This window comes from Trichomycterus rosablanca, chromosome 8 (genome assembly GCF_030014385.1).
Source record: "Trichomycterus rosablanca isolate fTriRos1 chromosome 8, fTriRos1.hap1, whole genome shotgun sequence".
Classification (NCBI taxonomy): Eukaryota; Metazoa; Chordata; class Actinopteri; order Siluriformes; family Trichomycteridae; genus Trichomycterus; species Trichomycterus rosablanca.
The window spans coordinates 4,742,949-4,887,127 of record NC_085995.1 but is presented as its reverse complement, the minus strand read 5'-3'; the positions used below and the strand labels follow the sequence as shown (position 1 = coordinate 4,887,127).

The window sequence follows — 144,179 nt, the reverse complement described above, 5'->3', positions numbered from 1 at the left end:
AATTGCTGGGTGTGAATGAGAACTCATCTAATGATCTCACCTCATTTTCACTGGGTGTAGCATGTTAGCATGTACGTATGATGTATGACATTTCCATGGTAAAGTGGAGCACGATTGATAAAATGCTCTCACTGAGTTGAAGGTCAATGCAAGTCTCTCCATCTCCCCAGAAATAACACTCAGTCCAACATGGTTTGAGATGGATGAATAGTTTCTCTCCCCGAGGACTTTGTGTTATTCTACATCCTTCATTTCTCCTAGATTTGGTTGCATGCCGGCAGGACTTGTTTGCTTTGCATCAGAGCTGAAATCAGAAGGTCTCGCAATTGAAAGTGCATTCTTAGAACTATTAATTCTTCTAAGATCTTAGATGAGAAAACATGAGAAATTATCATTAACGTAAACAGAACAAGCCGGATTCTAATAGAGGATTCGTTCACTAACATTGTTCTGGAAGCTGTGCTAGTTCCAGGAATCAGGGAGCGTTTTTAAAGAACTGATCCATTTTTCCACTGTTTTTATTGCTTTATCCAAATGTTTTTAGTGGTTAAAAGAGGTTCACAGAGTTTTTAGTTACAGATTTTTCCAGCATAAGCATAGCTTTGTAGTTAATGTATGCTATAGCTACCAATTATTATGTTATTTATTCCTCTGATAAATAATTCATACAGTCGATGTCAAAAAATTATACATTCTTGTATGGGACATTTTACTGCACCTCCCTGAATTTATACTATTTCTGCCACTGTTCTTTCTTTTGTGGCTCATTTTCCAAAATGTATTGAAAGCTTTCTAAAAATATAAAAATACATTTTAAATTGGCTTGCATTTTTTCCTGTTGTTCCTTTGATCAGCAAGTCATTTTAGTCTAGATTTAAGGTGCAGATTTTGAAACAGGAGCTTCTTGGTTTTTGGATTGCAAGTGACCATCTGGACATATTACCTCTGAGCAAAATAATGAGAGTTTGGGTTTTCTTTCTGACCTTGGCACTAGACCATTGTTCCATGTACTTTTTAATCCGTGTACTCAAACTGACCCTATTTATATGGACACAGAAGAGTAACCAGTAAATGCAGCATTTATGGAGAATTAGGAGGCCATGCTATAAATGATAAAATATCTACACTATCTTTTTTGTGTAAGTTGTTAAATTTTTTAGAAAAATCACATTAAACAATGTAAGAGTTCAGATCTGTATTTAATCTTATTGTTTGTATTCCCTGTAGTCGTGACCACTGTAGCTTCATGCTTCATGTTTTAAATTCATTATTGACTCGAGTTGAATTGAGTACCACCAATTCACACCAAGAAAAAAAATTCTGATCCACCTGATCTGAGCCTTATGTTCTCATCTATTCACAGAATCATGTTTGCTTTCAGAATACTAGCTAAGCACTTAAAATCCTCAGAGTTTTATGAAATGTTCAAGTTGTGGGTATTCAAGCAGAATTAATATTGTGTAAATGGATTTCTGCTTTTCTCTTCATGCAGCAGTTGGACTGTAAATGTCAAACTGTAGTGCTTCAGATATTCTGGTGCTATTTTAGATTATTGGGTGCACAGGAACGTAATGTTAAGATGCATTATTAAAGAGGAGATTTTAGGGAATCTAAAAGATTTCAGGTCTAGAGCAGTGAAGTAGTAGATGCGAGGAAAACAGGAGTGTTTTCTGTTTCGTGGTGTATGTGTGTTATACATGTGCATGTGTATATACAAGGGCATTTTAAGGAGGAATTTTATTGCTTTTGGTATGAAAATGAACCTTGGTAATATTTGGACTTTCAAGCAAGACAATGATTGCAAGCACGCCAAGTTAAGAAATCAGTCCTGGAATATTCTTCTAATTTAAATCCCATATAAAATCTTTGTTGGAATTAAAAAAAACAGTGGCAGCACGAAATTCATCAAACCTCAATGAACTGGAAGCCTTTGCACCACAAGAATGGGTGAAGATTCCACAAGGGAGGTGTCAGAAGCTTGTTAGCACCTACTGGAATTGCATATTAGCTGTTATTTAAAGACAAAGCATGTTCCATCATGTACAGAGGCTGGGGGTTGAATAATGGTGTAGTTGTGACATTTGTCAGGAGAACTAGATGTTTTTCATTTAAACTCAAAATGTCAACATATGTTCTCCAAATTGCTCGTATGTATCAATAAATCATTGTTCTCTATTTAGACTTTTTGTCGTCGAGCACTTTATTAGGTACGCCTATATGGTACATACATTATTTATTACAACCTACATCTACAACACAGATGAATTTGTGGATATACAATGAATGACTGTAAATCATCTGCTACTTTCTACACTGTACCCCCTGTACCCGATCAAAAGGGGCATATGGTATTACCATGATGGTAAGTGTTATACTATTATGTGTGTATCGGGTGTTTTGGGGGATTTTAAACACCTTACTGTCAATGCTGGGAGGTAAATAGAATAACACACATTGTGCATGAAAATAGCTCTAGTAATGATAGGTTTTCTTAATAAATAGACCAGTAGGTATTTAAATATTCCAGTAAGTATTTAAAAATCCCAATAACATTGCTGTACTTGCTACACTCATACCAGAACACCACATACTGCCATGTCGTTATCATTACCATGTTAATGTCACTGCACTTTTGAGATTGGTCCACCACAGAAACATCATCTGGTCAGTGGGGGTCCTGTGAGGATCACTTTTGATTGATAAATGGGGTACAGGGGTGGCAAAGTGTACAAATGTAACAGATAGGCTACAGTCAGTAATTGTTTACACAAGAAATGTGTATCTGTATGGCAGGTGTAGCTTATAAAATAATCAATGAATGAATGTACCAAATATGCTACTAAAGTGCTCAGAAATTCAATCTTTTTGCTATTCTGCTGATTATAAAAAAGCAAAAGAAAAAAAACGCTCTTTTTAATAGATGTAGGAAATTAAGGTCCGTTCCATTTAGCTTTATTTTGTCATAAATTTTACCTCAGGGAGTGATTCATTCACAAAGCGTCAGATTCATTTACTTAAATTTAATAGCAGATCCTCTGCCAGATTTTTCCAATCAAGCAACACGAGTTAGATGAATTCTGAGTTCGTAATATTCTGGTGTTTAAGGATTTTTCCATTTTCTGACACCATATTATGCCTTCAGAACAGATTTGGCTTCCATTTGTCAAATGATTTCAAACTACATTTAGTTTATTACTTGGTTCAGATGACTTGGATGAGGAAGAATGAAGAAAAATGAGGAAGGTTGAAGCAGGATGGATGATGGTCGAAACCCCCCGTGGGAATGAAAGGAAAATATTGAGGAATTAAATGCCCCACCAGCAGACTGTGTGTTTCTATATATACCATGTTGACTGGCTGAATTAGGTCAGTGTGGTGAATAAATCACCCTCTCGCAGTGAATCACTGCTGTTTATTATGCATCTCCAGAGCCGAGTAAACCCTTAACCATTAGAAATGTTTGGGTGAGTCCAGGTTCTACACCACCAAATAATTTTTAAAGCTCAGTTCTAGCTGTTCTTGAGCTGTCTTAGCACATATCTTGGTCAAACCAACCCTTTGTCATTCTGTTATAAGATTCTGACTGTTCTTGGTTCCACTCTTTAGGGCCCAGAACATTCACTTCAATACAGCTGCCAGTTGAAGTCGACTTTGTAGTTGTCAGGTTATGAGACATTATGTTTTTTGTTTTTTTACCCTTCAGGCTTTTAAAGTTATCCTTTAAGACTGTGATGTGCATCTTCAGAAGTCTGTCAGAAAGTGACCCAAAACTAACATGAGAAAGCCTGGATCTTTAATGAAGGTTTTTTTTTTTATTTCTAGTCAAGTCAAGTCAATTTTATTTGTATAGCGCTTTTTACAATGAACATTGTCTCGAAGCAACTTTACAGAATCCAGGACCTACAGACCAAAAACCCCTGTTGAGCAAGCCGAGGGTGACAGTGGCAAGGGAAAACTCTCTTAAAAATACAGGAAGAAACCTTGAGAGGAATCAGACAAGATCTTTTATTTCTAGATCTAGAGCCGTAGTGAAGGCCTTAGTACACTTTAGGCTAATGTAAACAATTGTTGTTTTTTAGTATTTTTGGTATTTACACAGATCTGGCATAGTGTTCCTGTAGAAAAGGTGCTGCTTGACTTTAATGGTAAGGTTCAAGAGTGAGATCAATGGCTTTGCTCATTTGTGCAAACTGGCTTTTGTACATATGTGTACTTAAAGTCATTCACTGTGGTGTATGTGGTTAGAAATAAAGCTGAGAAGAGAAGCGATTAATCTGAGTTAGGCTTTAATCTTTCACTTCTCACCATTGTTCCTCAGATTTACTGAGATGCTCAGTGTCTGAATCAGATGTAATTAGACAAGCTTGTTCTGAATGGTACTGAGCTCGTGTTGGAGTTTGACGTTTGATAAATGAACTGTGGAGGATTGTGGCTGCTGGTGAATAAAGACTTTATACAGTGACGCTGCAGAGACGGAAATAAACCTTTATCATTTTGTACAAGTGTGAATTTTAATTTGTTGTTTCAGTAGATGTCTGCTTTTCTACATCAAGGACTGCCAGTCTGCTGGAGTCAGTAAAACAGGAAGATTTTTACTGTATCAAGTAGTGCTTTTTAAAGATATGCAGCAGTACAGTAATACAGTATTAAAATAATACAGTAGTATAATAATACAGTAGTACAGTACAACAGCAATACAGTAATACAGTATAAAAATAACACAGTAGTATAATAATAAAGTAGTACAGTACAACAGCAATACAGTAATACAGTATTAAAATAATATAGTAGTACAGTAATACCGTAGTACAGTACAACAGCAATACAGTATTAAAATAATACAGTAGCATAAAAATAAAGTAGTACAGTACAACAGCAATACAGTAATACAGTATTAAAATAATACAGTAGTATAATAATACAGTAGTACAGTACAACAGTAATAGTAATACAGTATTAAAATAATACAGTAGTACAGTACAACAGTAATAGTAATACAGTATTAAAATAATACAGTAGTATGATAACACAGTAGTACAGTACAACAGCAATACAGTAATACAGTATTAAAATAATGCAGTAGTATAATAACAACAGTACAGTAAAACAGCAGTACAGTAACACAGTATTAAAAAATACAATAGTACAGTAGAGTAAAAATTAAGGTAATATGGTGCTAAAGTAATGCAGTAGTACATTAAGACACTAGTACAATAATACAGTTGTACAGTACAACAGTGATACAGTAGTACTGTAGATAGATAGATAGATAGATAGATAGATAGATAGATAGATAGATAGATAGATAGATAGATAGATAGATAGATAGATAGATAGATTCTTTATTGATCCCGAAGGAAATTAAAGTAATGTAGTACTAAAGTAATGCAGTAGTACAATAAGACACTAGTACAGTAATACAGTAGTGCAGTATTACTGTGATACACTAGTACAGTAATACAGTACAAAAGTAATACAGTACAACAATAAGAGAGTAGTACAATAATACAGTAGCACTGTAGTACAATAACATCATAGTACAGTACTAAGATTATAAGATTATACAATAGTACAGTAATACAGTATTTAAGTAATACAGTAGTTTTCAGTATTTCAGTAATAAAGTTGAATTGTTATAGGGTTGTTATAGGGTTCTATAGTAATATAGTAGTTCTGTACAGCAGTTTTTGAAGCCCCACCACCGACAAAAACTGCCCTTACCCTCAATTAATTGGAATGCATAGAGTCACAATTGTAAGCTGTTTTAGATAAAAGCATCAGTGGTAAATGTAGCTTACTTGTTTACAGTGATACAGTAGAAGAGGATTTCTGTTGTACATTAGTTTACTGTGTGTTTTATCTGTAATAATAACCTCTGCAGTAATAATAAAATCAGTCTCATAATGAGGTTAGTGTTGCTTATCTAAATCTAACGAGCTGTTAATGGGGGTGAAGATCAAAAGCAAACCAGACATAATTACAGCATGCAGACTGAACGTGTTTTAACCATGTGTTGCCATTAAGTTTTTGTGCGATGTAACATTTATTCATTAATGCTTTTATTTGACAAACGCAGCTGTTCTTGATATATTAATATATTTTTCTTCAGATCGTTTCTCTTGCTCTGAGTAAATCATTTTAGACTGCTGGTGATTTTTATGTCCATACAGTGAAATGTGTTAGATATTAACTGTACAGATCTCCTCCCTCCTGTGCTGTACTCCAACACCCCTCGCTGAACCCCCACAATTCCTGACAGTCCCCTAATTACAGCACATGCAGAAAATAAAACCCATGCCATGTCGCTCCTCTATATTTACTCTCTGCTTGATTGAACGGGTGAATGGTGACACTAATGAGAGAGACTGAGTTCTGCTTCCAGGGCTTCAGTAAGATGGTAAAACCCACCTAGCATAGCGTTGTTAGCATTACACCACATTATTAACCACGTAAACACAACTAAAAGGCCAAGAAAGTGCTAATAATGATGAGTGTTAAATATTTATGCTCTTCTTTGTTGTTCTTTCTTTCCCCTAGCCACTTCCAACGGATCTCTGGAAGGCCTGGAAAACCGAGAAGGAGGTGTCTGCAAAACCCGCTCCATGAAGGTCATCATGAAGGTCGGCCAGAGTAAGTAAACGCTAAAAAACATGAGAACATTTTACAATACTTTAATAATGCACGTTCTGGTCCAAGACCTCAGGAGTTTTAGAGATTTTTTGATAGCTGAACCCCTTCAACATAATTTGTTTGGCTGAAAAACTGTTAATCCACACATGGCTTCTTTGAATAGTTTAAAATGTTCTGTATTGTTACTGGTATTCTTACAAATGTACGTACATGTACATAGATAAATTTTTGCAATTCAATTTATTTCTGCACCTGTTCTTTTTATGTAATTACATATTTGTTTAATATTTTAAAGTTTTAAAGTTTTTATTTTTTTATTTTAGGGAATATTAAATAAATATAAAACTCTACTGGGTAAATAATGAACATATGAAAAGCCAAATATTTTGCTGTTTGTCTGATTGGTTTGTCTAATTCATACAAATGGATTTTTGACTACTTGTACTTGTTAGTTTTCCAGCACAGAATGTTTAGGGTAGTTGACACTGATTTCAGGACCATTTTAAAAGCTTAATTTCAGCCTGATTTAAAGTTCTGAAGTGGGTTTGGCTCACTGTGTTGCTGGAACTCCCAACGGTTTTCTTAGATAAAATCTTTGTGAAAAATTATGGAAAATTGTTTGAGACCTAAAACTGCTTAGAAACGTCTCAAAGGGACGTGCAAGACTTGTAAAAATCACTTGGAATTTACACAGAGCTTTCCAAACTTTTGCACATATGCACTCTTAAATGAGACGTTTTTACATGGACACAGCTCGGCCACCAGCTTTAAATAATCATGATCACTAATGTAGTATTTATAAAGTTATTGAAAGCCTGTTGACTACAATGAAACACAGTACCGTGCATGTCCCATCTCTGTGTGTAAACTTTTGTATTTATTTTCTTCAGTATTTTCTTCAACTTTATGCAATTTATGTCCAAGCTGCACTTAAACTGAAAAAGCTTCGTATGTGTCTATTCCTTAATGATTAAAGTAAGCTGACCTGCATTTACATCTACAGCAATATTAATAAAGATTAGTCATAAAGATTAGAAATGATTATGTAATTTTGATTAGCGTCATTTATTTTGATGACTCAAGAGGAGAAGCATGTATTTTGTCACTTCATATATAACTTTCATTTTTTGTTTCACTGTCACATTGAGATAAAATACACAGAATACCCACATGGCATCTGCGCTGGCATGGCCTTTCTCCCTTCCGAAATCTAACAGCTAACAGTTCTGAACAGTTCATTTATTTTCTCCTGCTGTTCAGGAGGCCTGGCACTGAACTGCCACAGCGGGCAAAGTGAGGAACATCTGCATACCAGCATTTCTTAATTGCATGTTTGGGGTCTGGTGTAGAAACCTACAAAACAGAAATATGCGGCCGAGACGGCACGGCTGAACGGGAGCCAGCTGCGCCTCTCGAAATGGATGAGCGATAATGAAAGTTATTCAGACGAGTAGCCGTGACCTCACCGACTTTAACAAGCGCCCGACCATAAACGGTGTCGCCCTGGGCTTAGGAATTTACACTCTGTTCCTACGGTCGAATTGTGACTTTGACTCCAACAAACCTGCCGAATATTTAAACGCCAGCAGGGAAACTTTAATTGCTGAATTATTTACAGTGTAGCTTTTTAATCATCCACGATATGACGTCTCCTTAAATGCAGGTTTGGTCATGAATTATTTGCACGCAGATTTGGATGCTGAATTTTTTCTTTCCCATTGTAATTTTAGTGGGGTGAAGGGATCAGTGAGACCACAGCTTCCTGTTAGCATGTTGGTCATGACCACAATCTTGGGTGAGGTAAATCTCCTGTCTCTGCCTGCACAGGCCTGTTAAATACATTACTGCTCCTCATCATCATTCCTGCTCTGAGCCGTGATACCTCACAGCTATAGTGCAGAATGAAGTGGTGAGGTGTGTCGCTAAATGAGCCATGATGGTCAGATCATGAGCTCAGCGAGGGCCGATCGTTTGGGAGACCCTGAGTTTTATTGTGCACTTTAAATAACCAAAAGCTCTTTTGGCACATTTTGTTACCAAGAGATGACTGGTCTGTTAATATGTATTTACATTTCAGCATTTAGTGGATGCTTTTTATCCATAGTGACTTACAGTTGTGACAGTATACAATCTAAGCAATTGAGGGTTAAGGGCCTTGCTCAAGGGCTCAACAGCAACCTGGCAGTTGTGGGACCAGCCACCTTCTGATTACTAGTCCAGTATCTTAACCACTAGGTTATTGCAGCCCCTGGTTAGGGCACAGATGCTTTTATATACAAAAGTTTGTGAACCCCTTGGTCAAATGTCATATTGCATGTGAATAAAACAAATAAAAAATAAGGTGTTTTTACATAGGAACAAACAAATAATTCTGATAATGTGAGTGAAATACAGTAAAAGCAGACACCTTTGCAATGGGAGTTCTTTATTACCCACACTACCCTGCTGTGCACTGAGATGACTCCACACACTTAAAGTTCAAGTTCTTCTTATGCAACCATCATTAGGAAGACACAAACCACAATGGAAAGAACAGAAACGCCTCTGTCACACCCACTGAACCTCCGGGGGCTCACAGATAAGAGGGTTCATCTGGCTGGAAGAACCATTATCAGTGTTTAAGTGCCCCCGGTGACCCCACGACTTTCACCGGAACACAGCAGGAAAAATCCACTTCTAATAAACTTCACATCATCCAGGAGCCGAAGTTCTGAAAGTAATCAAAGAGTTCTGAATTATTATATTAAATTTAATGGATTTATTTATATAAATACATTCTATTATGGTTTAAAATAACAAGTTCAGTTCACTTTAAACTAACAGTAAAAAATTAATAAATCACTACTTTTATTTTTAAATCTGACCTCTTTTTTGCACCCCTGTATGATCCTGCACAGCACACGGCTCCAGACCGACCAAACCACCTCAATAAATAAGAAACATTTCAGCATTTTGACAGCATAAATAAATAATAATGGAAACACAGAACCGAATGAGTTTGTACCGTTTCCTCGCCTTTATTTCACGCTGAGATGAATCAGTACCCACAGTAAGCTCAGCATGTTAGATCAGATTTAAATATGAAACATTCTTCCATAATTACGATGCATTTCACAAGCACAAACGTTCTGAATTGAGCCGGCCGTGCTTCCCACCGAGCCGCCGGCTTTATTTAACAAATATTTTCTGAAGAAGTGTGCTGCTAACGAGGATATTTACTCCCGTGAGCCGCTGTAATCGAAGTAATTTGTGTGCTTTATGTGTACCAGATTTAATAATGTTGACACTCTACAGTCGTACACACGATGTATGAGATTCATCTATTTCTAATTTGTGTTTGGTTTTAAAGACACGCCGTATTTAACAGTCACAGAGGGACGATGACTCCGAGAGGAAAATATTTAAAGCCAGCAGCTTATTGATTTTGCTCGCCGCTCTAATAACAGCACTAAATCAGATTTGGAGTTTAATATCTCTCCATGTTGAGAGTGAAATGAAAGAATGGAGGATAAATATTTTATCAGAATCTTTTCTGTTTTTATCCCGATTACAGAGCCAAATGTGGCATCAGACACGGAGCAGATCCAGTCATCCATGCCTGAACCTGATGCCAGCTCCAATCCCGCCAGCACCAACCAGGAAGGACCTCCGGAAGCTGGGAACACTGGTAGGAGCTCTTTTTATGGTTCACATGGTGTCATCACTATGGCTTTGTCATAAATATGTGATAAAAATGTCTTTATCATTCAGATTCACATTGTTTATTCTTGTAAAATTCCTTTTTATTTTAAAAGTTTATTTTTCTTATTTATCAGACAGGAAAAAAAAGAAGAAGAAAAAAACAACTTTTATGACATTTTCATTATTAAAAGTGTTTAATAATCCTTATCCTAATCTCATAAGATTTTGTAAAATATATTTAATAAATACCTACAATCAATAAAAGTTAAAACATTAAATTGTAAACTTTATTATTATAAAAAAAACATTTGCTTTTATAATTAATTTTACATTTATTATTATCTATTATATTATTATGATATATGAATAATTATTATTATATTCTTGTTATTTATTTTTTAACTACACCTGGAACCCTATAAAAAAAGGGTTTTTATTTTTAAAACAATGCTTGTTCTATACAGACAGGCTTCTTTATGTCCACTAATGTTACACAGCAATGTCAAGTCGCTGAAAGGAAAATTTCTGGCATCTGCATTTTGATGGAATAAAAAAAGAGAATTATTTTTGTCTCCTCAGATTTCAGTTGAAGCAGCATTTTTGGCTGTAAATCCGCATGGAAATCAGCCAGCAAGAGGATAAAACCAAATTACATGTGCAAACAGATCCTTCTGCCTTATTCACTCCAAATCAAGATTTTTTAGCATATTTTCGTGTTTTCAAGTTCATGCTTTCACAATGAACAGCATACTAATATTTTTATTTATTTATTTTATTTTTATTTTTTTATTTGTATGATGGATGCATTTATTTTAGTTTTTCTTACTGTGAGTCAAGTTGAAAAGTCATTTACATTCATTTTAGCTAAAAAATTATGTTTTAAATACATAATTTAATTAATATTATTATTTTTTTCATTTTATGATTTTATGATTTGTATTAAATAGCTTAGATCTGACTTGGTATAAAAAGAGTAAACAGTAATAAAATTTCATTTTAACTATATTCTCTGCTTGGGTGGCGCAGCAGTATATTACATTAGCCCACCATCGAGATCCAGGTTCAGCCGGTTGGTCATCAATACAGACACGTTTGTCTATGTCTTAGGGGGTGGGGTGGCCAAAGCCCTGCGATGAATTGGCGCGCTGTTGATGAAAATGAAATGAAAACTATCGTTTGCAGTAGAACAACATTTTTACTCTTTAATATAGTTTGCATATAAACATTTATTTTTAGAACTTGAAGCAGAATTGTTCACATTTTACCATCATGTGTTTTTAATTCTCCTCACTTTATCTTTTATGTGTTTATTTTTAGAAACAATAAACCAGGAGGACAGCACCGATAGCTCAGACAGTCTCCTGGGCTCAAAGATCACCGTCTTCTCAGCCATCGGTGCTGGCTGTGTGATCTTCCTCATCCTCATCGTCTTCCTCATCATCCTGCTCATCAAAGTTCGCAAACGATCTCGGAAACCGACTCAGCCCCACCTGCCCACCCTGTCGCTCAGCACCTTTGCCAGCCCCAAACTGATGGGCGGAGGGGGGTCAGAGCCCAGCGACATCATCATCCCGTTACGGACAGAGAACAACTACTGCCCGCATTACGAGAAAGTGAGTGGTGATTATGGGCATCCGGTTTATATCGTACAGGAGATGCCCCCTCAGAGCCCGGCTAATATTTACTACAAGGTGTAATGCTGAAACAAACGAGTTCTCCAACAGGAGCTGCTGTTTTTATTACCAGCATCTTGGACAAGGTGGAAAAAGATGAATTAACTGGATTAATTTTTATGTTGTTTTTTTTCTCAGTGCTCAAACAAGTGTTGGCATAGTGTGGTTTCAAGTGTTTTTGCAGCATAAGCCTTGCTCAGAACAGCAAAGTCTGGGTGTGAACTGCCTTTTTTAAACAGAAGAAAAGACCTTGAACTTATTTCTGGTCTTGTGGTTGAACTCGGATCCTTTTTAACGCTCAGGTACCAGGGCAGAAGGAGGAGACACGTCACAGAAATCATCAAATCTTTGCCTTACTATTTTGACAGAAATGTTTTTGCACCTTCCACATCGTGTTTATTTGCAGTTTTGTTGTAGGCGAGTTATTGTAATGTTTGTTCTGTTATGATAGAAATTCTGTATGAACCCTCCACTCCCACCAATCTGCACCATCTCAGTCATCAAATCCAACTGTTCCTACATGCTTTTATGTACAGGTGCTAATACTTTTTTCTCTTGTGTAAATGTTTTATGTGCATATTTTCAATTCGGTACTTGTGCTCAGCAGTAGAACCAATCCCTCAGCCCCAAATCGCTTCAGTCCCATATCGCCTCAGCCCCCAGGCCTTATATTTATGACTAAACCACTTGCATTTTTACTTTTTTGAGGGGATTCATGTTAAGGCAGGTTACAGGAAATTGTAGATTCGTGTTGGAACTGAGATTCCACAGTGTTCTAACATTTTAGAAAAAGAGGAGAAATGATGACAAGGCTCATGTTAAAATATAACTGGTAAAGTTTAGAGAATTGTGTATGTACTCAATGTTCCTGTTACACAAAACGTGATCAATAAGCTGAAATGTTTGTTTCTTTACCCTGCATTCACATCTTAGTGCAGAACTTCACAGGTACAGATTTTGTACTTTTAGATTGGACTGTATCATTCTTCTGGAGAAGTGACTGTAATAAAATGGTAAAATTAATGCCTTTCCAAATACAGGTCTGTATAGGGTCAAAAAAATAGTGGACACGTCTAACATATAAATAATTTAAACTTTCTAAATATATGCTTCAAACCTTGTGGCAACAATTTAGGGAAGGTCCTATTGCACCTATAAATGAAAAAGTAAAAATAAAACAATGTAGACGTAACAGAGAACATACAGAGCAGCACAGAAGATCACATCCAGTTATATTTCTACTCAGCACAAGAGCCAAACCTAAAACAGCTCGCTACTGTGAACACAGGGTTTAGTGTCTAAAGTTTCACAACATAATCATTTTACATTTTACAAGCAACCAGATTTATGATTTAATGGAATACATTTGTGTATTAATAAATGGTTTTAAAAATATGCCAGTATTGTCTGCAAAAAACCAAAACACAGCCTGGAGAAGCTCAAACATTACACAGTATTCAATATATTAAATAAAGCAGCGTTAAATTTGCTGTACGAACCTCGAACAGCTGTTCCACACAATTTGCGAAAGTGAAGTGGTCGTGGTTTCACAGATAGATTAACTTGTTTTATTGTTTTATTAATACAGTTAATTACGATGTGCAAAAAAATCAAGGTGAAGAAAATCTTTATCTTGCTTTTGTTCCTTGTAATTATTTAAAGTTAAGAGAAGAATCAGTGCAGTTTTAGAGTTTTATTTCATTAATACAAAAACATCTGAATGATTTTATTATGTACCATAAATGCAGTTACAGTTAATCAGTAATTATTACATATTTTGTGTCCATTGCCTCTAAAACCAGTGAGTGTGGACACCACAGTAAAGCTCATATAGTTTATATTTATTATATTTCAATAATCAGTCCTGTTTCATTAAGTGTGGAATATCTGGAAGAGTTGATCAGGAGAACAGTACGGTTCTTTCTTCACCCCTTCACTTACATAATACAGGTTATTGCTCATTATAATATTTTAGATTTTTAGCATTTCTTAACCCTGCTTAAAAAGTTACATTGAACGCAAGAATGATTTTCAGTTAATCAATTGAATTTTAATTAATTAATTGAAATAATTAATTAGTTAATTCAATATTTACCTGCAATAAAACCACTGATTCTTTTCTGCATGTGTTTATATAAACAGACGTATTTCATTTCATTATGGAGGAATTTACAAAAGGAGAATTTTATTTACAGAGTGTTCATTTTTTCTCATAGTGATTTATTTTAATTAATGTAGTAATATGTCATTTAATGTCATTTACAATCGGGCAAAAAGAATGAAATTTGTAAAGCTAAACAAACATTTCTTTTTTCTTTTCCTGAGGCCTGTTTTCTTGTAAATAGTCATGTTTTTAAACTGCATTTTGTATAAATTGTGGGCTTTTGTGTTTAATAGTCAGACTAAATAAAAATGTCAGTACAGTCTAAGAATTTGATGTTAAATAGACACCCGAAATACTTGAAAATGCTTCGTCATTAACAAATCAAATGAGTAATTAATAATAATGAATATTTGGTGCATTTTATCACATACACCACATAAACGTGTTACAGTTGTGGAATTTGATCCGAATTATCGTATTTTGGTTTATTTTTATTCATTTATTCACAGTAAAACGGCCTCAACTACTGCAGAAATATTTAGAAACAACACATAGTCATGGAATATAGATATAATTTATCTATATATTCATATAATGTTTACTTTTAAAGAATACAGCTACAGATGAGGACATTAGTTAAGGTACACCGACGAGGCATAACATTATGACCACTGACAGATGAAGTAAATAACACTGATTATCTCTTCATCACGGCACCTGTTAGTGGGGGGGATATGTTAGGCAGCGAGTGAACATTTTATCCTCAAAGTTGATGTTAGAAGCAGGAAAAATGGACCAGCGTGAGGATTTGATCTAGTTTGACAAGGGCCAAATTGTGATGGCTAGACAACTGGGTCAGAGCATCTCCAAAACTGCAGCTCTTGTGGGGTGTTCCCGGTCCTTGTGGGGTAAACCGGCAACAGGGTCATGGGCGGCCAAGGCTTATTGATGCACATGGAGAGCGAAGGCTGGCCCGTGTGGTCCGATCCAACAGAAGAGCTACTGTAGCTCAAATTGCTGAAGAAGTTAATGCTGGTTCTAATAGAAAGGTGTCAGAATACACAGAGCATCACAGTTTGTTGCGTATGGGGCAGCAAAAAGGGGACCAACACAATATTATCAATGTGGTCATAATGTTATGCCTCATTGGTTTACATCTGGAAGGGATGTGTATTTAATGGCGGTCATGGAATTTCAATTGTTTTGCAAGTGTTCTTTTCCTGTGAGTGAATGATTAGAAGACAATTTGAGTTCTTTCTTAATTTTGTTGTAGGTTTTCTGAAAATATAATTTAATCCACAGGTTTAAAACTGTACATAACGTAACCTAATAACTCTTGAGTCTCCATTCACACTGATAACCCTAAACAAGCTTCAGTTATGGTTTAATCTTTGATTACTCTGCTTGGCAGAATTGATGAACTTTGAACAGATTTGTTGATTTTCTGGCACAGACTTGATTTTTAAGTACAGTCCTTGTATTTTCCATCGAGTTGAGATCAGCACTTTGAGAAAGCCATTGCGAGAACTTGATTTAAGCTTGAATTATTCATTTCAAAACCAGCTCTGATGTGTGTTTTGGCTCGTTGTTCTGATTGAAAGCCCAGATGTGTCCAAGATTTTTGAATTTCAAGGTACTTCCTTCTGTATTATTTTGTTTTCTTACTCCAAAAAATTAGTAGGTACATTGTTGTTGGGGTTGAATGTCACAACCTCTCTTCCTGGAAACCAGGAAACTCATTGTTGCCACAAATGACATTTAATATAGACACAGAACTCAGATGTTTTTTTTTCTTTTTCTATGTGACCAGCAACAAAGTTAAGTTGAGCCTCAGGGTGCCGATTTTAGAGCAGGAGCTTGTTTTTGCACACCAGCCTTTAAACCCATTGTAATGTAAAATGTAATTGTAATGTAAAGCACACTTGACTGTGTTTTAGCAGCTTATAATTCACCATCATAAACCAACCAGAAAAATTCCTCCTAAAATTAGCTTAAGGTTCCATGTACTTTATTTGTACAGATGATTTGGGGACCTGAAGTTAGAAATGATTTTAGGTGACATGGCGAGTTTACCATGAAATGTAGGTCACTTACAAGTGTATGAAGAATTCTGGCTACATACATTGAATAACAAAATGGTTTAAATGCGCAAAAAATACTTCTTTTTTTTAACAAAATAATACAGCTGTAAGCCATAATGATCATCCATCTATAACCAGCACTTACATTCTACAATTAATTTTTTATTTCCTAACATACACCATTTTTGCTGTACTTGTTTATCACATGGATGATCTATAATGTTTCTAATAAATCAGAAGGCTATGAACTCCATTATCTCATTAACATCATCCTCATCAGTCTCACCGCTCTCTGTACCACACAGCTTTATAGATAAAAGCATTACACGTTAATGACGCCAATATTGCTGATACAACCTTCATTTCACTTTCGCCCACTCTGTACATGATAGATGTGCTCGTTCGAACAGGTCAGATGAATTGCTCGATGCCTGTCAGGCTTGATGCAAAGACCCAGTAATCACTCATTCACTGAGTCAGTCATTCACCGCTGATCATCCGCCAGCACGATTCTCAAGGTTTACCCACAAGACAGAGCAAGAGTTGAGAAATCTGATTCTGTCTGGTTTTACATCCGTTGTTAATGCTAATTTTTCAGTGTGCAGTTCAGCGAAGAACAGTGCGAGTCAGTTACTACTCAATGATTTGAGAACCATCAGTGTATCTGTTTCTAATCATGTATCAAAAACGTGACTGTAGGAGGTGACAGGTCTTCAATCATGAGGTGCTAGCTCAGCATCCTCGTCCAAGAATTATATATGAGGGTTTTCCACGTTACCCATGAGAGACAAAGCACATGTTGACCCGATTAAGCCTTTACTCAGACACAAGAGAGACGTATCAGAAAATAAAGGCTATACTAAACATTACTGAGGATTATTAGAATAAAAGATAAATACATTGTTATCTACATTATATGGACAGAAGTATTGGGACGCCCTTTATAATTATTGGATTATTGTGACTGAAAACAGTACATGAAACAGCTAGAATGACTTTCTCGCTAAATGTCTGCATCTTATGACACTAAAATATAGTTGTTGTTTTTTTATTATTAAATAGTTACACTATTTAAACAATTCAGTTTGATGGATTAAACAAATCTGTCAGTAAGTGGCATTAACATAAATCAGTTCTCAGAAATGAGTGTCAGTTACTGACTGGCATCATCTCCCAATACCATCAACATTTCATCACATTTGTGTTGGTGTTTTAACATTAAGTCTTGTTAATGCACATATTGGATTTTAAAGCACGACTACACAAAGGTAACAGCGATGATGAAGTTGTAACTTAGCAGACCAGATCAGTTATTAAACAAATCCACATTTTCATACAAACCTTACAAAATACATGTAAATAGGATTTAGGGTCAGTAATAGAGTTCAGGGCTATTTGGGATTCATTGGTTTTTTTATTTGCATACTAATTGGCAAATGGCAAAATAAAGCCAAAGTACAAAACATAACTGTGGTCTAAATAAGTAACAACAAATGCAAAACATTGTGTTATACAATAACTAGACTGTGATGTTGCTTTCTAAAGTCTCAGAATGGGATTACAGATAATAAAGAAACATACATAACAATGATTACTGATGTACTGAAGATTCTGTGCCTCAGTTCCTCCTATTATCAGGACTGTATTATTCACACTGTGACCACATGTAAGGTTCATGTAAAAATAATAACAATAATAACAGGCAATAGAACCTAAATTCTGGTGCAGCAGTGTGATTATACTGCTAATGATAAAAGGAACTGAGGCCACGTTTCTACAGTACTAAAAGACTGTACCATACAGCTGTGCTGTACCATCTAGATAACAGAACAAACAGATTTAACATGGATTCATGTACATTGTAAATGATGATGTGCGATGACAGATCTGTAACTGTACTATATTTTGGCACTTCCTTCTGAAAAAGAAGCATAAACCTGCACAACATTAATGAGCTCTTTTAGATTTTAATTTCTGGTTCGCCATTAAACATTACCAGTCCAGATAGAAAATAAGAGTTGCTCAGGTTTTATCCATTGTTTCCACTCTGATTCTTCTTGTTATTATCACATGTTGGTGAAGTGCATTGTTGCCATGGTGATGCCCAGTATAAGTCATGTTTAGTATGGTAGCTTGTGTTTAGCCTCACGCTCTCATGTTTATGATTAATCTGTGGGTTGTTGAAATTGTTTTACATTTGTGTTGTTGCACCGTGTTGATGATGTTTCACCCGGTGGATGATTTTATTGTGAATGTTACTTTTACATAAACAACTCGACTCTCACATCGTTGGACTCCTGGAGCCGATGTGTTACAGCGTTCTGTTGGTTTTATGTTGGTATTAGTTTGGGCGTACACGCTCACAGTGTTTATAATATTTTCATGTTGGATTTGTCATGCACCACTGATTCATTTACATCACAACAGTTTTACATGATGGACACGTGAAACATGATGTTGCTTATTTGACTTAATAAAATTTTCCTGTCAATTTTTTCCCAAATGATTGTATATCTGGTCATTTAATGTCTTCTTATGTTTATGTTTGTAATTTGTATCATTTTTGAATTACTAATAAACCTGATTCCTTTTTGCACAGGAACATTTAAAGTTACAAGTTTAAGTACATAGTTTGGGAGACTAGACAGACTCGTCTGCGATTCCTCATGGTGATAGATTAAGTATTATGTAATCCCCTATAGCCGATCAGTCGTGTAGTGTGAAATACACAATGACTTAAAAGACTCCCGATTGCAAGAGAACCAGTCGTGTTGTGTGAACTGTACAGCGATCCGAAAACAGAACAAGTCATCAGTTTTCAGTACCACGTCTAAATCAATCCAAAGTTTTTAGCAATTTAACGACATTCTGACTTTTCCTTGGAGTGGGTATTCTGCGTAGATTACACCCAGAGCACAGAATTCAGTAAAAGAGTTCCAGAAATCTCATGCTAGCATGCTAGCTTGCATAGAACATGCTAGCATCCACTTTTGCATTCACGGTAAGAATAAAACTGTAAACATCAAAACACTGATCTAAAAATACCGGGTGAGTCAAAATTATGTTAACACTAATGGATCTATTCCCCGCGAAATGTGTGTAAGAGCTTTAAATGGTACTGTTGCTTGCATGATGGCAAACAGGTTGAGACTGTCCTGTAAATCATCTTACACACATGAAGTATGTTTTGTGAATAAATGGTTTCCGCCATTCAAGTGTTAACATAATTTTGACTCACCCTGTATGTTATTTGTGATTAAAACACATAATGTTATACCAAACCTCTAGTCCAATATTTTGTGCATAGATGAGACAAAAATTAAAGTTTAACTGTTTAAAAAGCACAATGCTGTGTTTAAAAGAAACATAGACTTGAACTGTGGAGCATGGGGTTTGTCTACAATGGGATTTGGGGTTGCCCCAGGATGTGGATATCTCATTTTTATTGGTGGAAGTCACAATAAAATCTCAATTATATGAAATCATTTTACAGGAGACTGTCATGGTAGCACTTTACTATGTGAAAATTAATCGAGCCAAAACAAACAGTGAGTAAATTAGCACCGGGATGGTTTAAAAATAACATTTGTGTTTAAAGTGAAGTCAGGGTCACTATGGGTCAAACACCACATGGAAACATATTTCTATACAAAGTCCTGTCAAACTACATATCATTTAAACCATAATTACATGATTTGCTAATATTTAATAATACAAACCATAAAGAAATAGCACAGGTAGTTAATCCAGAGAATCTGATAAAGAAGAACTGAACGACTCTGCTTCTGCTTAACTGTATAGATTTTCCTCACTTGTGTGAATTCTTAAGAAGGTCCTCTTTATATGAGATCCTAATTATCTGAGGACTGGAGCTCAGCAGGCTTTGATAACTATAATTAGTTCAAGAGCTGTTGATAAGCTGTGGGATGTAGATGTTCCCCTTGTTTCTCATCCAATATCTGAGGCTGTTACACATGTTGTGTCTGTCATATTCAGCAACTTCATTGTTATAATTTCCCTACATTTATTATCTCTTTGTCCCACTGTGCAGATTCTTCTTGCTTGTTTAAGATGGCTTGCTGGATTTGAAGAGTTGATGATGAGCTGTTGGATGCAGATGTTCTTTTTGTTCCTTATCTTTATCCACTGGTGCAGAACATCACAGATGTTTTTTTCACAGCAGTCAACCACCTAGATCTCCACCCTGTAAATTGTATCAAGTCTCTGCCTACTAATTATCCACCAATTATACAAAGTCTCCTTCCTTTAATTCAGATTTCTGCTTCCTGACACGATAAGTATGTTGTTTTCTTTATGTAACAAATCCACTTCAAAAAAATAGGGACAGTAGGTAAAATGCAAATAAAATCAGAATTTGGTCATTTGTAATTCCTTTTAAAGGTGTTTATTTAAAACAGCGTTCACAAATCTATCTATCTATCTATATCTCTGTCTGTCTGTCTGTCTGTCTGTCTGTCTGTCTGTCTATCTCTCTCTCTCTCTCTCTCTCTCTCTCTCTCTCTCTCTCTATCTATCTATCTATATCTCTGTCTGTCTGTCTGTCTGTCTATCTATTTCTCTCTCTCTCTCTCTCTCTCTCTCTCTCTCTATCTATCTATCTACTTTACACGATAAGTATGTTGTTTTCTTTATATAACAAATCCAGTTAAAAAAAGTAGGGACAGTAGGTAAAATGCAAATAAAATCAGAAAGTCATTTGTAACTCCTTTTACACACGTTATTTAAAAACAGCATTCCCCATTCCCAACTTTTCTCTGGGATCAATCAAGTGATCTACAGTGTATCACAAAAGTGAGTACACCCCTCACATTTCTGCAAATATTTCATTATATCTTTTCATGGGACAACACTATAGACATGAAACTTGGATATAACTTAGAGTAGTCAGTGTACAGCTTGTATAGCAGTGTAGATTTACTGTCTTCTGAAAATAACTCAACACACAGCCATTAATGTCTAAATAGCTGGCAACATAAGTGAGTACACCCCACAGTGAACATGTCCAAATTGTGCCCAAATGTGTCGTTGTCCCTCCCTGGTGTCATGTGTCAAGGTCCCAGGTGTGAATGGGGAGCAGGGCTGTTAAATTTGGTGTTTTGGGTACAATTCTCTCATACTGGCCACTGGATATTCAACATGGCACCTCATGGCAAAGAACTCTCTGAGGATGTGAGAAATAGAATTGTTGCTCTCCACAAAGATGGCCTGGGCAATAAGAAGATTGCTAACACCCTGAAACTGAGCTACAGCATGGTGGCCAAGGTCATACAGCGGTTTTCCAGGACAGGTTCCACTCGGAACAGGCTTCGCCAGGGTCCACCAAAGAAGTTGAGTCCACGTGTTCGGCGTCATATCCAGAGGTTGGCTTTAAAAAATAGACACATGAGTGCTGCCAGCATTGCTGCAGAGGTTGAAGACATGGGAGGTCAGCCTGTCAGTGCTCAGACCATACGCCGCACACTGCATCAACTCGGTCTGCATGGTCGTCATCCCAGAAGGAAGCTGACGCACAAGAAAGCCAGCAAACAGTTTGCTGAAAACAAGCAGTCCAAGAACATGGATTACTGCAATGCCCTGTGGTCTGACGAGACCAAGATAAACTTGTTTGGCTCAGATGGTGTCCAGCATGTGTGGCGGCACCCTGGTGAGAAGTACCAAGACAACTGTATCTTGCCTACAGTCAAGCATGGTGGTGGTAGCATCATGGTCTTGGGCTGCATGAGTGTTGCTGGCACTGGGGAGCTGCAGTTCATTGAGGGAAACATGAATTCCAACATGTACTGTGACATTCTGAAGCAGAGCATGATCCCCTCCCTTCGAAAACTGGGCCTCATGGCAGTTTTCCAACAGGATAATGACCCCAAACACAACCTCCAAGATGACAACTGCCTTGCTGAGGAAGCTGAAGGTAAAGGTGATGGACTAAACCCAATTGAGCACCTGTGGCGCATCCTCAAGTGGAAGGTGGAGGAGTTCAAGGTGTCTAACATCCACCAGCTCCGTGATGTCATCATGGAGGAGTGGAAGAGGATTCCAGTAGCAACCTGTGCAGCTCTGGTGAATTCCATGCCCAGGAGGGTTAAGGCAGTGCTGGATAATAATGGTGGTCACACAAAATATTGACACATTTGGGCACAATTTGGACATGTTCACTGTGGGGTGTACTCACTTATGTTGCCAGCTATTTAGACATTAATGGCTGTGTGTTGAGTTATTTTCAGAAGACAGTAAATCTACACTGCTATACAAGTTGTACACTGACTACTCTAAGTTATATCCAAGTTTCATGTCTATAGTGTTGTCCCATGAAAAGATATAATAAAATATTTGCAGAAATGTGAGGGGTGTACTCACTTTTGTGATACACTGTATCTATCTATCTATCTATCTATCTATCTATCTATCTATCTATCTATCTATCTATCTATCTATCTATCTATCTATCTATCTATCTATCTATCTATCATCTATCCATCCATCCATCCATCCATCTATCCATCCATCCATCCATCTATCTATATCTCTGCCTGCCTGCCTGCCTGCCTGTCTGTCTGTCTGTCTGTCTGTCTGTCTGTCTGCCTGTCTGTCTGTCAGCTGCAAACCCTTTGTTTTGTTTGTTATTTGTTTGGATTGAATACAGTTCAAAAATAATTTGCTAATCATTGCTGTTCATTGCCATTATATCTTTTTGCGAATTCATTTAATTAATTAATTAATTCACTTTCTTGCGATTTTATGTAATAATAGTTTCATGTTTGCTGGAGTTTTAGTTAAAAAAAGTGCACTTTTCAATTGAAACAGGATTGCGTTTGCTTGGTTGTGGCCATGTTTATTTTATGCCACATGAGCATTTTTGGAGGGTGACTCAGCTCGCCCACACTGGCTCTTCTGCATGGACAACATTATTTCAGGGTGCTTTCCCACATGAACATTTGTTCCAGACCTGAATCTGGTTTAGTTACACGTTTGGAACATTTGAGGAAGTGTAAAAAGCAATTATTAAGCCTGGGTGCTGATCTCTGGTCCACCGGTCCAAGTGCGTTTGTTTTAAGTGTAGTTGGATGCAGACTGTACCATGTGAAACTGATCAACTTTGGCGGTTGGAAATCAGATACTGTGACTGACTGAAAAAAAATCCCATTACTTTTCAAAGTATTTCATTTCATAAAAGCGAGGGACGTGATGGTGAAAAGCACAATAACTTCTTGACACAAACAGTTTGAAAAAGCATTGAATACGTCTAAAACTATTGACTGTTAAAGGTCAACATTTACATAAACTCATAAGGGACAGTTTTAGGTTTAAGGATTTCTGCAAATGTTCGTTTTCCGTGACTAAATAATTAAAAAAATAATAATACAAATTAAAAACATGAGCAGGAGCTTCATCCTTGCACAACTTCATTTTTATGATGTAATGTTCATTTGAATGTGGACACTCTCACTCATGTTTCAGCGGTTTCTAGTTCACCAGTTTAATTCTTGAATCTGACCATTTAAATTAACTTTCTCTCAGCATGAGGTGACAGTTTGGTTTTCCCCCTGACGCTGGTGAAGGGAACATGTAATTTAATCTAATGAGGGATTAGTACACCATACCACAAATTTAAATGACATCACTGAAATCATAAAACTCAATGCAATACCCTAACAAGTGTGTGTGAACTTCGGCCAAGTGAAAGCTTGCAAAAGAAAAGAATCACTTATAACGACAATCAGAACAGTAAAGAAAGCCAAAGCAGAAGCAATGTAGTTGGTATCGACTGGTACAGAAGAAATTTATTTATTTGAAAACAAAGCTGCTATAATAAGAATAATGATCATCATGTCCTCCACCCAAATAAACCCAGAATAAATACTTAGTATGGAGTAAAGTCTTTGGGCCTGGTGTGAAACTGTCTTACTTAGCATTTTATCAGGCATTTCTCTGGTTTTATTTTATTAAAAATGAATTGCAATTACTCATGTGTAGTGATAATGCCACCTATTTACCACCACTCTTGAACTTTATAGAGTAAAACCTCTCAGTCTGATGCTTCAGTGTCAAATACATCTTTCTTTTATTGCAAAATCAATTATATTGATAAAGCAATCCGAGCAGAAGGCCCATGGTGATTCTGGCAAAACAATACGAGACTATAAAAGGCCACCGGTTGGCATCTGTTTTAAAACGAAGCCACTTTGTATCCCGTATTGAGTGGTAACTTTATTAAAATCCGTCTCTGTCCGTTCCCTCTGGGCTCGGCTCAAGAAAACGTTAAGAATGCAAACTGCTGATGCAGTCGGGAGGAAAAGAGAGAGGGTTTATGACAGTACAGCCAGATCTGGTTTTAATACTCTGCATGAGAGGTGTCCAATTTTATCTGCACAGGGTTTGTGTGGTCTTCATTCCAGCTAGATTTTCATTTCGACCAGACAAGAGCCTCCGTTCATTCAACTGATCAGGTTTTTGATGACTAAGACTAACTGATAAAACAGGTAATGAGTAATGAGTGGGCTTGTGCATATGAAAACCTGCAGCCCCACCAGCCTTTTGTGGAGAAAAATGGGCACCCCTGCTCTACCTAAAAAATGTGGGCACTCAACTGCCAGATCCTCAATTCAAAAACCTATAGGCGTGATGGTAAAGCCTTGACCATTGTGAAAAGCTTTGCATTAAAGTATTTCTTCTAACCGCTTGATCCTATTCATGATCACAGTAGGTCTGGAGCCAGCTGGAAACATCAGGCACAAGGCAGGACAATCCACAATGGGCATTGCACACACCCGTTCACTCAGTAGGGGTAAATTAGTCACACTTAGGGGCGATTTAGAGTGATTTTACATCCAGTTCATCTACTGCATGTTTTCAAAGATTGAAGAAAGCTGGAGTACCAAAAGAAAACCAGTTGTTACAACTGTGACTAGAGGTGGGGAGTGACCCCAGGTTCCCAGGATGGCTGCTGATGTGCAGCACCCACACTACCTGCTGCACCACCTTGTTGCTGAAAAAGGCTTTGTAATTGATTCTGGAACTACAACCGCATTAGTGGAGTGGATTATATTATATTGAATTACTGCTGATCACACAAACCTATTTCCTCTCAACCTTAGGTGACAATTTGGGAGTTCAGCTCAACCCTGGAAGAGACCAATGTTCCATGTACTTTGTACTTGTTGTTTGTAGAGATGATTTTGACCCGAAGTTCCTTAGAAATGGCTTTAAGTGATTCTCCTGAAACAGATACAGAGCTTCTTTGATTTTTCTGTTGTAATGGATGTGGTGTTTTGGTATCGATGCTTTTCTAGTTGTTACGAACATGCTCGGAGTTAAAAGCTTTGCTATCATTACTACTCATATTACCAGTTTGCCCTACAGGCCTTCATAACTAGGGCAGATTAATCAGACCTGTCACACTGTAAAGACTTGTGGAAGGAAAGTCGGTGTGGTTAACAAAACGTAATGCTTCTACGTTATTGATATTGATACGCTTCCAGTTTCAGTCACTGCAGGAACACCATGCATAATGGAGCCTTTTATCTGTGAAGGTGGAAAAAAAAGGAGCACAAAGCAGCCGCCTCTGCTCGGGGCCGGCATCCAGGATCCGGGGTGTAACCGAATTCATCCCTCTCCTCCCCTCACCGCTCGGCCCACATATTGATGGTATTAGACTGAGACATGTTCAATAATGTTGCTCAGGTGGCGCTGATCCAACCAGAGCTGCTGCTCATCAATCACAGTCACTGACATGCCTTTGAAACAGAGGTGGAAAAAAGTGTTACTGCCAAATGTTCTGCTCCACAGGTGCACAAGCTCTTTTACACATTTTAAAACCGAGTCTGTGTTTCTATCATTGGAGAGCTGAGCCAAAATAATAATACAAAAGTAGAACCGTTTGAGTTTGAGATCAGATTTTATTGACCAAGTCAAATCCTGCAGATTCTGATATTTGTGGGTTTGTGTGTGTAACATGTGTACGCTTGCTAATTAACAAAACTACGTTAGCTAATTTACAAACAGGTCTGTCGAGGACTATGAGCCAAGTAAGGTAGCATGTTGGTGCTGTAGGTAGTGGTGGTGCCACACAGCTCCAGGGTCAAGTATTTAAACCTAAGTACCAGTTAGCACTGCATGCACATTCTTTCCATGTTGGTTGTTTGTGCATATTCAACTGGTTCTTTGTTTTCTTCGCACCTTCCAAAATGATGCCAGTATTACCTCCTCTAGGTGTATTTTTTTTTAATTGGCTTAATCCAGGTACATTATATTGCCAAAATATGTAGACACCATTTCTAACTATTTAGTTAAAATGCTTTAGCCACGGTAATTCATTACAAGTGTATACAATCAGTGATATGTAATAAATAATATGCGTCCAGCTTTGCAGCAGTTGGTGAATTACTGTGTGCCTGGGCACAAAGCAAGGTCTGGAGAACAGGGATTGATTATTTTGGTGTGGAGGAATTCCAGTGACCTGCACAGAGCCCTTAATTGGAAAGTAATTATTTACCTTGATGTTTTAATTCAATGTATTAATTACTTACATCCATTCTTGATTTTAACATTGTCGACTTACAGCTGTAGAGTTTGATAATGATTTTTAATGGAGTCAATAAAGTAGCAGCAATGTTATAATTAAGTTTTATATATAAATAAAACTCCCACAAATCATTTGGAGATCTTGAAAACAAATCTACAAAGCACAACAGTTGTGAAAACTTTGCTTTTCTGAATGTAATTGTATTCATTATTCATGTTAATGATACACATCCATCCCACCTGCTCCCTTCCATCACATATTATCACATAATGTATTTACTGTCTACATTAGGCAGCACGGTGGCTCAGTGGGTAGCACTGTTGCTGCACAGCAAGAAGGTCCTGAGTTGCCCCAGGTGGGGCGGTCCGGGTCCTTTCTGTGTGGAGTTTGCATGTTCTCCCCGTGTCTGTGTGGGTTTCCTCCGGGAGCTCCGGTTTCCTCCCACAGTCCAAAGACATGCAGTCAGGTTAACTGGAGATACAAAACTGTCCATGACTGTGTTTGACATTGAACTTGTGAACTAATGAACCTTGTGTAACGAGTGACTACCGTTTCTGTCATGAATGTAAGCAAGGTGTGTAAAACATGACGTTAAAATCCTAATAAATAAATAAATAATATTGTCTAGATTTCTTCATCTTGTTTTGGGAAACATACAGGGAGAATACGTGAAGAAAGAAGAAAGAACCCTGGCTTCCCAGCTGAGGAATCAAACCCAGATCCTTCATGGTTTCACACTGATATTATTTTGTATCCATAATAACTTTCATGCCATAATACATTAATAGTAAAATATTTAGAATGTAAATGAAATGAAAGGTTAAATGTTTGATATGGTTCAAACGTATAGATTGTAAGCATAAGAGGCAACTTTAGGTGTGTACATGTGATCTTTGCACTGTACTTATGCTGTTACATATAAATATGATCCATTCATACAGGCCAGCATCTGGGATTTTAAAAAAGTTTAAGTTACTTAAGTTTAAAGTATACAGTTTTTTTTTTTTTTTTTCTAGTTTATTTAAGGTTCATTTCCCCACCTACGTGCTAGATAAATTCCACTCATAATTTTTTCATGTAATCCCACACCTCAGGTGCCCAAATCAGTAAAAGATTACAGTTAAAGCCTCATGTTCCAACACCACAGCTCAGTCTGTAAATATTACATCATAACATCATGACAGTGTTTAATTTTGGGCAGAGATTAGTGATTGGTGCTACATCGGGTACTGCTCTGTTAACATTCTCTCTATGCTTCCAGCAAATCTGGTACAATCATCAGTGCCGTGGCAGCTTTAGGAAATCCGAGCCACCGACCCTGATGACCGTCCATCTGTAGTGTGACCTAAATACGTCTCAACAACTGGCACACGAACAGGGCATTAATATCAACATGGTCCAGCAGTACTGTACCCACCACTATGTGGTACTGAGACACACAAACCACAAACTCTGTAAAATATTACATTATTGTTGGAAGGATGAGAGAGTGAGTCACTGTGTGAGTGAATGGATGATGAATGAAACCTGACGCGTTCACTCGGTTGGTAATCAGAAGGTTGGCAGGGATGGGCAGCTGCATCTAGTTGACATTTAGAGGTACAGTTGGATTCATATGATAATTTTAGCTGAATGTCAGGGACGAGTGCTGAAATAATCCAAGTTATATCCACCTACTACTGTATTTTATGTGTGTAGCTCTGATGAAACTCAGCTTGAATATAAAGAAAAAAAAAACAGTAATAATATTAGTGATAAAGAGAACTTGACAGTGATTATTATTATTATTATTATTATTATTATTATTATTATTATCACCATTATTATTATTATTATCATCATCATCATCACGATTATTATATCCCTATTATTATTATCACAATGATTTATTATTATTATTATTATTATTATTATTATTATTATCACGATTATTATTATTATTATTATTATTATTATTAACATCACGATTATTATTATTATTATTATTATTATTATTATCATCATCACGATTATTATATCCCTATTATTATTATCACAATGATTTATTATTATTATTTTTATTATTATTATTATTATTATTATCACAATTATTACATCTCTATTATTATCACAATTATTTATTATTATATTATTATTATTATCATCATCACGATTATTATATCCCTGTTCTTATTATTATCACAATTATCACAATTATTTATATTATTATTATTATTATTATCACAATTATTACATCCCTATTAATATTATCATAATTATTTATTATTATTATTATTATTATTATTATTAATTATAATTATTATTAGTAATATTATTATTATTGTTGTTGTTAGCAGTAGTAGCAGCAGTAGTATTAGTAGTAGAAGTAACAGTACTGCAGTAGTAAATTACAGTAGCAGGTTTTTAATTAAAAGTATTTACACACAAAACGTTTATAAAAAACATTAAAAAAAATTTATTAAGCTATTATAGTTAAGAATTTTACAGTTAGGTATTAAATTATAATATTAAATATATACTAAATTTAAACAAATAAAAACCATTTAAACCCTCAAAACTTGAACAAAATAAAAGCAGATTTTAACAAATCTTTACTGTAATACTGTATAACAGTAGGCCATTTTTTAAAATTAAACCAGCCCTAACTTTAACTCTTAATAACTTCAACATGACTTTATTCACTGCACACACACACACACATCTGTGGTTTGAGTCTGGACTTGCCCTGAAGCCACTACAGTGCTGTTTTGAATGTATGCTTTGTGTCACTGTGATGTTAAAAGGTGAACTGTCGCCCCAGGTTTTTTTCCCCCAAGGATGTTCCTGTATTTGGCTGCATTCTTCCGTCCCTCAGTTCTCTCTGTCCCTTATACCTTAAATAGCAACATGCTGCCAGCACCATTTCAGTGTATGGATGGTATTATCCAGGTGATGTGCAGAGCCTGATTGCTAGACTTACTGATTCCTGTTATGCCCAAAGAGGTTTGTGTTTGTCTAATCAGACCAGAGAGTCTGTTTCTTTATGTTTAAATTTTTTTTTTTAACAAACTCCAGGTAAATTATTATTATAAACCAATCAAAGCTTGGCTTTTGGTCCTTATATTTCTGTACCCACTGTATTTGTGCTCACTGGAGCTATATCAGTCATAGCTGTACCTGCTTTAGCAGTATCAGTTTTACTGCATCTGTTTTAGATGTACCTGAAGTAGCTGTACATATTGTAGCTGTACTAACTGTAGCTGTATAAGCTGTATTTGGTGTAGCTCTTCCTGATGTTGCTCTACTTGACATTGCTGTACCTAGTGTAGCTGAACCTGATGTAACTGTACCCAGTGTAGCAGGGCCTACAGCAGTGAATAAATGAACATTTTGGAGTTCTATGCACCATTCTGAGGTTATTTAAAATAAAAACAAAGAAAACTCTGATCTGCACTTTATAGTAACATTATGTAATGTGTTTATGTTCAGATTTGCTTACCCTTTAACTAAGAAAGCAAGTTTCTTCATTCATAACTTTTTTGGACTGGATTTTTGTAAAGTTAAAACTTTCCAACTCTCAGTTACTTATGTCATTATATTTATTTGTATTCAGTTGTTGTCTTTGACACCTTGTCCACATTTAACAAAAACATAATTTTCTGAAAAATATAGTATTCATACTCATATTAATTTCTGTATTATAGGTTATTTAATATGTAAAAATATAAATAAAATAAGTAAAGAAATATAAAATAAAAATATATTTAGGTATATTAAGATTATACATTTATATAAATATACTAACATTTAAAACTGCGCACTGAATTCCTGCCCAAAATTTTCCAGTTCCGTTTCTTTTCCTTACAGTCTCACAATCGCTCTTCATTCACTACAGTTAAATGTGTGGCCTGTACTCATAAACTGCAGTTTAAACATTGTAACTTAAATGTTTCAACTTTTTATAAGCATTTACTTTTAAAACAACATTGCTAGCTTTAACATTCAGTTCTGATGTTAATAAAATCATCTATACACAATAAATATCACATAATTTATTATAATTGAAGCTGAAGAAACATTTTTCTGCATTTGAAACAAAAGAACAAAATTATTATCATTAAGTTCCTAATAAATGAAGATAAAAAAAAACAAAAACAATGCTAACATAATTCATTTTACAGTTATAATCAAATAATATATACTATATTACACAATCTATTTGCCATATATACAGTATATTATATTACACACTAGTGCTATATATAATCATTGTATTTTAACTCTACATTAGTATATTCTAATGTATAAAAACAATGTATATAAAACAACAGACAATAGCAAGGAGACACTTAAAAATCTTGGTTTAATGTTGTAGGAACATTAAAACATTAATAAATGTTATATAAACTGAAACCTATTTAGGATAAATCTTAATTTTAATCAAATAATATAGCAACCATTTCTTAAATATTTATTAGAATGGAAGTAATTAAGGATTCTTTCATGTGAAAAGTGTTGAAACACAGGAACATTAAAACATTAATAAATGTTATATAAACATAATAATCTAGTTGCAAAAAGGTTATTACAGCTGCAACAGTTTAAAACTGAAACCTATTTAAGATAAATCCTAATTTTAATTAAATAATATAGCATCAATTTCTTAAATATTTATTAGAATGGAAGTAATTAAGGATTCCTTCACATGGAAAGTGTTGAAACACGGAAGTAAATTACGTAACAATCAGCACTAATTATCTATATTTCTTTTAACAAAGGCACGTTTTACCTGAAAAAATAAAAACAACAGAAACGTTAGTGTTAATGCCTAAACACCAAAAATATTGATAAATGTTAAACATTTTAGAAACTTGGTAGAAATCAAGTTTTTGCAGCTGTAGCATGTAGATGTAGCGCTAACCACAAAGTGTTAGCTGAGAAGTTATACTGTTAAACTCACATAAACACAATTACAGCAGCATTTATTATAATCAGAGTTTAGGACAAATCTTTCAGCATGTGTGCCGATATTTGAAATATTTCATTTACACTTCAATCTGGTGACCTTCAGCAGTAAATTGCTTTCCCATAAAGTTTACAGTTCCTTACATGTCATCTGTTTCTGCTTTAAGCTCAAAGAAAAAGAGAGAAAAAAAAATGTTGTCCCATACCCGCCGCACCCATCAGAGAGAAAATAAAATGCAGTGGTGGTGTGGCAGCCATAAATATGCACTGTGTGCAGATGGAATGATTCGTATTAGCTACGCTTTGCTTTCGATTCGATACACAGCATTTTCATGGCCCACAAATGTTTCTCGCTTTTTGATTTCTTCTTTCAACAGTGTTTATAGAAAGCTGCATGGGGTACAGAGGGGGGCATCGGGATACCCGACACATCTGGCTTACCATTTTAACCATGTATTCAAACAGTGCCATGGTTCAGTCTAAACACGAAACAGCACCCGGTCCATGTAAAACGTCCCCGTAGTAAAAGGGTCCGATGTTCATGGTGACCCAGACAAACGTTTTCACTCATTAAAGACACTTTTCAGCACTTAATTGGGGACTTTTAATTGGTGTCAAACTGTCTCAGAATGTATCCAGTTATGGGCGGGTGAGCCGCAGAAGGTCATTGGTGTTAAAACAAACTGCATGGAGTTCAGCACCTGTCCCATTATTTTAGCTGCATTGCACAGCATTGTATAGACCAGAAGGCTAAACTATGAACAAGCTATAGCACATGTACTGGAATCACAACTGATAACACACTGTTATAAAATTAACTTTAAATTTAATAATTATTTAAATAATTAATAATCACTTTTAGCTACCAAAAGATCTATGTATTTTCTACAAGCAAACCTGAATGGTAACATTAACAGCACCAAAAAGTCATAATTATTAATTTCATCATCGATTAAAAATAATAATAATAATTTTGATGAAGTACAATTACTGATGGAAATTTAATCACAACCATTTTAGATTTGATCAGTAATAACCATCCACACTGTGAGTAATTTAAATAGATTCATTTTAGTTCACTCCAAAGTTCACTCAAAATATGAACCTAAAATACTTGTATGAAGTTGCTGCAGCTTGTATGGTCATTAAGTACAAATATACATGGTCGTTGGTGCATCTGTGCTGTAAAATCAGTGTTAATTAGAACACCTTAAAAAGTTCAGATGTAGTAAACATTTTTAAAACTTTGTGGTAAAGTTCATTTGTCAAAATTATTAGCCATCACTGTGCAGATACTCAACTTAATACCCTACACAACCAAGCTATTACCTAGAAATACCTGGAAACAGCTGGTATAATCAGGTTAATGCCTATTTGAGCCAGTCTGCTTTTCTATGACTGGACGTATTCACATTTCATAAGCATCTGGCATTTGTGCTCTGGAGACGATGAGGAATGAACATTTCCTCATCATTTTACCATTTTTTGTTTTAGATATTTAAATAGATATTTTAGATTTAGTCTATCTATCTATCTATCTATCTATCTATCTATCTATCTATCTATCTATCTATCTATCTATCTATCTATCTATCTATCTATCTATCTATCATCTATCTATCTATCTATCTATCTATCTATCTATCTATCTATCTATCTATCTATCTATCTATCTATCTACACACACAAATATATATATACAGTGTATCACAAAAGTGAGTACACCCCTCACATTTCTGCAGATATTTAAGTATATCTTTTCATGGGACAACACTGACAAAATGACACTTTGACACAATGAAAAGTAGTCTGTGTGCAGCTTATATAACAGTGTAAATTTATTTTTCCCTCAAAATAACTCAATATACAGCCATTAATGTCTAAACCACCGGCAACAAAAGTGAGTACACCCCGTAGTGAAAGTTCCTGAAGTGTCAATATTTTGTGTGGCCACCATTATTTCCCAGAACTGCCTTAACTCTCCTGGGCATGGAGTTTACCAGAGCTTCACAGGTTTCCACTGGAATGCTTTTCCACTCCTCCATGACGACATCACGGAGCTGGCGGATATTCGAGACTTTGCGCTCCTCCACCTTCCGCTTGAGGATGCCCCAAAGATGTTCTATTGGGTTTAGGTCTGGAGACATGCTTGGCCAGTCCATCACCTTTACCCTCAGCCTCTTCAATAAAGCAGTGGTCGTCTTAGAGGTGTGTTTGGGGTCATTATCATGCTGGAACACTGCCCTGCGACCCAGTTTCCGGAGGGAGGGGATCATGCTCTGCTCAGTATTTCACAGTACATATTGGAGTTCATGTGTCCCTCAATGAAATGTAACTCCCCAACACCTGCTGCACTCATGCAGCCCCAGACCATGGCATTCCCACCACCATGCTTGACTGTAGGCATGACACACTTATCTTTGTACTCCTCACCTGATTGCCGCCACACATGCTTGAGACCATCTGAACCAAACAAATTAATCTTGGTCTCATCAGACCATAGGACATGGTTCCAGTAATCCATGTCCTTTGTTGACATGTCTTCAGCAAACTGTTTGCGGGCTTTCTTGTGTAGAGACTTCAGAAGAGGCTTCCTTCTGGGGTGACAGCCATGCAGACCAATTTGATGTAGTGTGCGGCGTATGGTCTGAGCACTGACAGGCTGACCCCTCACCTTTTCAATCTCTGCAGCAATGCTGACAGCACTCCTGCGCCTATCTTTCAAAGACAGCAGTTGGATGTGACGCTGAGCACGTGCACTCAGCTTCTTTGGACGACCAACGCGAGGTCTGTTCTGAGTGGACCCTGCTCTTTTAAAACGCTGGATGATCTTGGCCACTGTGCTGCAGCTCAGTTTCAGGGTTTTGGCCATCTTCATGTAGCCTTGGCCATCTTCATGTAGCGCAACAATTCGTCTTTTAAGATCCTCAGAGAGTTCTTTGCCATGAGGTGCCATGTTGGAAATTTCAGTGACCAGTATGAGAGAGTGTGAGAGCTGTACTACTAAATTGAACACACCTGCTCCCTATGCACACCTGAGACCTAGTAACACTAACAAATCACATGACATTTTGGAGGGAAAATGACAAGCAGTGCTCAATTTGGACATTTAGGGGTGTAGTCTCTTAGGGGTGTACTCACTTTTGTTGCCGGTGGTTTAGACATTAATGGCTGTATATTGAGTTATTTTGAGGGAAGAATAAATTTACACTGTTATATAAGCTGCACACAGACTACTTTTCATTGTGTCAAAGTGTCATTTTGTCAGTGTTGTACCATGAAAAGATATACTTAAATATCTGCAGAAATGTGAGGGGTGTACTCACTTTTGTGATACACTGTATATATATACTAATCAGCCATAACATTAAAACCACCTCCTTGTTTCTACACTCACTGTTCATTTTATCAGCTCCACTTACCATATAGAAGCACTTTGTCGTTCTACAATCACTGACTGCAGTTACACTGACATGGTGGTGGTGTGTTAGTGTTTAAACACCTCACTGTCACTGCTGGACTGAGAATAGTCCACCAACCGAATATATCCAGCCAACAGCACCCCATGGGCAGCGTCCTATGACCACTGATGAAGGTCTAGAAGATGACCAACTCTAACAGCAGCAAAAGATGAGTGATCGTCTCTGACTTTACATCTACAAGGTGGACCAACTAGGTAAAAGTGTCTAGTAGAGTGGACAATGAGTGGACACGATATTTAAAAGCTCCAGCAGCGCTGCTGTGTCTGATCCACCCATACCAGCACAACACACTAACACACCACCACCATGTCAGTGTCACTGCAGTTCTGAGAATGATCCACCACCTAAATAATACCTGCTCTGTGGTGGTCCTGTGGGGGTCCTGAACATAGAAGAACAGGGTGAAAGCAGGTTAAAAAAGCATGCAGAGAAACAGATGGACTACAGTCAGTAATTGTAGAACTACAAAGTGCTTCTATATGGTAAGTGGTGCTGATAAAATGGACAGTGAGTGTAGAAACAAGGAGGTGGTTTTAATGTTATGGCTGATCAGTGTTAATGTATGTGTGTGTATTTATGTACACATGGAACAGTGTACTCTTGCAGAACTTCTTTCAGGTATAGCAGCCTTCAGGGAGGTTCTCCTGGTCTTGTTGAAATTGGCTGGTTTTGTTGAACGTGACTCGAGGAGACACTGGTGAACAATAAGCTAAGACACTGTTGGTATTCGGCGCAGGAGTCACAGAGGCGCCGTAAAAGGTCTGACACTGCCCGGCTTTGTCAGCAGCACTACTGAAGCATGAACACTGACGGAGAGCTGAAGAACGTCAGCTACACACTCACCAAAATTCATTGGAAACCCAATCCAATCACCCCGGAGTGTTCTACCTAGACCCCTCTCTCAACTAATACCCAGGTCTCTCAGCCGCTGCAATGCTAAATGATTTATCTCATCTTGTTTCTGCTCCCGTTTCTGCGGGCCACATTCCTTTGGGTATTTAGCCAAGACCTTTTCTTTGTCTGGTCCTTTCCAAGGGCACCAACCACCCCCTCTCCCTATACCACCTCCCAGCACTCTCTTTTTATCATTCTTTCTAACGGAGGCCTTTTCTGTGGACACAAGTGTGTCAAAAGTTTACATACACTTGTAGTGGACCTGTATTTTACAGTAGTGTTGGAATGTTTATGTGACTGAATTATTGAATCACATACTTATTTGTCCAAAAATAGTTATTTATAATTAAAATTAAATTTTCTTTTTCTGAAAATTTGCTGCATGTTAAATATACATACAGCTCATCTGAGGCCATTCTACTTTGGTAGAGATAAGAAGGATTATTTATATTCCTTTTATATTTATATTAATATTATTTATTAAAGCAGTTCTGATATGTAATTCGAGTCCTTGTCCTGTTAAAACACTCAGTTGTGTTCAAAACTGTATTTAGTGTTACAGCTACTGCTTGGTACATTAGTGACACCAGTTTTTATGACATTTTTATGATTAAAAAGTTAAATTACATATTTAAAAATTATTTAAAAAAAAACCAATATATGTATAATTTAGTGTGTCTAAGTTTAAGGATGAGAAGAATAAAAGTATTCAGAACATTCTGAGTGACGTTACACAATGTGCAGTGTGTATTCATGACTTCCTCTCTACACATCACAAACACAACCATGCCCGGGAAATGTTTATTCCAAAAACATAACAAACTAACAAACCTGAATTCCAAATGTAATCTGATTAAAATGAGTAAAATTAACTAATAAAACATAGAATACTGAAGCAATTCAGGGTCATGTGGGGATGTTAGAATTTCCATGAGCAGTACAGCTCAGATCTGACTTATGAAATTTGCAATTCAACCCTCTGGCTTCAGTGTGTTTAGGGCGTGCTCAAACTATTTGGACATGTGGAGGCAGTGCGTCTGAGATGCAAAGCTAATTTTGTTCGGTTTGGCTAGGCGACCATACGTTTTCAGGCAATTGGGATACAGTCCAGAACTGAAGCTGAAAAAAAACGAAACCTTCAATTAAACAGCATAAACAGAACAAACAAAATGGTAACTAAGCACAAAATGTCTTAAATCATGAAGTCTAGTAAAGGCAAAAATATATAAAATACTGTATATGTAATAGTCATTTATAATATACACTGATTCCTCAAATTCGCCAAAACTGTTTTTATTATTTGTGCAGATGAATGTGCAAATACATTACAAGAGTAAGTGGACGTACGTGTCTTATACCAGCATACAACCTCCAGTTTTTTACTTTTATCATTTTTCTATAGCTAAGCTATAATATGTACTGTAGATATGCACTATATGGACAAACATATTGGGACACCAATATAAATCAATAATATAAAGAAACAGTTTAGGGAAGGCCCAAAGCAAGGTCCATAAAGACAAAGAAAAGCTCTGTTTAAAAAAAAAAACTTCAGTGACCTGCACAGAACCCTGACCTCAGCGCCACTGAACAGCTTTGAAATAAACTGGAACATCAAATGAGGCTTTTTTGACCAACATTAGTGCCCAGCCATACAAATACTCTTTTTGAATGGGCACAAATTCCCACAGACAAACCTACTCAAATTCTTGTGAGATGCCTGCTCAAAAGAGTGACTGATGTTATAGCTGAAAAGACCACAAAGAGGTCACTATGTTTTTAATACCATTTGTTTTTCAAATGGGATGTCCAACAAGCTCATGGTCAGGTGTCCAAATACTTTTGGCCATAAAGTGTATGTACATGACTAATAAACATATAAATATGGATAACCATAGTAAAACACTAAAATGTTATCTAGAAACAATACATTTTACAGTGGTGCATGTGCTTAAATTAAAAGGTTAAGCTGCAGAGGTTCAAAATACACAAACTGTCCTCTGATGATTTAACCTGGCCTCACTACTAAGGTTCCAAACTGCCTTTAAAAGCCACTAAAGCAAAAGAGATGTTTAATATTTAACTGGTTGTTGTTGTATTCAAATAAAACATTATTATCATTGCTTTCACCCTTTTAGGGCAGTCTGTACATGAGCATAAGTAATTCTCATTAGCTCATTTACAGCAATTACAGCTTCATGAGAGCTCTGTCAGATTGATGGTGATTGTCTATAAACTGCCACCTTTAGGTCTCTCCGCAGATGTTTGGTGGGGTTTATGTCTGGCCTGTGGCTGAGTTTAATCAAGGACGTTCAGAGACTTGCCCTGAAGCCACCAGTGTTGTTTTGGCTGTATGCTTCAGGACACTCATATGTTAAAAGGTGAACTGTCCCCTCTATCTATTTTACATGCGCACTGAAGGACATTTTTCTCAAGATCGTTTCTGTATTTGGCTGCATTTATTGCTTAATTTCTACAGTAATGATTTCTACAGTGATGACCAGTGTATCGTATTAGCCAGGTGATGTGCGGTGCCCGTTTTGTCCAGACACAGTGCTTGCTCTTCTGCTCAAAGAGTTCAATTTAAGCTCATCAGAGCAGAGAATCTTTTTTATGTTGCCAGAGTCCTTTATACGCCATTAAGCAAATTTCAAGCAGTCAGTTATATGCTTCTTGGTTAAGGGTGTCATTGTTTCTGCCAAGCTTCTTCCATTTCAAAATGACTGAGGCTGCAGGGGTCCCAGAAATAGATGTAGATATTTCTGAAGTCCTTACCATGATCTAAATGCCTTTGTCACAATTTAAGTGCATCCTTGAAGTTACATACAGTATGTGGATGTGATTATTCTGGTTAAAACAGTAAAGAACATGTTTGTTTATTTAAATGCAGAATCCAGTGTGTCTTTGTGATACGATTATTTGTATTTTTAATATTACCTCACTGAAACAGCTGTAGTTCATCGACCAGAGTGGATAATAGTAGCTCTTTCACTTCTTGTATTTTCCTGTGAACAGGAGTGTATGTCATTTAAATACATCAAATCCCCCCAAATCCTCCACAATCCCTTCATTACATTCTTTATTCTCAATTTCATCTGAACAAAAATTCCAAAGCTTGAATAAATCCCACATGCTAGAAATGTGAGTGCAGAAGGTCAAAATGAGCTTTCACATTTAGAACCAATTTGCACTTCAATCACCTGGCTAAATAGTTGCTGTTTTTATTTCAGAAACATTTCATTATAAGCACTTTAACTATAACCAAAAAGAAATAAACATATAAAGAATCTTCAACGTTGCTAATTGTTATCAGATAAATCCAGTGTTTAATTTTGGTTTGTATTTCCTTTCTCTTTGTTTCTAATTTGCTCCACAGTCATTTTTTTCTCTCATTAGAGATTCAATTCTTTTTTAAAACACTATAAAATGAACTGAGATGAAAGAATAAAGGGAATCTGTTTTCTTCTATTAAAGTCGATCTGGTCAAGCAGCTGTTAGCATTTATCTTTAATTACAGATAAATTAGCTCGACTGGCTCACTAAATAAACACTCAGCTGCCCTGGGAATTAAAATCAACTATTGTATTATTGAAAGAATAATTATTAACTATTATTTAAGAGTCATTTAGCGTGTTATTATCTTTGTTTAGGTAACTCGTTTTAATGACTGGATTTGCCAGAATGATCTAACATTGAACACATTGAACACACTGAACTAAACTGAACTGAACTGCATGGAACTTCTATTAAATTTGCTAAAGCATCACAATCAAAAATTAAAAATGTGTCAGATTTCTTTCTCTTAAATCTCCAGTCACATCAAGCATATTTGGTAAATTACTAACTGCAAAGGGGGTAATTAATGGGACATGTGGATTTGTTATAAAATATGTATTATTAATAATATTATTATTATCATCATACACTTGTGTCTTGCCCATTTAGCAGATTACTGCCTGTAAAAGATGCAGCATTCAGTGAGAGTGACTTAGGACCCAGGAGAGCAATGGAGGACACTGGCTGTTCAGGACGAGAGAGGAACCAGCTTTGTTCTCTTTTCTCCAGATACCACGCAGAAACCCACAAGGGCCGCAAACATATCTCTCACTTTAAAGACAGCAAACCCTTTTTTTTACCCAGCAAAGAATGCTCCTGAGCAGAGGAATTCATCCTGAAAGGGCAGCCAAGATTTAATTCAGTCAAGAACTTTAAAGCCTTCCTTTAGAATAAATTTCAAGTCCCCAGGTGGGATCAACCCCAAGAAAATTTGGGAGGGGCACAAGGGTTCTGCGTCCTGAGCTACAGTGAGTATAACCCAGATGGCTGCGTAGGAAGTTTAAAAACACCTCACACAATTAGGTCACGGCTACTCTCCCTGATGGCACTGTGCTCCATGCTGTCACCACCCTGCTCCCTGATGGTGCTGATAATGACAGTAAGGTAACCATCCTGCTCCCTGCTGCTTTGCTCACAAGGATTTTGCTTCGCTCTTTTTGCCCTCTGATGACATTTGTCCACCTCATGTGCTTGTTGAAAACAGCGCTGCGCTTCATGCCACCTTGCTTGATGTGCTTGCTGAATGGGTTTGCTCCAGTACTTGCGCTTTTCTGCCTAGTTTGCCTAGTTTGACCTGCCAAAGTACTGACATCCTGATACACAGCTAAGTTTTCTGTCTTTCAGGGTTGCAGGTATCCTGATTGACCCGAGTTCACTGACAGGTATCCTGTCCTCCACCACCATCTGAGTTTGCTGACCCACCATTATGCTGGTTTCCAGACCTTCCAGACTACCACCAGACAAGTGGCCATTTCCATGACAACACGCCGCCGCGTGTTTTTGTCTGTGTCCCACGCCCTGTCAACACCCCTCTTTTGCGATTTGTTCCATTGATTATTGCAAGCACCTGTTGCCTAGCAGCCCCTAATTAGGGTGTGTATTTATACACTTGGTTTTCATCTGTCCTGTGCTAAGTATTGTAGCATCATACTGTGCATTACTGAGCGTTCTTTGGGAGTTTCTTGTATCTGGTGTGTCCTGGTCCTGCTTCCCATGGTCTGGTTCCCTTGTCTTGCTTCCGGTCTCCTGTTCCTTGCCATGTTCCTCTTGTTATGGATACCTTGTGTGCCTTAGGCCTGACCTGATGCTATAGACTATTAGAATGATTTCTTACTTGGGAAAACCCCAAGTAAAATGATGGCTGGTTATACGTGAATGCATCTTCCCTCCTTGATGTTTCACAGAATCTGTGATCTGTGTTTTTGGGTGGTGCCAGACCCATTACAATTCTGTTCAAAGTTAATTCACCAAGATAAATGAATAATACTGTATTTGTACCACCTTAAATGCGCTTTTTAATCTACAAAAGATAACACTATGCTTGAAGAATCTGATCTTCTGACTGGTGGAGTAGAACATTAGGAGCTGGAGTGATGAGAGGAGAAGAATTATTATCTCCGTATTGAGGTTTATGTTTCTCCCTACAGGGACAAGACCATGAGAACCCGATATCCAGTGCTAATTGGTGGCCTTGAGGACTGAAACTGGTGGATCATGGTTTTGTTTACGCTGAACAGTTAGATCAGATAACGCATTTCTCGGCTAGCGGAGGTAAGTAGTATTGTCTTACGTTTACTGTTATATTTAGTATATTTTAAAAAAGAATTCCACTGGTATGAGTTTTTTATTAACAATTATTTTAATTCATTTATAAACATTAAAATGTGATGTTACATTTAGCAATGTAATAAAAGTATTGATGTAAAGAGATTTATCCACTGATTTTATTAATTTCTTACATAAATACAAAACTTAATTAATATAAAAAGATCAGTTCACAAGAACTTTAAAATACCAAATGGATGAAAAAAATATTTCCCTGCTCTAAATGCCTTTTATGGTTTTAACAACTTTCTAATCCAATAATTAAAAAATCTTTAAAATATAAGTGAATGAATACTTAAGCTGCTGGGACCGCTTGTTTGTTTACACCTCATTTAGAATGTGGAGGTTTTTTGTATCTGACTGGTGTGCAGATTAACATAAAAGACTCAGTTCATTCCTTTTTTGGTTTTATCATGTACAGTAAAACCACATTTTAGTGATCTTGACACTTCTCACTTAACTGAGAATTAATAATATAGAAAAAAACATAAATATGTGGACGTGGTTAGTTTTAATGGAACAATCTGAGGTTCTGCGGTTAGAGAAAATAAATATTTATTTTTTTATTTTCATATGTATCTATTTGAGCATTTTTACAGGGAATAAATATGATTTCATCTTTTTTTATTATTTTTTTGTATGTATTTAATGTTTATTGATTTTAAAATATATTGTGTTGGATAATAACAGTCCTGATCCTTATCATTATATTCCAGAATTGGTTTATTTAAAGTATAAAATATGATTAAATAACTAATAAATAGTTATTAAATAAATAAACTATTTGAAACCTAAAGGTGATGGTGCTGTTTATGGGTTAAATGTTACATATGTGTTACACACATACTGTAGTTTCTTTAGTAATATGCAAAGGCTTGCACACTACTTCTACACTAATTCCATGTTTTGTTAAAACTTTTTTCTGGAATTAGTACATAATTGTTCTATTTTTTCAAAACATGAAAATTGACCAGGGGTGTTTAGATACAGTATGAGCTTACCTCTGAGTACCACGTTTGTTTAAAACCATAATATGAGATTATTTCTTAAATAAATTTTTAATAGTTTACTTGTATATAGTAATTTGAAACTTAACAATTTAGTAATAACAGGAATCAGTACTGAGTACTTTAAACTAAGTACTTACACTGCAAAAAAGTTTATTTATAAATATTGTTAAAGAGTTTTCATTTGTGGCTTTAACAATAATGCAACAGTACATTCTTGCTCCGACTTTTTAAAACTAGTTTTCGGTACACAGTTGTGTTTGTGACCGCATGCTCATGTATTTTATTTAATTATCAGGATTAGTGAACTCCTTGGTACGAAGCAGCTGCTGATGGTAATTATACTGAATCTGGTCTGCACGTGAAGATATCTGATATATTTCTCCAAGTTCAGGCTACTGAAAACCTCCTCTCGGAAAAAGATGAAAGAAAAAAAAGCACTAAACCACCATCATTAACAATGACTTTCATTAACTCTGTTCTCCACCAAGCAGCCTCGACAGATCATGTTTCACTTTATATCAACAAATATGTCGAGCGCAGAGGTTACGGCTATGCTCCTGTTGCTTTGTGCTCATTAGCATTGTTGTTGCTAATGTGTAAACGAGAGGGTTTAAAGTACAGAGACTATATGTAACTGAGTCCATGTGGCTCTAATATTTACTGACTCCATCAGTAATCAGATCTTAGCTAAGATTATTCTAACCTGAGAGAACCGTGCCGGCGTTAAACCCGCAATACAGCTAAGGTCAGGAGGGTTAAGTAAAGAATACCCAAATAATTAAAGCTAAACAGTCATTTAATAACTACCGGCTCAATTTTAAACTGCAAACAATCTGGCCCTTTTCTCTTTGTTTTATGAGATAAAATCAAAACAAGATTGTAATACACTCTGTTTCTGGATCCACATTTTAACAGTTTTACTCCTCAGGCCCCACACCAGGACGACCCACTGCAGGAAGGTTAAACGGTACCGCAGGCTGGCACGCCAAGGGTTGAGTCTCCAAATTACTCAGCCCATTGCTTCTATAATTCCACTTTAATTGTCTGGATTCAGGTGAAGGGATGTTCTCGCTCTGAAATTCCACCCTGATTCTCCCGAGGCTCTGTCACATTTTCACACCATCAGATTTCACCATGGGATGGTTCCCTGCGGCACATCTGCACTGAATGATGTTCCTCCCACGTTTCCTTTGTTTTCTTATGTTTTAAAAATAATTTTTTTAGGAGCCTTATTTGTCCTTCAATTATTCAGACATGGAACACAAAATAACAACATTTAGCTCACAGTCTGCATTTAAAAAGGATTATAAATTATACACATATTTATACACGACTAGACTAACAGTTATTGTTTTTTTTTTAAACAGACAGAAGTAAAGTGGAAGCAATTTCATAACTATAGTCACATTTTGGTGGGTCATGTGTTCACCCCACAGTTTATATAGAGAGTTAAATATATAAATAAAATTAGTAGATGGCTAGATATATTTTGAGTGTGTTTATAAGTGTTTTAAATGACCAATTGTGAGTAATTGTGAGGTCAGGCCTTGATGTTGGACAAGGAAGGCATGTAGACCAGTCTTACTCACTCACTTTCTTAACCGCTTATCCAATTAGGGTCACGGGGGGTGCTGGAGCCTTTCAATGGGCACAAGGCACACAGTAACACCCTGGACGGGGCGCCAGTCCACACACACACACACACACACACACACACACACACACATACACACACACACCCATTCACCTTTTGGGCAATTCAGTGTCTCCAATTAACCTTGACTGCATGTTTTTGGACTGTGGGAGGAAACCGGAGCTCCCGGAGGAAACCCACGCAGACAGAGGGAGAACGTGCAAACTCCACACAGAAAGTACTGTCCCCACCTGGGGATCAAACGCAGGACCTTCTTGCTGTAAGGCGACAGTTCTACCCACTGAGCCACTGTGCCGCCCATGTACACCAGTCTATAAAATATTAACAATAAAAAAAATGTATTAATCAAAATTATAATTAATTACATACCTAAATTTAAGTTGTATTGTAAAATGTAAATTAGAGTAATTCAAAAAGAATGTGTCAGTATCAGTCTGTGCTGTCAGTAGTTCAGTAATGAATTTGTAATGAGGAATCATTTGTGAGTGACTCAGTAAACGACTTTGATAAAGAGTCATTAGTTAAGTAATGAATTTGTAATGAGGAATCATTTGTGAGTGACTCCTCAACTAAATTACTTTGATAAAAGTCATTAAGCATCTGATATGCAAACTAAAGAATTTTTAACAGATTTGATGTATTGGGATTGTTTTGAGTTACATTTTGTGTACCAGATTGTTTATGTATGTTTTGTTAATGTTGTAGCCAGATAAAATATGTGTTGATGTTTAATTTAGTAGAAAAGATAAAGATAGCATACTTTAATGTATTAAATACACTGTGAACATACAGAAAGAGCTGAGACGACCTTTATAATAAATAAAAGAAAAACATACTGGCTTGGTTTTATGTTCATTTCCTGGTGGCACTATGTGGGTAAAACTGCAGACGAATCAAATTTACAGTGTAGTGAATATTAAAATACAAAGAGTATATGTGTATAAAATAAGGGACACTTCTGTTTTCAGTAAAGTAGTATTGGTTTCAAATACAAAATGTGTTATACAAAATGTTTTGTGGGTTTTTGGAACATCATGTTTTGCTTAATGCTCATGAAATCTGACAGGAAATATTCAGGAACAGAGCAGTCAGAAAGGGGGCAATTATTATTTTTTCCAGCACTGTAATTAGCAATGCTGTAAGTGCCAGCATGTCACCATTGTATTACATGTTAAGGCCGAACATGATGAATCTCACACCATCTCATTAAGATCAGCATGGCTATCCAGCTGTTCAGATCAGGATTTTATTACATCCCCCTCTCACAGCTGTGTACCATGTGCTTCTATAGGACATGCACTCAGAAAATGGGGGAAATTAACTGTCCAAATTACAAAAATATAATGAAATACTGAGAATGAGTAATAATTACTAAACACAATTTAAATTCATCATTGTTATTTTAAGTAGTTTTAGTGAGGTGCATTATGTTATGGCTTTTCTTTGCCACATGGTGTTTGGCAGCTAGCTGGACATTTCTGTAGAAGGTGAAGGAACCAAGTAGTTACAGCAAAAAAATATAGGCTCAAATTCTATATTGCTACCAAAAATATTGTTAAAATGATTACTTGAAGAAGTATTGATTGATTGATCAATTAATTGATTGCTTTATTGATCTCCAAAGGAAAATGGCAGTGTTACAGCAGCAATTCACAAACATCACAAGCATCACACAACAACAATGTAGTGAAAAGAAATAAAATGAAATAAGAAGATATAATAATTTATATAAATAATAAAAATAATTTATATCTTCTTCTTGTTCCTCAGCCTTTTGTCCCGTTTTTCGGTTACGGGGTCGGCATTTCCGGCTTCTTCCCTTTAGGGGTCGCCGGCGGGATTTGGCACAGTTTTTACGCCGGATGCCCTTCCTGACACAACCCTCCCTATTTATCCAGGCTTGGGACTGGCACTACAATGCACTGGTCAGTGCATCCCAGTGGCTAGGTAACTATGGGACAATTCAGTGTCTCCAATTAGCCTAGTGGCATGTCTTTGGACTGTGGGAGGAAACCGGAGCACCCGGAGGAAACCCACGCAGACACGGGGAGAACATGCAAACTCCGCACAGAAAGGACCTGGACCACCCCACCCGGGGATCGAACCCAGGACCTTTTCGCTGTGAGGCGACAGTGCTACCCACTTAGCCACCGTGCCGCCCTAATAAAAATAATTTATATAATAATATAAAATAAGATGAAATATGTTATAAAATAATTGTGTTAATCAATAGTGTATTATAAAATGATAATGTGTTGGGAAACTTAGAACGGTGATAGGGAGACCAATGAGCATTCTATTGGGATGTCCAAAAAGCTTGTGGTCAGGTGTCCCCATACGTTTGGACCTTAAGTGTATGTGCTCAGTGAAATTATGTTATTCATATATTTTTCACAGATAAAGGGATGTATATTTATATAAATAGTGATGCTGTTATTCTGTTACATGTTATGTATTGTGTAGATACTCTTTGCTGATTGCTGCATCAATTATGACTGTTATTATTGGAAACCACATCACCTCATCATTTGGTGGTAAAGTAAAATCTAGCCTCTTTTTGTACTGGTACTTTAGCAGATTTATGAAGTGATTATAGAAAGCAAATCTCAGTCATATCAGATCACATCAACTTAAACATAAACAGTGGTGGTATGACATTACTGAGTGGCAACACTTCAGCTAGCTAGTGGCAAAGCATAGCTGTCACTGAACACATTTGAAGTAAACTAGTAATGGAATGAAATGCTTCAACACAGGTGAAAGGATATCAAATCTGCAGACATAAATAATTTTGGAAGATTTATTTTTTTTAAAGCAATTCAACCGTACAGCCTGCAGTCTCTATAGACAAACATTGACAGTAAAATGGACTACGAACAAGGTCCAAAGTCTGTTCAATTGTGGTTTCTGCTAGAATGTTCCTGTTATTGTGAAATTGAAATGTCTAGGAGAAAAATCAGCTTAGCCAAAAATGGGTACAGAATTCACTACATAGTTTCAAATAGCTTTTAAAAGCAACATCAGCACAACAACAATTGAAAAATTTTCTGTGGTCAAGCAGCCACACACAACTTTAAGATTACAATGTAAGATACAGAGTGGTGTAAAACACCCCATTATTGGACACTAGAGCAGTGAAAACATGTTCTTTGGGGTGGATGAAGCATTAGTGCTTTATCTGTAAAATACATACCCTTAGTCTTTACAGTCTGTCAGAGATTCCTTACCCTACTGAGAACCTCCCCAGTAATGAAATGCATTCTGGGATTTACATGGCTTCATGATTGTATGAATGTTGTGCCCCATTAGAGCTAATACTGAAATTACAACACAGCAGGAACAACAGAAACCAATAGAGAAGAATAAAAAGTGAAAAACATCAATGAAAGCTTTGTCGTGATTCATTTAAATAGTTAGTAGATTAATTGTAATAAAGTAAATGGAGCATGGTACCACCCATCTTTGCCAGAGAGCGAGTTAGCATTATCACCCAGCACTCAGTGTCCTTTGGAAAGTTCATAAACTCTGTAGGAACTCATCATTTGCAGTTAATTAAAACGGATCATGTATGTCAGGCGAAAGAGTCCCTCTTTTCTTTTTCATACTTTTTAATTTGGGGTACAGGAGTCACTCCTGCAGCCCCCCTCCACACCGTCCTCAATCACATTTGTAATGGTCACATCAAATTACGCTAATCTTTGATCATTTTACAGTTGGGTTTCAGGCTGGCAGTGCGTAATAAATCTCAGTCTCCGAAAGGGCAGTCAACCCTATCTGCACTAAATGCTCATTTTCCTTTTTAATTAATGAATCACTCTGGGGCTAAAAACAGAGAGGAGAGTCTCAGGGGGTCGAGGATCTTCAGGTCAGTGTATTATTGTGTATTTGTGTATAGATAGGTGTAATATGTATCAACCAGACACCTTTGTTTAATGTACAGAAATAGCTAATGCAGTGCACCATCCTAAATCTTACCATTCAGTTCAGATTGTAGTTTCCTTCTCTTTAACTCTCTATGCTGGGCTGTTAAGTCTGTGTTTCTTAATACAAAGTGTTTTAGCATAAAACTAGTTTCTCGGTAAAAATAATCCACTGTCTGCTAAGCTATGTTATGCTAACAAACACTGTAGCTGATACTTTCATAGCCTAGTGGTTAAGCCTAGTGGTTAAGGTACTGGACTAGCAATCAAAAGGTCACTGGTTCAAGCCCCACCACTGCCAGGTTGCCACTGTTGGGCCACTGTCACAGTATTGTAAGTCGCTTTGAATAAAAAAATGCTAAATGCCAAAAATGTAAATGTATTTTTTGCTGTGCAGTATAGTCCATAACTTCCAACTGCTCTTAGTGGTGGGTGTAACTCACAACACCAACAAAGATCAAGAGAATATTAGGGCTGTGCAATATACAATACATTTACATTTATCCAAAGCAACTTACAGTACTGTGACAGTATACAGTCTGAGCAACTGAGGGTTAAGGGCCTTGCTCAAGGGCAGCAACCTGACAGTGGTGAGGCTTGAACCAGCGACCTAGATAAATATGTATATCCTATCCTATTTGGGTGGCAGCAATTATAAAAACGTATACAAATTGTGTTCGCTTTTTTGATCTCTTTCTATTTTAATTATAGTTTTTTCATGATATTAAAGGCTTACTTTCAGTTTGTGTTTGCAAACTTCATAAACTCCACCCTGATAGGTCAGGTAAAATTGATTATTTGTCTTTTCTCAATGCTTTTCAGGTTACATTTTCCTCAATGTTTGAAAGTGTTCTGCTAAAATAATAATAATAATAAATCAATACATGTATAAATAATACCATCTGCAGCGTCTTGAACCCATTTCATCTGCTTGCTACAACACTAAATGTAAAATTGGTCAGCCGAGGTTGTAAAAATTGCGTCCAGTATAAACATATCTTTAAAAACCAAGCACAGCCCATCATTGCATAAATGATAGAGGATCTAAGGATCATGCTATTTTTAACTAATGCTCAGCTAATTAGCTAACCTGTTAAGTGTGTGTTAAACAGAGAGGACATGACTAGCTTATCACAGACATTAACTGAAAGAGAGAATCAAACCTGGGTCCCCAGGACCTTAAAGTTGTGCAGCACCCACAAATGAAGACAGTGATGCCATTTTTGAGCCCCTGACCATGCTAAGAACCAGTCCTACCACTGTGTCAATGGAAAAGTGGTATAAATGGAAATACTGGTATGTGAGAATTTTCACAGAAACTTGACTCAATGTCTGTCTCTTCCAGATGTTGGTGTGACATGACGGTATGATAAATCAGATCCAGATGGTCAGTACATGCAGGTCGTGTAACAAATGTGTGTAACTTCACACTCTGAACAAGCTGTACAACTGCATTGTTAAATTCTCCTGGATCTCATCAATCTTCTCCATACCTTCTGCCCTTACAGACCCTCGGAGACTCCCCACCCACCTGAGTACCTACACAGTGATGAAATGCATGCTGGGATTCACATGGATCTCCGATCGGACACGTTAATCACGGATAATGGGCAATTTAGTATATAGTCAGTATTAGTTTATCTTGTTTCAACAGAACACATGCTGCTCTGACTTGCTTGTGATTCTATCCGGGTGCAGGTGGAATGAGAGTCAAAGGCAAACAACAAAAACAAGTGTAGGTTCAAAATAATGACAAAAATGGTCATGTAAAGAAGATTTTAAAAATCTACAAAGATAAATCTGCACCATAAACAGAAGCAAAATAATAGCAATAATATTAACCAGCTGATTGTGATTATAAACAGTGATGTTACACGCTGTATAATCCAAAAATACTTCATTTACATCTATTTAGTATTTCCATTATTAAATATTTTATTTTATTTCCAAATCTCCAGCTTTTAAAAACAAACTTTTAGTTCCAGTACAAATCCTTTAATTTCTATCAACAAATATTTGTAAGTTGGCAATTTAAACAGAACCGAAAACTATTTTCCACCACAAAACCGCCTACATTCCAGTTCCAAACCTTTCCGTTCCAGACGCCAACCTTATATTTTCAGTGCCAATCATTCAGTTCCCATGTCAAACCTTTTAATTTTAATGACAAATGGCCTCTAGTTCTAAATATTTTATTTTCATTTCTAAATCGTCTTATTTAATGCCAAATAAATTTAGTTTCAGTATCTAACATTCCAGTTCCTGCTCCAGTCCTTTCATTTACAGAACCAAAATTTCCAGTTCCTTCTAACCATATTAGAACTCAGGTGTGGATCTAACAGCTCAGGTATTACAGTTACTGCTTTATGTTTGGGTCAGTTCTTTATTTTGTTTTGTGCATTGTCAATTACATTGATTAATTCAGTTCTGTTTGTGCCGCTGTACAGTATATTTTTGGACAGGCGATTGTGGACGACCCAGCAGCAGCAGTGGTGGTGAAATGAAAGCCAGCTGAAGGAGATCAATGGGCCTCGCCGGGGGGTAATGAAGATGCCCCAGGGGGCCCGCAGTGCTGCGATCCCTCTCTCCGCTCGAGTAGAGGTGGAGAACTGATTCCCTCTTCGAAACTCACACCACTATTAATAACCCAGACACCTCCAGCTATCAAACCAAGGACAAAGAAAAATACTGAAACTGTCCTTCACACCAGCACTCATTAATACCACATACATGAGCTTTCATCTCTGACTGCTGCTGTTACAATATCTACAGATCAGATCGAAGATGCCTTCAGTTCACTGCTTTGTTTTCTGTGGGTCCGATTCTACAGCTGATTAAACTCCATGTTTGTTTGGCAAGCTAGATGACTTGTGTGGGTGCTTTAGTTTCTGGCAACGGGGTAAATTACAGGTAGATTTTGATAATATTCCAAGACAACAAAGTTCTAATCAATAAAAATTTTCAGTTCTGTACCCAGGCAGTTACAGCTGAGGCCAGATGTTTTTATAGATGTTTTCAAAAGTACTGTTGACCTCCTTTGCCACTATTACATCCTCCCTTCCTTTCGAAAGCCTTTCCATTAGATTTCAGAGTGTGTTTGTGCAAATTTGTGCCCATTCAGCCAATACAGCATTCATAAGGTTATGCACTAAAGTTGGACGACAAGGCCTGGCTTGCAATCAGAGTTCATATTCATCCCAAAAGTGCTCGGTGGGGTTGAGGTCAGAGCTCTGTCCAAGCCACTGGAGATCCTCCACAACAAACTCATCACATAATGACTTTACAGAGCTCTTTCTGTGCACTGGGGAACAGCCATGCTGCAAGAAGAAAATGCCTTCCACAAACTGCTGCTACAACACTGGAAACATTTTTTTTCAGATGATTGATTCCATACGCCTGTTAGCACTGAGTTTAGCTAAAACTCCTGCACATAATAATTATTAGTGGTCTCCACATACTTTTGGCCATAGAGTGTTTAGAAGATTTTTGTGACCATTCCTTTTCTGAGACTGAAAGATAGGTGTACATAGTCCTGAAACACTTGATGATTCGTTGGAGGTATAGAAAGTCATTCAAATTCATTATAATTTCTCAGTGGTTAAGGTACTGGTCTAGTAATCAGAGGGCTGCCGGTTCAAGCCCCACCAAGGTCAAGTTGCCACTGTTGGGCCCTTGTTTGTTTGTTTGTTAGGATTTTAACGTAATGTTTTACACTTTGGTTACATTCATGACAGGAACGGTAGTTACTCATTGCAAAAGGTTCATCAGATCACAAGGTTACATCAAACACAGTCATGGACAATTTAGTGTCTCCAATTTACCTCACTTGCATGTCTTTGGACTGTGGGAGGAAACCGGAGCACCCGGAGTAAACCCACACAGACACGGGGATAACATGCAAACTCCACACAGAAATGACCTTCTTGCTCTAAAGCAACAGTGCTACCCACTTAGCCACCGTGCCGTCCAGTTTTGTAATGTAGTTGAAGTTTGTGCAGTAGCATGTCCATATAAATAGGTAGTGTAGAAAGCCCCTCACAAATGTTTGTTTTATACTTTATCTGTACAAACAATGCAAGCAATTATCCATAAGTAAAAAATGCATGGAACAGAGGTCTCTTTAACAAAGGCAGAAAGAAAACAAACTCTTACCTTAAATGAAGGAAAAATGTGTCCAGTTTTATTGATCAGACTTTATTAGCCAATCGAACTAACTGCTGTAAATTCATGCACCAATAATCTGAATAATCTGTATTCTACATTACTAAAATAACTAAAATACTAAAATAACTATAGTTTTAATTTAAAAATTTTCACACAGGTTCCTTTACATGTGTAAAACACCATTAAATGTACTTCTATTTTATTTCATTTTGCATCATTACATCCTAATTCTCAGCAACAATAGCATATTCAGGTAATTCATTCTGTGTCACATTGGTGTCAAATTAGATTTTTACTTCTATAGACTTGAGTATTTGAGAGTCACACTCAAAAATTAATATTATTTGTGATATTTCCTCTTTTTCTTGCAGGCACCCCGACCAGCCAGCAGAGGCAACAATCACAGCAGCTATGAGGAGCCCACTCGACCATCTTCTTATCAGACACAGATGATTGTGTCTGTTTAGGTGCCCAGTTGGTCGATAACACAGCTGAGTTTTAAATTGTTCCATGGGGTTCAAAACGCATGACAGTTACGGGGTTCAAAACGCATGACAGTTACACCCACATGGTTCTGCAGACAGATATTATTGCAACTGGTACAGTGGATGGAACTTGTCATAAAGTTAGTGATAACAAACCCCACCCATTTAGAGAGACGATATGATTGTTTAATTTTACTGTCATTAAAAATTGGTCTCTCATTAAATTGAATTGCTCAACCCTCAACCCTAATTTTATACATTTATAGCTGGACCACCAATTACCAAACAGCAACAGCAGAGACGGGCTTGTTTAATTTAACTTTTCATATTCCAACACAAATTTTATAGGCAGGTATGTAGGATTTGTTTGCAGATAAAATAAAATTTGAACTGGACACATATTATATTATTATATATGTTATATTATTTTTAGATTATCTTTAGCCCTCTCTGAGAACCTGTATGGCCCAGACGGTTCCCCTCTGTTTGAGTGATGTTTAAGCCTATTGATTGGATACTGTTTCTACATGGTGTTGAATTGTTATGAGTGAATTGGTTATTGACATCACAGGAAGTTTATTAGATGAGCGAGTTGATGTTCCATAATCAGCAGTATCTTTATGTCGCTCTATAACGCTGAATAAACATTTGGGTTATGCTGTATTGATTAGATTTCAGGATTTATTCACCATGCTGCTGCTGATCAGATAAGGACCGTGCTAAAGGGCATCATCCTCATTCACAAATATTGATTCTACCCTCTATGTACAGTGTCACAGTACAGCAGTTCCTCAATATAGCATGCATCACAATGCATCATAATTGATCACAGTGCATCACAATGCCTTACAGTGCACCCTAATGCATCAAAATACAATGCAGAGCATCACAGTGCATCCTAATGCATAAAAATACATTACAGAGCATCACTGTGCTCTACAGTTCATTAGAGTGCATTAAGACACATTACAGTTCATTGCAGTTAATTATTGATTATAAATGAGCATTAACAGTACATGACTATCATAGTACAGTACAGTGCATATTAGCTGTACAGTGCATTAAAGCAAATGCATTGCAGTTCATTACAGTTCATTATAGTTAATTACAGTGCGTACCACTGCAACCCTGACCAGAACAAAGTGGTGAATAAAAATGGTTGCAGTGTTACATTTTATAACACTTTTGAATGTCCCGGTCCTGGTTTAAGCTGGAATTATTCATCTGAGTCTTGGCTGACAGCAGCAGAGGTTTGAATCATTAGTTCAGGCTCAGGAGCACTAATGATACATACATCGTCTACAGCGAGACAATACAGCTCAGTTTAATGAGGAGGATCTTTCCCAAGCTCAAATCCCAAATCCCAAAGCCGGAAATAATCTACCTCTATTACAGACTCAGTGATATAAAACACAGAACTGCTGAGCATACATTACATTCACATGAATCAACCGTGCTGCACCAGGACAGGAGGCGGCTGCTACTAATCATGTATGGTGCATGTTGTTGGTTTTGGTTTTTAGGAAAAATTGTTTCTAAGAATAAATTGTTTTTAAAAGAAAAAGTATTATTTGCATATGAGGTCTGATGCCTGCCAACATCAACACCAAAAACTCATCCTAAATGTAAAGCATGATGCAGGGTGCATAATGATTTGGGGCTGCCTGCTGGTGGATAGCTTGCAAATCCTAAATGAACACTTAATTTAAAGTTATAGATGAACATTTACAGGATAATGTCTGTGTGGTGCTACTTCACCTGAAGCTTTAATTAATTAGAAATTGATTACAGTTGCAATTAGAAATAATAAACCTACTCAAAGAAAATAAGAATTTATATATATTTCTGCAGAACTAGATAATGCTATAAATTAAGTTTGAAAATCAGTTAAATATTTATTTATTTATTAGGATTTTAACGTCGTGTTGTACACTTTTTGGTTACATTCATGACAAAAATGGTATTTACTTATTACACAAGATTCATCAGTTCACAGTTTTACTGTCAATCACAGTCATGAACAATTTTGTATCTCCAGTTCACCTCACTTGCGCGTTTTTGGACTGTGGGAGGAAATCGGAGCTCCCGGAGGAAACCCACGCAGACATGGGGAGAACATGCAAACTCCACACAGAAAGGACCCGGACTGCCCCACCTGGGGATCAATCCCAGGACCTTCTTGCTGTGAGGCGACAGTGCTACCCAACGAGCCACCGTGCCGCCCTAATTAGTTGAATAATACAGCAAATAAAAATAAAATAATAATAAAAATGTATAATGTATTTTAGAGTGGCAGGATATTTTGTTAATACTGATTATAATATTGTTGATCTTAATACCTACCGCTAGTCTGTGTGACCTAAAGTTGGGTTACTGCATGATTAAACCACTTGGACTAAATAACCACCCTTAATCTGTTGCAGCTGTGATGTGCTATATAAACCCCACCCAGAGATTCAACTGTTGAAAGTGTGTTGTAACCATGGTGTAAACTATAGAGCTGCTCTCAACAGCTGAGAGAGGAGATTATTTCATTGCACCAAAAGGGAGCATTTCCAAGACCTTGAACTTTCCTAGAGACACCACTGGGAGTATTGTCCAGGAGTTCCAAACATATGGCGCAGCAACGAATCTGCCTGGCCGTGAGAGAAAGCTCAAAACGTATCCAAAGACCTTAGCAGTCTCATCAGGTCAATGAAGAAAAACCCATGCTGCTGCCAATGAGTTATAGGATGATCTGAAGATGCTGGGACAAATGTGTCACTGGCAACCATAAGACACTCACTTAAAAAGCGTCAAGGACGTCATGGCTGGACTCCACGACGCATGGCACTCTAGAAAAGGAAAAAAAAGGAAGGGTTGACTGGAATACGCCAGAAGGAATTTGAATAGGCCTGCAGAGTTCTTGGAAATAGTTCTATGAAGTGACAAATCAAAAGTCTAACTGTTTGACCATATGGATCAGTGGTTTTTCTGGCGCAAGAAAGGCGATTCTTATGACCAGAAGATTACTATCCAAGCATGAAGGTGGGTCAGTGATGAATGTGATGTGAGAATGCTGTTCTGCTGCAGGAATTGGCAGTCTTACTGGCGTCACGGATTCATAGGAGTATCAGGGCATTTTGAAGAGGAATGTTGTGCCTTGTGGTGAAATTGATCCTTGGTAATAATTGGGCTGTCCAGCAAGACAATGATCCCAAACAGACTTCCAAGTCAACCAAAACTTGGTTAGGAAATCAGTCCTGGAATATTCTGAAGTGGCTCCAGATTTAAATCCTACAAAAAAACCTTTGGTGGGATTTAAAGAAAGCAGTGACTGCATGAAATTCATCAAACCTAAATAAGCTGGAAGCTTTTGCACAACAAAATTTAACTGGAATTATGTCAGAAGTTTGTTAGCTCTTACTGATGTCTTATTAGAGGTAATCAAGACAAATGTATTCAAGTACCGAAGCTGGGGGTCGAATAACTGCAGATGGACATTTGTCAGGTTAACTAGATGTTTTTTCACTCAAAAACTCAAACTCATGTCATTAAATTGCTTGTATGCATCAATAAATCTTCTTTTTCTGTTTACTGAGACTTCCTGTCATATATTTTCATTGACTTCTGTACACATCACCCATCACCCATAATACTTTATAAGATAAGGAGGGGTTGACTTACAATTCAAGCAATTGAGGTTGAAGGGGTGGCACAGTGGCTCAGTGGGTAACACTGTCACCTCACAGCAAGAAGGTCCTGGGTTCGATCCTTTGGTGGTGCATGTTCTCCCCATGTCTGCATGGGTTTCCTCCCACAGTCCAAAGACGTGCAAGTGTGGCAAATTGGAGATACTGAATTGTCCATGACTGTGTTTGATATAACCTGATGAATTCATCATAACTGATTAATCTTTTGTAACCAGTAACTACCTGGGCCCCACATTGCAGTAGTAGGGCTTGAACCGGCAACCCTCTGATTACTAGACCAGTACCTTAACCACTAAGCTACCACTGAAAGAATGAATACTTATTCTTACAGCTGTATTTGAAAGCAGCACACAGGCTTCCCTTACTGTCTTTATGGACAATAATTAGCATGTTAATGCACTGTGGAAATTAGCATTGTTGGCATGTGGTTGCCGGATCCTGGCATGGAGCACAGGGCCGGGCATGAGCTGGACTGTTTATACTATAATTTTTATGATGAAAGTGACATGAGGGGGAAAGTTTAGAAGAGCAGAAAAAGTGAGCAGGGTAGATGGATAGCTTTGAAAGCAATTTTACACTGTTAAAACTGTTAGCATTCAACAGCTGAAATTCTAAATGAATCTAAAAAAAAATTAAATTAATACATAAAAACACTTTTGGGGAAAATTTGAAGGTAGGCGAGTGTTTGTTCTGAATGTGATTAGTAAATGTAGATGTGAGTATCAGTAGGTGAGTGTTCTGAATGTGATTAGTAAATGTAGATGTGAGTATCAGTAGGTGAGTGTTCTGAATGTGATTAGTAAATGTAGATGTGAGTATCAGTAGGTGAGTGTTGTTCTGAATGTGATTAGTAAATGTAGATGTGAGTATCAGTAGGTGAGTGTTGTTCTGAATGTGATTAGTAAATGTAGATGTGAGTATCAGTAGGTGAGTGTTTGTTCTGAATGTGATTAGTAAATGTAGATGTGAGTATCAGTAGGTGATGAATGTGATGAGTAAATGTAGATGTGAATATCAGTAGGTGAGTGTTTTTCTGAATGTGATTAGTAAATGTAGATGTGAGTATCAGTAGGTGAGTGTTGTTCTGAATGTGATTAGTAAATGTAGATGTGAGTATCAGTAGGTGATGAATGTCATTAGTAAATGTAGATGTGAGTATCAGTAGGTAAATGTTTGTTCTGAATGTGATTGGTAAATGTAGATGTGAGTATCAGTAGGTGATGAATGTCATTAGTAAATGTAGATGTGAGTATCAGTAGGTGAGTGTTTGTTCTGAATGTGATTGGTAAATGTAGATGTGAGTATCAGTAGGTGATGAATGTCATTAGTAAATGTAGATGTGAGTATCAGTAGGTGAGTGTTTGTTCTGAATGTGATTAGTAAATGTAGATGTGAGTATCAGTAGGTGAGTGTTTTTCTGAATGTGATGAGTAAATGTAGATGTGAGTATCAGTAGGTAAGTGTTTTTCTGAATGTGATGAGTAAATGTAGATGTGAGTATCAGTAGATGATGAATGTGATGAGTAAATGTAGATGTGAGTATCAGTAGGTGATGAATGTGATGAGTAAATGTAGATGTGAGTATCAGTAGGTGATGAATGTGATGAGTAAATGTAGATGTGAGTATCAGTAGGTGATGAATGTGATTAGTAAATGTAGATGTGAGTATCAATAGGTGATGAATGTGATGAGCAAATGTAGATGTAAGTATCAGTAGGTGATTGTTTTTCTGAATGTGATTAGTAAATGTAGATGTGAGTATCAGTAGGTGATGAATGTGATTAGTAAATGTAGATGTGAGTATCAGTAGGTGATGAATGTGATTAGTAAATGTAGATGTGAGCATCAGTAGGTGATGAATGTGATTAGTATATGTAGATGTGAGTATCAGTAGGTGATGAATGTGATTAGTAAATGTAGATGTGAGTATCAGTAGGTGATGAATGTGATTAGTAAATGTAGATGTGAGTATCAGTAGGTGATGAATGTGATTAGTAAATGTAGATGTGAGTATCAGTAGGTGATTAATGTGATTAGTAAATGTAGATGTGAGTATCAGTAGGTGATTGTTTTTCTGAATGTGATGAGTAAATGCAGATGTGAGTATCAGTAGGTGATGAATGTAATGAGTAAATGTAGATGTGAGTATCAGTAGGTGATGAATGTGATTAGTAAATGTAGATGTGAGTATCAGTAGGGGATGAATGTGATGAGTAAATGTAGATGTGAGTATCAGTAGGTGATGAATGTGATTAGTAAATGTAGATGTGAGTATCAGTAGGTGATGAATGTGATGAGTAAATGTAGATGTGAGTATCAGTAGGTGATGAATGTGATTAGTAAATGTAGATGTGAGTATCAGTAGGTGATGAATGTGATTAGTAAATGTAGATGTGAGTATCAGTAGGTGATGAATGTGATTAGTAAATGTTGATGTGAGTATCAGTAGGTGATGAATGTGATTAGTAAATGTAGATGTGAGTATCAGTAGGTGATGAATGTGATTAGTAAATGTAGATGTGAGTATCAGTAGGTGATGAATGTGATTAGTAAATGTAGATGTGAGTATCAGTAGGTGATGAATGTGATGAGTAAATGTAGATGTGAGTATCAGTAGGTGATGAATGTGATTAGTAAATGTAGATGTGAGTATCAATAGGTGATGAATGTAATTAGTAAATGTAGATGTGAGTATCAGTAGGTCATTTTCTTAATGTTTTGTGTAATTTTATGTAATGTATCTGTTATTAGCTAATCATAGAAGTATTAGGATGGTTTAGTTTGAGGTGGAAATGGTAAAATCCAGCAGTGTAATTGAAGGAGTTAATAACTACAGAATGAATCTGAGTACTGAATACTGTTTTTTTTTTCTATTGCTAGAACCTACAGCTGCACTTCCTCTGTGGGAGAATTTGCCATCGTTACTGAGTTTAATCCAGCGTTTGCTTTGAACCCACTGTGGAGCGAGAACGAGGAATTATTCTTTAAGGATCCGTTTTACACATCAAAGCGAATAAAGTGAGGAAGTGCACATGGGGATCTTTCTAAAGAGATGAAATGTAATAGTGAACTGGAGGCAAAATGTATAAAACCCTGTTAGCTTTGCTTTGTACTGAAAGCCACGCTGCTTCTCCTGTGGGTACATTTAAGTTTATGCTGATGAAATACAAGCAGAAGACAGCATTTAAAATGCTGCTGAGAGACAAAACATGAAGGAGGAAATTAAAAAGCATGAAAAATTGCTGTGCAATAAAAAACTGAATTAGCGTACAATGATCCTTCTACATTCTGAACATTATTAACTGTATTTTATGAATAACTGCTGCATATTTAAATTCACTAAACATGAAAAGAAAACATCAATCCTGCACTTATTTGTTCAGGTTAGTGCTTAATACAGTTTATTGCACATTTGCAGTGTTTGCATCACAGCTATATTGGAAACTAAAAAGATCACTGTGGCACCTCTGCCATTCTAGGTACTACATACCATCATTGGTTTAGTTTTGTTACCTGTGTTCACATAGGCTGGAAGGTGGATTGGCTGCTCTAAATTATAGACGGAGCGGCACGGTGGCTCGGTGGGTAGCACTGTCGCCTCACAGCAAAAGGTCCTGGGTTCGATCCCCAGGTGGAGCGGTCCGGGTCCTTTCTGTGTGGAGTTTGTATGTTCTTCCCGTGTCTGTGTGGGTTTCCTCCCACAGTCCAAAGACATGCAAGTGAGGTGGAAATACAAAATTGTCCATGATTGTGTTTGACACTGAACTTGTGAACTGATGAATATTGTGTAACGAGTAACTACCGTTTCTGTCATGAATGTAACCAAAGTGTGTAAAACATGATGTTAAAATCCTAATAAATAAATTACCTACACAAATGAGAGGGTGTGGGTGAGTGAGTGGTGCCCTGCAATGAATAGGTGCCCTCACTGGAGTTTTATTTAAAAAAAGGAATAAAATGAATTTATTCATAAATACATATAAACTTACATCTTTATTGCACGCTTTGTCTAATGCTGTGCTGTCTGTGTCTCTGCTGTATTGTTTATTCTATGTTTATATATAGTGTTCCTTATTTTATTATTTAATTAGATGTATGTATGTTGACACCTGCACCAAGAGAAATTCCTTGTACATCTGGTACTTGGCAAATAATAAAGATTCTGATTCTGGTAAACAATGTATTGCACATTTCCTGCTAAAAACAACACAAGCATATTTTAATTATTTGAATTATTTGACATTTTTAATTATTAAAACATACCAAGTGGTCCATCCTGTTCAAAATTCACAAATGTCCAACTAATGCAGCAGCAATAAGGAGGAACCCTATACCACCTTCACTCCTTTAGACACAGCCAACTGTGACTGCTGAGCAACCAGCCAGGCATGTAGTACCACCGTAAATTCCAATTCAAGAGCTCAAACTCTTTGTGGTGTTAATTAAAAAAACACCTGTACTCTGTTATGGCACTCACTACAGAGTTCCAAACAATGCATTACAGCAAAGTCAGCATAAGAACAGCTAATTTGGAGCTTTATTTCCGGCAGTCTGACAGATATATCCGGGTTTAGTCTATCCTCTGAAGTAGTAGAAACAAGATTGAAAAAAGCAGCACTTGAGTCTTAATCTCAAACCTATGCAACATGAATGAACTGGAATATCAACAGTGAGCTCTTGATGCCCAGTGAAAGTGAAACTTTGCAGAACTTATGCTCTAAAATGGAATAGAAATCTTGCCAGCAGGGTAGATGCTGGTGTAGTAGCAACTCCTAATTTACAAGACTTTGAAACAGGATGTACGTATGGACGTCATGTACATGTATCCATATACTTTTGGCCATTCAGTGCATTTTAGCTATTGCTTGGTTTCGATTGGTTTTATTTGTGTAATGGGTTTGGAATGCAGAAAGAATTAGGTCTGTTGTTCAGTTTATGATTCTTTAATAAAGAATGGCAAATTTAGATCTGATTTCTGTTTTGTGCTGATTGCGCTGGTGCGCTCAGTAATACAATATCCTGCAACATGAAATTTAATACCAACCATTTATTTAAAAAATGAATATTTCAGGCCTGGAAAAAGAATTCTGAGTCGAGGTTCTGGAAGAAAAAGAACCAGGACATCCTGCAGATATAAACTGCAGCATGAACAAAATTTCCAGCTGAGGTCAAAAGTCTACATACACATGTAATAGACATTTATGTCATAGAAGCTCTGTGCAGATCTTAAATCTCTTGTGGAGCCATTACTAAACAGGACACAAATCACAGGATCATTTGTACAAGCAATTGTCCATTGGTACAAAGTACATAAAACAGTGGTTTCTTGCTAATGTCATCCAGGTTTGTTGTTGATCAGTTTTGTGGTAAGATTTAGTTTTTTGGCCACAATGACCAGAATTATGAGAGGAAAGGTAAGGCATTCAAACCTTACAATTAAGCATGGCAGTGGCAGTATTATGGTTTGTGGCTATTTTGCTGACAGATGAACTGGTGCATTGCAGAAAGTGGACAGAATAATGAAGAAGAAAGATTACATTAAAAATCTTTTACCTTTGAAGCATTCTTTTAAAGCAAGTTCCAGCAGGACAATGACATGACATGCACATCAGAACTGGTTTTGGAATCAGTAAATAAGACTAAAATTAAGCTTTTAAACTTGCCTTTACAATGTTCTGAGCTCAGTCCTGTCATTCATATTTAGAATGTACAAAAAAGTTAAATATGTGCCAGAGAACCTACAAATTTGCCTAAACTCTAAGATCCAACCACAGTTGTAACAGCAGCTTGATGATGGTGCACTGGGACATTGTTATATTCAAAGAGGCAAGAGCATTTGGTAAAGTGCTATCAAAAACTTGCCCTTTGGGCTTCCACCAAATTTAGATTTATAAATCAGACTGTCAGATATACTAGTAATATGTGACTTTAAAGATTGTGCTTCAACTGCTTTAGAGTTTAGCTGATGCTTGTCATTGTGCATGTTCATCTTACTATTGTGTGCCTCATTTGTTCACTTGAAGCTCCAGTGCTGTACACAGTTGTAAGTTGACCTTGAAGGTCTCCAGCATGGTATTGTATGCTGTAAAATTAAGATTTTATGTTTGTAAAGTGGTCCAAAATCACAGTGAACCCCACTATTATTCATTCTCCACAGCACTTTACAGTAAGAACTTTGGATTTAGGAATATAGCATTCCTCTGGTCAATTCAGATTCATCCATCAGATAGTGAATTATAATTTATTCCCTTAGAGAATGTGTTTCTGCTCCAGACTCCAACGTCATTGTGCATTACATCACACCACACAGCCATTTGATGAAACTCTGTAGTGAAAAATTGTACTGCTGATGTGTGATTATATTCTGCTTCTCTTAGCAGTGGGTGTGACTGAACTACTTTTTTCTTCAGTTTGGTTTGTTTTACTTTTTTTAACTTTTCATTCATTACAATCATAAACATTCATTAAAAAATGAACATTACTGAATTTCACTTCATGCTGTTTTCTGTATGACAGTATGTTAATGTTGGTTATCACTATACAGCGATGATGGATTCTTGACCCTGCCTCCTGATGAAACTGCTCTCAGTTTGAGATGAACCATGTTCCTTAACATTCTCAAACATTTAGTCAAACATCTTCCACTTTCCCTGTGCCAGAATACACAGTTTTTGATGAAGGTTGTGGTTAATGGTTCCTGTGAGAATGTTCAAATTAAATAAGGTTGTTCATGCAGCTGTTGGAAAAAAAGAGAATCCAGTGGGAGCATTTGCTCTTGTTTCCACTGTTATTCTCTCATCTGTACTCGTCTCATAATTCTCTCATTTTGCTTTTAAACTTAAGAGAGCAAAAAAAAAAAAGAAAGTGGTGATTAATCAGGACCTGTCAAAAAATATTAATTTCTTGCGACAGGATAAACAATTACGTTCCAGTTTTAATAGATTCCAACTTCATCTGCTGTAGTAAATGTTCCAAGAATCTCGGAAATGTTTACATCATATTTAATTACCCAAGAAGTTTTACATTGCATATTAGATGCAAAAATAAGGCAGTGGTAGCTCAGCGGTTGAGGCACTGGACTAGTAATCAGATGTTTGCTGGTGCTCAAACTCCACCATCACTAAGTTGCTTCTGAGCAAACCCTTTAACCATTTATTACTCAAACTGTATTCAGTAACTGTAAGTCGCTTTGGATAACAGTGTTTGCTAGAAAGATAGACAGATAGATAGACAGATAGATAGATAGATGGATGGATGGATGGATGGATGGACGGACGGACGGACAGACAGACAGACAGATAGATAGATAGAGATTGATACTCTATACTTTATCCTGAGGGAAATTATTAAACAAATTATATTTATGCCGCAAATGCAAATTACAGAACAAGATAAATAACATACATGGCCAAAAATCTGTGGACAAGCAAACAGCCATGCAATCGCCTTAGAAAATCTTAGTACAATAGGTTGTACTGAAGTCAATTTATCAAAGTGTTTCCTGCTAGATCTGCCGTGAAGCCATTCAAGCTCATGGAGCGAAACATAATTAATCTGTTCTTGGTTACAGAACTCGTCTGCAAGCACTCATGTCTGCAAACTGCATCTGGAAGCAATGTCAGCACCAGGACCGATCAGGAAAAATAGTTTGACGTTGTTTCTAATTTTGATTTTGTTTGGGCATCTTAGGTTCACTGAAATTTTTTTTTTAATCCTACAGTACACAATCACATAACAGAGATCAACTTTGTCAGAATGTTTTTAAGCTTCAGCATGTTTCTCTAAACGCAGAATGAGTTCCTTAGAAATATTTTAGTACTTAACCTCACTTATGTTCTTAAAGCTGAACAGAAGTGAATCCCTGCAGGCATCAATAAGCTTTCCAAAAGAGTAGAGGCTGGTATGGCTGCAAATCTACAGGATGCAGTGTTCATGTGTCAGGTGACCACAAAAAATCTAAACGTTCTTAGGGCTTACTTGTTCCTCACTAAGATTTAATTTTTGATAATAATACAATGTTTCTGTGTTGATTCTCTTTATTTTAAATTCATTTTAATATAAATTAAATTAGGAAATTTGCCTATGCAGCTCCTCTCTCAAAGGTTATTACAAAGAAAAATACAGCAGTATATAAATGTCAGCACTTTATTGTTTGGTGTCTCTTAAAATAGCAGCATTTGATCGTATTTTGATGGCCATATCGTGTCGGATTAACCGTGCAGGAAGCAATTATCATATTGCAGATGCATTAATAATTCAGTAATTTGACCCCTGACACACTTTCCCGTAAAGCTATCTGCTCCACAGAGAGCCGTCACACATACATTAGATCAGACACACCGTCCAATGACCTCATTTGGCTCAAATATAAGTCCGAGCATGCCAAGTTATTTCCTACAGCCGTTAAATTCCCCAGATTGTAATTAATTTAAGAGCCGCTACTTTAAAATGACGTGCAGGTTCACTAAATTTATCCTCACTTAACACAACGCATCACAAACGCCTCGTATGATTTCCCAACTGTCAAAAATTAATTTTTTATATTTGTATTAATTAAAACCCTAATTAATCAGAATTAACCAAGTCCCTTAAGAAGAGATTTATTACTTTGTATTAAACTTTTTGACAAATTTCACAGTCTACCGAGTTTTCAATATGAATTACAAACAGTGAATATAGCATAAATATTAGGGACATGATGTGTACATTTGTTCTTTAAAATGATGTAATCAGTTAATGATTTATAAAAGATACAATTTTCTACAAGATTCTACAATTGGAAAAAAAAAATACAGTTGGGATATAAAACTGTCCCTGAAATCACCCACAAAACCCCTAAACAAACTACCCAATATTTAGCCCATACATTATTTAAAAATTAACATAGCAGTAAATCCAACCTCAAGCCCAAAACTACTGCAATATTAGGCCAAATATTAGTTACAATCTAGCACAGCAAACAGCCCAAAGATCAGTCTAAAATCAGCACAGCAACAAGCCAATAGATCAATCCAAAAATAGTACAACATTCAGTCCAAAGATAAGTCCAAAACCAGCACAACAAACAGACTAATGATCAGTCATACATTAGTCCAAAACCAGCACGGGAATCAGCCCAAAATTAGATGAAACCCAGCAAAGCAATCAGTCCAGAGGATCAATCCAAAACCAGAATAGCAAATAGGGTTGTCCAAAACCAGCTCAGGAATCAGCCCAGAATTAATAATAATAATTAAAAAAAAACAGCACACATTACAAGATCAGTCCAAGATCAGTGCGGTTCTAGATCAGTCACAAACTAGCACAACAAAAACCCAAAGATCAGTCTAAATCCAGCAAAGCAATCAGTCCAAAGGATCAATCCAAAACCAGAATAGCAAATAGGCCAATGATCAGTCACAAATAAGTCCAAAACCAGCTCAGGAATCAGCCCAGAATAAAAAAAAAACACAACAATCAGTCACAAGATCAGTGCAGTTCAAGATCAGTCACAAATTATCACAACAAAAACCCTAAGATCAGTCTAAATCCAACAAAGCAATTAGCTAGAGGATCAAAAATCAGTCCACAATAAGCAAGACAAACAAACAGATCAGTCCAAAACAACTGCAGTTTTTAACTTAAAAGCACAGACTCAGTCCAAAATCCAGATAAATCTTCAATTAAAAAAGCTCAGTGGACTAGCAGTATTAATTTATCAATTTATCTTAAGTAACCATTTCATCCCGGTCAGGGTTGCAGTGGGTTGCAATGCAAACTTATAACACTTAGCCCAAGCCAGTAAGCCAGAAAGTACACCCTGGGCAGGACGTCAATTTATCAGTATAGTATTCAACAAGTACTTTTGTACATCTTCAACATCTTACTGATGTGACATTTCCGCTTATATTATGAACTAAACTTGCCTAATCGATTATAATGTACAACATTTAACATACTTTATATAAAACATTGTTTACAATGAAGTACTTCATTTTTAAAAAGAGAAATGTTTACTATTAAATTGGGTAATTTGTCTATTAACTCATTAATTAGGTGAAATACTCCCACTACATTAAGTTAAGAATGTGAAAGTTTCCTCATCCTCCAAGCTGTCAAAAATATAATGCAGTTAAGTCTTTTTAGTCTCTCAGTCCAATAACAATAATCAGATCTGTGACACTTGGATTCAACCCAAACCTGCACTGATTACAGAAAAACAAAAGTACGGAGTTTCATGTTGAATTTTAAAGTGGAGCAAAGGACCAGGCTGACCGGGGATAATTTATTAGTGGGGTCGATGCAGATTCAATTCTGGGCTAAAATCCACCATGAGATCAAGATCCAAAAACAAGAACAAGAGCTCGGTAAGCATGCAGCCGCTTATAATGACCTGTTATAACAATGTGATTACATTACTTATGAGTAATCAGTTCCTAATCCAAGTCTACATCATGGTTTAAAAAAAAGCAAAATCAAATCTTGAGGGATTTGCAGAATTTGCTTTTGAGGTTTCACTATTCCAGCACACTCTTTGATAAGTATTGTATTTAAGTATTGTATAAAATATAATAGCTTAATGCTTCAGCCCACCGGCCTGGACAGGCACTTTACAAACACAGTTGTCCATATATGAAGATGGGACGGGGGGACAGATGAGGATTCATCTTCTTGCACATAAGGCGTCAGTACAAGTGATGGAGGAATAATAGAGAGTATAGTATATTCCTCCTGTGCAAAGAAAGGATTAGAGCCATGTACCAGACTGATGTCTTTCTCAGTTGGGGGCTTACTATAGAAGAACTGCAATTAAAAAGATTGTGCTTATTGTCTTATCTAGAATTGTCTATTGTGCTTATCTAAGCAGGTATTACATCCAAGTGTGTTCTGGCTTAAACAGAAGAGCACAGTGTGGATTATTTATGCTCTGTTTAGTTTTATGACCCCAGTTGTTTTTTATTCTCATACATGGTACTAATAAATTGGTCTCATTAATATACATGTACGTATTTATAGCCTGTAAATTAAATGCATGCCGTTACTATATAACAAAACAAATAATACACATCTCAACTCTACACATGCTGGATAAAAACTCATACTGTCACTTTTTAGTGGCAATGTGTTTTGGCCAAGAAATCTCACCCTGTGATTCACCTTGACCCTGATCAGAATTAAGCAGTGGTAAATCACACAATGAATAATATGTTATGTACATATGTTATGTATGTATGTATGTATATACACTGATCAGCCATAACATTACAACCAACTCCTTGTTTCTACACTCACTGTCCATTTTATCAGCAGCTCTTACCATATAGAAGCACTTTGTAGTTCTACAATTACTGACTGTAGTCCATCTGTTTCTCTGCAAGCTTTGTTAGCCCCCTTTCAGGCTGTTCTTCAGTGGTCAAGACCCCCACAGGACCACCACAGAGCAGGTATTATTTGGGTGGTGGATCATTCTCAGCACTGCAGTGACACTGAGTATAAGTGTATCAGGTGCAGCAGTGTTGTGTGGACTTTTAGGTGTACAGTTAGTGATGAGCTATTTTCTTTTCGCATGGACAATGCACATTAATCTTTCAATTTCTGATCACATGATGCTGTTGACTTTACTGTTTTTGCTTGAGTGACTGTATACCAGCAAACTTCATCTGTTTGGAACCAGGATAAAGCGCCTTGATTTAGAAACTGTTGGAAAACAGGGGTCACTGTCCACAGTCAAGCAAGCTTCACATCACCATGGGCTTGAAAGATGCATGACAAAAAAGCTGAAGTTGCTTTGAAATGTCTTATTATTTCATCACATTTTATTCAGCAGAAAAGAGCAGCAGCTCTGAATCAGTGCAGCAAAGTGGAATCATGACATACATCAGCGTACTGAAACTTTTTAGATGATGTATGTGCCGTAATGCACTCATCCAAATAGACCATTTTTCTTTTTTCTCTTTTCACCATTAATTTTAATTTTTGGACACAGTAAAAGAGGATACGCTGCTTCTATTTCTCATTTACTGTCATTCTGTAGAGTTTATGAGAAGCACAATCCAAAATACTCTCTGAAATACTGGTGTGGTGTTTTGGGGATAGGCGGGGTGATAAATGAACGTGAGGACAAATGCACACATTCTGGACAGCAGCTACATAATAGAGGGCTTTTTTTTTTTATCATGAATGCCCCTGTATAGTTGGTATCTGCTCCGGTTCTGTTTGCAGCAGGCAAGCTGGAGCAGCTGGAGGATCTGATGAAGGTTTCAGGTTGCATTACCACTTCCAGCCCATTACAGAATTACACTGCACCTCTTTATGTTCTTCCTTAAAAGCTCTCGTGTTGAAATACTCAGGGGAAAAGCACCGGGGCCCCATAAAACTGCACTGTGATGAGGGCCTGTCTGTTAAAATATTAATAAGGAGTTAATTGCGTGTTAATGGAGCTTCAGTGCCATTAGCGGGAGTGTTTTCGGCTGTTCCTTTACGAAGAAGAAGGAAATAATCGTGAAGAAAGCTTTTATTGATGTGAGATGGTGTTGCGCTTTGAAAGCTGCACCACTTTTGCCACAATGAAGCTTTTTTTTTACTGCAGAAGATTAAAGGAAGATTACAATGCCATTATATATTAAATATTAATTACACTTAAATTGTACTGATTCATTTATACACTTACTTTATCTACGTATCTACTACACTCAAGCTAAATTTAAATAATTGGTGAAACACATTGTAAGTACTTTTGGTGCTTGTGCACACAAAGCAAACAAAAAGAATAGAAAAAAGCAGAAAACGCTAACAAAAAAATTGTCTTTAGAGTATAAAACCTTGTATTTATTTCAGCCATTAAAACTCAGGATTTGAATACTTTAATACATTCTAATACATTCTAATAATAGAATTCTAATAGTGTATTGTAATAGTATATATTTTAATTTTAAATCATTTATGTAATATTCTTATGTTACATTCTCTTTAAAAAACACTTACATATGATCCCTGTTTTGTACAACAAATTCAATAAGTTCAATAAATATTAACCAACTGTGTTAATTCTGATTGCATTTTATCCACCAACTAAATGATGTACAAGCAATAGCCAGGAACTGAACATTGGAGGGGGTAAATCCAAGGAGGGGGGTTTGTCCTTCCATTCTAAAACTTTTCTGCCACATCAACAACAGATGGAAACTCTGGAAACTGACGGATCCTAACATTACGCAAAGCTACGCAAGTTGATAATTTATAATATTTTACATCTTTTTCTTTGGTGGTGGGGGGGGGGGGGGCATTTTGAGCATATTTCAATATTGTGATTATGACTTTGTAACAGTACAATGTATAATAATACTGTATAATCCTGCCTTTCTGTCTAAACGTGTGCAAATTATGTAATGAACATGACTATGGTTAGTATATTACAAATATAGAATTATTATAAAAATTAGTACATTTGATTTGATGTACAGTAAATTCTGTTACAATACATTAATGCATATAGTTATGTATAATATGTAACTATACATGTATACATTAATCACATTTGAAAAGGTCCATCCTATTGTGATTTGCAATAGAAACTTTGTTTTATTTTTATTTTTAATCTGCAAACTCAAGTAAGGTTAAGTTTTGATTACAAGTTTATTGCATTGATTGTAAAATTGTACTGTACATTAAAACATTAACTGCTTTTATTAGTATTTTAGTTTACGGTCAAACAAAGTTACAGCTATAACTACAAGATAAAGATTTTCTAGCTCAAATTCCATTTTAGTTCCATTTTAGTTTTCTTCTGTATAACAAACTTACTTTACTGTGTTTATAATTATAATGGGTGGCATTGTTCACCCCAAGTATTCATCCCACAAGCTAAAATAACAATAATTTATGTTATAATTAATGTTCCAGATCAACAAACTAAAATTTGTAACTAAATAAAAAGCTGTGGGAAGATTTTTAAGCAATGTAGTATTACGCAATGTGCAGGGAAAATGTATCCACTCATTCATTCATCTTCATTTAGTTCATTGCTCTCATCGGGTTGATGGTGGGTTCAGAGTCTATTCTGTAAACACCGAGCAAGAGTTGAGAATACAGTCAGTACAATGTACCAATCTATCTCTCTCTCTCTTTCATTCATTCACTCACTCACTCACTCACTCACTCACTCACTCACTCACTCACTCACTCACACCTTGGGTTAATTACGTCTTTAATGAAGTGTATTAATGTCATTACTGATTAGGGTCTGGATATTACCACTGATAAAGTGATTCTCTAAATAAAAGAAATTGTGAATAATGATACATGCATAAGTGTTTTAATGATAAGATTTATTAAGTAAGATTAGCTATATAACATGAACTTGTTCATTCAATTCTTGAGTTACTTTAGCTAGAGTGCAATTAAACCAAATAATAAAATATTACAAAATAAAATAAAATAAAAAAGTTATTATTAATGTCAAGATTTCTGAATATTAATAAACATGTCATTTAGAAAATCTCTTCTCTAAAAAGCTCTTCTATAAAATTAGTTCAATAGTCTATCTGACCAAGATGAAGACAACAAACACCTTTACTGAAACACTAAACACTATACACTGTATATACAGCTAGTTTGATAGTTGGGGCCACAGCGTGAGGGACTGACCGAGCACCCCTGTTGCCGAGAGGGTAAAAGCCCTGCTCAAAGGCCTTAAAGTGGCTGCTCGGCAGAACCAGGATTCAAAACATTAACTTTTTAAACAGAGCTCTAGCCACTGAGCTACCACTGCCTTAAAGTACGATCGTTCTTGTAAAATTATAAATACTAAATAAATCTGCATATTTTGACAAAATGTATTAATAGACTTTTTACATTTGGTGTTTAGTTTGTTTGATCTTAAAGAGAAATTATGTTTTTTCATATTAGAGTAAAGATTTTAGCAGTTAGTGCTGTTATTTAAAGAATTCAATTTATGATAAAATGTCTTGATTTTAGTACTTTAGATGCAGCATTCTGTACTTACTGCTTACTTATTTTTTATTGTTTTAACTTGTATATTACATTTTATTTATCCCTAGATTTATCTTTTCTATAAAGCACCTAGATATTATGTTTATATGCTAAAAAAAGACAATAATTATTATTATAATTATTGTTATTATTAAAAACAACTATTGGCTAACTGCACTGTAGAGATTTGTCCTCTCCAGTGACTTTGACAATGCTTGTAGAGATCAGCTTCCTCTGCTTCTAAAGAGACCTGTTCGAACCTGAGGTTTAGCATTTCTATTAGCCTCAGTGGGTATTGACTGCTGTTAATGTTGTATGTAATTTCACCCTGCAATCCTGGTAAACAACACATTTATATTTACCACATTCTGTTCAGTGTAGTTTAGGTTTGTTGCTACATGACCATGTACTTACTGAGGATATGGGCTGGGTGCTCACGTTCCTGTACATTAGAGCTTGATGAAATATTTACATGCCATGTATTATTTACTGCACATGTTCAGAGGGGTTGTATAGTGAGTGTACTCAAAGTAGTAGAAAAGTTTGTTTAGAGCGAGGCCAAAGAATATCCATTTGGTTTCATGGACTTTAATTTGAGAAGTTTTATTGGTAACACAATGATTTTTTTTGTAATTCACAAAATCAGTGCAAATAATGTAAACATTAGTTAATAGTTTTAAAATGTTCAGTTTATTATGACACATACAATGATTGAGAAAAACAGTAATGGTTCTTTAGGGAAACAACAATGGTTGTTCTATGAAATCAGCCTAATAAAACATTTATCAGGATTCAAATTATTCTATACAAAATTGAAAAGTTATAAAATTTCAACATTTTTAAATTGTTTCCTGAACCTCAATAATTTATGTTAAAAAATTTAACATTTTTGATATTTTAATTGACAGTAGGCTTAAGGATTAATGAAATAAGCAAACTAATTAGCTAACCATCTTATTAAATAACGTGTACATTTGTAGCTGCAGTGGTTGCATTGCTGTTTACTACACATTTTGTGGTTTGGGACACAGCCCAGGTGAACTCTAGGCACTTATTTGTCATATTGCTAGGTACAGTCTATCATAGACATATAACCATGAGCTTTCTTGACATTCTATTTAAAAAAAACATGGGAATTAAAGTACTGATAACACACACACACACACACACACACACACACACACACACACCGTTTTGCAGCTACAACAGCAAAAGGATGTGGATTTAAATCATTAAAATATGGGATCTTAGATAGTTGCCTAAAATTGGCTTTTGGAAAGTTTTTATTTATTTATTTGTTTTTAACAAATGTAGAGAAAAACAAAAAACCAACGACTTTATTTTTTTAATCTACTGAATAGGGTGATTTGATTTATGATATTGTTAGTGTGCCACTGAGTTGAACAGTGGTCAAAAGTTAGTCTTCAGGATGGCAAAAGCCATGTGATACAGCAGGATTACAAGCCACTGCCATCTTGTGGTTTGGTGAGTAGTTTACTTTCATACAGGTGCAGCAGGCCAGCAGCTTTGTTCTTGCACTGGGTTGGAAAGCAACTTTTTGGACCCTTGGTCTGTCCCAACATTTTCTGATTTGAGGTTGTATTTATATGAATTGACAACTTAATTTGATTTATATAAAAACAACGATGTTTTAATATTTATTATCCTGACTTATTAATTGTAATAATTGTTTTAAGTATAAATATTAATATTATTATTATTAATAATAATATTTTACCTCAGTTTAGTTTTGGCACAGCAGTCTATTATGCTAGCCCACCACTGCTGAATTCAAATTTCAGCAGTGCTAACAGCCAGCCTGTGTCTACACAGGCCTAAGCAAGGGTTGGTTGGTGCCCTGTTCTGAGTTTTCCTGCCTTGCTCCCAGTGTTTTTTTAGTTAACCGAACCCACCGAAACCACTGACCAGGATAAAGCAGTTGATAAAAATGAAATGAATAAATGAGTGATTGATTCTTTAGGTTATAATTGCTACCTAAAACATAAACAAGAAATAGTCATTTGAAAATAATCACATGGATTCAAACTCGTCGATGCGTTGTTTGGTGTTTCCTTGTCGGATTTGGCGTAAGGTTTTGTATTTGTCTCTTCCCAAGCGGACGTTCTCAGCATGAATTAGATCGTTTGCTGTTTTCATACTCTCATCACAAGCACCGGCTAACTCCCAGCTCAAAGCCTGAAAAACATGAAATATATAAATCAATAAAAGAGATTCCCTAAAACTATTAAATAAAGTGTCTGATGACGTTTAGTTTTGATCCTCACCAGCAATTGTTTCTGCAAGCGAACATTCTTCTCAGTTTCTGTAACTCGTTGTTCCTCACTGCGATCCTGACAGGTCTCTGTAGATGTTAGCTCTGCACTAGCTTCAGCGCTGCTCTCATCGTTCTCGTCGTGATCAGTTTCCATCTGAGAAGGAGCCTGAATATGAACGTTCATTAATTTGCTCTTTAACTCCTTCTTTGTCTTCTCCAGATCCACCTTCACTATGATCGCCTGCTCAGAGAGACACAAACATGGGCTGATTAATGCTGCTAGCATGCTTCGTTAACTATCAGATCATTGTTACAAGTAATGTAACTGCAGGCAGTGCACAGGGTGCAACCAACCGTTTAATTTTTTAAGTGTGTGTTGCAGTATAATTCATGAGGGACACTGGTAGACTAGTGGGTAGAGCTTTGGGCTATCAACTGAAAGGTTGAGAGTTCGAATCCCAGCTCCCTTACAGTGGCTGACCCTGCGCTCTGACCCCAGCCTCCAAACAAGCTGGGATATGCGAAGAAAGAATTTCGTTGCACTGTACGTCCGTAGGTGGCTCGGTGGGTAGCACTGTCACCTCACAGCAAGAAGGTCCTGGGTTCTATCCCTAGGTGGGATGGTCTGGGTCCTTTCTGTGCGGAGTTTGTATGTTATATATGTTTGTGCAGAGTTTGTATATTTGTATGTTCTCCCCGTTCATGGCTCTATTTTTGTTACTTAGTAAAGGCAGTTAGTTTTTATGGGGGTGTTTATACTGCAGCACCTCCTACTTTCTGAAATCTGTAACTGCAGCTTCTCAATCCCTGTTTAAATGCTGTAGAAAATCGCTCTCACCCTTTTCTGCCACTTTCTAGCTTCATCTTCCTTCTTCTTCTTGGCGTCCTCCAGCAGGGAGATCTTAGAGGTGAGCAGAGCCAATTCTGTTACCTTTAAATAACATTAAAAATCTGATTAAACTGGTGAGAACATTTTTGTAACGACACCCCAGACAGAACACTGTTGTTGGTTTGATGATGTACCAGGTTCTCCTGATTTTTTATCTGGTTTCCAGAATGTTGGAGCAGAGCAGCTTTAGCTTCTTCTGCCATCCTGCGATCTCTGTCCAGTCTCTCAGCTTCATCCTGAGCCAGTTTCCTCTCTTTCTCCAGCTCTAACACCCGCTTGGTCTGCTCCTCCAGCTCTGTGTTTATACGGCCAATATGAACACATCAACAAAGAACAAAGCAGTGTCACTTTTCATTTATGAGCTCATTTTTTAGGGGTTTGTGTTGTAATTCTCTGACCCTCTTGAGCTCTTTTGGCCTGATCTTCGATCTGTCTCAGTCTCTCCATCAGCTCCACCGTCTGTTTGGCAATCTTCTCTGTTTCCCTCTCAGCATTCTCTCGCTTCTTCTTTTCATTTTCCAACATTGTTCTGGACTCGCATCAGCAGAAATAAAATAGAAATGCACTGATTTTTTTTTAAGAAATCATTGTGATGTGTAAATTGTAGCAGATATAAACCATTTAAATGATGTTTTAGAAAGAATAAATGGGGAAAGAGTACTCACACATACTACTAAAAAGCAATTTCAATTCAATTCAACTTTATTGTTATTATACAATATAGGGTTGTACAGTCTAATGAAACACTGTCAGGCTACATCTCCAGTGCAGGCAATGAAAGACAATGGTGCAAAGACTATTTCATTTCATCCGCCAAACAATAAAAAAATATGTTTTTTGGCCGATGCAAAACTTCTGCCAGGTCCCTGTCAATGGCATTTTGCAAGCAATCATGAGAATAAATCATCATTAAACATATGTTTTTGATATACTTATAGAATCAAGAGCAGAAAAAAGAAAGAAAAAAGTGAACCCAAAATCCATTAAAGTATTTTGACTGTGAATTAATTCAAATAATGCTCATTGTGATTTTTGCCCTAAAATTGTTAAATACATTCAGGATCATAATAACTGAAAGAATTTCAGTTTTGGAAGGCACTTTTTCTAACACAAGATGAAGTAAATGCTGACGTGCAGGGGTTCCTCTTACCTTTCCTGTTGCCTCTTGTTCTTCTCAACTCGAGCTTGTACCTTCATCTGCTGCACCTCGATGGTGTCGGGGTTTCGGCGGCGCATGTACAGATCGTGGTTCCCCATACACAGTGCCAGGATTCGTTTATTGATCCTTAAACGAGGAGCATAGAACACAAAGTCCTGCAGATAGGGGAGAAAGTGGAAACATTTAGGAGCAACGACAGTTCAGCTGAGAAGTGGCACAAGCTCACTGGGCAAGCTGTAGCCTAGTGGTTAAGGTACAAGACTAGTAATCAGAAGGTTGCTGGTTCAAGCCCCACTACTGCCAGGTTGCTGCTGTTGGGCCCTTAAGCATTGCCCTTAACCCTCAATTGCTCAGACTGTATACTGTAACTGTAATGTAAGTCGCTTTGGATAAAGGCGTCTGCTAATGCCGAAAATGTAAAAGCATTTAAAATAGTTATCTATAGTTATATAATAGTTAATCATCTAGCCACTTACTACTGAGTTCCAAACTGAGGCTAAAAAAATTTGAAGGCGAAAAAAATGCTGTTCATTAGGTGCTTCATCTATTGGGTTTCTACAAAAATGAATGCAAAAAGGACTCCTCACTGGTTCATCTGAAAGTCTAAGGGGTGGGTGTAGTGGATGCTAGAAGAACACTAGTGGCACTAATGTATAGTCCTGCTGTAAAGTGTGGTGGAGGAAGTAAGTAAAGAAAATCTTAATGCTAGAGTGTATAGTAACATTTAAAGACCAATGTGGTGGTAATCTTTGGAAAGGTTCAACTTGGTGATGCCATCATCTACAAAATTATTATTTTTTAATGGTTTGGTGTCAAAATGTGCAAAAAAATGGTTGTGTGATCTTTTTCAGTTTGGGGTGTGGCCTTATAGTGTGGTGTGGCTTACTAATGCTCTTGTGGCAAATGAAAGTCAATCTTTGCAGTGATGTTTCAAAGTCTATTGGACTCAGTCAAATAAGTAAAAGCTGGTGTAGCAGCTATGCAACACATATAAAGTACCTAAGTTTGGAATGAAATATCTTAGGATTATTTGTCCACAGCTTTTTGCCATATATCTACATGAGTTTGTTTAGGTTTACTTACAGCATGTACATACCTGAGACTTTTTATCAATTGGTTTAATAACAAATTTCTTGTCATTGAAGGAAATATTTCTGATCTCGCTCCATGGGAATCCGATCTTCGGTGTTAATCTGTTTAAAACAAACAATTATTAAATCACATTTAAAAAACTAATAAAAAAAATGTAAGCCATAGCTTCTGATGTGTGTACTTGTCTGATCGTTCATAAATATTCAATCCAAGAGCATCGACTCCCAGCCACAACTCAGATCCTTTTTTATTCTTGATGCTAAAATAATTCACTCCATACATGTCCAGATCCTGAGCAATCTTTAGATATTCCACCATCGCATCCTCTCTGTAAAATAATTTCCATAATATATACACACACATGAATCTACAAAGCTGCACTACAGATTTCTCATGTATTTGTTCTATTTAAAAAGAAAATCGGATTTAGCAAATCAATGCGAGTAATAGGGTGGCACGGTGGAGCACTGGGTAGCGCTGTCACCTCTAGCTGTCCCAGCCGAGCAACCATGTTCCTTTCTAAGTAGAGTTTGCATGTCCAAGTGGGAATTTTTTTCAGGTGCTTTGGTTTCCTTTCACAAGTCTAAAAACATGCAGTCAGGCCAATTGGAGCTACTAAAAGTTACCCTAATATTTAGTGTGTGGGTGCGCCCTGTTACAATATTATGATGCCCCCACATCCATAGTTTACTGTACGTTTGGTGATCTTGGAAATCCTTCTTTCTCCAAACATGACCACCGAACTGATTACCTAAGAGTTTCATTCATCTGAAATTTGCTACTAATTTTTTAAATGCTTGTGTCTAAAGTTGAAATCTGTTAGCATCTCTGTGCTTTTAGTATGGACTGCAGGATCAGTGATTTGAGATGGTGCAGTTTCTTATTCGTTGTTAACAGAGTAATCTAAACTGAATTTTTGGGACACCCAAATATCTGAAAGGGAGGGATGATACAGCTGAGTATAATGTAGTGGTAGCTCAGAGCTCAAGAAGCCATACTAGTATTTGAAAGGTCACTGGTTTAAGCCCCTGCTTTAATGTCTGTTGAATACTGTAAATAAGCTCCACATTCTGTTCTACTGGACTGTATTAATATATTTTTATGTACCTGAGTAACCCCCTGTGTTGTTGGTGCCACTGCTGGATTCTTTCCTCCCACTGCTCTTTAGCCATCATGTGCTGCTCCAACACTCTAATAACAATATTAAAAAGTCATAAACATACACATCTAGACTCAAACCTTTTAACCATGTCAGTGCTGTTTATATTATACTACTGAAGTTTTAAAGTTCCAGCACCTCTTTGGCAGCAGTTTATCATGACTCAGGTATCCCTGTACATGCACATCCTTGTTGTAATCTCCGTATTTAGTTTGCACGGCGTAAGATGCCAGCAGGACGGCGGTTTCAGGGGAGCAGTAGATATCATCGTTTAGGATGGCCTCCTTTACCTGCAGGAAAAAGAGGTTCTGTGTGGTCTCCTGAATCAGTTCCTCAGCCATGTCCTCTGGGTAGAACTTTGCCCGGAATTTGATAAGCAAAGGGTTGTCCTTCCTCACATCCTGTGCCGTCACCTGATAGTCATAGATTTTACAGTTTGGAATTTGGGAATATTCATATCATGCTTTAAGCTACTTAAAGATTTCAGATTTCTAAACATATGATATAACCATTTTACATGTTAAAAGTATAACTAAAGTAATAACTATGCAGAATTTGTTTTCTTTCTTTGTAATTTGATTTTATGAAAATAAATTTGTAATTTAATTTTATGAAAATGAAATGAATAAAGTTTAAACGATTCAAAAATGTAATAATTGTCAGTACTGACCCGTTTGTTGAGTTTAAGCCATGTGGAAAATCCTTTACTGTCCTGGTACTTTAGTCCAAAAAACCAGATCTCCCTCAGTCCGATTGTTTTTACCACCTGCATACCAAAATAAAATATCTACAGTAACATGATTAAACAATCATTTTTGTGTTAACTTTATGTTTTATAATTTCTAGTCAGATTACTTTTATGTTAAAAGCAAATTTGGCAGTTGAAGCTTGTAAGTGGTTGCTTACCTAGAATACTAGCTTGTTAACCAGTATATTGTTGTTTTTGTTTTTTTATATAAATATTTCTGCTGGTCAACCAGCTTATGGTCAATCTAACTGGTGTATGCTATTTATTATTATGACTGTTGAGCTATTTTGTTTATAACCAACTAATAACCCATATTAAAATCCCATAGTAACCTTTCCCTGGTCAGTGCCTATATATTGTTACATACCTGGTCAAAGAGTTGTTTTCCGGTTGTACTGGGGAGGATTGCAAATTCCAGTTCAGCATCCATAGTTGTAACTCTTACATTTATCTGTGGTGCAAAATGAGGTAGTTTAAAACTGAAGTATTTTGGGGTATAAAGACCTCCATAATAAGAATTGTACATACGTTTTATTATAATATGCTGTATGCCTGCCTGCTTTTTTAGCAAGTAAATACAAAAAACGTCCAGTAGTTCCTTATATATTCCTCATATATTAACATCAACTCCAACTCTCTATTTTAGCTTTCTTTTTTAGGATGACTGGCAATTTCTTAAAGAATTCACAATATTTTAAGTTATTTGGGTTTAATAAAGAAATCATTGCTTTGACTGTGATATAAAATAATATTTTTATAAATCAGAAAAGAGGAAAGCCTTTAGGTCAGAAGCTGAATATTAAAAAAGCATTTTTACATACATACCTGTACACTGATTTCATCTTAAGTGCTTGTGTTAAATGTATAAGTTTTGTTATATTGGAAAGATTGTACCTTTCAGATTAAATTAACAATATAGAGAAATAAATTATATTAATAATTCATGCAATTAATATTATCTACACAAGAAATATGTTTAATTATTTATTATTGTTACTTAACAAGTATTAGATTAACTTAACTGTATTTATGAACTATGTTGCTTTTTTCACTTATTTTAAAAATGTATTAAATAAAAAAAAACTTATTTTATAAATCTTATAAATCAGGAAGCAATAAAAATAATTATATAATAATAAAGAATCAAAAATATTCTATGTGCTAAAAAAAGACATAAATAGTTGAAACTGAATACAGTAGAAAAAGAATAATAAGTGATTTAAATACTTACAGACATATTTATATATTCTTACTGCTGCTTGTTATAAATGTGTTGTATTGTGTTGTGTTGTGCTCCAGGTCATATGAAAGTACTTGTAATAATCAGCAGGATTAGTGGTAAGTACACCAGGACTTTGCGTTTTTTTCCCAACAACAGCTTAAGAAACTCACTCACACTATCAAATACTTCACATTTATTATAAAATAATAGCTATAGATTTTACAATATCTACATACAATTAAAAGTCAAAAGTTTACATACACTTGGGAAAAACATATTTATTATGGTAGTGTTTAGATTTTTTAATTGCCCTTTTCAGTGACTGAACAATTTGGCAAATACTTGAGGTTTTTATAATTTTTTAGGGTTTTATAAATAAATGTACATATTTTGTTTACATTATCATGAGCTTATAGGCTGCAGTGCAAGAATGAAGCTCCTGTTGATGCTTTTTATTTCATTCATTTATTCATTAAAAATTCATTAAAGCTTTAAAATACTGATTTGGAGCAGGAACTTCATTTCTGAACAGAAGTCTCTAAGCCCATGTCAATGTAAAGCCTGATTATTTACTGACTGTGTCACCCATGTTCCAGCAGCTTTGAATTCATAACACACTCAGGTTTTTTGTTTTGTTTTTATTTACACCAGATCATTCAGACAAATTGAAATGACAGCTTGGGTTTTATTCATAAGCTTGGCAGGAATTGGTGTGGTCAAACTAGCCCTATGGGACTAGCCCTATATGGACACAAAGAAGTTACTAGATGTGGTCAAAATTATAGTTACCAATAAGTAAAATAAGTTAAATGCCAATAGACCAGCAAATTAATCATCTAAGTTGTTGTCTGTATATTTCTGGCAGAGAATTTTTACAGTTACAGAGCTTCAATTATTAAATACCAAATCAGTCATACATGTCCCTTTCAAGTGGTTGTAAATTTGACTTTGTACATAACTGTACATAAAAAACAAGAGACATAATGTCTTATTTAAACTCTCCAGTGATAGAAACTGAAAAGGTTTTTATACTTTTTTGTTTGTTTTCATAACAAATCGTCACGTTTTGACTTCATTGGCCTTCCATATACTGCACATACTCAAGGGTTTAAAAATTACACAGCTGTCTCTCAAACAGCGATGTCCATGTGTTCACAAGGGCGAAATCGTTTGTTTTTGTAGATGATTTAATAAATTTTTTATTACAATTATTTGAATTCGATGTTTTATTTCAGTACACGTAGGCAGCTGTGCGGAGGTCAGTTTGCGCATGCGCGGTGCGTACAGTCAGCTGTGGTATTACAGTCGGTTTTATTTGTTTTCACGAGGATTTGTGTATAATTCCTTTAATAACATAATTTATTAATAATTTAGGGTAAAACCACAGGCGGTTAAAAGTAAGAACCATGACAGAAGAGCAAGAAATCATGTGCAAACTGGAGAATATTTTGGAAATAAGGTAACAATGCTTTTATGATGTGGAAACAGTGGGCCACTGGTGGGCTGGGTTGTGTGTGTGTGTGCGCGTGTGCGCGCTGGATCAATCAAACATCAAACCATTTACTGTATAATGATCAATCAGATCTTCTGCAGCTCATTATATAGTAAATAATCTGGTGTTTAGTGGATCTGTTGCATAAAATGGGTCGGTGCATACAAATTCGTGTGTTGTTTTGTGGGAACAAAGGAGCTAACCTGGCTAACATTAGCATTATATTTAATAAATTGGCATGCAAACGTGCACAAATGTCATGCATTTTATATTGTAGACTATATTAAGCATGCATCTCATATATCTCTGCAAATAGGTTGCAGGTTTGCATTAAATGTCATTTTAATTATCTGTTATTCTCTGCACCCAAGCTGCTTTATTATGCATTTGAAAAATTACAGATGTGAACCCAATATCAAAAAAAAATCTCAGGTTCAATCACAGTGGCTTTGTAGGTAGCACTGTCACCTCACAGCAAGAAGGTACTGAGTTCGATTCTCAGGTGGAGCAGTCCGAGTTCTTTCTGTGTGGAGTTTGCATGTTCTCCCTGTGTCATGCACCTAGTACCTCTAGTATTTCTGCATATAAGATACAGGATTGCATTAAATATTGATATGGAATTCTCAAACATGGCAAAGGTCATTTTAATTACAGCAAGAAGGTACTGAGTTCAATTTCCAGGTGGAGCGGTCCAGGTTCTTTCTGTGTGGAGTTTGCATGTTCTTCCCGTGTCATGCACCTAGTACCTCTAGTATTTCTGCAAATACGTTACAGGTTTGCATTAAATATTAATATAGAATTCTCAAACATGGCAAATGTCATTTTAATCTATTATTCACTGCACCCAAGCTGCTTTATTATGCATTTGAAAAATACCAGATGTGAACCCAGTATCTAAAAAAATTAGGGCTGTCGAAGTTAACGCGATAATAACGCATTAACGCAATCTCAATTTAACGCGATTAAAAAAAATAGTGCCATTAACGCAAATTCTAGTTCATGTTGAGACTTGACTGGTAGAACCAACGTTTTAATGTCGGACTTGCCACCGTTGTTCATTTGCGGTTTGTTAAAATAATATAACTGAGCGTCGTAGGGATGCACTTGCATAATAAAGAAATAAATACACGGTATATTCACAAGTTGTCGGGAGCAAAACACTTTATTAACTTAATCTGTTACGGCACTGAATACCGGAGTCAAGCACGCTAGTCCATGAACTATGGAAGCCCCAAAAGGGTCAAAACACACTCACTTCGTGTAGAAACGTCCACTTTTCACATTTCACTTAAAAAACCTTGTTTTCTATAACATTTACACAGATTTTATTTAATGTGATTAATCGCGATTAACTATATGAAATTCTGAGATTAATCGCGATTAAAAATTTTAATCGTTTGACAGCCCTAAAAAAAATCACAGGTACAATCGTAGTGGCTTGGTGGGTAGCACTGTCGCCTCACAGCAAGAAGGTCCTGTGTTCGATTCCCAGGTGGAGGGGTCCGGGTCCTTTCTGTGTGTAGTTTGCATGTTCTCCCTGTCATGCACCGCATACATTTCTGCAAATACGTTACAGGTTTGCATTAAATATTAATATAGAATTCTCAAACATGGCAAATGTCATTTTAATTATCTATCATTCACTGCACTCAGGTTGCTTTATTATGCATTTAAAAAATGCCAGATGTGAAGCCAGTATCTAAAAAAAAAGGTACAATCACGGTGGCTCGGTGGGTAGCACTGTAGCCTCACAGCAAAAAGATCCTGTGTTTGATTCTCAGATTGCCAGGTGAAGCGGTCACATTAGTGATGTACGGTGGGTGCCACATAGCAACATATGTCTTGATTGCTTGGGTTCAGTCCTCACCACCAGTCACTCTTTGTGAGGAGTCTAAATTCATGAGTGTTTCCTGTACCAGGGCTGGACCCACTATGACCTTGACCTGGATAAGAGAGTTGTGAATATGAATTAATTCTGTACCCTTATAACTTTGTACTTTAGAAATAAAACCATACAGCTGCAGAAGATCAAATTTCGGCTGAAGAGTGAGTTTGAAGCTCTGGAGTCAGAGGAGAAACATCTGAGAGAGTATAAACAGGAGATGGACCTGCTCCTGCAGGAGAAGATGGCTCATGTGGAGGAACTGCGTCTCATCCATGCCGATATCAATGTGGTGGGTTTAAAACCTAAAAGGGTTTGATTTGTGCTCTTAGTTGCTAGTTCTGATTTGACTGTAAGGTTTTTTAGCACAGCTCTCCAGCCAAAATGACTAAATATTGATGTGTTCGGGTCGGAGTTGGGGGCATATTTCAGATAATTTTTGTTTCTCATTGCACCAAATTTATATATACTTAATTTCCCTGTGCACTCAGGTGATTTCTGCCTGGTGCATGATCCTCTTGCTGGTCAAGGTGGACCCTTTTACTCCCTTTTTGATTTCCTCCGCTTGTGCCAGCGCATCGACCAGAAAGTAGGGGTTGTTGTTGCGTTGGCAAGGAGGTGAACACCCATCTGACCCCTCCCCCAGACATGGCCAGTTGTTTTTGTTGAGCTTGAAAGTTTCTGTGGTGGTGGGCTACTGTGTTAGTTGACTGTGCCAACCACACACTTTATGTATTAAAAATCCATCTCACTGAAAAAAGAACCTTTAAAACCAATGTGAATAAAAAAGAATCATGTGACGAAGTATAAATTCTATTTTTGGATTTGACTGCAGACGACAAGCATCCTGTTAAAGGTAGAAATGAAACTCCTATTAAAAGAGTTGGGTGGGTGAGTTCATATTTTCTCATTTCCTAATTTCTCCAGATGGAGAGCACTATCAAGCAGTCTGAAAATGATCTGAATAAACTGTTAGAGACAACCCGGCGCCTCCATGATGAGTACAAACCACTGAAGGAGCACGTGGATGCTCTGAGGATGACACTCGGTCTAAACCGTCTACCAAATCTCAACGAGGAAGAGGATCGTCTCTCACTAGAGTCAGTAGTTCATCAACATCATAGAAAATCTTTATGAAATGTGGCCACAGGATGGATTTTATGATGGAAAGCAAGAAGGTCATTTGGTTTAACTTGGTTTCTCATTTCTTCTCTGTAGTTATTTTGAGAAGCAGAAGGCCGAGTGGCAGAAGGAACCTCATGAACCCATCATACCCGAGTCTTTAGCAGCAGCGGCAGCAGCAGCTCAACAGCTTCAGGTCTCGAGGAAACAAGATCCACGACAACCAGCTACGTTCAGACAGCAACCACCACCCATGAAGGTCAGAAATTTATCCGAATTATCAGCAAAAACAAAACAATATTACACAAGGGTAACACAACACATTAGATTTGGTAAGAAAATGTAGCTAATTGATGAGAGCAAGGATGGATTTTAGCAGCCCTGTAGAATAGCTATATATTTACAATAGTCACTGTACATTTTCTACAGGAACACTATGCCACAGCTTGCAATCTAAGGTTTTGAAATACATAGATACATCAGTGTGTAAATAGAGACATTGCTAAGACTCCAGGACTCCACCTGACCACAGTGAGAGTCATTATTTCCATACGGAGAATACTTGTGGTGGTTGCCATGTCAAAGGCTCAGCAAAACTCATCTATGACATCAGAAAATATCCCAGAAAAAACATGAAAAGAAGTACACGTCTCTAGACCCCACAGTCGGGAAAAATCAGTTTTACAAAAAACACCTGGGTGATCCAGAAATATTATCGGATAGTTTTGATCAATGGAATCAAAACTTCTTTTGTTTTCAGCATTTTTGAGCTCTACTGAAACAAAGAAACACCAGTCTCACTTATACTAGAGTTCTAAAGCTGCGCAACTTTCTGCGATTTCCAAACAATGTTCTGGAAACACTGAACAACCTGAACTAATCACAATACTGCAGTTTTTCATTTGTGTTATTTTATATCCACAGGCGTGTCTGTCCTGTCACCAGCAAATCCACCGTAACGCACCAATTTGCCCGCTGTGTAAAGCAAAGAGTCGCTCCAGGAATCCGAAAAAACCCAAGAGGAAACCCGATGAATAAATTATGATTGTGTTCTCTTTTAGAACCTGGTTTCATGTAAACTGTGTTGTAGCTGAATTATTTTTATTGTGTTTCTGTTCTGTACTTTAAAAATGTGGATTTAAATGTGGTAAATAATAATGTGATTAATAAATCGAAGGATTTCGCTCTGTTTTTATATTTTGGTATTACAGCGTGATAAATCTGTAGTTTGTAATTAAGAAATGTTTCTTGGATTTTAGTTCAGTAATAATACAGCTTTACAGTGTTTGGATAAATATAAGTAATTCAGTGTAAGAGCTAGTTTTGCATGTTTGGTGTGTTTAATATGTATTTAACGATTAAATCATTATTTGTTTGTTAATTTGTTTAACACAGTTACGTAGGTAAATGTTACTGAAAGTATTCACTTCAAAATGTTTTGTATTTTTAATATTTGTAATGTGTGATGTGCTTTTTAACTGATGAACTCACTTGTTCAGTAAAAGATGACATACATTTATGAAACTTTTTTATTTATTTATTTGTGTGTGAATTTTGTGATTTTAACTGCAGTTTGTTCCATATTTCCTGGTGGTTATCTGAAGGTTTGGGTAAATCCCTCAGTGTCTCTGCAATCAGCTGAACTGACTCCTAGAAACAGAAACACAAATTATTTTATTACAACTTTCATTTTCAACATGGTTCATGGTAAAATTATTATTACAGATTTAAAATGTTCTTAATTGACCAAATAATTATTAATGAAATGCATGTTTGTATCTAAAACCGTCTAAAATTGATTTCTTTATTTTATATCTTAAGAGTTCAGGTGTTTTAGCCACATCCATTGCTAACAGGTGTATACAATTAATTATATATAATAAATCACATGCTTTCAGCTTTGTTGCAAGTTATGGAAGGCTCTTTCCTGTTCCTGCATGACCGGTCCATAAAGACATGGTTTGACCAATTTGTTGTTAAGATACTTCAGTTGCCTTTTCAATGCCCCTACCCTTACTTCACTGAGCACCTTTGAGGTGAATTGGAATGTGATTGTGAGCCAGGCTTTCTTGCCCAACACTGCCTGATGTGACAAATATTCTTTTGACTGTTTAGGCAAACTTCCCACCGGCATACTCCAGAATCTTATGACAAGCCTTCCGAGAAGAGTGTTATAACCACAAAGGGGAGCATTTAGACAGTTGGCAGATGATTTTTAAAAATTAAGGGCCCAACACTAAAAGCTTGTAGATGGTCAGGTTTAAACCTTCAATCTTAAGTCAATAGTTCAGCACCTTAACCACAGACCCACCACTGAAAAATGCAGCTTTTTCATTAGTTGTGAAAGTGCTGTTGGCCTGGTCAATGCTCAACAAATCTTACTTCTGCTTGTCTCTTTAATTTAATATTTACTTAATTTAACGTCTAACTTTTTACCTAAAACATACCATATATAATTTTAGTTATAGTTATATAGTTTAGTTATAGTTTTACTATGTTTCAGCTTTTCATTGGCTGGTTGTATTACCTGACATTTCTTCTAGATACTGACCTAAAATGGCATAAAAACTGACAGCATGAACAGTATTTTGTTGGTAAAAAAGTTAAGTTCTATGATAAGATCTAAGAGATAAGATAATAAGATAGTAACCTTAAAACTTGACCCCATTATGACAATGCCCCAAAGAGAATGTTTGGCTTACATGATTTTGTAGATGAGTCTGGATTTTTTCCTCTAGCAGACGATTCTGAAGCTGAGTAGTTTTCTTTCTAATGAAAGAATCGAGAGCGAGGTCGGCTTGTTTCTCTGTGCACGCTCTGCATCGAGACGGGTCGTGGAAGTCCTGATTCGCAGCCTAAAATGAATTTGTCATCAATTAATTATAAACCTAAAACCAACTTGCACTGGTAATACAAAATGTAGGTGGAACCTTTGTTATTGTTAGCATCTGATAGCATCCATAATTTATAAATAATAAAACTGAGAGGTCACAGTAAACATTTATGTAAGAGTCTAAGTTAGTTTCTTTTTTAATTATATATAATCTCAATGCCAATAAAGTCTGTTTTTACAACATTCTGTAATCTTGCTTAATGTAACACTTATTATAAACAGTTGCTCAACCAGGTCTCTGTTGTTGGATACTGTGTGTAATCCTCCACTTCTTACCTGCTTCAGCTTCTCTCTGAATGTTTTCATCTTTATGTTCCATATGATGTTTTCAGGTACACACCAATCACCCACTGGTTTCTTCAATTCACATTTATTCTGAATGGTTCCATAATTACACACACCAGCTTGTTTCATGTGGTGAACCTTCTTACAGTTCATCATTAACACCGGTGTTTCTAACCGCTGATCCCTTGTACCTGAAACACAGATTAATATTTTACTCACATTGTTTTTACAGTTTTATACACTGCTAGACATGTACAGTCTGTTCTGAACTCTCTTTTCACTTTTCAGCTGGCCGGGTGTCTAACAGGCACAGTTGGCTTCTCCCAGAGAAGGGAAGACAAAGGCACCTTCAGGAGGAATGGATGTACAGAATAGCATAGCATGACATACACTATACAGCTCTCTGTGAGACTCCACCGCTGGATGGTGAAAATACATATCCAGCAACTGCTCGAGTGACAGAAGGTTATGTGATAGTCTGTGGTGCTTCTTGTTAAGGACGAGTGTGGTGCAAGTGCTGAACATCTTAATGATAACAGTGACATGTGATTATAGGTGATATGACAATATATATCGTATGATGATATAAAAGTTTACACCAGTATAGATTTTGCTATATCCCTAATTCATTTATTATATTTGCACTATAGTTCACTTTAAAATGTATGCTTTACAGTTGATACTTTACAATATATACCAGCCTTACGACGTATACCAAAATAAGACCTTCATATGTACCCACAGGCCCTGTTGTTGTATTGTGTTACTGTGATTATACAGATACTTGTTTGTATAATGTGAATCTTTATAGTGTGTACTATTACTTTTGATTTCTAACTACTAAGACCTTAATTTCCTTTGGGATTAATAAAGTATCTATCCATCCATCCATCCATCCATCTATCCATCTATCTATCTATCTATTCTGCAATATTGATAAAACCTTAGAACTGCTGTAAATGGTCAAAGATAATAAAGAGCTGCTGATCTGAAATCAACCGTAGAATTTATATAATTTCCATTTACAAATAATAATAATAATAATAATAAAACCTAAGGAAGCGTGGCAAAGGAAATTATATTCTTTATACACCACTTTCATTTAAAATAATTGGAATTTCCACTACAGACTGTAACACTAAGCAGAAAAATATAATAAAAGAGTAACATCAATAATGTGATTCGATTACAGTCGCAAACCAAATGTGAGTATTTTGAATAATCACAGTTTTGCTCTGTTGCTTATCAACGATCATGGAGGATTGTGTTAACAGCGGATTTTGTTAACATAGCCTATATTGAGTACAAAAATTTAAATAAAAGTGTATAAAAAGTGTAAAACTCAGTTTGCAGTTAAGACATAGATATGTATAGAGCTTGACATTCTGTTCTTACCAAACACTGTAGCTGTAAACCGAGTTGGTTACACATTTATGTAATTATTCATTTATACTCATTATTGTATTAATTTATAATTACCTGTAAATGTAGAATTATAATCGATATATTATTATAATCAGTAATTAATATTTACACAATAAAACTATTGTTTTATCTACAATTGTTTACATATTCTTCTTTTACTCCACCAACACAATATACAGCTCTAACACTAGTTAGTGACATCTAGCGGTGTGATCAGTATTGCACCTAAAAGAAACGAAAGACAGGGGGAGGGAGGATTAAATACAGTGGTACCTTGTAACTCGACGTCCCCTAAACTCGAAATCTTTAAATCTCAACGCCACTTCCAAGGTACAACTGTACTGTAAAACACATTTTTATTGGAATGGTACAGAGATCTCAAAATTACAAGAAAATAAATTAGTTAGAGACTGTCAAAGTACACTAAAATGTTTTATGCCATGTTTACACTCCCCCATTTCTAAAAGTGCATTTATGTTGTTGTTTGCATGTTTGTTTTTATTCAGATGTTAGCACGGTGGCTCAGTGGGTAGCACTGTCACCTCACAGCAAGAAGGTCCTGGGTTTGATCCCCAGGCAGAGTGGTCCGGGTCCTTTCTGTGTGGAGTTTGCATGTTCTCCCCATGTTTGCGTGGGTTTCCTCCGGGAGCTCCGGTTTCCTCCCACAGTCCAAAGACGTGCAAGTGAGGTGAATTGGAGATACAAAAACATCTGTGACTGTGTTTGATGTTAAAAACTTGTGATAAATCTTGTGTAACGAATAACTACTGTAATTACTGTAACCAAAGTGTGTAAAACATGACGTTAAAATCCTAATAAATAAATAAATAGTTTAAGTGAGTGTTTAAGCTTCATCACTCGTTGCAATAGAAATAAAATAATAGTTTTGAGTTTGGTTTGGTAGGTACGTCGCTACCAGGAAACACTTGGAGCAAGGTAGGAATTTGCCCTGTTCAGGGCATTCATTTACAATGCACCAATGATTCACACGTGCACGCAGGTATTCACCCCAATTAGATGTAATTTAAAGCAACCAATTCAGCTTTAGCACGTTTTTAGGAGGTGAGAGAAAACTAGAGTACCTGGAGAAAATAACAAACTCATTGAGATCCCCAAAACCTCAATGTTAAAACACATAATAAATGAAGGGGCCAGTGATAGCTCAGTGGTTAAGGTAAACAGAAGGTTGCCGGTTCAAGCCCCGCCACCACCAAGTTGCCACTGTTGGGTCCCTGAGCAAGGCCCTTAACCCTCAATTGCTCATTGTGTTCTGCTCATTGTGTAAGTCGCTTTGGATAAAAGCGTCTGCTAAATGCTGAAAATGTAAATGTAAGTAAAAATTTTATATCTAGAATAAATAGTTAATAGTAATAAGTAAACAAAATAAAAACCTACACAAAGTATAAAATACATATAATAAAAATGTTAAAAGAAAAAAATATATTAAAAGTACAATTACACTGCATCTTATGTGAGTGATCAAGAAATGTAAATACATTCATGTTGTTTGCTCTATCAGGTTCATTAGTATTTCATGGTACTATCAAGTAGCAACAAAACAAAAGATAAGTGAGATTCCAGCACTGGGCCGAGTCTGCAGGAATTCAGACTCTAGTTTCCGACACTAAAACGCTGTTAAACAGCTGATTGTGGTTTACAGTGGAACAGGTGTGAGTTCAGGAGGGGAAATGTGTCGACTTCTGAAACAGGAACAGGACATGTGCTGTTGTAGAGTGATAGTTTCAGGCTTTTATTTGTTTAATTTTTGATTGAAAATCACCCTTGATTAATGTGTGTTAATGTCTGGAGGAAAATACATGACTGGGGCTGTTTAAACCAGTGTAGAGAAAAAAGGTGTAGTGAGGAGAAAAGCATATGTGTAAATGCAGCTTGATTAAATATCCCCTCCTTACACAGCCCTCATTATTTTTATCCAGGCTTGGGACCGGAACAACGAGCTCAGACTGTTCGACTAACAGACATACCCAATCACGTCTGTTTAGACACCCGACTGGCTGATAAGCACCACTGAGATTCAAACTGCTGCGCCACCCAAGTGGCCAAGATTGGATTCCTTCAATTAAACAATATTTTTCTATTTGTGCTTATAAATACTATTGTATTTATGTTTTTATTTTTCTCCATTCATACTGTTTACTACAGTTATGCTAATTATGATCTCACTAACAGCATTATTCTAAATAAGCGAGGTAAACTCAAAAGAATGATCTGTATGATATTTACATTTTTGATACAATAATCAGAATCAGAATCAGACTTTATTGAACAAGTATGCTCACACATACAAGGAATTTTACTTTGGTTATACAGATGCTAGCAGTGCACGAAAAATACAATAAGGACAGTCTTACACACACACACACACACACACACACACGCACACACACACACACACACACACACACACACACACACACATACACATACTCTCTCTCTCTCTCTCTCTCTCTCTCTAGATTAGATTAGATTAGATTCAACTTTGTCATTGTGCAGAGTACAAGTACAGAGCCAACGAAATGCAGTAGCATCTAACCAGAAGTGCAAGACAAAGATTATTTACATATAATACAGTTAAAGTGCAGTAGTGACCAGATAAGTAAAAATGAAGAGACATATATTAAGAACAGTAAACAGATAATGATTGTCCAGTGTATAGACTAGTATATTATTACAAAGTTATGAAAGGTGACTACGGTGGCTAAATGAATTAACTACAGTGGCTAAATGAATGATAATAAATAGAATAGAGTATATAAGTATAGCAGATAATATACAATATATACAACAATTAGCATGTATAATTCACATTACGGGTTAAAGGTGCAGAATTCTGTGCAATATAAAAACTATAGTAAAATATATAAATAAGAAATGAATGCAGTATGCAGTCTTGAGATTATATAAGTTAAATAGGTAATTTGTAGATGTACAAGTGTCCCAAAGATCAACAGTTGTAATACTGCAACCATTAAGGTCTTAATGTTTTAAATATATTGTTTGCTTCAGGTTTTGTGATATTGCATTAGGTTCAGTAGCTTTTTTATGATTTATTAAACAGATCTGTGCTTTAGGGCCACCGTACTCCCTAATTATGTTTTCCAAATCTAAATTATAAATAAATTCACAGTTATTATACTGAATTTATATACAGATAATATATAGGTACTGAATGCAGACAGAAGTCTGACAAGGACCCTCAGTGTGTCTAATCTCTATCACATTCTAATTATAACCTCCTGCACCCACCATCCAAGAATGGAAGTTCAGACTGAGCCCATGTGTGGCCTAAATTTAGCCGCTGTGGGGGTTCAGGAGTGTTGCTGTGTCACCCTGTTGTTGGGTTCAGTTTGGTGGATGCAACAGTTTGACTGTTCTGTAGTGCAGAATGCATGAGAAATAATCTGGAGAGTAGCACTGCTCGTCTGTCTGTCCAAGTGAAAATTATTCAGGACTGCACTGTGATTGCACTTTACTACAGGTACGTGCTCTAGGTGTGTATTACCATATTACAGTTTCTACATGAATGTATCAATTTTCTCTAAAATTGCATAAACAATATTAATGCTTTCTAAACAAAGGTAGAAATGTCATAAAGAGTGTTTTGTTGTAGATGTGAGTATCAGTAGGTGATGAATGTGATTAGTAAATGTAGATGTGAGTATCAGTAGGTGAGTGTTTGTTTTGAATGTGATTAGTAAATGTAGATGTATCAGTAGGTGAGTGTTTGTTCTGAATGTGATTAGTAAATGTAGATGTGAGTATCAGTAGGTGAGTGTTTGTTCTAAATGTGATTAGTAAATGTAGATGTGAGTATCAGTAGGTGATGAATGTGATTAGTAAATGTAGATGTGAGTATCAGTAGGTGAGTGTTTGTTATGAATGTGATTAGTAAATGTAGATGTGAGTATCAGTAGGTGATGAATGTGATTAGTAAATGTAGATGTGAGTATCAGTAGGTGATGAATGTGATTAGTAAATGTAGATGTGAGTATCAGTAGGTGAGTGTTTGTTTTGAATGTGATTAGTAAATGTAGATGTGAGTATCAGTAGGTGAGTGTTTGTTCTGAATGTGATTAGTAAATGTAGATGTGAGTATCAGTAGGTGAGTGTTTGTTCTGAATGTGATTAGTAAATGTAGATGTGAGTATCAGTAGGTGAGTGTTGTTCTGAATGTGATTAGTAAATGTAGATGTGAGTATCAGTAGGTGAGTGTTGTTCTGAATGTGATTAGTAAATGTAGATGTAAGTATCAGTAGGTGAGTGTTGTTCTGAATGTGATTAGTAAATGTAGATGTGAGTATCAGTAGGTGAGTGTTGTTCTGAATGTGATTAGTAAATGTAGATGTGAGTATCAGTAGGTGAGTGTTCTGAATGTGATTAGTAAATGTAGATGTGAGTATCAGTAGGTGAGTGTTGTTCTGAATGTGATTAGTAAATGTAGATGTGAGTATCAGTAGGTGAGTGTTGTTCTGAATGTGATTAGTAAATTTAGATGTGAGTATCAGTAGGTGAGTGTTGTACTGAATGTGATTAGTAAATGTAGATGTGAGTATCAGTAGGTGAGTGTTGTTCTGAATGTGATTAGTAAATTTAGATGTGAGTATCAGTAGGTGAGTGTTGTACTGAATGTGATTAGTAAATTTAGATGTGAGTATCAGTAGGTGAGTGTTTTTCTGGTAGGTTCCTCACGACCGTCTGACTGAGATAAAGTGCTGATATGTTTATCTTTTAGAGTTTCTGGTGTGGCTGAAGACTGAATGGAACTGTGAGACCTTCTTGAAAAACTATGCTGCTGGATATTTTTGTCAACATGAGCTTAATGGACATTTCCAAGATCTTTTCCCTCCTTAAACCTAAAGATGATGAAGAGGATGGGTGCAGGGAGCTAAACAAGGCCATCGCTGAGGATGATGAGAAGCTCCTAGCGAACCTGCTCTCTCAGGAACAGTACAGGAAGTGCATTAATAGTCGGAGTGGATGGGGAATCCCAGGCACTCCATTAAAAACGGCAGCAGCTCACGGTCACCTGCGCTGTCTAGAGTACCTGCTGTCCCACGGAGCTGAGGTGGACGGTTTGGATGTAAAAGCTCAGACTCCACTCTTCACTGCTGTCAGCTCTAAACATCTGGACTGTGTATCAGCTCTGCTCAGAGCCGGGGCCGACCCCAACGGTAGCCAGTACAACAACTGCTCCCCGATCCTGACTGCGGCCCGTGAAGGGGACTTGGACATTTTGAAGGAGTTGCTGCGGTACGGAGCCGAGGTGGATGTCAGGGCCAAAGTTCCAGACTGGGCCGCTAACAGCACGGCGTGTCGGGGGGCTCTTTACATTTCGGCCGTGTACGGGCACCTGGAGTGCTTTAAACTTTTACTGCTGCACGGAGCCGACCCTGACTACAACTGCAGCGACCGCAAAATGCTCTCCAGAATCAAGGAACCCAAAACTGTGCTGGACACATGTCTGAAATACGGCTGCACAACTGAATATGTACAGCTGCTGGTGGACTTTGGGGCTAATGTCTATCTTCCAACGATGATTACAGATAAAACGAGTGAGCAAAACGAATCCGTCATGCTGCTGCTCAGAGAGAGAGGTTAGTTACAAACAAATGATCTTTAAAATATATATTATAATAATAAGGCACCGTGGGTAGCCCTGTTCACTCACAGTGACACAAGACCTGGGTTTAATCCCCCAGCTGGGAGGTGGAGTTAGCCTGTTCTTCCTGTGTCCATGTGGGACAAGGGGAAAACATGCAAACTTCACACAGAAAGGACCCTGACCGCTCGACGTGGGAACTGAACCCAGGACTTTCTTGCTGTTATTATTACTACTAATTACTATTATTACCAATCATTTGTTTTATTTGTAGAATTAAATAATCTGTTTATATTCACCTCTAGGTTGGTCTCATACTGTGTTGTGTGTCTGATATGATTAAATTAAACATTATTTTATAATAATATAATAATATTTTTTTTCTTTTTGCAGTTTGTCCCAAAACCCTGATGTCTCAGACTCGACTGGCGATTCGGAAACACCTCTTTACTCTAAACAGACTGAATGTTATAGATGCCCTGGATATTCCACTGATACTGAAGAGCTACCTTAAACACATCACATAAACCTGTACAAAATATTCTTCAGCATCACATCTGTCTTTATTTATATCTTTTATAATGTTTTTTACAAGAGCCATTTGTCATTATCAGCTCTGCTGTACCAGTCTGCTTCTTTATGAAAGCCACCTCTGATTGGCAGTCGGTGAAGGGTATTAGATGAAGGGTATTAAAAGGGTACTAAGTATGATGTTTAGTTTTGGGCTGCAGGAAAATACAGTATAACAGATTTAGTTCAGCTTTAAACTGAAAACACAATCATCTTAAATTACAATTAAATAATAAATTTTTTATTGTGTTTATTAAGAATTGTGTTGTTAGGAAAAGCTTTGATATGTTTTTCTGATCTGAATTCTTCCATTCTTTTAAATGTATCAATTTATTTTATTTTATTTTTATTATTGTGGTGTTTCACTTTTGTTGTATTTTATATTGATCAGCTAAAGGTTTTTTTGTTTTGGGAATTCCTTTAATTCTAAACTTTATATACATTTATATCTTGGAACTCCAAATAAAAGTGCTAAGTTTAGTTAGTGTGAGGTTATTTATTTTTATGCTTTATGTTATTTAATTTATAAGCTTTCTTGAAAACACTGGGTGTGAAGTAGGATTAGACCCTGCAGGGTGTTAAACCATTACAAGGAAAGGAAAAGTTTTATTCGTTTCACCTGTTCATTCATTCATCTGTTTTGTTTATTAGGGTTTTTTAATGTTTTTTTTTTAACATACATTTGTTAATAATGATTTCAGAAGTCTTTACACAGATAGAATGTGTTTAAAAACTCTTGATGCAGTCAGTAAACTCACCAGTATTAAACATGCGTAAAACCAAATGTGAAGTGTCAAATAATGTGTGTGCTGCCCTCTAGTGGACAGAATATACACTACTTTTCCAATACATGTTGTGTTCCCTGACTGCCACCTGATGGCGCTCTTTGCTTCTGTGTTTTAAGTACAGTAGTTCCAGCCTTCGTCCTTAAAAAGCTACTAATAGATTTGTAAAATTAATAAATTCACTTGAATACTGTTTTGGGTTGGTTTGATGTCAGATTTAACACGTTCCGTTTTTTTATTGACAAAATACTTTCAACATAAACAAATTAGGGGGATGAAGAGACTGACAATCTCAGATTGATGACACACCTCACAGCTACATGTTACTTATTTATTTATTTAACAGCAGCCTTTATAAGCTTTTATATCTGCTTTTATGATTTGGTTGTACAACTAATTCAGGAAAGTGTAACATGGAGGATTTTGGACTTAGTCTTTACTTTCTCAGGCTTGAAGCTGTACTGATTATTTTCTGGACATGGCTGGTTGAGATCCCCAAGATCGTTTTGGTTTCCTTAGTTCAGAACACAAATCCAACTTCTGTCTTCAACTTAGAGGAAAAACAGATTTAATAGATATAAGTGTTGGATGGTAAGAGTGAGATGGATAGATAGGCTACCAGTAGCAAAGAAACATAGAAGGAACATAAGAACCAAGCATGTTTATTTCTTTGTTTCATTTCTTTTTCACGTTTTACCATTACTTTATCCTGGTCAGGGTCATGGTGGGTACAATTTTTCCAAAATCACTGTGTGCAACTTATTGTCAAATCTTTGACCAATCCATCGTGGGCCAGTCAATCACATGCACTCTGTGTCTACATGCTATTGTAGCATAGTCATGATTAAATGACCATTTAAGTAATTTAAGTAAAACTTAACCATTTAACCATTAAAGTAACAACGGGTTTCCACAGTATTCCAGAGCCAATGTGTCTATATTTATCACATGAACATGATGGTTTCTTACACAATACTGTCTGAAAGATGAAATGTCAAGCACATTCTACTGTGGATTTGGTCTTGCTCTTCTCAGCCTAAAACTGTTACGAGGGGAGAGAAAGGACCCAAGATGCAGAGATAAATTAAATTATAATTCTTTATTTAACAATAAATAATTATAAACAAAAGACCACGCAAAGGAAAACATAACTGGATCGGGGTGGGGAACCCCGGACGAAGCTGCTGGTGCCGCAGGTAACTGAAAGAGAAAAACAAAGAAGACAAACAATGGAAAAAGTGAAGCACGACGCGAACCCCGATCGCTCTGGTGCAAAGGGGTGCGCTAACCTTGTGCGCTATCGCTGGGGGAAAATGAAGAAAAGCCCATGCACTTACAAATGTCGCAACGGGAAAAAAACACATCAAACCGGAAACCCGGGTAACGAAAACAAAAAAGCAAAAATCGGCTTATTGTCAAAGCCACTCGAGTATTAACACCAGCACGTAGAGACTGGGAATGGCCGGAGCGAAAACGGCTTATAATAAAAGCCACTCGGGCATTAACACCAGCACGTCGGGACTGGGAAGGAGCCGGAGCGAAAACGGCTTATAATAAAAGCCACTCGGGCATTGTCACCAGTACGTAGAGACTGGGAATGGCCGGAGCGAAAACGGCTTATACGAAAAGCCACTCGGGCATTGTCACCAGTACGTAGAGACTGGGAATGGCCGGAGCAAAAACGGCTTATTATAAAAGCCACTCGGGCATTGTCACCAGTACGTAGAGACTGGGAATGGCCGGAGCAAAAACGGCTTATTATAAAAGCCACTCGGGCATTAACACCAGCACGTAGTGACTGGGTAAGAAAAACATTGGCATAGGAGTCAAAAGGGTGGATTTGAACCGGGACTAAAGGACACGGAAAAGCAATGGCTTAACCACTTAGCCACTACGGCTGTAAAGAACCCGCGGCAGCTTTTGGCTTAAGGGATGCTGTGAGATAGCGGTTAGCTTGGTCTTAGCTTCGTGCTAGCATTGCTAGCGATAGCTGAATCTACCGCACCAGCTATCCCTAACCAAGAGAACCAAAACCCTAGCTTACCTCGGCCTTGCGACCTACACACCCCAACGCTCTAGGAGCGCCGGGGGTAACCAGACTGTCCCTAAGAAAGCAAGTTCGTGGTGTGTCACCATGCCAAACAAAAGAAAGAAAAGGAAACAAAAGGTGCGACGCCTGCAGCCTGGTGACGCCCCCTTAAATAGGGAAGTCGCAGCTGCAGGTCGTTCGCCCTAATGAGCTGGCTGTCTATATGAGGCCATGCTCCTAGGTGATCTGTAAGGCCTGCGACGCCAGGAACCGGTGGTAGGTTCTACTGACGCCGCCGACACCTTACAAAAACCTCTCTGAATTTACTAAATCTTTTCACAATTTTATATACCGTAGAGGGTAAAAGACCTAAATTATTTGCAATCAAAGTTGAGAAACTTTTACTTGCAAAGAGTGAGCCATGCGTCGATCCTCTATTTCAGTGGTCCCCAACCTTTTTTGCAGCAAAGACCGGTTTCATATAAGATATAATTTCACGGACTGGTGGGGGCGGGAGGATTTAAAATAGAATAACTAAAGAATGGAAAATCAGTTTGAATCCTAAACTTTTTTTCGATGCAACGAGACGCTGCTCTCACCTAGTGGGGATTGGAGACAACAACACCCGAAGAGATTTGGAAATGTAATTGCTTTTGTAGCGATCTTATTCTTATTATTCTTATCCTGATTATTTATTCTTTCTGTGCAGCCCTGGTAATAAACGGCCCGGTGGTTGGGGACCACTGCTCTATTTCTATCAGGATGCCCTCACCTGTTACCAATTCACCTGCATTTTGTGGAATGCTTTATAATGATGTAACTATATTCTAAAATCTTTTACTGTTATTTTGCATCTACCTCTACTTGTTTGAGTGTTACAGGCATTAAATTAAAATGTACAAAATACTATCAAGCTGGTAAGTGAAAACATCATTTCTTTACTTTTTCTAGTCAGATAATTACCTGAGAAAATGAACAAATCACAGAATTTTGTTTTTATTGCATTTCACAAAGTATCCCAACCCTTTACTTCAGTCAGGACATGTTTCCAAGCTCGTCTTTCTTCTGATTAGAATTCCTAAAAAATATCTCACTTCCTGTGCAGTCCTGAAAGAGGAAGTATATCCATGTTTATTGTAGGCTGACTTCCTGTTTTTAGATTCTTTCTGATACCACACATCTGAGCTTCACTCCAGAAAACTTCCCCTTACCGTTGTCTTCCAATTTTACTTCACATTAGACTCAGACTTTGTCTAACGCATGTTTTATATGTTGTGAAAGATCCGTGTGCTCACGTTTTAGCTCTGAGGCTGAACTGAAGACAGGAACTGGCTCGGACTCTTGTTTCCTCTCATTAATGACTGAGTTGAAGAGAAGGGTGTAGGCTTGGTTTTAACATTGGTAAGGAAACACAGTAATCATTACATACAAACACACACAAATATACGTACATACATACATACACACATACATTGATTTACAACTCCTAATTAGAAATGACGTTGGGACAGGATATTAATTGTTTCTTACAGTACATTTGTATTTAATTGCAGACAATATGAACACAAGATACACAGATTCTCTGGTCAACTTTATGTCTGGTTGATTTGTTAATGTACATCCATTCCTGCACTTCAGGCCTGCAACACATTCCAAAAAAGTAGAAAAGTTGGGTAATAAGGTGCTTTGTCAAGCACTACAATACAGAGTTACATTTAGAAATGCCACTTCAAACTTTGCTGTGTAAAAAAGAAGCCTTATGGTAACCATAAGGTCCAGAAGCGGTGTCGACTTCTCTGGGCTCGGGGGCATCTGGGATGAACCATTACACAGTGGAAACATGTACAGTGTTCAGACGATTCAGTATAAATGGACACCATGTCCATACTGAAAAGGGCCAACCAAACTGTCATCAGCAACAAATCCAAAAGCCAGGGTCTGTCATGGTATGAGGTGTCATTGCCCTTGTTAAAAAAATGACACTTCTGTGATGGCAGCATTAATGCAGAACAAGGACATTGAGGTTATAGATCAATATAACTCATGCTGCCTTTACATCTTTTCCAGGGACGTCCATGCATTTTTTAACAGGACAATGCAAAGCCACATGCTGTGCATTACAAAGGTATGGCTGCATAAGAAGAGAATACAGGTACTAGACTAGCCTGGAATGGCCTTCCTGAATTTTGAAACAATAAATGCAACAATAACAACCTCATACTCTTGCATACTTTAAGACGTGTTTGCAGGAAGAATGGGACAAAATAAAACCTGAAACACTAAATCGCTTGGTATTCTCAGTGCCAAAACATCTTTCAAGTGTTGTGTGAGAGAAATGGTAGCATTACGAAGTGGTAAATGTTTTACCGTCCCAACTTTTTTTGTAACACGTTGCAGGCCTGAAATGCAGGAATGAAGGTTTATTAACAACTGAAATGAAGTTGACCACACAAAACATGAAATATCTTGGATTCATACTGTCTGTAATTAAAAAATAAAACTCCATAGATTGGTTATATTAGATTAGATGGATGGATGGATGAATTATTTTTATCTGAATGGTTGAAAAGAAACTGCTGATAACTAAGTGTTTAGTTGTGGGTACTTCTGCTCAGGTTGGTGCAAGCACATTTTAAAGGGGAGATATATTTTTTAAGAAAATATAGGTGTTGGATTACATTTCCCCTAATTTTTATCATTGTTATTATTATTTTTGTTTTTGCAATTAAAGATGCAGATAGGTGGCAAACACTGTTTACACCACTGTTTATGACTGAGGCATTCTGTGTAGTGTTACTACATGTAACATCAGTACTGAGGTTATGAGAGGAATGTGTTACCCTTTAGAGGAATGCCAAGAATGTGAGGGTAATTTTATCTAAAAAAAAAAAATCAAGGTGCCGTCGGCCATCACCTGCACGTCCTTCACCATGAGATATGAGAGCGGAGTGCAGCAGATTAAAAAACACCCACACCAGCACATATTAATGTGCCATGTTAACAAATGTTCTTCTGTTCTTCTGTTCCTATCCACCGTTTTATCACCTTTAAACTAAACAGGTCAGGAGGTCGAGATGTTGCTCCACATTTCTATACACCGGCGCTTTACAGATCCTATCATGTTCTTGTTTCTTTTTTGGTCAGCCTTCACAATTGCTGCTGAAACAATTACAGCGGGGTGAAACTGGACTCGTTGTTTTGCTGTGCCGCTGCCTGACGTCACAGGAAGCCGAGGAAGACGCTGATTGTTCCAAATATTCAAAAGAAAAAAAATAGTCATGACTTCATTCTGAAGAAGTGTTTTGTACAGTATAATGAGCAGGGCGAAGAAACATGAGGGATAGTTTCTTTTAATATTTATATTTAATTCCCCTAATATCCCCTATATACAATGTCCCCAAATATACAGCTATTACAGCCTCCATTCTTTTGAGAAGGCTTTCCACAAGGTTTTTAGGTGTGTCTGTGGTCATTTATGCCTGTTTAGTCAATGTAGCATTTGAGGTCAGATACTGATGTTGGATGAAAAAGCCTTATTTGTAATTTTCAATCTAATTATTCCCAAAGGTGTTCAGCTGGGTTTGAGGTCAGGGCTCTGTGCTGGCCATTGAAGTTCATGCACACCAAACTCATTAAATAATGTCTGAATAGAGGTTTAGATGTTTTGTGCACAAATCACAGTCATAGGGGAAATTAAAAAAGCTGAACTGCTGGGATAATATAAATACTGATAATTGAGTATACATTATTTTATACACCTGATAGCAACCAATGTAGATGACATACATGAACTCAGGAATTAGGAATGGTGTTCACAAACACACTGCTTATTCATTTAATCATCAGCCAGTCAGAGCTCTACACATCACACGTCACAAAAAAGTAATTTGAGTGGCTTTGAAGCTGACATGATTGTTGGTACCACAAGACATTGCACCCAGAATAAAAGAAAAAAAATTAAAAGGCAGGAAGAGCATCTCAGGACACGTAACAAGTCGAACCTTAAGGTGAATGGGCTTCAAGAGCAGAAGCTAGGACACAACATCCATTTCTGTTAAGAAAAGAACATGAATCTGATGCTACAGTGGGCAGAGGCTCACCAAAACTGGACAGTAAAGACTAGAGAAAACTTAACTTGTCTTGTGTCAACAGTTTAGGCTTAAACTAGGCATACCAATGGTGTAATGTATGAAAAATATTGTATTACATTTGGGCCAAATATGCACATATCCATAGAGTATGATTTACATGCTGCAGCTTTTTTTGTTACATTTAGCTTTTCTGGAAACACTGGGCACAGGGCAGGAATTCACCCTAAACGGGGCACCGATCCATTGCAGGGCCATTAATTATGTAATTGAGACTTAATTGTACTAAAAATGTTTGCAGTAATTTTCAAGCTTTTTTCACCTTTTGTGATTGTAACGGCCTTCAAACAACCTCTCGACCTTAAATATCAACTGAAATATCTAATAACATGATGAGATTAAAGTTGCAATAAAAGTTGTAGAAACCCAAGAAAGAATGAATAAAGAGTGTAATTTAAAAGCATTATTAAAAACACAATATGAACGTTTTAGAAGTTGTCAAAGTGTTGACACATGGAACTGCCAAACTGTAGCTTTACACTGTAGCTTTAGACACTAGGAAGTCTCTCTAATGGGGTCTGCATGGGTAAGTCCATTTCATTTCCCCAGAAACACTGGGTGCAAGGCAGAAACACACACTGGACAGGGCGACAATCTATTGACGCGCCATTATTAATTTTTATTGAGACATATTTTTTTCACCCTTTGAGATTGTAACAACCTTGTGCCCTTTAATCTCTTCATACATCTTGATTGAAGCAGAATAGCAGTATATAATCTGGGTTCATGTGTGAATGTATGAAATAAGCATTGTGGAGATGTGATGATGACAAGCAGGAGTGTGAGTCTAGAGTGACAGAAACACAATTACCCCGGCGTTTTACCCCGCCAGGAGTGAAATGCTTGTACTGCACAGATATTTACATTCATTGCACCAGACTTCCTGTCTTTGTCCTGCACCAAGCACTTCTGCTCCCATTGATGTAAGATCCACTTCTTCCTGTACAGAGGGGGTACAGGATTACAATAGTACCACCACTAAACAACAAGAACATGTGTATAAATAAATATATTACATAAAGGTCCATAATGTGATGCCAGTGTGAAGATATTTAAGTTATAATGAAAATGTTTCTAGAAAAAGAATGAATAAAGAGTTTAATTGAAAAGCATTATGAAAAACACTATATGATTATGTTGGTTGGTTGGTTGGCAAAGTGTTGCTAGAGGGAACTGCCAAAAACACAGTGGCTTTAGTCTCTAAAACATCGGCATGTTTAAGTCCATGACTGTGGGCAGTAAAGGCATAGGCAAACACAAGTAAAGCCCATACAGGCTTAGTAAGGGTTGCCCATAGTCAGTTCAGTGAACTGAAGTCAGGGCTGCCTTAAAGAGGCCAACCATTTATAATAATAAACAATAACACAACTAAATGTAAAATGAGAATTTGTGATGCCCTTTCATGGTTTGGTTCCCTGTCTAGGGTGTCTATTACTGCTTTGCACCCAGTGTTTCCAGGTGACTCTGGACCTACTGTAACACAGATTATGATAAAGTGGTTATAAATGAATGAATGAACATTTTAATATTTGCTGTGTGACATGTCACTGTTCATTTCAGTTTTGCAAGTTGTTTGCCATCTTCTACCCAGGTTCAGTGTTGCTTTTCCCCTCACCACCATCCCCCCAAAATATTGGTGAACTGGTTAGACTATTTTCCTTACAAAATTTGTTTCTAGCATCTAGTTTTCTAGGTATGCACTGGTCCAGACCCACCATGAATGATTGTGGTTTCTGGGTTTCTGTGCGTAAAAACGTTCTTTATCTTTGTTGTTATAATTAAAGCTTGGTTTGTGTGACCAGCACTAGAGATCAGGCAGAGGATTTGGGCGTCGCTGAAAGTGTGTGTGTGTGTGTGTGTGTGTGTGTGTATGTGTGTGTGTGTGTGTGTGTTCCATGTTCAGGAGTCAGTAACTGGAGCAGGAGTTCAGCGGTCGGCTCGTTTATTTTATGTATTTTCTTTTATTGGTCACTAAGTGCGCGCTTAGGATTCAAACCAGCGTTAATTCTCTTAATGAAACACAGATGTGGTGTGAATAACAGTAATAATGTAGATAAAATTACAATCACAAAAGGTGAAAAAAGCTTGAATAAGATTTAAGCGTCTTTGAGTATCTTGAAAAGCGCTATATAAATAAAATGTATTATTATTATTATTATAAAATAAACAATCATTATGGATGTTTAAAGCTGCTGCTAAACTTTATAATTTCTCTCATCCTGGTGGAGATTCCGGGCTGAACACTCCGCATTCCAATGGAACAATAATCGACTCAAGGTAAACTGTATTAAAAATTTAACTTTCATTTTTAACATCACTAGATTGTGTCATTGTAATAATACTGTAAAAAATGATCGTTTGTGCTTGACATGATACTGGTAGAGATGGTGTAAATACTTTTGTCGCACTTTTATTTTTGTTTTTCTATTTTAAATTAACAAGAGAAAACATTTAACCTCTTGTATTGTAATAATTAAGGGTCAGAAAGTAATGATGCACAACCTTTATGTAATACCCTAAACATGTTCAACAAAGTGCCCTTGAAAGATAAGTGTTTAAACAACACAACCTGTTTAATTCTTATTAACACATTATAGACACATAGACACATCAGTGTGTTCCTTACTCAACACAGTAAATGTGCTTTAATTGCAAAACAGTTGCCTTAGTCTTAACACAGTTTAATGGTATACACAGTGTGTTTATGGTATATTCTGTTATCCAAAACACCATGGGCATTCTCTCTGACTGAATGAACCATTGTAACACATTAACGTCTTTTTAAAAAAAGCATAATGTTCAAAATTAAGAAGAATAACAATGTCCTAATACACCAAACATTTGAGCTCATTAGAGAAAAAGGAAATAATAACCAATGAGCTATTTCCTCCTGCTGCTGGTCAGTATTCAAACTTTTTTTTTCATTTCATTTTTATCAGCTGCTTTATTCTGGTAAGGGTCACGGCAGGACAGGTTCCACTAGGAATCACTGGGCGCAAGACAGGAATACCCTGGGCGCTGATCTATTGCAGTGCTTCAGCCAACTTCCCATCCCTTCAGACAATCATGTCTGTGTAGCTGCCTGGCCAGCTGGTCGACAGCACATCTGAGATTCAAACCTGAATCTTAGTGGTAGTGAGCTAGCGTAATAGTCCGTTGTGTCACCCGAGAGCCTGAATTTAATAATGATAATAATAATAATAATAATCTTGTTATGTATTAATCTAATAAGAAACACTTTCATTTCTTCAGCTAAGCAAACACAATTACTGTATTTGCTCACTGTTCTTAATTCTGCTCATTCAAACTGTACAAGTGTAGTTGAAACTAAGTTGAATTAACAGAACATCTTTAAAGACTGAAACAAAATGATTGTTGAACATTGTATGTTTAAGTCTGCTTCATAATGCTTCATTTTTGGTTTCATTTGGTGGATGCTTTTATCCTAAGCAACTTGTAATTGTGATCAAATCCATGTAATTGAGGGTGAAGTGCCTTGCTCAGAGTTTAACAGTGAGAACCTGCCAGTAGTGGTTCCTGAACAAGTAACCCCACCAAGGCTGTAGCCATTAATTGAGCATTGGTGGGGACCAAATCTACTGGGATAGGGGGTTTCCTAACATGCAAAAACATTTGTGCCATATCTACAACTGATGGGAACACTGATGAAAAAGCTTGTGAGTGGAATTATTTTTTACATTATTATATTTGTGTGAGTGTGTGTGTGTGTGTGTGTGTTGGGGGGGGGCATATCTAAATACTGGGGGGACCCAGTATTTTATATATTTTGCCCCCCAAATTGTGATTGATATATATTGTGATTACGGCATTAGACCTTACAATTACAGTTCCAATATGAGCTGAGCTACCATAGTGTGACTGAATTACTGTTCTACTGTTTGTGAGTCGTAGTAAAAATTAAGAAGTAACTACATTTTTTGTCTTGCCAGCTAAGTAGGAGTAAATGTATCAAAATTACAAGCAACATTATATGTATTGTATATAAAATATTGATTAAATAATGTAAACTTAGCTCTACCATTTAGCGAAGCTAACTCAGCTATCATAGCCAAGCACTTCTTACTTTTCTTATCAATTGGGCCACTATGGGTGCACAATTTATCTCATATCAGGGAGGCAATAATGTACAAAAATTAAAAACTTAAAGTTAAGAAGTGCCGGCCAAGAACAGCATTGTAGTCTTATATTTAATAGAAGCTAATTTTAGCTCATAGCTTTAGGTATATTATTTTTCATATTTGTTTATTGGGAATTTCGTAGATGTTGAATCATGTGCACATCAAAAAACTCACATGAGTGGCAAGTAAACAAGTAGAAGACAATGTTGGGTGCAATTGGGCACCTGGTTGGGCCCTCTATGCATTGCAGTTGTCTGTGTCTGAGGGAGGGAAGACTGCGCACCACAGTTCTGCATGCAGTGAAATAATTGCATTCAAAAACATATTTGGAAATATGGAGGGAAATGTAAGGCATGTATAGTGCAATGCAGCAATGAATAAATAAAAACTTTATTTACTAATATGTGTCCCACAGATAATCTGGTAGACTATGCAGATAATGGCCCTTAGACTCGAAAGCTGACATCATACCTGAGAATGGATAAAATTGCAAGCTCTGGTTCTGACTGTAGCGTCTCTAATGGCTACGTCAACAAAGTCTTCAATGTCTCTCTGGACCTTGAGAGTGAAACTGGCATTGTCCAAATCCGGAACTGCAAAGACCTTAAGGAGGACCTGGATCAGGGTTCCTGTCCGGCGCCTATCAGAGAGAAGGCGGAACTTAATCGGGTTTCCAAGACCTCTGGCATCTGGAGGATTCTAAACCACCGGAGGGTTGCTGCTGGCAATGAGAGGCGTCCTCATTCCATGATCCTTCCAGGTGAGGTGCCAGCCCCTAAACTGTCCTTTTCAGACAAAGTACGGGGTTTTAAGAAGTTAAAGTCTCCTGCAGTTTTCAGAGGGAAGGTTGGTAAACTCGCCAGTGCCAAGCTCCAGAGTGGACTAAAAGATGAACCAAATGATGAGAGCAGGAACTCTCCGGGTTTGTTTCACTCTCAGAGGAACCTTCTCAGGAATAAGGCTAAAAGACATTCCTATGCGGGATACACCTCTGAGTTTGATTGTTCATTCGAGGATATAGACATAACTGGGACACTTGAGAAAGATCTTCAGATTCCAAAACACTGTAATAAGACACAGCCATGCACCAGAAAATCACAATCCAACTTCTCCAACTGCAACAATTCATGTGTGACTATTACTGATGAACACTGTGTAAACGAAAGCCCCAAGGTACCTCTAGCAGCACGACGTTCCAAAGGAGGCGATGTTTGGAATTACTTGAGAAGAATTTCCTTTATCGGAAAAGGAGGTTCTACCTTACTGGAGAAGAGTTTTGACTCCATGTACACGCTGGACAAAACAATTGACTCAGATTATGGTTCCGTCGACCTGGACTGTATTAAAAATTTGAATCCTGCGCCTAAACCATCAGGTCCAGATGTTAAGAGTGGCCACTTCAGAGGATTGTTCAGGTTTTTTAACAGTGTGGCCGAGACTGCTCGCAAATGGAGAAACTCTTCCAGGTCCTTCACACCTCGTGAAGGTGACTGCTCTCCTGTCGACTCCCCACAAACCCAGAGGATTCAAAACGATGAGCTTCACACCAAGTCCACCACTCCTGACCTGTGTGACGTGGTCTCAACGGCTGCCAGATCTCCAAATATGGTCCCAAAGTCATGGAAATCCTGTCCGGACTCGTCGAGCACTACTGGTTTCTCAGATGGCACCGAATCCCAGCTCACATCCACCCACACCTCTCTGGCAACCATTGAGAACCACCAGAGAAGTGACGGAGCTGAGGGAAGTTCTTTATCCGAAACTGAGCTTCAGACAGAACTTCAGGAACATAGTGATGTTGGGTCTGAAACTTCTGATAGAGTTAGAAATCAAACAAATCATGAAAAAAGATGCATCAGTAGTAATGGACAGATCGTTCCAGACTGCCCTGAAGAATTATTTAAGGTAAGACCTGCATGTACATTTGTTCGCTGGTTTGTTTATTTTTGTTTTAAAATGTGAATTTTCTAGGTTAAAAGTTCTTCTGAAAGTATTTCATCATGTTCATCAGAATCCATTAATATCATGTCATCCATGTGCTTTTCATTTCATAACTAACCATGAGAGGTGGGTCAGTCAACCAGAAAGTACTACAATTTACTAAAATTACTAAAAGTTACTTGGAGAACACTCCTTTTAGCAGTTGTTGTTGGATTGAAAATGGATTGGTGTGTATAGTAACATTATTGCTAGCTCTAATGTCAAAAGTACAAAGCCCATTTATTAGAAAAGTTCAGAGACATTTTGTAAAATGTAATAAAAACAAGAACCTGAGATTTGTTAGTTCTCTTCAACCTTTATTTAACTGACAAAAGTGCAAAGAAGTCACTTTTAATGCATTATATCATGTAAATATATAAATATGAATATTTAAGTTACACTATTTGGTAATCATTCCACAAGAAACAGGTAAATACATTAAATTCAGTAACACATGAATCAGACATTGGTGACCACAGACTTTTGAGCAGATAAGGTCTTGTTTTAGCAGTGTTCCCAAGACCATTTAATAAATTTGGTTGAAGTAATGGTAGAAGCTTGGCACAACCTTGAACCTTCGTATAGTTGACCATCCACACAAATTAGAGCTCAAGAGGTCCTGTGCAGAAATTGGTGATCCTGTTGCATAGACAGCTATCTCTGCAGCAATCAAAAATCAAGACTTTATGGAAGAGGGGCAGGATAGAAGTCACTGTTAAACAGTTATTGAACAATTTGGAAATTAATAATGTAAGGAGATGCTTCTTGTAAAACTGGATTGCAGTAGTGTTTCTTTCACAGTTTGATAACAGCCAGAAAGCAGCTATACCAATAGCTACCATTTAATCTCTATATGTAGTGCCACAATAGAAATGTCTTCCCATTGTTTCCTCCTATCCAACAGCTAGTAAGCTAAGCTTTCTAAACTTTTTCACATTTTTCACATTGTCATAACTTCATGTTCCTAAAATAGTCATCAGCAGGGGGCCACTGTTCAGATGATAGAAGTCCAGGAAGTTCCAGAATATGTAGAACAATGAGGTTCTCCCCTGTGAAAAGGCCATGGCACCAGAAAGGCGCTACGTGTCCCACTATAGAGGAAGGAGTTCTGTCCTCTACACAGGATGCATGCTACATGCTTCAGACACCAGACGCTCTCAGGAGAACCTGCTATGTCATACAAGAACATGAACCTATCCAACCCAGCACGGTGCAACTATCACCAGTAAGCTATTGGTCCACACAGGCAGTGCAATGTCTGTCAAGGTTCTCAGGTTTACAGGTGATTTAAAAAGTCTAGTAATAGTGAGTTAAAGATACTGGACATATTTGTGTTTTTTTTTTTTTTTTTTTTCTAACACATATTGGGGTGGATGGAGGAACTACTTTTCATAAAGAAAGAGTAAAGAGATCTAAAGTAGCTGTTGTTGAACTGATTGATAGGAGCAACACAAAAGCCACCTAAAAATGACACCAGTGGAATAAATCATCATATAATAATGCTTTCATATTTGTTAAGATAATGTAAATAAATAATTAAACATTCAACAAAAAGATCAGCTGATCTGACTGGATATCACATCAGCACCTCCCACATTTTTTAAATGTGCTTATCTAAATTACAGCGGCAGCTTGAAACTCAACGTCAATTGGTTCTGGGAGTGGCGTTGCGTTTAAAAGGCGTTTTAAGGTATTGTTTCCCATAAGGATGTTTGGGAAACCTGTAAATGCGTTCCATGGTCCCGTGAAACTGCATATATTTTAGGCTAATGAAAAATAAAATACAATATAAAAACACTGAAATACAATTAAAAACAGATACAAATCAATTAAAAAAATATAATAAAACCTGCACTTTACCTTTACTTCTTTATTGTTTCCTTATGCTTCTTAATTAGTGGAGAGAACTTATGAACAGTAATAATTAAGAGAGGTTTAGTGTTTCTATTTCGTTTTAAGTTACATTAACCTATTTTTTTTAACAATCAGCGTTTTAGACTTGCTCGGGAAAGCTGTGATTCTTAGCATTTCTCAGAAGCTCGAGCTGTAACACAATTTTAAAAGTTAAACAGTGAGGAAAATCCAGCTAAACACAGATACATGTGGAGCTTTCAGAGTGGATTTGACTGTTATTCCTCACAAATGCAGATTCATCTCATATTCACACTTTGATGACGTTTTATTGCACCGCTCAAGCTGTGAGCAAAGCAGCAGTCGCACACATGTTGAGTTTAAGGGAAACGATGAGTTTAAGGGTACAGATTTCTTGATGAAGGGTGTTGAGTTTCAAAGATTTTGAGTTTAGGGGACGTTGAGTTACAAGGTACCACTGTATTTCCCTTTCTACAGTTACCACCTACAACAACAGTAATGGAAATATATTAAAAAAATAAATTATTACAGACTAATAAATAGATGAGAAAAGAAAAACACTTAAAAAGGTCTAGTTGTGATAACTCACTACTACTAAACATTTACAAACTGTTTGTCTGAAATCCTTAACAGACGTTTTTACACAATTTATGAATTATTAGTATAATGAATTATTATTAGATTTTGTTACAGTCATTCAACCACATATAGAGAACAGTTGAAATTCCTTACAGTGAATGTACATCTTTATTCATGAATTTGTGCCTTTGATGTAAAATTAAATAATTCAGCATACTTTAAATGTATTGATCAGTGTATGTGAGTATTGAACAGTTCACAGTAACTGCTTGTTGTTCATTTCACTCACCCCACTTCAACCATCACCTGCTTCCATTAATTCATTCATTAGTTAATTCATTTAATTACAGATTTATTCACTCCACCACCTCATCTAAACATCACTAACTGATTCTGACGACCGAAAGGTGAAACTGTGTTCAGCGGGTTTATTTTACTAAGTTTGGTATCATTATGTCCAGATGGCATCTAATCTGATCCAGTGCATTACAGGCTCTTTCTCGTCCTCCTGGCATGTCACCCCAAGACCCTCCTTTCAAAGAGGCTCTCCAGAGGTGCCGTTCACTTCCTCTTACCCAGAATTCTGTGCACAGAGCCAGCTTGTCTCTCGCACTGCCAGGTACAGTGTTACACCTGTGTTACAATATAAACACATAAACATTGAATGTCTCATTCACTATCATAGTAGTTCCAAGTGTATTTAATAAGATTTACCTCATAATACCTTCCTGCTGCCACCATTTCCACACCACGTGGCTGGGACTGGAATAGCAACAATCAGTTGAACAATTAATCAACCAAAACAAGGGAAAAAGAAACCAAATACAACTTGCAGCCTGAAGCAGAGAGGTGAAAGAACAAACAGACAAGCTTGTTAATCAGAGTAGTGGACATAAGTAAATAAATAATAAAAAATAAAGAAAGAGAAAATCAAAAAACCTAATTATTTTATTTGTAAGAATCTTGTTTTTTTACTATATTATTACAAAGCATTTATAGAAAAAGTTCTCACTTTGATACATAATACAAAATATCATTAATATTGGTCTATGCTTTAAATAATCACATATTTTAGCATTTTCTATTTTCATGCACTGTGTACAGGACACAATGTAGACTAAAGAATGTTTACACTATTATGTACTTCTGATTTAACTTTACATTTTTACTTTTTAGCTTGAATTATTTAAAACTGTAACATACTATTATAAAAAATAAATTATGTCAGTACTTTATAAGTTTATTGCTTCTGGTAGTCCTTACATACCTGTTGGTTATCTGCAACTAATACCTGTATAATGTTATACAATGTTTATAGAAGGGCAGAATAGCACCCCCTTGTGGAAGCTTACCAATATACCACAGACGCCCAGCTCTCAGTTCTTATTCCTTGGGGATTAAGCTTGTGGTCTCATGTCACACATTTATATAAGGTACATTATTTTTGCCACTTTGTGACTATGAGTTGCTGGTAAAAACTGGCAAATCAAAGCTGTCATTAAGCTGCACCTTATCACAACAAGAGGTCAAGTAAGCAGTAAACTACAACATTATCAATGTTTAATACCTAAGAGGTATGTAGGAGTAAAATGTCTTTTATTTTACCCATTTTGATTCAACACGAACAGATTATTAAACAGTGTTGTACATTTCTGTAGACATTATCTACCTGTCTGATTTATACGTTTATTTTTGGTATTACCAACAGTACTACAATACCCACAATTCCACACAGAAAAGTGTGACTGTGACATCATCTAAATTGTATAAAATTGCCTTTCAAATGAATTTATTAAAAACGCTGATAAATTTACACTGGATTTTACAGTATTTGGTCACTACAACTAGCCAACTTCACTTGGCAAGCTAAAGTCTGCACTGTTATTGTGTCTATAGTATTATGAAATTACGTTACATATATTGATAAATTGCTCACCAGTTAAATGTGTAGTGTGTATTTCTTTAATAGTTGGCTGTGGTGGAAAATCAGACACCATTCAGATGAGGAGTGAAAGCACAAGTCAGAGGAAACTTTTAAGACCAGGTTCTGGATCTCTACAAGTCAATCATGTAAGTATTATATTTGATTTTTGTGCATAGGTGGGACTGTTACCGAGCTGGGTAATACTGGACTGATTATTGTTTTGTGTTTTTAGTCTTGGTAGCCTTGCAGTTGCCCTTTCTTGTGGTTTGGTTCAGTTTAAAACTGTGGAAATTATTTAAATGCAACAGGATGATGAGCTGTAACTGAAATATATGTATTTTCCATAAAACATTGTTATAGATAACTTAAAATTACAAGAAATGTGTGTTTTTTGAGTGAGTGTTTAGTAAATGTAGATGTGAGTATCAGTAGGTGAGTGATTTTTTGAATGTGATTAGTAAATGTAGATGCAGTAGGCGAGTGTTTCTACACCTACAATGAGTGCTAGCAGGGTGTGTTCCTAATAAAGTGGCCAGTAACAATACTGCTGTGCCTCATGCACTACTACCAGTATAACACACACTACCATGTTACTACAGGTTACTACCATGTTAGCATCATTGATCTTGAGAATGGTCCTCCACTCAAACATCAGCTGTTAGTGATGAGATGTTAGGGTGGTCCCTTTCAGCTTAAAAATGGTCAGTCAGTAACTGAATACAAACAAAGTTTATCTGTATATGGTAGCTGTAATAAATAAATAAATAATAATAATAAATAATAAAATAAATAATTATAAAAACGATTATAAATTATAAAATTATAAATAATAGTATTAAATAAAAAAAATCATAAATAAACGTAGGCCTGTCGGCTTGTGTGTGATGTGAGCATTAATTGTTTTCTTCTCCAGCTCTATAACAATCATGAGGTAGGAGATGAGCGTGCTGCTATGATATGAAACGTGGAGTTAAATAGGAGGAAGGTGTGGGTGTCATGCTGTGCATGAGTCTGCATACGCTGCTGAGTGCTGGTTCAGGCGTCAGGCCGAACGGAGGGTTAAACACAAACAATAACACTAAAAAACTGGAGTGACGGAAAAGTAAGCACTGGTAAATTACCACCAACAGAAAAACGGAAACGTACCAGACACTAAATCTACTCCAAGGAATGAGCTAAATAATAATAATAAAAAAAACATTAGAAAAAAACTCTCAATGTAAATAGATCTTTTTCTCCAATTGCAAGAGTCCTCCCAAAATATAAATTACATAAATTATATATATATATATATATATATATATATATATATATATATATATTCCATTTTATTTTCATGTTTTAAAATGACTTTATTCTGTCAAGGTTGCAGTGGGTTCATTGTCCAGTGTTTTTTTTTTTTTTTTTTTTTCCAATTTAAAGTTCTATTCTAACCACTGTTCCATTGTCTTAACTAGCCATATTTATATGAGCACAGAGAAGTTACCAGCTGTAGTCAATCACAATCATGGCCGACACTGTGGCTTGGTGGGTAGCACTGTCACATCACAACAAGAAGGTCCTGGGTTCGATCCCCAGATGGGGCTCCTTTCTTTGTGGTATTTGCATGTTCTCCCCATGTCTGTGTGGGTTTCTTCCGGGAGCTCTGGTTTCCTCCCACAGTCCAAAGACGTACAAGTCAAGTGAATTGAAGACACTAAATTGTTTATGACTGTGTTTGGTATTAAAACTTGTGAACTGAAGAATCTTGTGTAACGAATCCTTAAAATCCTAATAAATACATAAATAAACAATCACGATCACTAATAGAGAATTTGGAAGCCATTCTACAAAGTTCAGTGTCTTACTTTCAAAAAACCCACACTAAACTTTCAAAAGAACTCGAATTCATCCCAGTCACAGAAAAGGTTTAGTTTCAAAAATTACTAAAATACCAGGACTTCCATAAAATACATGTCCCTACTTGTATGGAAACCTTTGACTTCTGTAAAATCAATGCATAACTGCACATAGTTAAGCTGGAGGGGTGATCAGTTTGCCTTCAGCTACTTTTGACACTGACAAAAATTATTTTACTTTTGCATGTCTGTGTGGTAGCTTGTGGTTAGCAGTAAGCTATGTGATAAGTTAAAGAATGATTATTATCTGGTATAAGTTTACTATAGATTTGTAATCATTTAACCTCAAGTTTATTAGATATGACAGACACCACTTAACCCAAACCTCATTACTCTAAGTGACTGTCAGACGTTCTGATGATATTCTTAACCTATAAAATAAATATCTGATGATTTAACAATGGTGACGGTGCAGCGTACAGGAAGACGTGTCAGTGGTAATTTTAGATCATTCCCAGCTTGGCAGCTGACGGCGTTTAGCAGGAAGAAGGAAGTGAGCGTGGATCACGAACGGACAGAGACCGAACAAAAGAATTAGTTTGTGCAGACAGGAAGTGGGTGGGGGGCAGTTCCCTGCCATTAGCAATTATCCTGTATAAATAGAGTCGTTTACTATAAGCAGCACAATCTGTATAATTATCTTATATGGAGAAACTTCAGCAGTAATTACAAGATGCTAAAGGTTGCAGAAAGAGCATAATGTTGTGTTTTGGGGGTTTTATGCCATGTGCCTGTGAAAGTATTTGTGCAGATTTGTATCAAGAAATTCTATTTAAAAAAGGTTAATTTATTCATTCATTCATTCATTTATTTAATTTCTTATTTTACCTACACTTTATCCTGGTCAAGGTCACAGTGGGTTCACCTTCCCTAGAATCACTTGGTGCAATGCAGTAATACAACCCCGACAGGACACAAATCCATCAATGAGTTTTATTTATTAACAGTTAAAATATCTTACAATTAAACTCCTATATGTAAATGATATAAAACTCAAATAGAATAAAAGTAACCCTACTGACCTTTAAACTATTTTACTTCTTATTGATTGATAGAAGCAGGGTCTCACAGGCTGATGATGTACCTAGAGTCATGCACTGTCACATTCACAACAGGGCTGGACGGTATATCGCAAATATCGATGTATTCTATATTACTTTTTACACAATACTGAAGATGACCATATGCGTTATATCGAGTATGGTTACTATTTGAGAACGTTTAAAACAAAGCACAAAAGCATTGTGCAGCACACTCTTGTTCGTGCATGAGCAATAAAAACAAGTTAGAAACGACTCTCAAACGAATTATTCATTGGAATCGAATCAGGGAGCTTTGCTCTTATCTATGGTAAAGATCCATTTGTTTTGCTCACTCTATTTCATTATGGTGTCATGTGTAAACAACTCCATGAATCAGTGCGCATGTGTTTCAGTGCACTGAAGGGCCCCTGGATGTGACTGAAAAAGTTAAATGATAAATAGTAAATGTAGGTGTGTGAATGTGCCAGAATGATTGATGAGTTTTAAATAAGAAGTAAAAACTCTATATAGTATTTATAAATCTATAGTTATTTAGTAGTAAAGTATCCATATAATTACACCAGAGCCTAAATATAGTTTTTGTATTTTCATTAACTCACTTCTAACAGGTGCTTTATCTTTTAGTTATGTTTTTTCCATAAGCAATTTAGTGTAATGTTAGAGTATAAACTCATTTATATTCACACACATGTTTTCTACCAGATATTGATGACACTGTGACAATCTTCCTTCTAAATGTGTATTTGTGAAAGATGTTTCTGCAGTGTTTGCAAATGAATTTAGAATTTTAAATGTGACCTTTAGTGTGTAAATGTCACAAGCTGGAGCAGCAGCAGTGGAGCAGTGTGCTCAAACTTATCAGAATTCTACACTGCATCACTGAGATTTAGGAAATAAGAATAAAATCACACTTTAAGATATTACATTTAATATAATAACTATTCAATACAATATAAAATATTTATTTGTACCACAGTTTCAGAGAAGTTGGGACAGGGTGTGAAATGCTAATAAAAACAGAAAGCATTGATATATTTTTTTTATCTGTAGTAAATAATAAACTTATAAACTGTTAAATTTATTGTTTCACATTCTACAATAAGCAGGTAAATCAAAGGCCTTAGTTTTTGAAAGCAAATATTGATGTGTGGCTCACCACTTTATGTGAAACATCATGAAACAATTGTCATTAAGTTCAAAAAGAACATTTCTTAATGTAATAACAAAAATAGGTAAAGTCTTACACCATCTACTGTTAATAATATTATGAAAAGATTTAGAGAATCCAAACAAATCTTTGTGTAGGGCAAGGCTGGAAACCCTTTTTTAATGTGTGTGATCTTCGAACCCTTAGATGGCATTGCATAAGACACTGCCATGTCACAGGCTCAGGAATACTTTGGAAAACCATTGTCACATGTACAGAGAAAGTCATATATAAATTCTTTGTAGCTTATCTCAGTTTTCAGGAAAACGCATGTTGAGTTATTCATGCCAAAAACAAAAAGGACCATCCAGATGAAAGGTGCATCATCTGTCATGATATGGTGTTGCATCTGTCCTACGGCTTTCATGACTTGCATATTTATAAAGGTATCATTGACATATGCTGCCATTAAGTCCATGTGTAGGTCTCATTCTGTATGTGCTACAACAGTGTGGCTTTGTAGACACAGAGTGCATGTGCTTTGCTGGCCTGCCTGCAGCTCAGATTTGTTTACAATTGAGAATGTATGGCACATCATGAGGAAGCGAATCAGACAAGAGTTAGCTCAGACATCTGAAATCTTGTAGAAAACAAGAATGGGGAAAAACTCCACTTGCCAAAATGCAGTGATTAGAGTCATCAGTTTACAAACCAGTCTTATTAATAAGGACGGTAATGGAACACAAATGTGTTTTGTATGTTTAATTGTCTTAAATGTGTTTATATTTACAAAATGCTTTTAAGTTGGTCAGCCAAAACATTGGACATCTTTTTTGTACATTTATTTCAAAAGTTCAAGAAAATAAATGACATTTTACAAAATGATCCTATAGTTTCCGAAATGGGGTTTGTATAAACAAAGTGTTTTATATCAGCTTTTCAATTTTATGGTATATGGTCACTTAATTAATGTGTTAGACAAATTAAATGGTCACATATTACCACCGTTTTATCCTGGGCATGGTCACCGTGGGTCTAATTTATTGGTCACACATTATTATCAATAACCCTCAATATTATTTTCCTTTATTATTATTATTGTTATTATTATTATCATTATGATTAAATGGTTGCCATGGTGATGGTGGACGCTGGCGCATTTGGCTGCCGCTACCGTTACCGTATTTTACCGTATTTTATTGTATTTTTATCGTTTTTCGTTTTCATCTTTTTACACACCTTGTGGATCTATTTCTTTTATGTTACTTTTGATACTTTTATTTGTGCTTTTGATACTTTTTGTTCTTTCTACTGTACATCGCGTCTGCGGCCGGTGGTGAACGGTGGATGAGTTTTCCTGGGATCGGCACAATGTTGAACTATTCCGTTGACCAGCTGAGGAAGTTCAACAACTGCACTACTCCATCGTGTATTTCAGTCATCAAACAGCTTGGACTCCTTCGCCGGCCTCGTTATATTCACAGGGGCTCCCGGAGAAAGCTTGTTTATCTTCGAAACGGTAACGCTATTCCATCCTTCTGGTCAGCCGTGCGCACTGTCGCTCCGCAAACACGTCATCAGAGCGCTGCTGCCTTGCACACCAGTAGCGGTGTAGTCTCCATGACAACGCTGTCCACGGAGTGGGATGGGAAACGCGGAGTGGACTTAGCAAATCTCCGTTCTCTTCCTCGTTCCTCACAGCCAACTACACAACAATACCACTTGAAAATGGCATTGCTTAATGTTCGTTCACTCAACACAAAAAGTACTGTACTCAGTGAATTTATATCTGACAGTGAACTAGACTTTTTCTGTCTCACTGAAACTTGGCATAAACCCTTGGATTATTTTACGTTAAATCAGACCACGCCAATGGGATACTCGTATATTGATGAACCTCGTATGGAAGGGCGAGGTGGTGGTGTTGCTGCAGTCTATAGGGATGATATTAAAATAACCACTTTGTCTTTTCCTGCTGCTCTTTCTTTTGAACACCTGGCTTTCAAGTTGTCAGGGCCTACTCCTCTGGTCACTGCTGTAGTTTATCGTCCGCCAAAGCCAAACGCTTCCTTTCTCTCTGATTTTTCAGATTTTTTAACCCAGCTTAGTGCCCTCTCATCCTCTGTACTGCTTATGGGTGATTTTAACATCCATATTGATGACAACAACTGTAAATTTGCCAGGGAATTTTTGGAATTGTTACAGTGTTTTAATTTCACACAACATATACATTTTCCAACTCATAAAAAAGGTCATACTCTTGACCTTGTCTGCTCTACTGGTGTCCTAGTTCATCAGCCGTCCAGCCATGACCTTACTGTCTCTGATCATTTGACAATCATCATGGACATTGAGGTCACTAAGCCCATCACTAGAGCTAAACGTAAAATATCCTTCAGGAATCTTCAATATATCTCTCCCTCTGCTTTCTCAGATTCTCTTGTTAAAAAGATGTCTGTCTGTCCTGTACTGTCTAGTAATTCATCTGACCTTGTCGATTACTATAATGACATACTCGCCTCATGTCTTGATGAGCTGGCTCCTTTGAGAACCAAATTTGTTTCATTTAGTCATTCCGCACCATGGTACACAATTGAGCTTCACCAAATGAAATCCCGTAAACGCCAGCTTGAAAGACTTTATAAGAAAACCGGTCTAACAGTACATTATCAGATTTATTCTGATTATCTTCAACATTACAAAGACGCTCTTACGGCAGCCCGATCCACTTACTATTCCGAACTCATACATGCTGGATCAACAAATCCTAAGACTCTCTTTTCCACAATAAATAAACTTCTCAAACCAGTTGACAATACTACCAATTCCTTTACAGTTGACAAGTGTAACTCTTACCTCTCATTTTTTCAAACAAAAGTTGAGAATATCCACAATTTTCTGACAGTTTCCCCTGTCATCTCTGTTTCTCCGCCTATCTCATCTCAATTTATTACCCAGCCTCTGTCTCAGTTCTCACCTGTGTCTCATTTGGACCTATCTGAGATCTTAACAGGGATGCGAAGCTCCACTTGTGTTTTGGATCCTGCTCCATCAAAACTTGTTAAGGGTTGTTTTCCAGTTATCTCATCACTTATCACAGAGATAATCAATTCCTCTCTTAGTTCTGGCTCAGTCCCTCAATCACTCAAATTGGCTGCTGTTACTCCCATACTTAAAAAACCTGGACTTGACTCTAACATTATGAGTAACTTTCGGCCCATTTCCAATCTTCCATTTCTGTCGAAAATACTGGAACGTGTTGTTGCCTCACAGCTCAAAGATCACCTAAATTCCAATAATCTATTTGAATCATTTCAGTCTGGTTTCCGCCCCCAGCACAGCACTGAGTCAGCCCTCCTCAAAGTCACAAATGACCTTCTTCTTTCCTCAGACTCTGGACAAATTAATATTCTCGTCCTCCTTGATCTTACTGCAGCTTTTGACACCATTAATCACTCCATTCTTCTGTCCCGCCTTGAATCCTCTGTCAACATCACTGGTACTGCCCTTTTGTGGTTAAGGTCATATCTCGTAAACAGACAACAGTTTGTTAATATCAACAATTGTAGTTCTGCCATTGCTCCACTGTCCCAAGGCGTTCCCCAAGGCTCAGTGTTAGGTCCCCTTTTGTTTATTCTTTATATGCTCCCCCTTGGTGACATCATACGTCGGCATGGTTTACATTTCCACTGCTATGCTGATGATATTCAGCTTTACATCTCCTCCAAATCCATTAATACTGAACTTCACTCCACTCTGACAAATTGCATCACTGAAATGAAATTGTGGATGAAAGCTAATTTCCTCAAATTAAACTGTGAAAAATCAGATATGATCATCGTAGGTCCTACAACCCTGGCAAAAACCACAAAAAATTTTCAAATTACCATTGATAATGACACTTTGTCTCCGTCTTCTAACATCCGAAATCTTGGTGTAATTTTTGATAGCAACCTCTCTTTTGACCGCCATGTAAATCACATCACCAAAACTGCTTTCTTTCATCTAAAAAACATAGCACGTCTACGTCCATCGCTCTCCTTTTCTGCCGCCGAAACCTTGATTCATGCTTTTATTACATCCAGAATTGATTATTGCAATAGCATCCTTTATGGTACATCTAACAAAATCCTAAAAAAACTTCAGTATATCCAGAATTCAGCTGCTCGCCTCCTTACTCATACTCGCTCCCGTGATCATATTACACCTGTTCTACAAAAACTTCATTGGCTTCCCGTTGCTCAACGCATTCAATTCAAAATTCTTCTATTCACTCACAAAGCTCTCCATAATCAGGCCCCATCCTACCTCACCGACCTGCTCCATCAGCACATTCCCTCCCGTAGCCTTCGCTCTTCTGAGGCTAACCTACTGTCCATACCCTCTAGGACCAAGCACCGGACCTGGGGTGACAGGGCCTTTTCCATAGCTGCTCCATCTTTATGGAATGCTCTCCCCAAACACCTACGAGATTGTCCTGACCTGTCCAAATTCAAGTCACTTCTCAAAACTCATCTATTCAATATGGCATTTAACTTGTAACAACACGAAATAAATGCTTTTATTTTTGCTATTCTTTTTAATAGTTTTTATACTTAGATCACGACAGAAATGTGAAGTCCTAGATCCTAAAACTTGAAGTAAAGTTTTCAGTTTCCTGATTGCATGTAAATCTGTCCTGTTTCTGTCTAATTTTAAGAAATTGTTCTATATTTGTTGTTCTCTCTCATAATTTAGCTAATTTTTAATGAACTGTCTTATGCTGCTCTCTTTGTTTTTATCTTAATTATTCTTGATGTTGATGTACTATTTTGATTTTGTACTATGATTTGTATGGTGTATGTACGTATTTGTTTTGATTATTTGTCTTATGTAAAGCGTCTTTGAGTATCTTGAAAAGCGCTATATAAATAAAATGTATTATTATTATTATTAAGAATCCGTTTAAGAAACTGTGATGTAATAATTGTGGCATTTTGCTGTGCATTAAACGAGCGGCTATCTTGTTTAAGGATCATTATGATGATGATGATGATGGATGATGATGATGATGATGGAAGGAACCGGTTCCTCAGTACTGAATCAGTTTCTCCTGTATCTGTGAAGGGTGTTCATTAGCTAGTATTTTGGGAGAGACAGAGGGGGAGCAGGAGCTGCGGATTCATATTCTGTTGTGTTCTAATTAATGCGCCTGTACCGGATTGAATCGGATCGAGAGGAAATTAACCACTGATCACCTGAAGATCAGACAGTGAGGAGATCAGACAGTGAGGACGATGATGACGGTAGGTGTGATGAATGGACCGGTTCGTTATGGACCGGTTCTGTGTCACCGCGCGGATGGTTTGATGTAAGATGTTGCGCTCGGTGTGCGCAGTATCGGTGTTCGGGTGGTTCTTGTACGTGGTGCGTTCATTTAATCTTAATTCTCTGTGCATGGAACTGTGCTCTTGGCTGTTTGGACGTTTTTTGGAGGTTCTTATGAAGGGAGGCGGATCTTTCCTTAATCTTGGGGTTTAAACTCAGCGGCGCGTTGCGTTACCATGCATATAAAGAACGGATACAGATGCAGATGTGATGCACCTGTTCGGGCCTCAGGTTCCTGTCTGTCGTTGCTTCTGTGGTCTGACAGCGGTGGTGTAAAGATCTTTGAGCAATTGCATCTGTTAGCAGAGACTGATGTGATGCATGTCATCGCTGTAATGTAACTAATGCTGACTAACAAATGATTAACAAAAACACAATTTACACACACACACACACACACACACACACACACACACACACACACACACACACACACACACACACACACATTGTAATTCTTAGTGCATAGTGTGTGTGGGAGTTAAAGCTGCAGTATGTAAAACAACACACCCTTGATAAAGGCTGAGATATGAAGTGATGGAGTTGATAAAGTGGATTTTTGGACTCAAAAGCCATTTCACTGATTGATACCTCAACCTTAGGTATGAACATTTCAAGCACCAGGACTGTAACCAGACAGGAATATTATTATTATTAGTTTACTATTATTAGCTAGCAAACTAACTACTAACTATATTATGTTAGGTGTAGTAAATCACTAAGTTTCCCTAAGCACTTTAACGTTAGTTTATTGTGATTTTGTTTTCCTGTTTTTATAATCTTAAATCTCTTAGCTTACATTATATTCCCTGTCATTTTATAAATAAAATTTAACTTGAATAGAACTTATCTTTCATTAAGCTTTATTTTGCTTAATATATAAATGTTTAGATTTTCTAGATTATGATTAACTAATAATAACCCTAATATTATTTAACAATAAAAAACAACAAAAACTGTAATTCCATCAAATCAAAAGTGAAGGCATGTAAACAAACAAGCTGCTCCAGCAGTTAAAAGCACTGTTGTACAGGAAAATGTTTAAACATAACAGCGCCAGGAGAGAATGATTAAAAGCTATAACATAACTATACAGTGCAGATCAGAGATTTTAGAGTATAAAAATACAATACATTTTGCACCATAAACTTAACTAGGTTATTATAACTCAGTATAATGAACCATCTCCAAGAGTGTCCGAGTAAAATTTGACCCCTGGTTGCCCAAGGCTGTAATATAAAGTGATGCAGCCCAAACACTGATAATCTTTTAACTAATGTATTAAAATGCCCAAAAAAGTGATGAGTTTTTTAACATAATACATTTATTTTTAAGATTTAAAAATATTTTTTTTAGCATTCCATCACATTTTACTGATGTGCAACCTGTGTGTACCTATAGGTTTCATATAGTTCAGCTTTAGTTCATTACAGTGTACTTTGAATAATAAAAAACAAATAATAATAATAACAGCAGCATTGACATTGATTCATATTTAATGTAACAGGATTATATGAGTGCTAAATCCAGCCAGAGGGGCTGACAGATGTTAAAGTATGTGTCAGCACATTCCTCCATTTTCTGAAACGGGGTGCAATTTAATTTTCACCCCAGAGGATGTAAAAAGCACAAAAATATTTTTAACACCTATCGTAGCAACAGAAGGACTGTCCAGGGGTGCAAGTGGTAAAAGGGGTGGGTGATGTTCCCTCTCTTCACATCAGTACACATCAGCTCCACGAGCACGTTGGAAGCTGAAGACGTTTGGAGAAAAGCTTTGATGTGCTGTGTGATGCTCACTGTGGGGGTTTGGAAGCTTCTGTGATTGGCCCTGGAATCTAACTGTGTTACATAATAGCTTTAGCCACACATGAAACACACTGGTGCTTCAGTACAGCTGTGGAATGGTTGCAGAATGGTTAGAGAAATGTTGCGGAATGGTTCCAGACTGCTTGGAGAATGGCGTGGGATATCATCTTAGACAATTTTTAATCAGTGAATGAATCTGAGGTGGATAGATTCATGCTTTCTGAATATCTGCACACATCTGCAACCAAAATGGTAAGTCTGGCCTTTTCCTCATTTAGATGTTTTAAGGCAAATACCCTAATGAAGCTTGTTAAGAGTGTTTGCTAATGATGCTGATGATTGAACAGCATGGATGAACAGCAATATGAAGTGTTGAATGTGATCATTAGACGATGTGAAGCTGCATCTGTAATAAAACCTCGGACAGAACTGCATGTTCCTTTCGTTTTGTTATTTGCTTGGTTTTCTCCTCACGTCTGGAACCTGTTTTGCAATCTGATTGCTTTTCTGTCCTTGTATAACAGCAGATTGTGAGATTGCTCAGGTAAATTAAGCTGTTGTGGTGATAATGCAGAGCGATTGATTAAATAACAAAAAATCATTCAAAATGATGGGGTTCTGTATAAACATGCATCATCAAAAATATCTGAATCATCAGGATCTCAGTAGAGCGGAACCCCTTGGATTGATTTTGTACCATATCAGGGTTGTTAATTTGCTTAGAGATATATTGTGAAATTAGTTGTAGTTTTTGTAATCTGTGTGACAGAGAAATGTTTCTGCAGGATTCATACATGTGCTTGAGAGTCATTTTCTGAAGTAGTTTTTTTTTTTTTTACAGTTAGATACAGTACTTTTTTGTAAATGTATGTGGACACCCTTCCTAATTACAGAGTTCAGATTTTTATGCCACACTCATTGCTAACAAGTGAATAAAATCTATTAAATACAGTAAATTAAATGCTGCCAGCTTTGTGGCAACTGTTTAGGGAAGTTCTGTTCATGTTTCTGCACCCATGCACAAAGACAAGTCTGGTGATGATAAACTCCAGTGGTCTGCACCAGATACTGACCTTACGCACATTGAACACCTGTGGCAGTGTTGAGTGCCAGGCTTTCTTAGAGTGACCGTTGGTTCTTTCTTACCTCCCTGACCAAGTCTTGTCCAGATGGCCAATTTGGCTGGATGAGCAAAAGCAGGAAGGTTCTGGATTGTGCCAAGCTAATTTCATTTCAAATTTATTGAGGCCAGTGTGGTCCTAAAACCCTCAAAGCCCTAGATATTGTTTTATGTTCTTGTTTTGATCTATTCTTTGCCACAGTTTGATCCCAGAGATCAACAGACAGATTATGACTAGACTAGACATTGTGGCTAGGTTTTTGTCCTGACAATGCAATGTAAATTGTTGCCCCTCAAAGACATGGGTGTGTGCCTTTCCAAACTATGTTCAGTCAACTCAAATCAAAAGCTGAAGACACATATCAAGGATAATTAAAGCAAATATGACATACCTGACCAGTGTGGAGGGCCACAGCAAAGAGTCTGAGTATGTTTGTAAATAAGAGATTTCAGTTTTTGATTTTTAACAAATTATTTATTAAAAATCCTAAAATCAGGTTTTTATTTTATATTCATTGGTGATTAAGTGTAGACTGATGGGTGAAAATTATAATTATTTTAATTCAAAATCAAATCCAAAACACAACAAAACGAATAAAAAGGGAAGGGGTCTAAATAACCTATTAATAGGTTAAATTATTTGTGTTTATTATGTGTTTGTTATGTTTTTCCTCACTAGCTCATCAGCGGCGGCTCCATCGTCAGTGCCGAGGCGGTATGGGACCATGTGACCATGGCTGAACGTGAGTTGGCGTTTAAGGCGGGAGATGTCATCAAGGTCCTGGACGCCTCCAACAAGGACTGGTGGTGGGGACAGATCGATGATGAGGAGGGATGGTTTCCTGCCAGCTTTGTCAGGGTAAGACAAGCACTCATTTCTCAGTCTGATTTTCTTGCCTGAAGCCTTATTGATTTTCAGTCGTTCACTCTGACCATTCTGATAACTCGGTTCCAGTGATAACTGTTCCTTTGTAAACGCTGATATATAAAACAATGTGATGCTAAATGTTTTAATCAGTGTTTCATGAAAATGTAATACAAAGACTGGAACTGGTCTGCACAAATGACCATCTCTACTGGCACGTTGAACCAGACTGATTTGTTTTCTTTTTTTTCATTGTATTGGTTTCACCTTCCATGCAGGTGAACTTTGTAGGTGTAGAGTTACTGCAGCTTCACCACCTCTACAGGACAAGCACTTGTAAAGTTTAAATTCTATAAACAATGTAAAATTATTTCCTTATTTAATCAGATTAAGTACAATCTCCCTTATATTAAAGTACAGCGGGATTTACATTTTTCTTACCGAGCTTCTATTCAGTATAGCTACACTAGAGCTGTACAAATACTTTAAACACTCCATTCACTTTTCACTTACTTACAGCATTTATTATTCTAATATATTCTACTGTAATATTAATGATCTATAAAAAAGTGTTGAATTTATTTATTTATAGAAGCATTCACATATTCATATTAAAACTGCATCACTTTTATAAATAAAGAAATGTATTAGGAGCTATTTCTTTGTATTAGCTTTACTCTTTCAGCTTTGTTTGGATTATGTTATTAAAAGTAATGATTTTCTGTACATTTCTTAAAAATTAAAGCAAGTGAAAAGCAGCTGATTAAATGGTAAAAAGTACAAAACCTAGCAGAAGCACCAAAATGAAAAATTAAATTTATTTTCAGTTCAATTAAACTGGTATGACTGTAAGATATATTCAGAAAATTTAAAATCATTAAGACCCCCTCTCCAAAAGAATATCAGTGTGTTTTATTATTAGTCTTAGTTTTACTTATGGCTGTATCGGATTTAAACAGATCAAATGGAATCAGATTTGTGTATTGACTGGGATTTCAATCAACCTCTTATCCTGGCCAGGGTTGCGGTGGCTCCAGTTCCATCTGGAATGAACATGCTCTAGGCATGCACCAATCCATTGCAGGGCTTTGGGCCATTCCTCTCCCCTTAACCTAGCCAATCGTGTCCGAATGGCTGAGATTCAAACCCAGGTTTCATCAATGATGGGTTAGAGTAATAGCACTGGACCTGTGTGACACCCGAGCACCCATGGAAACTTAAATCAACTTTACAATGTAAATACAAGCATATTAAAAAACATTACATTTTAAGCAACTGGTGTTCTAGTTAAATTTAGCTAACATATCACATATGTTTAGATAAATGGTAAAGCTAAAGCATATGGTACTGTTTTGTTTTTTTTTTGGATTTTTTTAATGTCATATTTCACTGTAATTTACAGTTAGACTGTTTCAATCTGATGTGAAAAGTTTTTATAGCTCAGTTTTGTTGGACAGTAACGAAAATAGAAGATTTTAAGACAGCTACTGATTCTCTTTCACCACATTGACCCATCTCCATCCCTGAAGGACCATGTTGGACAAATTGTATTTTTGTCATTTTTTCCAAAGGTCGAACCCCAAACAAAACAGGTTTTCTATATCAACCCAATAGCCACTCCACGCTTCCAAAATACTGCAGCAAAGGTGCGTTTATTTACTTTCATTAAACCTTCACCGTGCCATCAGCATCAGGTTCAGTCTGACTGATTTATCATAAAGCTTGTAGATTATAGCGAGATGTGTGATGTGGCTGTATTAGATGCAACATTAATGCAGTAAGTATTATTCTGAAGCTTTGCTGTTATGAGCGGCTGCACATGATGTCTGGTTCAACCTTGAATTTTCTGTTTGGTATTTATTTCCATTTACTTTTTTGTGTTTAGAAGGCGACATCTCATTTCTGTGTTTGCACTGTAGATTTAGAAACCTGAGTCATCAGCTTCGTGATTTGTAGAATGCTTTGATTGTTGTGCTGAAAATGCTCTTTGTTGTGCTGTGAATGAATTCAGAGCAATATGCAGCATCGTCGAGAAAATAATCAGGAAAGATCAGGATTTTAGGCACATTAATATCATATGACTTTTTACTTTTCATTCTATCAACTACAAAATCAGAATTCTTATTTTTGGGATTACAATGGGTAAATGTTCCAATACTTTAATCTGCCACCAGGAAGAGACTGAGGTTTTATTACAGTTTGAGGCTCTAAAATTTAAACAGAAAACTATTACTAAAACAATTATCATCAACTATTTAGACACCCGTTATTTTTGTGCCAAATTGCTTTTGGCTCCATACCAGAAAATCTGTTTGCTGAGTTTCAGTTCCTGTTCACATTATTTATCAGTATGGAGAGAAACAATCTGCTCTGAGCATTTTAAACATGGCACAGTTATGGTTTCAGTGTAAACCAAGCAAGTCACAAGTAACCCCTCCATACCACTCTAAATCTGTGGTAAACACAAAAGCATAACAGAACCCACAAAACCATGAATCCTGTCGAGAGTCGACTACAACAACAGAACATTTCCACTCATGTCAGCCAGGAACAGGAATCTCAGGCTACAGTGGGCACAGGTTCTCCAAAACTTGATAGTGAAAGATTGGAAAATTGTTGCTCCACCCTTGGTTTTTATAAGCTGCTCTGTTTGTTTAATATTTTTATGAAAAGCAAAGCATGAAAAAAAATCAGTTTACCTTTACAGTTGAAGGGAAAATCTGCATTCTGCATAGAGGTTTTTTAAGGCCATCATTAATTGGAAGCCATTCTGCACCCCTATCCAGATAGTCAGATAACACCATGAGCTTTAGGTTATATTTCTAATTATTTGATGTGAGCCATAAAAAGATGCGTGTTTATACCTCCCTGATAAACATCAGACTGCATCAATGCTAGATTAGCCAGTTTTAGTCTTAAGCAGAATAAGAATGGTGATGGATGACGTCTGACTCCATGATGTGTGACTACTCTTTGCTTCTATGTTCTTAGTTATGGGTGAACCAGGAGGATCGAGCTATAGAATCAGCAGAGGGCACCGGTGAGATGCAAAATGGGCACCTGGAAGCAGGTACAGACTGTCTGTGTCTGGGCCAGGCTCTCCAAAACCGAGACCAGATGAGGGCCAATGTCATCAATGAGATCATGAGCACAGAACGGCACTACATCAAACATCTAAAGGACATTTGTGAGGTACAATCAATTTATTTCTATTGTGCTTTTTACAATGGGCATAACTAATAATTAAAATCAACATAAAGCCGAGGGCGACAGTGGCAAGAGGAACCAGACAAATTATTCTTTTGGATTAGTACGATGATTTGAATTATGAATTGCTGTGAGTCAGAAGCTATAAAGAATAATCTGCCCCAGCTTCGTCGTATTGAAGTGTTTTTATCTTCTCTGAGAGTCTGTAGGAGGAACGTTTCCTGTGGATCATCTGTCTAACACTACAACATAAAAGGTTTTCAATTCCCACTGCAGCATGATCCACCTGAGAAACAAAAATAACAGCGACAATTTTACAGAAAAAAAGCAAAAAAATACATTTTCCTGTCTGAGATCAGACTCAGAAATCTCTGTTTGTTCCGACAAATAATGCTGCAGAAAATGTTTACGTGTTGTGTAGCATATACACTGATCAGCCATAACATTAAAACCACCTCCTTGTTTCTACACTCACTGTCCATTGTTTCAGCTCCACTTACCATCCAGAAGCACTAGTAGTAGTAGTTTTACAATTACTGACTGCTAATGGAGTTTTTAAACACCTCACTGTCACTGCTGGACTAAGAATAGTCCACCAACCAAAAATATCCAGCCAACAGCACCCTGTGGGCAGCGTCCTGTGTCCACTGATGAAGGTCTAGAAGATGACCAACTCAAACAGCAGCAATGGATGAGCGATCGTCTCTGACTTTACATCTACAAGGTGGACCAGCTAGGTAGGAGTGTCTAATAGAGTGGACAGTGAGTGGACACGGTATTTAAAAACTCCAGTAGTTCTGCTGTGTCTGATCCACTCATACCAGCACAACACACACTAACACACCACCACCAAGTCAGTGTCACTGCAGTGCTGAGAATGATGCACCACCCAAATAATACCTACTCTGCGGTGGTCCTGTGGGGGTCCTGACCATTGAAGAACAGGGTGAAAGCAGGTTAAAAAAGTATGTAGAGAAATAGATGGACTACAGTCAGTAATTGTAAAACTTCTACTACTAGTGCTTCTGTAGGGTAAGTGGAGCTGATAAAATGGACAGTGAGTGTAGAAACCAGGAGGTGGTTTTAATGTTATGGCTGATCGGTGAATGATGCATGGAGATAATAAAACTATAAGACTATAAAATTACACAATTCGAGTTAAATTCTAAATGTAACTATAATGATTATTTTTTAAAATAATAATAATTATTAAAATCTGTAATAGATTATTAACACTTACAATGCCATGAAAACAATTAATTGTTCAGATTCTCATACAAACTGTATTATAAAGCAAAAAAAGATAATAAGAAACAACACTATTAAAAAATCATTTTATTTATTAAAGGTACTGATGACTGGACATTTTACTTTAGTTTTTGATAGTGGGTAGAATTTATGGTGTTAATTATGCCCAGCAGCAAAGCATCCATACACCATCACACCACACCACTATAACGTTTTGATGTTGGTGTGTTGTTTCTATATTCATGTGTAACAGGACCCGTGTCTTCCAACAAGTTGCCCTTTTTAAATGAAATGCTTGAGGTCATCTTTTTTTGCATAAGTAAGATACCTTCATGTATTTCTACAACTCTCCCATGGATACCATTTTTTTCAACCTCTCCTAGTGATGGAGGCTTAGTGATGTAGCCTCAAGATGTAATCTGAGTCTTAAAAAGGCAGTTATTTTTTCCACATGGGCCCAGTTAGTATTGGACAACGTTTTTCCTCAGTATATAAAATAATGGAATTATGAATCCTGACATGATCTAGGGTGAGAGAGGCCTGCAGTTTCATATGTGAGTTCAGTTGTGATCTGCTGTGCATTTGTGACCTGCTGAAATTTCCTCTGTTTGGTAATAATGTCTCACTGTGGTCCGCTGGAGTTTCATTAAAGTTGGCTTTGTAATTGGTTGATTAAGTTAATAACAGGGTAGTTACCTAATCCACACAGGGGCAATTGATAATTTTTTTTCCAAATAAAAACAATTGCATTTGTCTATATCTTGTAATACATGTAGTTTAAATGTATCTCACTAGTGGACTGGTAATGCCATTGATAATGGGAATAACATTGCTGATGTGAACATTTGGGTGTTTTAGGGTTACCTGAGGCAGTGCAAGAAGAGGATCGACATGTTTAATGAAGACCAGGTAAAGGTGATTTTTGGGAACATTGAGGACATTTACAGATTTCAGATGGGATTTGTTCGGGATTTGGAGAAGCAATACAACACAGAGGAACCTCACTTGAGTGAAATTGGACCCTGCTTTCTCGAACATGTGAGTACCGCGCCAGCCACCATCACCTCCACCACAGGAACACTGACATCACTGATACATGAATAATGTATGAGAACAGGAATAAAATATTACAAACTATTATTAGAGGTGGTGTTTAAGATTATCTGCTCTGACTGATGTTTCTAGATGTTCTGGAAGTAATTTGGTGCTGTATTCAAATAGAAGGGTAAAAGTTTGAAGACCTTTTGAATTTATGTAATTATAAAAATAATAAAAATGTATGTTATTTGGTTTGGAGTCCAAGTTATTGCAAAGTTTTGGCAGGATGCTGTGGGACAAATACATCATGTGCACCTATACCAGGATTTTTTAAATTAATATTATCCCTGTACTAATAACCCAAATAAAAGAAGAGATCAGGCTTACTTTTGGATTGAATGATATTTTTGTGATGGTAGAAATTACTGGCCCAGTGTGCAAGAATAAAACATTGGCTGAAAATCTTTATTTATTGGTGTTTCTGGTACATGTTCATAAACTTTCACTGTCACAAGCAGTTACATATACAAAATCATGAGTAAAAAAGGCTCATTTAGACATTCATAATAATGTAGTATTGCAATATAAAATAAAATAAAATATATAAATACAATTAATAACTAAAACCTCACTTTTACAAGTGCGTGTAATGATGTGTTTTATTAATGTTATTAAGGATGTTTGATTGTTTCTGTACTCTGGTTACACTATTGCTCACATTTTTAGGTATTTAATAAGAAATGTGGTCTTTTCTTTACTAGACGTGATGTAATTTGGCCTCTTTTAGTAAAATCCATGAGTAATGGTGCGTGACTATATTCGGCATTCGCTTACAGATGCTAAATGATCTGTAATATAGAATGTCTGACTTTACAGTTTAAAGAAGTCTTAGAAATATTAAACTGTCCCCTTTTATAAGTGTGAGGCACAATGCCAAATACAACCGTACTCATTTCAGACCCACGATTAGAATATTCAGAACCTGGAATAAGTGTTTTTTATAGATTAAGATGATTAAGGTCTTAAAAAATCAGTCAGGATTCTGATTTTCTGTCTAATAAGTTGGGATTGTATTGCAGCAAGACGGCTTCTGGATCTACTCGGAGTACTGTAATAATCACCTGGATGCATGTATGGAACTGTCCAAGCTGATGAAGGACGGGAGATACCAGCATTTCTTCGAAGACTGTCGCCTCCTTCAGCAGATGATCGACATCGCCATCGATGGATTCCTGCTCACCCCAGTGCAGAAGATCTGTAAATACCCCCTGCAGCTAGCAGAACTTCTGAAATACACAGCACAGGAGCACAGGTAACACCGATATTGGGGTTCCTGAACACACACACTGCAATATTTAACTTACATGCCTTCAGGTTGACATGATTCAGCAAACCATTTTCTGATTCAGCAAATCGTCTCCTCAGCCGAATTTGTTTCCTTTAAATTACACAGTTTCAGATTTTAAAATTTCCTAAGTTAAATTATAATTTCATACTAGCTTTACCAGTTTTATTATAACACATATATTATGTTCGTTGGTTTGTCTAAAACATAACATAAGCGGAATATAAACAAGCCAGTCCAGCTCTGTGCTGACCATATTGTTTCAGCAATTCTATTTATTCACGTCTGCAGCTATTTTTACTTTATTTATAATGCATAAAACAAACATTGACCATGAATAGACTAGCTGTTATTACCTGAGAGATTTTAATTACTGTTTACAAAAAGAAAGGAACAAAGGAGCGTCATAAAGCAGGGCTAAGAATAAATAATCCCATGATCTAGAATTTAGTTTAATTCAGGATAATGCATTTATTAAGGGCAAGTATAAAATAACCTGTCCACTAAATTAGAAGAGCAAATTATATAACAATTTAAAATCACAATTTTAAATAACAATATATTTTAAATAATAGCCAATCATTAAAATTAAAATTAGAATTAGAATTTAAAAAAATAAGGAAATAATGGGTAAAGCCCCAACCCCACAAAAAGATAAGATTAATAATTAAGGTGATTATATGATATGATTTACTGCAATTTCCTTCGGGATCAATAAAGTGTTATCTTATCTTAAAGCATAGTCTTATATGTCATATATTTATGATTTGTTAAAATCAGAATAATGAGATTAGAAATCCAGCTGTTGCTCCACACATCCGCCCTTCTCCAGAGAACAATAGAACAATAAACCCTGATGCTGTTCTTATTACTTATTTTTACTGAACTAAAATTCAGAGCCAAAATATCATTACACAATGCAGTATCAAACAAACCCTGATGCCAAATAAAGCTCAGATCCACGTGTGTATATTGGTGATCAGAGGGTGGCACAGGAACTGGGACTAAGAGGTTCAACAGGTAGATTTGCTTGCTTGCCCCAAAATGTTGGGCATACTGAAAATGTTATTTTATTTACATATTACAAAATAAACTACTAATACATTTGAATAAATTGATCATATATTTAGAACAGACCTCAGAAACTGACAGATAAATAATGATAAATAATAGGTTGAACTAAAGAATTACTCTTATTCTTTTTATTTCCGCTCCATTCCATTTATGTAGTTCTGCAAAAGCTTTTTATTTTATATATTACTTTTTATATGATATTAAAACCCACCTCTTTACCAAGCACTTAAGCTGACTTGTACTTACTTACTCACTTACTTATTAATGCTCTTATTCATTTGGTTCTAACAGAGTTTTAGCAGATTTGTGTTGTTGGACTGTTGTTTACTTAAACGAGAGTAAGGTAATGTTTACTATGAAAGCACTATGGAAGCACTTCTGTAAGTCGCTCTGGATAAGAGCGTCTGCTAAATGCCGAAAATGTAAATGTAATATTACATTTTATAAATTGTGTTGTATAAAATATTCCTTTTATAGTTAACATTTTATATATTATTACATTTCATATAGTATTATAGCATATGCTGTAAATTTTTGTTGTAAATTGTAATTTATTTATTTACTTATTTATTTATTTATTTATTTTTTGTATTCCATGTGAAGAGTTTTATACATAAAGAAGCTAACATTGCTCTGGTTTTCTTCTCAGTGATTACCGTTATGTAGCTGCAGCTCTGGCTGTAATGAGGAACGTCACACAGCAGATTAATGAACGGAAGAGGCGATTGGAAAACATAGATCGGATTGCTCAGTGGCAGGCGTCTGTACTCGATTGGGAGGTGTGTCATCAAGATTTCTGTTCATTTATTACATCACATTACATTAACTAACAATAACTGACTGTTTTTCACCAGTGAGAGGTCATTGTATTAGTGGAAATATTTAGGGGCATTATTTTATTTATTTATTTATTTTATTTTATTTATTTTATAACTCAGAGACATTTAACAGTGAATTAAATTTCTGATATTTTAAAATGTAATGATTATGTGTATGTATATAAGATGGCCAACAAAGCATATTAATGTTCTACACCACTAATATAGAATATACATTGTTCATCTGCCCATATGGAACCACTCACTTACTTACTTTCTTAACCGCTTATCCAACTAGGGTTGCGGGGGGTGGGGCTGGAGCCTGTCCCAGCCTTTTCAATGGGCGCAAGGCACACAGTAACACCCTGGAGGGGGCGCCAGTCCATCGCAGGGCAGACACACATTCACACACACACACACACACACACACACCCATTCACCTATAGGGCAATTTAGTGTCTCCAATTAACCTGACTGCATGTTTTTGGACTGTGGGAGGAAACCCACGCAGACACGGGGAGAACATGCACACTTCGCACAGAAAGGACCCGGACCGCCCCGCCTGGGGATCGAACCCAGGACCTTCTTGCTGTGATGCTATAGTGCTACCCACAAAGCCAGCATGCCGCCCCTCATATGCATACCTGTCAAGTCTCCCGTTTTGGCCGGGAAACTACCGTATTTTACCCCTCTTTCCCGCCGTCCTCCCGTATTAGTATTTTCCCGTAAATTTCCCGTATTATATTATACTTTTAAAAAACATTCCTGTGCCTCTCCAAACTGAAATGTCACTAACCTCGCTAGATTAGTGCGGACAGCGGGAACAAACCTGGAACAGGGAGAGATGGATGGATGCAAGGAGAGTGTAGATCCAAAGTTCGTAAAGTTTTAAGATGATGCGGAGACCTCTGTCTGACGCGTGTTCCACAAATATCTAGTCCACTCGATCGAAAAAAAGCAAAAAGACTGCACTTGTCTTTATATGTTGAATTTTATTTAACTATAAACATATAAAATACCTTAAAAATGCATGTATTTCAGCTACAGCGTCTAATTATTATATCTAATTAATCTAAATTACCAGACACGGTCAGAAAACCGTTTGGCTCCATCCTAAATCATCATAAATCTAACCTGCGCACTAGCACTCAGCATAGCAAATATGACAGAGCTCTTAAAGTGACAGCTATCACTTAAACATGAGAAAATAACATGGATTATTATAAACAAATATGGACTTTCAAATTCAGCAATAACAAAATTATTCCAATACAAACAATATCCACATATCAGTATAACCTAAACATAAAAAAGTTAAATTGTTAAACTATCTAGGGGAATTTTGGCACCTACAGAGAGAGAGAGAGCATTCCTGCCAAAAAAGTAAAGACTGCATGTAAATATTTAGAGAAATGGGACATCGAATTTACCTTTCTAAAGAGGAGCAGGATGGGGCAGAGTTATGCATTCTGTAAGGTTTGTAACTGCGATTTTAGTGTCTCTCATTGGGGAAGATATGTAAAATAAATAAATGTGCTTCAATTCCCTTTTGTGTTTTCATTTAGGCTGTATTATAAGAATTACATATGTAGGAATGTCCACAGCATTTCAGTGTCAACAAAGGTAGGCCTATCAGATTCTGATCATCTAATTGTAGTTTGTAAGTGGTTCACAGGTGGTTATTTTAGATTTCTTGTAAACCTGTCTTAAAATGTAAGGGATACTGAACCTCGGTTGGGCTGGTGGGACGGCTCGAAGCGCGCGTCGGAAAATTTCCCTTATTTTTAAATCCAAAACTTGACAGGTATGCTCATATGGAATCATATCTCTAAAATAAACTTCTGTAGTAAATTGTGTGTTAATCTACTCACACAGTCAGATTTATGTTGTGTTTATGTTGGATGTTGTTGTGCTAATATGTGCTGAACATTTGCGAAGGTACAAGATTATATTTGTCCCTGTATAGGGTGATGATATTTTGGACAGGAGTTCAGAACTAATCTACACCGGCGAGCTCTCCTGGATCTACCAACCGTACGGCAGGAGTCAACATCGAGTCTTCTTCCTCTTCGACCACCAGCTTGTTCTGTGTAAAAAGGTAAATCATTATATCTAGAAATACACACTATTTTTTTTATTTTTGTGCTCGGGTAACAATACATTATAACATTAAAACATGAATATTATAATAAGTATTATAAAATATTATAAAAGTTCACTGATTAGGAGTTTTTATTGCCAATGTATTGACAGGCAAATTGGACAGCGGCTTATTTTTATTGACCAGATTTTTTATATTGTTGGCAAAATATATATACAGTGTATCACAAAAGTGAGTACACCCCTCACATTTCTGCAGATATTTAAGTATATCTTTTCATGGGACAACACTGACAAAATGACACTTTGACACAATGAAAAGTAGTCTGTGTGCAGCTTATATAACAGTGTAAATTTATTCTTCCCTCAAAATAACTCAATATACAGCCATTAATGTCTAAACCACCGGCAACAAAAGTGAGTACACCCCTAAGAGACTACACCCCTAAATGTCCAAATTGAGCACTGCTTGTCATTTTCCCTCCAAAATGTCATGTGATTTGTTAGTGTTACTAGGTCTCAGGTGTGCATAGGGAGCAGGTGTGTTCAATTTAGTAGTACAGCTCTCACACTCTCTCATACTGGTCACTGAATGTTCCAACATGGCACCTCATGGCAAAGAACTCTCTGAGGATCTTAAAAGACGAATTGTTGCGCTACATGAAGATGGCCAAGGCTACAAGAAGATTGCCAACACCCTGAAACTGAGCTGCAGCACAGTGGCCAAGATCATCCAGCGTTTTAAAAGAGCAGGGTCCACTCAGAACAGACCTCGCGTTGGTCGTCCAAAGAAGCTGAGTGCACGTGCTCAGCGTTACATCCAACTGCTGTCTTTGAAAGATAGGCGCAGGAGTGCTGTCAGCATTGCTGCAGAGATTGAAAAGGTGGGGGGTCAGCCTGTCAGTGCTCAGACCATACGCCGCACACTACATCAAATTGGTCTGCATGGCTGTCACCCCAGAAGGAAGCCTCTTCTGAAGTCTCTACACAAGAAAGCCCGCAAACAGTTTGCTGAAGACATGTCAACAAAGTACATGGATTACTGGAACCATGTCCTATGGTCTGATGAGACCAAGATTAATTTGTTTGGTTCAGATGGTCTCAAGCATGTGTGGCGGCAATCAGGTGAGGAGTACAAAGATAAGTGTGTCATGCCTACAGTCAAGCATGGTGGTGGGAATGCCATGGTCTGGGGCTGCATGAGTGCAGCAGGTGTTGGGGAGTTACATTTCATTGAGGGACACATGAACTCCAATATGTACTGTGAAATACTGAGCAGAGCATGATCCCCTCCCTCCGGAAACTGGGTCGCAGGGCAGTGTTCCAGCATGATAATGACCCCAAACACACCTCTAAGACGACCACTGCTTTACTGAAGAGGCTGAGGGTAAAGGTGATGGACTGGCCAAGCATGTCTCCAGACCTAAACCCAATAGAACATCTTTGGGGCATCCTCAAGCGGAAGGTGGAGGAGTGCAAAGTCTCGAATATCCGCCAGCTCCGTGATGTCGTCATGGAGGAGTGGAAAAGCATTCCAGTGGAAACCTGTGAAGCTCTGGTAAACTCCATGCCCAGGAGAGTTAAGGCAGTTCTGGGAAATAATGGTGGCCACACAAAATATTGACACTTCAGGAACTTTCACTAAGGGGTGTACTCACTTTTGTTGCCGGTGGTTTAGACATTAATGGCTGTATATTGAGTTATTTTGAGGGAAGAATAAATTTACACTGTTATATAAGCTGCACACAGACTACTTTTCATTGTGTCAAAGTGTCATTTTGTCAGTGTTGTCCCATGAAAAGATATACTTAAATATCTGCAGAAATGTGAGGGGTGTACTCACTTTTGTGATACACTGTATATACAGTATATAATATAATAATATATATATATATAAACAACAACTACAGCTACAACATGAATAACTTGAATAAATTTGTTCTTTAATAACACAAACATAATAGTTATTATTTCATTTATGCTGAACGTTCTTGTTTGTCTGGTCTTACAACCTTTAAATCCTCTGCTGCAGTTGGTCTTTTTGAAGCCACTAAAGCTTAAACACAGTCTTGGTTACTTCCTCACTTCACCAGACTCCTACACCCAACTGCATTGGGTTGCAAATACCCAGTATGTGTTAATCTGGAGTTAAAATTGGATTAAAATACCAAAAACTAAAGTACTTCTACACTTGTTTTTAAATCTGTTGTAAAAAGGAAAAAAGCTTTGGTTGGTCATACCAGTGCTAATCATTCATTCTAATTCAGTAGTCATGTGTGGAAATGTACTTTACATGTTCACTTTGTACAGGACCTGATCCGACGTGACATTCTGTACTACAAAGGAAGGATCGACATGGACAAGTACGAGGTGAAGGACGCGATCGACGGGCGAGACGACGACTTTAACGTCAGCGTGAAGAACTCTTTTAAACTACACAACAAGGAGACAGAGGAGATGCACATCTTCCTTGCTAAAAAACTGGAGGAGAAGATCCGCTGGCTCCGAGCATTTCATGAGGAGCGTAGGATGGTGCAGGAGGATGAAAAAATAGGTTAAAAAATCTCACTGTTTAACTGAAATTGATTTATTTTAATGTTTCATTTATTTAGAAAACTTGTACTTTGGCAAATAATTTAAATATATTTAAACCCCAGAATGGGTTTGTATTTATTTCTTCTGTTTGATCATCAGGTTTTGAAATTTCTGAATATCAGAAACGTCAAGCTGCCATGACGGTGCGTAAAGTGACCAAACAGAAAGGTGAGCCACCAAAACGGCACCAGGTGAATTCAATTCATTTCTCCTCTTTACTGCATGATCTGGTTCTGTCTTATCATTGCTGTTTTTATATTATTAAGAGTATTGAGAGACTCTGCAGCTCTTGGTATTCTTGTTTGATTCTTTCCTGTACTTTGGAATTTAGATAAAACAGATTTAGAATATTTATGAGGTGTTACCTTGCTGGCTACATGTGAAGAATGTAAATGTAACAGGTTCAGTGGCTTTATTTGAAGTAATTAGCTATTTATTTATTTATAATCAGCTATTACAGCTACATATACTGGTACATACAGACTTGAGTTTATATGTTATATATAAAATCATTAGTTAAACTAATTCAAACTATTCTTACATTTCTTGTGTATCATTTTAAGATTAATTAAAATGTCACTGATATTGATAGTGAAATATGTAACATGGTTGGTTTTAATGGAAACAATCTGATGAAAGCATTAATAAAAAGATTGTGTCCAGTGTCCAGTGTGTGAGTGGAATCACTGAAGCTTCAGCTTTGGTGGGATAAAAATGTTTTAATTTATTAAATAATTAAGTTATTTATTTATTCAGTCCTAGCACTTAATAATACCATTAAACTCCAATGAAAAGACAGAATAATATTTATGCATGTAAAGAATAATCCTGATATTTCCATACATTACTGTTATATTCTTCTGTTAAAAAGCATGAACATTTTTTGAAAATTAACACATTCCTGTTATATTAACACCTTTGTTTTGTTTTTGAAATCCACTCTACTTCACTGACACACGGTGAAGTACCTTCTTGAATTTGCAGATTCATTTATAGATATCATCTTGAGAAAGAGGGCGATATTATATGGACATGGTATGAAAATGATAAAGGTATATTTATAAGCGTTCTCTGTAGAGTTGCATTTTTTTACAAGATGCTATGGCAGCTGCTTTTTAAAACTGATTTTTTTTGAAAATGTATTTTTTATCTGGTTATTATCACTGGATATAAGCATTTAAAATACATAGATCATTCAATATACAATCATCAACCAGCTCAAAGTGGAAAGATGTACTGAGCTGCCATGGCAACTCTATAAAATCTGAGCTACATGTGGGTGGTTGACATGACCCATTTACTGAATTTGAGTACTGATCTATCATCAAATTCATTAAAAATAAAGTTACAAAGTTTTCAAAAGTTATCTAAAACATGATTACTGTTGACTGATGTGTTAAACTTTTTTGTTGTTGATTATAATCATATTTCATTCATGAAATCATAATTCAAGCATTTATGTTTAAATTGTATAATTGTATTAAACTGTATTAGTAAAACAGGCATTTATTTGGGCAGCTACTTTTAGAGGGGAGTCATTTATCATTCAGGACTTGCAGAAGACTTTTCCAAAGCACATGGCTAAAACACAGGACTGGTAGAAATGAGACAAATCATATCAGGCATGCAACAAGTAAAACTTTAAACTATTTGTCTTTAAATATCAAAGCATCACATTGTAATTAAATGCTTTGTGGTTCACATTCAGGGCAGTATTAACATTTGGGTTAATTACTGTATATTTAAGAATTGTAACTATAAGCTATTTGAGATGTTATTTATTCCATTTTAGTTCTGAGTTCACGTCAACTACCCATATTTTAGTTGTTCTGATACGCTACTTGCACTGAACAAAATTTTGTTAATACTGCTCATAAAAAAGGTTCTAACCATTGAAGTTGAAATACTGAAGCTATTATAAAACACTCATCTCTCAAGTAGATAAAGCCGATAAACTTCTGACATCGACGGGGCATTTATTGCTGTGTCATATACAGTATATGTGTGTGTGTGTGTGTATATATATATATATATATATATATATATACAGGTATATACACTGTAGCGTTTCTACAGCGTCGAAGATGAGATAGGAAATTGCTCTTTTTGTGAACTTGTGGACAAACACCCATTCTCACACATAGACATTCATACCACATTCACATCACTACACATCTGGTGATGCATTTCTCGCGTAGCCAGCCCATTTCCAGCACCGACCAACACGGTCATGGTAGATCTTGATACCACAGCCGCAAGTCCTTCTGGTAAAGCTCCGCCCCATTCTCGTCCACAGCAGCGGGTCGCTACAATACAACTTTTTTTAGATTGTAATGAATAAATCAATGCATCCAAACTATCCAACACTTCCTCCTCTGTTAAAACAGGATTAATAAAAAAACAATGACAACAAAAAACCCCACAATGCTGGGTTCATGCTTGACTAAGTCTTGATGACTCTGTTACTAAATAGAATCATTTAAATCACTGAAGAATCATAAAAAATACATATTAATACAGTACAGACCAGTGACCAGCAGTTATGTTTTGAATGTGTGCATTGTAACAAAACAGAAAAAAGATCAGCAACCAGTGTAGACTTTTTTTTAATGGTCATCAGGGTCATGCAGTTGGTCATACAAATTACAGCCTTGTTACACAGGCATCCTTACTAGAATAAAGATATAAAAGTAATTATAATAATAGTAGTAATAAATGTAAATGCTTTCATGCTCTATTTCTGATCAAAATGTTTCCTGTTTAGTGTGTAATCGTTCAAAACAGCCAAGTTTGACTAAATTTTTTTTTAACATTAAAGTGAAGTTTTGGTGTCATTCATTGGCTAAATGGTGCTGCGATTCTACTTTGTGCCACTAGATGGCAGTAAATGTTTTCTACACACACTTAAATGTAATGCTAAATGCTATGCTTTGTGATGAGTGTCTGACCTTTAAAGTGTCACCTTAATGCTGTAATACACTTCATAATTTTACATTTAATAACAACCAAGTTTATTGAACAATATTTGTCATGTATATAAAAGAGTAGAAATTTCTGAGCAGTACTACAGTTGCAATTTAAAATATTTAACCCCCCTCAGGTGATGTGTGTAGTATTGAGTAACAATATACAAGATGTCTGAATAGAAAGAAGATTTGGTGATACATTGATAAGTTGAGATAAATCTGCACCATTATTTAACCCTCAGCCTCAGTATGAAATCTCTGGCTGCTCTCTTGTGGAATCTTTGCCTGTTATTTTGGTGCAAAACCTTCTAGCTCATTGAGATTTGTTGGCATCTGTGCTGCAACTGCTTTCTTTCAATCCTCTCAAAGATTTTCTGTCCAAGTCCAAATATTTAAATCTATAGACTAAGAATGCCAGTTAATAATATTCCAGGGCTGATTCTTCAGCCAGGCTTTAATTGACTTGGAGGTGTGGTGTTCTGCTGGAAAGTCCAGTTGTCACCAAGGCTCAGTTTCTGGTTATATGCCTCACCTTCCCGGACAATCCGCTGATTCATATGGCTAAACAGTTCCAGTTTTGTTTTGTCACTCCATAAAACTGTGTCCCAGAATTCTGCAGGCCTATCAACATTCATTTTAGCATATTCCAGTTGCTTTTTGGTCAAGAGTGGAGTGTATTGGGAAGTTCGGCTAATAATTCCCTGGCTGTTAATTAATCTTATGCTTAATTTAACAGATTTAATTTAAAGCAAATTCTAACTCTGCAGAAAAGCTAAGAGTTATAAAATATTTTCTTTGGGGGTTAAACATTTCTAATTGCAACTGTACATTAAATGCAGAATCATATGTGCAAGTAGCGCATTGATAATAATTGGAGCTAATAGTAGCATAGATGTAAATAAACTTTTCGTTTGCATCCACCTCCAGTCTGTGCAGATTATTCTGTCCTGCTCGACTCAGTAGTCAGTAGTTTACATGTTTACGTCCTGTATGTAAGTTAAGCATGAATCAATGTAGTATAATGGAAATAATCTATTTAGCGCTCTAATTAATGTCTGTTTTTTTTTTCTTCAGGTGTGAACCCTAACAGGTATTTACCCCCTCCATCACCTCGCCCCTAGGAGCCTGAATCCCAAGGACACCCCCAAAAAATACAATCCAAGATTCATCAAACTAGAGAAGACCAGATCCATTCTGCCAAATATTTTGATAGGTGTTCTTTGTTGAGAGGTAGCTGAAAGAGAGGAGACTATTTCAAAAGAGGAAATTGGACATCCTTGGACATAAATGGTGGAAAGTAAATTTGATTTATTTAAAGATCTAAAAAATCTGAAGGTGGGTATAGGTGTCAGAACATCCACTGTTTAATAGTTTTATTTATGAGGTGATATCATGGAAGCTCATGTTAAGATGTGACCATATGTTACATTTAGTCAGAATGTTAGGTTTAATGCTCAGTGGTTACTAGCACTGTGATTGCACTGACTGCATTATTAATATGTAGCTGTCTAATATTAGTGTAATCGCAGCTAAAAAATATATATTGTCATAATGACATTTGCTCGAATTCACTAAAGTTGGATAAAACAACTGCTGATGTGAGCACCTAAAATTACACACACCCTTCTCCATGTCTGATTCATGAAACTGTTGTATGACATTAAG

At 36.6% G+C, this 144,179-nt stretch overlaps 7 protein-coding genes across 11 annotated transcripts in view; 5 read left to right on the top strand and 2 right to left on the bottom strand.

The window, feature by feature from the left end:
• LOC134318802 (ephrin-B1-like) overlaps positions 1-12,084 on the top strand; it is a 56,344-nt gene extending 44,260 nt beyond the window's left edge. Inside the window, exons 3-5 of the mRNA XM_062999736.1 lie at positions 6,538-6,630; positions 10,184-10,297; positions 11,629-12,084. Coding sequence (XP_062855806.1) covers positions 6,538-6,630; positions 10,184-10,297; positions 11,629-12,008 — 587 coding nt within the window. The 3' untranslated portion in view covers positions 12,009-12,084. The remainder of the gene's footprint in view (positions 1-6,537; positions 6,631-10,183; positions 10,298-11,628) is intronic.
• A 61,532-nt stretch (positions 12,085-73,616) lies between these two features.
• On the bottom strand, positions 73,617-79,352 carry msnb (moesin b). 2 transcript variants are annotated; one of them, XM_062999735.1, is made up of 12 exons: positions 79,275-79,352; positions 78,830-78,925; positions 78,298-78,572; positions 78,108-78,191; positions 77,182-77,328; positions 77,005-77,101; positions 75,900-76,063; positions 75,148-75,278; positions 74,884-75,044; positions 74,699-74,791; positions 73,871-74,101; positions 73,617-73,781 (listed from the first exon to the last, which is right to left on the bottom strand). In XM_062999735.1, exons 1-12 carry the CDS (start codon positions 79,335-79,337, stop codon positions 73,617-73,619), a joined length of 1,707 nt encoding a protein of 568 aa, XP_062855805.1. In that variant the 5' UTR covers positions 79,338-79,352. The 2 variants fall into 2 exon arrangements, with proteins under 2 accessions (XP_062855805.1, XP_062855804.1); XM_062999734.1 differs by lacking the exons at positions 78,298-78,572; positions 78,830-78,925 and having other exon boundaries at positions 79,275-79,333.
• A 2,125-nt stretch (positions 79,353-81,477) lies between these two features.
• Positions 81,478-85,820, top strand: LOC134318798 (zinc finger C4H2 domain-containing protein). Its single transcript, XM_062999732.1, has 5 exons — positions 81,478-81,588; positions 83,624-83,795; positions 84,431-84,603; positions 84,722-84,884; positions 85,550-85,820. Exons 1-5 carry the CDS (start codon positions 81,536-81,538, stop codon positions 85,661-85,663), a joined length of 675 nt encoding a protein of 224 aa, XP_062855802.1. The 5' UTR covers positions 81,478-81,535; the 3' UTR covers positions 85,664-85,820.
• Positions 85,821-86,140: 320 nt separating this feature from the next.
• LOC134318799 (uncharacterized protein C8orf48-like) lies at positions 86,141-89,396 on the bottom strand. Its single transcript, XM_062999733.1, has 4 exons — positions 89,283-89,396; positions 87,795-87,994; positions 87,328-87,480; positions 86,141-86,275 (listed from the first exon to the last, which is right to left on the bottom strand). Exons 2-4 carry the CDS (start codon positions 87,957-87,959, stop codon positions 86,159-86,161), a joined length of 435 nt encoding a protein of 144 aa, XP_062855803.1. The 5' UTR covers positions 87,960-87,994; positions 89,283-89,396; the 3' UTR covers positions 86,141-86,158.
• Positions 89,397-94,059: 4,663 nt separating this feature from the next.
• On the top strand, positions 94,060-95,375 carry asb12b (ankyrin repeat and SOCS box-containing 12b). The gene is made up of 2 exons (XM_062999731.1): positions 94,060-94,843; positions 95,242-95,375. The coding sequence occupies exons 1-2, from the start codon at positions 94,060-94,062 to the stop codon at positions 95,373-95,375; spliced, it is 918 nt and encodes a 305-aa protein (XP_062855801.1).
• A 12,033-nt stretch (positions 95,376-107,408) lies between these two features.
• Positions 107,409-113,179, top strand: LOC134319655 (uncharacterized). The gene is made up of 4 exons (XM_063000949.1): positions 107,409-107,441; positions 107,534-108,424; positions 111,443-111,569; positions 112,920-113,179. The coding sequence occupies exons 1-4, from the start codon at positions 107,409-107,411 to the stop codon at positions 113,048-113,050; spliced, it is 1,182 nt and encodes a 393-aa protein (XP_062857019.1). The 3' UTR covers positions 113,051-113,179.
• Positions 113,180-122,157: 8,978 nt separating this feature from the next.
• LOC134318796 (rho guanine nucleotide exchange factor 9) lies at positions 122,158-143,904 on the top strand. Of its 4 annotated transcripts, none has more exons than XM_062999729.1 (11): positions 122,158-122,247; positions 125,938-126,117; positions 127,695-127,769; positions 129,115-129,315; positions 131,437-131,616; positions 132,696-132,928; positions 134,685-134,814; positions 136,820-136,951; positions 139,264-139,507; positions 139,648-139,716; positions 143,589-143,904. In XM_062999729.1, the coding sequence occupies exons 1-11, from the start codon at positions 122,239-122,241 to the stop codon at positions 143,633-143,635; spliced, it is 1,500 nt and encodes a 499-aa protein (XP_062855799.1). In that variant the 5' UTR covers positions 122,158-122,238; the 3' UTR covers positions 143,636-143,904. The 4 variants fall into 4 exon arrangements, with proteins under 4 accessions (XP_062855799.1, XP_062855797.1, XP_062855798.1 ...); XM_062999727.1 differs by lacking the exon at positions 122,158-122,247 and adding an exon at positions 124,306-124,390; XM_062999728.1 differs by lacking the exon at positions 122,158-122,247 and adding an exon at positions 124,306-124,390 and having other exon boundaries at positions 139,648-139,739; positions 143,589-143,657.
• Positions 143,905-144,179: the final 275 nt, after the last annotated feature.

Bases quoted from the DNA above. Each gene is read 5' to 3' on its own strand.
- msnb (XM_062999735.1), bottom strand. From the start codon at position 79,337: ATGGATGCTGAACTGGAATTTGCAATCCTCCCCAGTACAACCGGAAAA. The intron at 78,573-78,829 runs GTCAGTACTGAC...TATGACTATCAG, and splicing joins GGCTTAAACTCAACAAACGG to GTGACGGCACAGGATGTGAG. The intron at 77,329-78,107 runs GTACATAAAAAT...ATTATTTTACAG, and splicing joins CAACACAGGGGGTTACTCAG to AGAGGATGCGATGGTGGAAT.
- LOC134318798 (XM_062999732.1), top strand. From the start codon at position 81,536: ATGACAGAAGAGCAAGAAATCATGTGCAAACTGGAGAATATTTTGGAA. The intron at 81,589-83,623 runs GTAACAATGCTT...TTTGTACTTTAG, and splicing joins GAGAATATTTTGGAAATAAG to AAATAAAACCATACAGCTGC. The intron at 84,885-85,549 runs GTCAGAAATTTA...TTATATCCACAG, and splicing joins AGCAACCACCACCCATGAAG to GCGTGTCTGTCCTGTCACCA.
- LOC134318799 (XM_062999733.1), bottom strand. From the start codon at position 87,959: ATGATGAACTGTAAGAAGGTTCACCACATGAAACAAGCTGGTGTGTGT. The intron at 87,481-87,794 runs GTAAGAAGTGGA...AATTCATTTTAG, and splicing joins TCAGAGAGAAGCTGAAGCAG to GCTGCGAATCAGGACTTCCA. The intron at 86,276-87,327 runs GTAAGCCAAACA...TTCTGTTTCTAG, and splicing joins AGACTCATCTACAAAATCAT to GAGTCAGTTCAGCTGATTGC.
- asb12b (XM_062999731.1), top strand. From the start codon at position 94,060: ATGAGCTTAATGGACATTTCCAAGATCTTTTCCCTCCTTAAACCTAAA. The intron at 94,844-95,241 runs GTTAGTTACAAA...TTCTTTTTGCAG, and splicing joins GCTGCTGCTCAGAGAGAGAG to TTTGTCCCAAAACCCTGATG.
- LOC134319655 (XM_063000949.1), top strand. From the start codon at position 107,409: ATGAACCAAATGATGAGAGCAGGAACTCTCCGG. The intron at 107,442-107,533 runs GTTTGTTTCACT...TGTTCATTCGAG, and splicing joins TGAGAGCAGGAACTCTCCGG to GATATAGACATAACTGGGAC. The intron at 108,425-111,442 runs GTAAGACCTGCA...AGTGCATTACAG, and splicing joins GCCCTGAAGAATTATTTAAG to GCTCTTTCTCGTCCTCCTGG.
- LOC134318796 (XM_062999727.1), top strand. From the start codon at position 124,352: ATGCTTTCTGAATATCTGCACACATCTGCAACCAAAATG. The intron at 134,815-136,819 runs GTGTGTCATCAA...GTCCCTGTATAG, and splicing joins CGTCTGTACTCGATTGGGAG to GGTGATGATATTTTGGACAG. The intron at 139,717-143,588 runs GTGAGCCACCAA...TTTTTTCTTCAG, and splicing joins TAAAGTGACCAAACAGAAAG to GTGTGAACCCTAACAGGTAT.